This window comes from Bos indicus x Bos taurus, chromosome 14, assembly GCF_003369695.1.
Source record: "Bos indicus x Bos taurus breed Angus x Brahman F1 hybrid chromosome 14, Bos_hybrid_MaternalHap_v2.0, whole genome shotgun sequence".
In the NCBI taxonomy this organism is placed as follows: domain Eukaryota; kingdom Metazoa; phylum Chordata; class Mammalia; order Artiodactyla; family Bovidae; genus Bos; species Bos indicus x Bos taurus.
Genome location: NC_040089.1, coordinates 49,735,877 through 49,880,055, shown reverse-complemented (window position 1 = coordinate 49,880,055; position 144,179 = coordinate 49,735,877).

Sequence of the window (144,179 nt, the reverse complement as noted above, 5' to 3'; positions counted from 1 at the left end):
ACAATAAAACACTGTAACTAACCTTTTGTTGTGAAGTAAATTTAGCTCAATGATTTCCCTTTTAACAAGAGAAACAGGAGTACTGGACTGTGGTAGGAAGTCCCCTAAGGTAGGAAGATATACGAAGACAATGTGGTTGTTAAAGTAACTTTAAATAATGTTTATCTTAGGACTGTCCATCTTATCCGTATGTTGTAATAATTTTCTATGTTTAGAATTATACCATAGTACCTTGACTTGTTTACTCTATCAAATATGTGTATAAATGACTTTTATAATGCCTGCTAGTTTTCCAAAAATCCAGTTTTAAATAGATTTTACATTTAAAACAAAAAGTAATAGTGTTCATCTCTGTGGATAATTAAATTTCTGAATCTGTTAATGAGTGCAATATTAAAATGACTCCATAAAATTTTGAATCAAGTTTTAAAAATTAATCAACATAATCAATATAGTAAGGTATTTCTGTATGCAAAACTGAGATTCTACTCTTACTAAAAATATATATATTTCATAAGCTATGCTTATGTTATACTATATTTATTTTTATACTTATTATAAGTATTATGTTCAAATACATAACACTTGTAATAGGTATAGTTATAGCCTGAAAGAAACTTTTATATTTCATATGTATCTGAATAATTGCAAGTTATCATACTGTCAAATACATGGTACAAAATATAAATTCTCAAACTATGTAGAGGCAGGGCAATTCACTATAAAGAAACTGAACAGAAAAATGTGTTGTTGTTTTTTTTTTAAAGAAAGAGCTGTTCCATAATGGATATGAAGGTTTGGATAGATAGGAATAATTAAGGTATGGCAAATTGGAAATACAATGATGGCATAAATAATTAAAGACAGGAAGTTGCTACGAACTGAAATGTGGCTTCCCTCCTCCTGAAAATTCATATGTAGAAATTCTAACTTCCAGTGTGACTGAAGTTGGAGATACTGCTTTTAAAGAGGTAAGGAAGGTTAAGTGAAGTCACAAGATTGGGCCCTAATCCAAAAGCACTGATATTCTTATGGGGCTTCCTAGGTAGTACAGGGGTAAAATAACCCACCTGTCAGTGCAGGAAGTGCAAGAGACAATCCCCTGGAGGAGGGGAGGGAAACTGCTTCAATATTCTTGCTTGGAAAATTCCATGATTAGAGGAGCCTGGTGGGATACAGTCCATGGAGTTGCAAGAGTCGGACAGAACAGAGCGCACACACAACGATGACAATGGCATGGACGTCCTTATGAAAAGAGGAAGATTCTGGAGCTCTCTCACTTTCTCTGAAAGTGCAAGGAGGAAAGGCCAGCGTGAAGTTGGCTGTCTGCAGGCCAGGAAAAGAGGCTTCATCAGGCACCAGTCCTTCTGGAACTTTGATGTTAGACTTTGAGAACCATGGGAAAACAAATTTCTGTTGTTTAGGCTACCTAGTCTGTGGTATCATGTTATGGCAGCTTGAGCCGACTAACAGATATGTAAGGCATCTTTCAAGGTAGTTGATATGCAGTATAGGTAAGATACAAATTGTACAAAAGGTAAAAATGACCTTTGGTGACGTGACATAAAAGTTTACATTGTTTGTAAATAAATAAATGAGTAAATACACACATGAATAGGTGAATGTATTCAGATCAGTTCAGTTCAGTTCAGTCGCTCAGTCGTGTCCGACTCTTTGCGACCCCATGAATCGCAGCACACCAGGCCTCCCTGTCCATCACCAACCCCCCCGGAGTTCACACAGACTCATGTCCATCGAGTCAGTGATGCCATCCAGCCATCTCATCCTCTGTCGTCCCCTTCTCCTCCTGCCCCCAATCCCTCCCAGCATCAGAGTCTTTTCCAATGAGTCAACTCTTTGCATGAGGTGGCCAAAGTACTGGAGTTTCAGCTTCAGCATCATTCCTTCCAAAGAAATCCCAGGGCTGATCTCCTTCAGAATGGACTGGTTGGATCTCCTTGCAGTCCAAGGGACTCTCAAGAGTCTTCTCCAGCACCACAGTTCAAAAGCATCAATTCTTCGGCGCTCAGCCTTCTTCACAGTCCAACTCTCACATCCATACATGACCACTGGAAAAACCATAGCCTTGACTAGACGGACCTTTGTTGGCAAAGTAATGTCTCTGCTTTTGAATATGCTATCTAGGTTGGTCATAACTTTCCTTCCAAGGAGTAAGTGTCTTTTAATTTCATGGCTGCAGTCACCATCTGTAGTGATTTTGGAGCCCCCCCAAAAAAAGTCTGACACTGTTTCCACTGTTTCCCCATCTATTTCCCATGAAGTGATGGGGCCAGATGCCATGATCTTCGTATTCTGAATGTTGAGCTTTAAGCCAACTTTTTCAGTCTCCTCTTTCACTTTCATCAAGAGGCTTTTGAGTTCCTCTTCACTATCTGCCATAAGGGTGGTGTCATCTGCATATCTGAAGTTATTGATATTTCTCCCAGCAATCTTGATTCCAGCTTGTGCTTCTTCCAGCCCAGCGTTTCTCATGATGTACTCTGCATATAAAGTGAATGTATTATAGAATGAACTCAAAGTAAATCTATGACAGATGTTGATGGCCTTGAAGGACAGTTGAAAATTTAATTTTTGGTAGCAGGAAGCAACTACAGATTTTTACTTGGTGGTGAGGCACGTGAACACTGTGTAGGGGGATTAAAGTGTAAGCTGTTTATGGTTTTGCCCTTGGGAGGAGAGAGGCTCAATCCAAAAGGGATTACGAAAATCAATGGAGTGATGAGCACTTGGGCTGAGGGAAGAATAGTGTTGTAATAAAAGGAAGGGAAGGATGGAAAAGCAATGACAGGAATCATGGGTGATTTTATAGGTATGTGAGGGAGGAACCAAATATGGATCTATGCCTTAAATCCTAACAGTACAGGGACAGCGACACAGAACTCAATTTTGCAAGTCAGTTTGGTGGAAAGAAAATATTTGAGTTGGAAAGAAAAGATTTGAGATGACTATCGGGTACATGAGGGAGAATGACTGGGAAACTGTGTATAAAATAAATAACAAGGTTCTGTTATATAACACAGGGAAAGTGAAGTCGCTCAGTCATGTCCGACTCTTTTGTGACCCCATGGACTGTAGCCTACCAGGCTCCTCCTGTCCATGGGATTTTCCAGGCAAGAGTACTGGAGTGGGTTGTCATTTCCTTCTACATATAACACAGGGAACTATAGTCAAATCTCATAACAATCTATAGTGAAAAGAACATGACGAAATAGATATATGGTGTGCACTCAGTCTTGTCCACCTTTTTGCGGACTGCAGCCCCCTGGGTGGAGGAGCCTGGTAGGCTGCAGTCCATGGGGTCACAAAGAGTCTGACACGACTGAGCGACATCACTTTCACTTTTCACTTTCATGCATTGGAAAAGGAAATAGCAACACACTCCAGTGTTCTTGTCTGGAGAATCCCAGGGACGGGGGAGCCTGGTGGGCTGCCGTCTATGGGGTCACAAAGAGTCAGACATGACTGAAACAACTTAGCAGCAGCAGCAGACTGCAGCCCATCAGGCTTTTCTGTTCATGGGATTTTCCAGGCAAGAATACTGGAGTGGGTTTCCATTTCCTACTCCAAGGGATCTCCCCCACCCAGAGATCGAACCTGCATCTCCTGTGTCTCCTGCATTGTCAAGTGGATTCTTTATCACTGAGCCATCTGAGAAGCCATATATATCTGTGTGTGTGTGTGTGTGTGTGTGTGTAAGAATCACTTTACTGCATACCAGAAACTAACACAACATAGTAAAATAACTATAATTCAAAATTTTCTAGTAGTCTACGATGGAGTACTAGAGATATACATTATCTGTTAAACATCATTGTTTCCTTTAACACCGCCACAGTTTCTGTAACTGGACTATTGGACTTATGCATTAGTTCTTGGTTGAATTACTTTATCCGTCAGACTGGATGGATTGAAAAACTTTTAAATAATTGATTTTAAAAGATACAATAGTACTCAAAGTCAGTATAATTAAAAATTTTCATTTATACTAAGTATGTTCTACATACTCAGAAACATAATACAATAAAATAACACATATCTAAATACAGTTGACCCTTGAACACAGGTTTGAACTGAGTCCACTTATATGTGAATTAAAAAAAAAAATGAATGTACATTCAGCCTTTTGTATATGTGGAATCCACATGGGCAGATCTGGCCAACCACCACGGGTCGATCTGGGGATGAGAACTCAGAAGTACAGAGGGTCACTATGGAACTTGGCATCTGTGAATTTTGGTATCTGTGGCATTTCCTAAAACAAATCTTCCCTAGGATACTGAGGGAGAATTGTATTGATAGCAACATATTTGGCATAGTCGTTGTAAAAAATAATTACCAATGTTAAGAGAGTCATTACTGTATGTCAGGCACTGTTATCATGCTTTATGAGTATAATTTCATTAATCGCCCAAACATCTTAATAGTAGATACTATTATTAACCTCATATTACAGATGAGAAATCTAAGGCCCATAGAATTTAAGCACCTTAAACAAAATCCATATTTTGTGCTATGGGAGGGATTGGGAGCAGGAGGAAAAGGGGACGACTGAGGATGAGATGGCTGCATGGCATCACCAACTCGATGGACGTGAGTTTAAGTGAACTCCCGGAGATGGTGATGGACAGGAAGGCCTGGCATGCTGCGATTCATGGGGTCACAAAGAATCGGACATGACTGAGCGACTGAACTGAACTGAACTGAATACTGTATCCAAGGGCCATACCCTTAAACACAATGCACAGAAAATGAAGTAGAAGTTAAACATGTATCTGAATACTTTTGTAGCCTATAGTATTAAAGAATCTCATGATTTACCAGTTTCATATCCAGATAGGGACTAGTTTTGTTTTATTACCTTTATGTAAGAAGTACCAGTATGATCAGCATTTTAGGATGAGTGGTATGCATTTTTTATCTTTAACAAGCCTAGACTATTTCTATAATTCAGAGTATTATGATCCTAAAAAAATTAGGTTGAGGGAGCATATATACACAGGACATTTCTGAAAGGTCTGAGATTGTGAAAATATGGGGTTCTATAAAACAGATTAAGGGTTGATGCTTCTATTGAAACAAATTGTTATAATTTTCCTATTAAAACAAAGAAAGTATTAATATATTAAATTTTGAAATGTGACCTAGTACTTTTTTAATTCCCAATACTTCCTCAACAGTGATAAAATAGTTGATCTAGTAGTTGTTGTATATCTAATGATGATGAGTTAGCCCATGAGGATGAGCCCTGGTCCTGATGAGACATAATGCCAATTGATGTTGTGATGCCCAAACATGACTCTGAGTTTACCCATAAAAAAATTATGAGACCTAGAGGTTGAATTGGAGAAGGCAATCGCAACCCACTCCAGTGTTCTTGCCTGGAGAATCCCAGGGATGGGGGAGCCTGATGGGCTGCAGTCTATGGGGTCGCAGAGAGTCAGACACGACTGAAGCGATTTAGCAGCAGCAGCAGCAGCAGAGGTTGAATTGCTGGGTCACATGGTAATTCTGCTTTTAGTTTATGGAGAAACCCCCATACTGTTTTCCACAGTGGCTGCACCAGGTTACATTCCCACCAACAGTGTATTAGGGTTTCCTTTTTTCCACATCTTGCTAACATTTGTTTTTTGTGTTCTTTTTGAGGATAGCCATTCTGACAGGTGTGAGTGATATCTCACTGTGGTTTTGATTTGTGTATCCCTAATGATTAGTGATATTCAGCACGTGTTTATATGCCCAATGACCATATGCATGTCTTCTTTAGAAAAATGTCTATTTAGTTCTTCTGCCCAATTTTAATTGAATTGTTTATTTTTTAATGTTGAATTGTATAAGCTGTTTGTATATTGTGGATATTAACCCCTTATCAGTCATACCACTTGAAAATATTTTCTCCTATTCTGCAGTTTTGTTTGGTAGAATATTTCATTTGTTATGCAAAAACTTTTAGGTTTAATTGGGTCTTGTCTGTTTGTCTTTGCTTTTATTTCCTTTGTTTTAGGAGGCAATCCAAGAAATATTGCTATGATTTATGTTAAAGAGTGTTCTACCTATATTTTTCTCTTAAAAGCTTTATGGTTTCTGTTCTTACATTTAGGTCTTTAACCAATTTTGAGTTTATTTTTTGTGTGCAGTATTAGAGAATGTTCTAATATTTTTTAGATGTAGCTGTTCAGTATTCCCATCATCATTTATTGAATAGACTGTCTTTTCTCAATTGTATATTCTTAATTCCTTTGCCATGGGTTAAATGACCTTAAGTGTGTAGGTTTATTTCTGAGCTCTCTGTTCTGTTCTGTTTATCAATGTATCCATTTTGGTTAACCAGCATCATACTGTTTTGACTACTGTATCTTTGTAGTATAGTCTGAAGTCAGGGAGCATGGTTCCTCCAGCATGGTTCCTCCAACATGGTTCCTCCTCTGTTCTTTTCTCTCAGATTGTTTTGGCTATTTGCTGTCTTTTGTGTTTCCATACACATTTTATAATTACTTGCTCTAGTTCTGTGAAAAATGCAACTGGTATTTTGATAGGGATTATATTGAATCTGTAGATTTCCTTGGATAGTATGGTTACTTAAACACAAAATTAATTCTTCCAATCCAAGAATGTGGTATATATTTCAATCTGTTTGTGCTGTCTTCACATTCTTTCATTAGTACAGATCATTTAAACACAATTTGATAAGATTATATGCACTCCAATGTTCATAGCAGCGTTACTTACACTAGGCAAGTATGGAGGCAACCTAAGTGTCCATCAATAGATGAATGGATAAAAAAGATGGAATAAAAAAGTGGAACAATGGAATACTACTCAGCCATTAAAAATAATAAAATCTTGCCATTTGCAGCACAACATAGTTGGTCTTGGAGGGTATTATACTAAGTGAGGTAAGACAGAGAATGAAAAATAATGTATGATATCACTTATATGTGGAATATAAAAAAATACAACCAGTGAATACAGGAAAAAGAAGCAGACTCACAGATATACAACCTAAAGAACTGGTTACCAGTGGGGAGGGGGAAGGGAGGAGGGGCAATATAGGGGTATGGAATTAAGAGGTACAAGCTAGTAGGTATAAAATAAGCTACAAGAATATATTGTACAACACAGGGAACATAGCCAATATTTTACAATAATTCTAAATGGAGTATAACCTTTAAACATTGTGAATCACTGTACTGTACACCTATAACATATAATATTGTGCTTATTATATTTCAATAAAAAGAAAAGTATGAGATATGCAGAGTTGAGCCATTAATAATAGTATGTGTGCATGCTCAGTGGCAAAGTTGTATCCAATTCTTTGTGACCTCCGTATTACAGCCTGCCAGACTCCTCTCACCACAGGATTTCCCAGGCAAGAATACTGGAATGGTTTTCCATTCCTCTTCAGTTAATAACAGCATCTAGTTATAACTCATTTATAACAAAGAAAAAATATCCTCATTTGGATTTTGTTTATCTCTAACTAGGCCAGAAGTGAGAGTGGGGGAACTAGATGATTTCATGCCATTTATATTTCATCCTTTTGTTATCACACTCATTATTCTGTGATATTTCTTAGGATATTAAATTTGGACATGTTTGCATCCAAAACTACCTTTGAACAATTTACCTCTTTATATTTCTTTTATTCCAGGCTATCATAGGTGTTATCATCCATATTTTTTTGCCTCTTCAGCTCCCTTCTTCTCTATTTCCAGGACCAAAGCATTCCACTTCTTCTTTACACCTAGAAGAATACATTCTCTCTGAGGCCTCCATGTAAGATGACTCATTCTCAAACATTTGTACTTGAGTCTGAAATAACTTTATCATAACATCTCCTCAATAAAAGTGGTACCCTCCTTAGAAATATTCTTATACAAAATTCAAATTGAATTATGTATATTACATATATAAACAATTCTTTCTCATGGAGAATACATATGTTTAAATTGTATGTATATTTCTTCCACAAAGGAGGAAGTTTATTCAGTACTGGAGTTAAGTGACTTTCTCAAAGCATAAGCATGATAGGTACAAAGCTGGCATACAAAATCAGAGCATCAGACTAAGAAATTATTACTTACTTTATCTTTTCTCAGTATTTTAAATATAAATATATTATTGCATCATTTTATATTCATGCTATTAAGAAATCCCCTTGAGGTTTTTATGGAGTAGTAGAGTCCATGTTGTCAGGTCTCATTTTTCTGCTAACCAAGAGCTAACATAAACTGCCATGAGGTGAAATATTAATTGTTCATAAGCAAAATATTGATTATGTATACTTCTCCACATACAGAGAATATGAAATATCTAGGTACCTAAATTCTAGCAAGGTAGATTCTTTTGAAAGGGAATTTATTTAAGAAAACTTAAGACCAGACTTTGAGAAACATTATGTACTCAGGTAAGTAGAAATACATATTTGTCACTTAAAGTCAAAGTAAGTTACATTAGTGAAGACTAAATTCCGAACCCCAGAAACCTAAGGTAAAGCAGTTCAGGAATGAGGGAAATATATTGGTAGGACTATGGAAATTCACACAGCTGTTCCACTGGTCGGGTGGTGTGGCTAATTGGAACTTCTAAACCTCTACACTCTCCATCTTTCATCTCTTCTTTCTGCCTTATTTTTCTCAGATCAACTTCTTCTGCATGATTGGAAATGTAACAGTCTGTACACTCTGTATCTCTTGGCTTTGCTGTTAGAGTGACATTCTAATATTTAAAGTCTGAAAGTTGTGAGAGTAATATTCTGACTTTTTAAAGAGGTAATCACCTTTAAGTCAAGGAGATATTGGAGAGAGGCAGAGTCACTTAGCACAAACATGGGTACTGGGGTCCCAATTCTGCACATTAGGAAAATACATTAAAATAGAATAGAAAGTTCAGCTGCACATAACAATTACTCTTTCCTCTTTTGAGATACTATAAGAGGGAAGAGGGAAATTTTTTTAAATATAATATAGAAAAGTCACCATAGAGACTAAGTTTATGAATTCAATTATGTAGATGTATTCAAAACCATCTTGGTTTGGAGGTTGGTCATGAAAGGGATATTTTTGTGCAGAGTAGCACAAGAAATGCAATATTCCCTGAAGTCATTAAATAAGCTGATCGTTTTTTAGAATTTCCTCACACCACATTGGTCTGATCCCTAACTCAGGCTATGTAACTCAGATTGACAGCACTCTCAGTAGTAAAAGGTATTACGATTGCAATTGAATTGGAGCTCTGTGATTAATTCCCCTTCAATTTTGAAGAGGAGAAATCAGCCTGAATCACCACATGAAATACAAACACTAAAAGGCAATGCATTCAGAAGCTGCAAGTGCTCAGCAAAAGATGGAGTTAATTAACTTGACCAGATACTCAAAGAAGATAGCTAATGTGACTAATTCAGGCTCTCAAAGGAATATCAATTTCTTCAGCTAGAAAACTCACTAGCTTTCCCATGAGTGTTGTAGTTATGCCAGAACGTAAGAGTATGTCTACCTCCTTATTCTTCTCCTTTGCCGTTTCTCACTCTCCCATTTGCTTGCCAACATTTAAAACTAATGTTTATAACTGCCTTAATTCCCCATAAACTAAAAATGCAATAAGATACTGCAAAATATAGTTCTTTCTTTAGTGATGTCTTGGGTGGAGCAGGGTTAGATATTCTCAGTCAGCCGTTTATAGCCAAAATTATGCAAGCCCTTTTTGGCACTGGATTGAAGGCATGATGAATGGGGGCGATGGACAAGCAAAACAGAAAAGCACTTGTTCCCATATGAAGGCTCTGCTGTTTTAGTCATAAATAGCCTAACTAAAATTATAGCACATATTAGGGAAATGAAGAGTGAATAAGTAAAAAAGTTTGGTTTCCATATTTCATTTTTTCACCATTATTATCATTTATTTGTTTGTGAAGTGATGACAGGTACTTGGCTTTATTTGAGCTATTAGAGAAGACAGAGTTCCTGCCCTCACAACTTCCTATTCAAAGTGCACAAATTCAGGAAGCAAGATGTGGTTTGATTTATATAGAGATGAGGTATTTTTCCCCCCAAAGTGTGACACTTTTTCTGCTGATTTTTCTCTACTTAAAGGAAGGAATAATGAATGGAAAAAGAAAAAACAGAAAGAAAGAAAAACGAAGAAAAGAAAAAAAAAGACTTCTGAGGATGAGTGGAGAATCATTAGCAGACATTCATTTAATTTGACTATTATAAAGCAATAAAAAACATTGCAATATCAAACATGCCTAAATTTGATGAAGTGAAATTCATATTTTAAGGTAAGATGAGAAAAATTTAACCATAAAAATGTTCTCTGTTTCTCTGGGCCTCCTCTTTTCCCCTTTGTGTGTATTATGCACGTGTATGGTACATCAACCAGACCTCCTCAAAGGTAGAAATATCTGCTAAACCATAAAGATCAACTTTTCCTCTTCTGGCACCAGCTATGTAACCCTTCAAAAGTTAACATTACCTATCTATGACCTTATTAATGTTACCAGTGTATTATTTGTATTCTATTTGTTCTACAAAATTATTGTTTCTTGCTTTTCCAAACATGTGACTCGGCCTCCGACAAAAATGATGATTAGATGACTTGGAACTATCGACCGAATGTATACTTTTATACCTAGAGGAGGAAATGCAACCCACTCTGGCATTCTTGCCAGGAGAAACCCATGGACAGAGGAGCCTGGTGGGCTATAGTCCATGGGTTCACAAAGAGTCAAGCACAATTAAATGACTGAGCACATACATACTTCTAAAGATCAGTGATGGTAATCGTGTAACTATAGATAAGGAAGGAAGAAACAAGAGGGAACCATTTCTTGGACTATAACAAACTAGCAACACAGGTGGTAAGAGGCTTTTGAATATTGTGAACAGGGCCTAGTCAAATAATAGCACAGTGAGTGGCCCATCAGTGAAATCCCTGCCTGACATGGGATGAGCGTTCCTAGCACTGAGAGACAAATTGGTCAGGATTAAATGCCTCCCAAACCTTGGTTAAAATTAAGACCAGAACAGTGGTGGAGGTTGTGAAATAGGGAATATTGTTCACCATCCCATTCCACAAGAACCAAGTCATTAGCCACTGTAATTGCTTATTTGCAGTATATCCTGAAAGAAATTCAAAATTTGGGGTGAATATCAGGATGAGGCATTTTGTGCTTTTGCAAAACTGGCAGAACTGGCTCTCAGATAGTTAGATGTTTTCAGGAGAAAATGAACCCAGTTATTAACCCAGTTTCTTGCATCCTCCATTCTTTAAAAAGCACTAAAAGCATTAACTTAGATATCTGTCCCTCATCAATAGCAGTCATCTTCTACCAAGATGTGCACTTGACTGCAGGTAGCCCTTTGCCAAAATCACATTTATACTGGCCTCCTCTGCTCATTTCTTAGGAACAGTCTCCAGAGATATCTGAAAGACTATCTCTTGGGTTATAATCCTCAGGTTGGCTTGACTAAAAATTTCCATTTCTTTCTTAGATTGACTGCTGATTAATTTTTGTCAACATTAATAAATATCCTATTTTACTAGGCAACAATGTCAACAAAAGTCTTTTGAACAAGAATATCAAGTCACTTGGACAGAGATCTTATAATGGAGAGAAAGGAAGGAAAGGAAATTTTAAAAATAAACACAAATTTTTGTCACATAAATAAAAATATAAAAGCCTCAACTCTCAGACTGAAAGTCTGTCCATGAATTATGTTCTTTTAAAGACCAAAAGAAACTACTGACTTACCAATAATTTTTCATTATGTTATTTATAGAGGAAAAGAAGGGACAAAACTTTTTTCCTGGACTTTCCACACTGAAGTCTTTCTAAAAACTTCCAATAATATTGTTATCATTCCTGTGGAAAACAGAATGAACACCCTGAAACTGTGCTTTTGAATTTACTTCCAATTAGTAGTGATTGATTGTAGGCATTTGATAAATCGTCTTTGGTGCAGAGACAAAATAAATATTGATGCTTCCAATCCAATGCACAGATGGGAAATAAAGCCAGAAAAGACAGCTTCCAAACCTTCCCTATAGCACTTGAATTATGTTTTAAAAGATTTTATCATTCTACTTTCAAAGTTCTGTAGGGGAAGTTTGCATTTTCCTTTTCAGAGATTATATACATAAGGTTACCTATCTTCTCAGTTACAGAATCTAAGAAAATCCTTGTGCAAAGATGTTCCATTTTGGTTTACTCCTTTTTTTTTTTTTTTTGGCAAATTTTTGCAACTCGTCAGGATTACAAAGTATGACAGTTTCCAAAGTATTGGCTGCCAGGAGGAAAACAGGAAATACCCACTACAATGAAAAGGGTTTATAGTGTTTAAAAACGTATTCTCCAGGAGCAGAAAAACTGATCTTCTTCACAGGAAAATATAAAACATTTTGCAGTTTGGAAAAAACTATGCTTCCTTTTTTCTCATAATTATTTCAAACAGCTTTAGTTGAAAGATATTCCACGCACTCAAGGAAAATCAGCAAACAGTTATGGTAAACCACATGACTTTCTTCAGGATGAAAGCATTTTAAAGTGAAAGACCAGGAAAGCTGATGACTAAAAATAAATTTACATACACAGTTCTTTGATAAAACAGAACTTTTATAGCTATATATTACTCCTGTGTGCACTACCACTGTTAAAATATCATTATTCTTTTTTTGATCTTGTTCTCTCCCAGGTATGTTTAAGATAACTCTCTTGCAGGTGTACATTTTAAAAACTCCATTTTAAAATTTCCTTTAATTGTCAAATTTATAGACATCTACAAGATGAATTTGAACAGCCAGGATAAATAGAAGTATTCTTTTAACTAAGTTCAATAGTTACATCCAATAGAAAGAAGGGTCTGCCAGGAAGAAAGGCCCTTAATCTATTTCCCAGCCAAAAGAAAACATCACCAGTCAAAACTATTCCCAGACCAGAGAGAACAAAGTTCTTCATTCACAAAGTGAAAGACGCCAAGGACAACCAGAATGTTTATTGAAATCCAAGGGATAGCTTTGATTGCAAAACGCTCAATCTTTTTAAGTGGAACTAAAATTTACTTTGTAGATAGCTGTAACTTATTGAAATCAGGAAGAGATGCACATATTCACTATACTCTCATGAAATGTCTTTATGTACTTCATATTTACTTTAATTTTAAAATAAATCATGGTCTATATATTAAAGTCCTGTTCTTATGCTGTTTTATTTTTTTTTTCATAAAATCACATCCTTTGTGCAATCCACATCAGAAATGTATCACATGAAAACTCTTTGTTCTAATCCAAGACTTTTTTCTTTTCTTGTTTCTAAAATCAGTTCCATGGATATTAGGTCATGTTTATGTCACTCACACACACACAAAATGTCAGGCTCTTTGGCATAGTGTATTCAGGGAAGGGTAATTAACCAAGTGAAATTTAACTGTATCAGTTAAGTGTGAAGTACTTAATCAGGAAAGATAATCAGAAACTGTTGAAATCTTTAAATGCCTTTTCAAGGAACTTGGATTTATTCCACAGGCAATATAATAGCATTTCTATTTGGAGTGTGAGTGTGTGTGTGTGTGTGTGTGTGTGTGTAGGAGCGATGTGTTGAGAGGAGTGGGATTTGGGTGGGAGAGAGCATGATCATAGGGCTTCCCTGGTAGCTCAGCTGGTAAAAACTCTGCCTGCAATGCAGGAGATCTGGGTTTGATTCCTGGGTTGGGAAGATCCCCTTAAGGAGTGCATGGCAAGCCACTCCAGAATTCTTGCCTGGACAATCCCTATGGACAGAGGAGTCTGGCAGGCTACAGTCCATGAGGCTGCAAAGAGTTGGACATGATTAAGGACAGCACAGCATGACCAGATCTGCGTTTTACTATGGTCATATACTAACAATGTAATAAATGGGCAGGAGAGGAGAAAGAGTAGAATCTTGGATAATAGTTAATAAATGATTTTTACTAAAATAGTCAGGTTTAAAATGATGAAGTACTAAATCAAAAGGATGGAGAGAGGAAGGGGAATTGAATAGCGTTGAATGTGAGCTTGATAAGGTGTTGTGATTTTTTTGGATGTAGAGGTTAAGGAAAGGAAATGACAAAGATTTTAAAGTGGGGAGTTGGAAGAAGTGTTACCCTATTATAGAAAGTAGGTATGGAGAGAAAAACGTGTTGAGGAAATTGATGAATTCTAAGAAGTACATTTCAGTCAATATTATTAGTAGTACTTATTTATTGGAGGATAAACATAAAGCAACTTTCAAGTTGTTACCACCGTCTTGTTACCACTTCCCTACAATGAGAGACCAACCCATCACATGCTGCATAGTAAATTGCTCAGTCTTGTCCAACTCTTTGTGACACTATGGACTGTAGTCCATCAGGTTCCTCCAGCCATGGGATTCTCCAGGCAAGAATATTAGAGTGGGTTTCCATTGCCTCCTCCAAGGGACATACTGGACCCAGGGGTTGGAACTGCGTCTCTCAGGTCTCCTGCCCTGGGAGGCAAGTTCTTTACCACCAGTGCCACCTGGGAGGCCCACCACATGGGTGTGAAATAGCAAAGCATAGAAATCTCAGAGACAGTCCTAAGAACTTGAAAATAGAGTTAGGGCTAGATACGTGAATCTACCCAGTTTGAGAATCATTTTATAGGATTAAGCTCAAGTTGTCATTCTTTCTCCTCAGAGAAGCAAGGTATAAAACACATATTTTGATTTGTCAAAAATAAAATGAAAACTTCATGTCAGAACAGCAAGAGTCAGAGAGCACTCAGAATGGGACAGAGAGCTTCAGGGCTAATACATATAATCACTATTAACAAGTAACAGTTGACAGAGATATTATGTTATTTATATTTTGTTGCATAGAATGGCTAAATTGATGCTTTATCTTCTCATTTCATTGTGTTGTAGAGTGGTGTCTTAGCTAGTCTTAAAATTGTTCAGGTATCTCTGAACAATCAAACTAGACAAAACCTGACCAATGTCTCTGCGTGTTAGTTGGTAAGAATGTAAGTCAGAGTCAGTCTTTGGATACACACTTAAGTGTTTAACAAACTGTCCCCTATTAGTGACTTATTAACTATGGCAAGAATAATCAAGATCAAAACTTCAAATCTATCATTGCCACAGATTTCCCACTCTAAACACTCGAGAAAGATAGATGCAAATTGTGTAAGTTCAGAAACTACATTAGAGCTCCTGCTGCTGCTGCTAAACCGCTTCAGTCGTGTCTGACTCCGTGCAACCCCATAGACGGCAGCCGACCCAGGCTCCCCCGTCCCTGGGATTCTCCAGGCAAGAACACTGGAGTGGGTTGCCATTTCCTTCTCCAATGCATGAAAGTGAAAAGTGAAAGTGAAGTCACTCAGTCGTGTCCGACTCTTCGCGATTCCATGGACTACAGCCTACCAGGCTCCTCTGTCCATGGGATTTTCCAGGCATGAATACTGGAGTAGGGTGCCACTGCCTTCTCCACATTAGAGCTCCTAGACCAGACTATCTCAGACTGATCACCTGAGATAGTATATGTGTGAACTGCAATGGTTCCTTTTGCATAAACTGTGAGCCTAAATCTCTGGCATCCTTTCCCCTTGACTCCCCTCCAGCTTATATTTGGCCTCTCAAGTTTGAAATCTATCTACTTTTTAAAAATTGATTTAAGAGGAGTCCAAAGAACTGACTTCAAAAAATAAGCTTCTTCTTGAAGAAATCCCTAGACTTTGGCAGATGGATACAAAAATCTTTAACTGCTCTTACATGACTGAAAACTGACTCTCAACTAAATCTTTACCTTGCCAGGTTGCAAGGTAACCTTAACACATCCCAGCATCATGCTATAATAATATTCTTAGTTTTGACTCTGAATATTTGTATTTTCTTTTTCATTTTTATAAATTAACATAGGGCTTGAGAGGGAAGGTGCCAGGCTTTCTACTGTGACTATACTATGCCACTGTTGACATTCATTAGAGATCAAGCCTTTGAAACAAACTGATGGGCAACCTGACAAAGTAACTTTCCTATGAATTTTAATATCATTTCTAGAACTAAGGACAGTCTTAAACATATATAACCACTGGAAAGGGCCCTGATGTAAGACTCAAGGGCTCTGTTTCTGTCTTTCTTTAGAGCAATATGGTATTTTTCATAGCAAAATGTCTGAAGCTTTTTTATAGCATATGTATGCAACCCACATTTATTTGGATTTTATCTCTATGTTGCTATTGCTAGGCCCAACCTTCTGGAAAGTTCTCATTTTGAAGACTCTACTAAGGAATTCTTACATGTTTTCATGTTTACTTTATGACTGAAAGTCCAATTATATTTGTTTTTCCCCACTTCTTTGTCCCCTACTGCTTCATCATTTATATACTGCCATCACACACTGAGAAATAGTTTTGAGGTTACTGTCACCATAAGTCTGCAAGTTGCATGTGACTTATGTTTTACCAGTCACCTCTAAGGATTTTCTACCAGGAACTATCCTTATTCATTTATCCTTGCTTTCTAGCAGGCATCATCAACTCCTGTTGGGTGCCACTGCTTAGCCATCTATGATCTTGAGAAGCCCTTATGACAGGGTGTTCTGAGGCAAAATGGACACCTTCTCTCCCGCTTTGTTCTTCAAGTGTTCTTTCAAGGTGATTCTAAGTGTATCTCTAATAGCTACAGTCAATGAAATCACTATTTCAACTCCATGCAAAATTTTGTGATTCCTTCTCTCCTTTTCTCATCATTATTTTAAGATTAAGATATGAGTTTATGGGATACTGGGCAAAGGAAAAATCTGCGTGAAACCCACCTAGCTCAGTACCACTGAATCACTGCAATAATTAATGCTGTGAGACTATGTCAAGTTTATCTCCCTAACATTGTAACAGCTTTCTTAGCTTCTTAAGTCAACTGATTTATGATTTTATCTGAATAGCAATATTAGGCAAGGTTCAGATTCAAGGTTTGCTATATGTAAAGCAAAGGAATTGGGCATGATGGGCCCTAAATATTTCATGTAAACCTGGTTCACTGTGATCATCTTCTCCTACACTCTCTTCTGTATTCAATAGTGCATCTATATCACTGATATTTAGACTTTTTCTTAAAAGATTATAATATGTTTGAATTTCTCTAAACTACTGTCACACAAGTCTGCTCAGTCATGTCCGACTCTTTGTGACTCCAAGGACTGTAGCCCACCAGGCTCCTCTGGTCCATGGGATTTTCCAGGCAAGACTATTGGAGTAGGTTGCCATTTCATATTACAGGGTATCTTCCTGACCCAGGGATCGAACTCACATTTCCTACATTGGCAGGCAGATTCTTTACCAGCACACCATCTGACTTATTTGGGACCATGCATATTTTGTAGGTCTCAGCAGGACCCATGCAGCAAGATTAAAATCTGCAGTTAGTGTGTACGTAAATGTTGGAAGGAGTACTCTTTTCAAACATGAGGTTGATATTAGCTACCATTTTCATTTAATGATTTCACCTAAAAACAGAATCATCTCTGAAAAGATATCTACCATAAGAAAGTATTTACTAATCTATAGAAATCCTCCAATTAGTATGTCTTTCTTTTATTTCAGAAATATAATTTTTAAAATTTTTATTTAAGGAAAATTAAGCAAGTCATATTTCATCAAAGTCAAGGTATATGGTTACATTCAACTGATGCAAATTAAAATAAGTGAAAACATAAGCTTATTCTTAGTATTCTCAGCTATTATGGTGACATTCTTAATCAGGTGCATGTAATAAAATCAATTGTGCCTAGTCTTAATAACATCAAAAGAGAGAGGCATGTGGAAGAGAATAACATTATTGAATATGCTAGGAGAGTCATGTCATTGATTGTTTAATTTTTGTTGATATAAATGTTGTCTTGTCACATTTTTTATAATGTATTTGATTTTCTTCAGTGTGTATGCATGTGCTAACATCTCAGTACAGATATGTTTACACAACAGGTAAAATAAATGAGATGCAGCTGGCTCAGGAACGTGAGGTGGACAGAAGTCAGGAATGAAAACTATTTAGTTCATTCAGAAAGGATCTCCAGATCAATAGTCCTATAAGTTTTTGATTCATGAAACTCTAATCAAAACTGCGGATGTTCTCCATAGAAACATACATAGAAACACATAGACACATACACAGAGAACATGTACTTTTAAAATTGTCACAAATGTCCTATCAATGAAACAATAAACTCAGTTTGAAATTTAGGAAAAAATCTTTGAGCATGCCAACTTTGATAGAACAACCAGAGACTCAAGTGCTGTGAGGATAACCAAGTTGACAAAATTGCATTTCAATGGGATAAAACAATGAGTGACCAGGGATTTTCTATCTATATTGGCAGTATCTTGGAGCCTTTTCATAAGGACTGTTATTACTATTGTTATTATTATTCATTAACTATGTGCCAGTTGCCATCCAAAGTGCTTTCATATGTGCTAAAAAACAATAATCTTCACAATTCCATTGGGAAGATACTATATATTTTGATTACCACTCTAAATATGATGGCATATAGATAAGAAAACTAAGATTTAAGGAAAGACTTCAATATTCAACCTGGATAGCCTGTATTTAAGCCCAGTCATAGATATATGGCAAAACCAATACAATATTGTAAAGTTAAAAAATAAAATTAAATTAAAAAAAGAAAAAGCCCAGTCAGTTTTATTCCAGACTAAGAGGTTTTAACCATGATGATATTAATATATCACTTTACTATCTGCTGCCCAACACAAAATATCACAAGAGCAGATAACAGTGGTATATGTAGGGTAATACTTAAGCACTAACAGTAGGTGATTCAGGCCTCAAGTAAAACACCCACAGCCTGGAAAACATAAGTGGTTTAATTCCAATCCCAAATGAGGGAGAATCATTACATGGAAGACAGAGCTTATATCTACACGGGGACAAGGGAAGATGAAAAAGTGAAACTCACTCAGTCTTGCCCAACTCTTTGGGACCCCATGACTGCAGCCCACCAGGCTCCTTGGTCCATGGAATTCTCCAGGCAAAAATACTGGAGTGGGTTGCCAGTCCCTTCTTCAGGGGATCTTCCCAACCTAGGGATCAAACCTAGATCTGCACTGAGGGCAGATTCTTTACCATTTGAGCCACCACAGAAGCCCAAATGGGAAATAAGAGAGATACTTAGTTAGCAGAACTGGTGTAGATGGAATGTATGAGATCTCAGAACAGAAGAGTAGTCTAGCTAAAAAAAAAAAAAAAATCTTGACAGTAATTTTTTTTTAAATATATCATTACATCCTAAAAGCCCATTATGTCCTTCTCTCTAAAATTAGCCTTTGACTCCTCAATTATTCCAATTGTTAAGATCAGAGAAATGCATAAAATGAAAACTAGAGTTGAGCATTTTTAAAAAAGAAATCTTGGCCAATAAAATATTAACCTGGAAATAGTTGATTAAAGTCTTTCTTTTGACTATATAGTTGTTCATAAGAGTCTGGTTCTTTGAAAGAATTGCTTAAAAGAGAAGCAATTGAAAGGATGTTTGATAGATCTATGTGTAGTAAACTAGGTAATGTGTAACATTTGTCAACTTCAAGGAACAAAATCACTGCTATCTACACATATTCACTTTCTAAAGAGTGAGTCTTAGTGTCTCAAATCTGTTGAATATCACAGCTGAGTATTTTTTCAATACCTACTGAGAATGTAGAAAAGATGTAGGTATATAGACATTGTTATTATTTTGGAAGGCTAGACTCGTGTTCAATATATTACTGCCCCTAAGTTAACACTTGGGATGTGACTATAATACAAGACTTTATGGGAGCCAGAGAATATACAGTAATGAACAATAAAATCAATCATTTTGTTTCCATTTTATGCAGGAAAGTTGACTATATTTTAATGACTGTCTAGTGGAAAGAAAAGGAATAGGAACAGAGTTCTGGTGTTGGCAATACACCAAAAAACATCTCAGAAATTCATCCCAATTATTTGTAACTTGAAACCCAGATTTAATTGAGACACTATTCTGAGGGGAAATATAAATATGTCTACTAGAAATAATAAGTGAAAAAAATACTATAGTCACATGCAAAAAATGTTTACAATGGCATACTTACACAGTGAACAAAATTAGGGAATATTAAATGTCTATGTTAAAGCAGAAAACAAGAACAGAGATCATTTTTTTTAGTCAGAGAAAATGACATGTCTTTTTTCTGTAATTAAACTCAAATGGGATAAAATCAATTAAATTTAAAACTGAAATAACACATGAAGTACTAACCTTAATCTGAAACACATAATTTCCAAATATCTTATCAACATATTATTTGTTATGTTACATTTGGAGCTGAAAATTTCTGGAAATGAATGCATTCATTTACACAAATTTTTTTTTTTATTGAAGTATAGTTAATTTATTCAATGCATCTATTTATTCATTATGCAAATCAATTTGTAGTGAGATATGTTAAAAGTACAATACACAGGCACTAGAAATATAATAATGGAAGAGATCGCATCCCTTGCAGATCAGAATCTGCAAGATTCTGATTTAATAAAGTGCTTCTTGACCTGTGTTCTACATAGAACTGATTTTAAGAAAAAATAATGAAAACTATTTTGAGAGGAGTATTTCATCAAATAGATTTGGGAAAAAAATGTTTTTATGCACCCTCTCAAAGTGGGGTTTCTCACACGTGGATTAGCATCTTCTTTAGGAACTGGGTTTCAAAAGGTGAAAATAAGAATACCCAAGATGACCCTTAAAAATCTCCTAAATCTTCTAGGATACAATATACATGACTACATTTAAAGCTCTTTTTGGAGGATAACATGTAGTCTAACCCCACTGCATTGTTTCCTTCATAAAATTTTTGATTTGAACTTAGAAGCCTAATTGTGTTCAAAATATGCAGCTTTAAACACTAGTTTCACATGCAACATGGCCAGATGCTCCCTTATTGAAAAATGTATGGCAATTTAGACCAGTTCAGCCAAAAGTAAATTCCTGTCTCCTTCCTCCATTTTATTCTGGAACAAATGGAAAGAGTCAGTAGGTGGAATCATTTACAATTTTTTTCTTGTATCTGTTTTATCTACTTTAAATTATTGAAATCTTGCGAGTTGTGTTTAATGAGATTTCTCTTTTTTAAGATTTCCCTTTAATAAGAGGATTTCTGCTGTGTAACATATTTTATGATCTTATGTGACCATGGAATTTGTGTGTGTGTGTAGCACTTAGTCATCATTCTTACACATAGTGTCCCACAGAGCTCACTTACTTAAATGAGGAAAGCCAATGTCTTTAATCAACATGGATTTTGGTAAGAAGTAGTAAAGAGGAAAAAAAAAAAAAAAGCTAGAGATACTAGGTTTTATATTTATTCACAGTTATAAACAATTTTAACACCCTGCATTATATTAAATTCCTTTGGAAGTTGTCTTAGAATTAAAATATATAATTGTTGAACAGTCACTCAGATGTGTCTGATTCTTTGTGATTCTATGGACTGCAGCACGCCAGGCCTCCCTGTCCATCACCAAGTCCCAGAGCCTACAGCAATTCATGTCCATAGCATCGGTGATACCATCCAACCATCTGATCCTCTGTCATCCCTTGTCCTCCCACCTTCAATCTTTCCCAGCATCAGGGTCTTTTCCAATGAGTTGGTTCTTTGCATCAGGAGACCTAAAATTGGAGTTCCAGCTTCAACATCAGTCCTTCTAATAAATATTCAGGACAGATTTCTTTTAGGATGGACTGGTTGGGTCTCCTTGCTGTCCAAGGGACTCTCAAAAGTCTTCTCCAACACCACAGTTCAAAAGCATCCATTATTTGGCACTCAGCTTTCTTTATACTCCAACTCTCACATTCATACATGACTACTGGAAAAACCATAGCTTTGACTAGATGGACTTTTGTTGAAAAGTAATGTCTCTGCTTTTTAATGTGCTGTCTAGTTTGTTCATAACCTTCCTTCCAAGGAGTAAGCGTCTTTTAATTTCATGGGTACAGTCAACATCTGCAGTGATTTTGGAGCGTCCAAAACTAAAATCTCTCAGTTTCCATTGTCTCTGCATCTGTTTGCCATGAAGTGATGTGACCGGAAGCCATGATCTTACTTTTCTGAATGTTGAGTTTTAAGCCAACTTTTTCACTCTCCTCATTTGCTTTCATCAAGATGCTCTTCAGTTCCTCTTCATTATCTGCCATAAGAGTGGTGTCATCTGCATATCTGAGGTTATTGATATTTCTCCTGACAGTCTTGATTCCAGCTTGTGCTTCATCCAGCCTGGCATTTCTCATGATGTACTCCGCATTTAAGTTAAATAAGCAGGGTGACAATATACAGTCTTGACATACTCCTTTTCCTCTTTGGAACCAGTCTGTTGTCCCATGTCCAGTTCTAACTGTTGCTTCTTGACCTGCATACAGATTTCTTAGGAGGTAGGTCACGTGGTCTGGTTTTCCCATCTCTTTTAAAAATTTTCCACAGTTTGTTGTGATCCACACAGTCAAAGGCTTTGGCATAGTCAATAAAGCAGAAGTAGATGTTTCCCTGGAACTCATTTGCTTTTTCCATGATCCAATGGACGTTGGCAATTTGATCTCTGGTTCCTCTGCCTTTTCTAAATCCAGCTTGAACATCTGGAAGCTCATAGTTCATATACTGTTGAAGCCTTGCTTGGAGAATTTTGAACATTGCCTTGTTAGTGTGTGAGATGAGTGCAATTGTGCAGTAGTTTGAATATTCTTGAGAGTCCCTTGGACTGCAAGGAGATCCAACCAGTCCATTCTGAAGGAGATCAGCCCTGGGATTTCTTTGGAAGGAATGATGCTAAAGCTGAAACTCCAGTACTTTGGCCACCTCATGCGAAGAGTTGACTCACTGGAAAAGACTCTGATGCTGGGAGGGATTGGGGGAAGGAGGAGAAGGGGACGACAGAGGATGAGATGGCTGGATGGCATCACTGACTCGATGGACGTGAGTCTGAGTGAACTCCGGGAGTTGGTGATGGACAGGGAGGCCTGGCGTGCTGCGATTCATGGGGTCACAAAGAGTCAGACACGACTGAGCAACTGAACTGATCTGAACTGAACTTAAATATTCTTTGCCATTGCCTTTGTTTGGGATTGGGATGAAAACTGATCTCTTCCAGTCGTGTGGCCACTGCTGTGTTTTCCAGACTTGCTGGCATATTGAGTACAGCACTTTCACAGCATCATCTTTTAGGATTTGAAATAGCTCAACTGGAATTCCATCACCTCCACTAGCTTTGTTTGTAGTGATGCTTCCTAAGGCCCACTTGACTTCACATTCCAGGATATCTGGCTCTAGGTGAGTGATCACACCATCATTATTACCTGGGTCATGAAGATCTTTTTTTGTATAGTTCTTCTGTGTATTCTTGCCACCTCTTAATGTCTTCTGAAACTCCAATACTTTGACCACCTGATGCAGAGAGCCGACTCATTTGAAAAGACCCTGATCCTGGGTAAAATTGAGGGCTGGAGGAGAAGGGGATGACAGACGATGAGATGGTTGGATGGCATCACCAACACAATGGACATGGGTTTGGGTGGACTCCAGGAGTTGGTGATGGATAGGGAGGCCTGGAGTGCTGTGGTTCATGGGGTCACAAAGAGTCGGACATGACTGAGTGACTGAACTGAATATCTTCTGCTTCTGTTAGGTCTCTACCATTTCTGTCCTTTATTGTGCTCATCTTTGCATGAAATGTTCCCTTGATATCTCTAATTTCTTGTAGAGATTTCTAGTATTTCCCATTCTATTGTTTATCTCTATTTCTTTTCACTGATGCTGAGAAAGGCTTTCTTATATCTCCTTGCTATTCTTTGGGACTCTATTCAAATGGATATATCTTTCCTTTTCTCCTTGCCTTTAGTTTCTCTTTTCTCAGCTATTTGTAAAGCCTCCTCAGACAACCATTTTGCTTTTTCGCGTTTCTTTTTCTTGGGGATCGTCTTGATCACTGCCTCCTGTACACTGTACAAACCTCTGTCCATAGTTCTTCAGAAGAAACTGTTGAACAATTTCAGCAAAAAAATAACTGAGTTTAACTTTAAAAACTATACCTTTCCAGTTTAGCAAATGTTGATCTCAAAACCTTGAAAACTGAAAAATATAATCACCAGTCTATAAAATAATAAGCACCAGAGGTGAAATTAAAATCACAAAGTGTTATTTAGGAATTCAATAAGTAGGCACCTAGGAAGTATGCTCAGGGAAGATATAGAAAGTGATGAATCTCTCTATCTTATATATTTTGGTCCATATAAGCAAGATACTCATAATAATGACCACAAGTTTATCCATCTTAGTACTGGCCCCCCATGCTTCCCTGAATGCCTTTATTATCAGCATTAAGAAAAAATTCTCCATGTATATTTTATAAAAATAAAAATAATACATATATTCAATGGTTCTATCAGGCTTTTACATAATCTATATTATCACAGCAACAAAATAGTTTTACTCTTAAATATAAATATATATATATTGTGTTTTTCCAAATTTGTCATTGATATGATATTAACTTATACTATTTGATTCGTCATACTATCCAGTCTCTTAGGAAGTGTCATCTACGTTGATAATGTTACTCTGATAAACATATTTGATCACATATAGCAGTTAAATAAGAAAAATGAGAATACTAAAAAAGCAGATACTTTGGGCAGGTGAGAAGACTTTCTCAAGGGAAGAACAATTACCAAGATAGGCATATTAATTATTCCTTTGATGTGTCATAAATTCAGAAGAGACAATATGAGCAACTGACACCTTAGCACTAATTAATTTATCAGACCAACTTGCCTCACACACATAAAGGCCATAAAGGAACTGACAAAGTACAGGCTAATTTGGGGGCGGCTTCCTCAGTGACTCAGGATAAAGAACCCACCTAGATGTAGGTTTGATCCCCCAGGGTTGGGAAGAGCCCCTCGAAAAGGAAATGGCAACCCACTCCAGTATTTTTGCCTGGGAAATTCCATAGACAGGAGTCTGGTGGGCTACAGACCACAGGGTTGCAAGAGAGTCAGGCAAGACTTAGCAACTAAACAACAACAGGCTAATTTTAAGTGGTAGAAAGAGCTTAAGGAATGTGATCAAGAAGGAAAGAAAATAGGAAGTACAAGTGCTGAAATTAGCATGTATACATTGAGAACCCAGTATAGAATAATGGGATAAAATGAAGGAGAAAATAATAGAAGATAGTGAAATTCTGAGTTAAAATGCATGTTCTTTGTAATTTTCATATATTTACACTCTGAAATGGGAGGCATCTGTTCTAATTATCTACCCAGCAGTCATTAATGTTTACTTTTAGGTTAAAAAAATATTAAAAAGGAGCATGTCATAAACTTTGGGTCACACCTCTATACCACTCGACTTTTATTGAACTAAACACAACAATGTCACTATTATGAATTATTATAATAGCCATTTTATCAAAACTATAAACATAAGCCATTGCATTCAGATAAAACATAGTGGTATTTATCCTGTCCTGATGGAATACATAAAAATTTTGTGCCTGCTATGTTGAATTGGTTAGTCTATGAAGTGCCAAAGTAAAATAACTTATCTTGAGCATGATATAATTATATGTGGTGATTCTAACTCTTCTATATGCATGAAATTTGTCTAAAATATCAATAAACTTTAAAATTATCTGAAAGAAAAATAAAAACAAAACACTTTAAAGCTACACAGTCTGGCTAAGTTAAGAAATAAATAATTGACAATAATGAAGTAAAATAAGCAGTCTATGAATAGAGATATTAGAATAAACTAAGCATTCAGTTCTTTTTTTTTTTTTAACTCATTTGATGTGCATATGGGACATAAAGGCCACTGCTTATAAAGTGAAAAACCATAACATTTTACAAAACATTTGCAATTAGAAAATAAATGTTTCCCGTGTAAAACTATAGTAGTCAGAAAATACAAAGACTAATTTGAAGGTTAAATTATTTGGTAACAAATGCAACTGAATATATGTATCAGTCAGATAAGAAATATTATTATCTTAGAGAGCAATATAAAGAAAAATGAAAGTAAAACTTAGCTAGGCTACGGTTTCCACCTAGTGATTCAAACACTACTTCAGGTATTACTGAGAAGGTATTTTGTAGATGTAATAATGTCCATAGTCATTTGACTTCAAGTAAGGAAGGTTATCCAGGTAAATGCTATGCTACGCTTGGTTGCTCAGTCACGTCTGACTCTTTGCAACCCCATGGACTGTAGCCCACCAGGCTCCTCTGCCCTCGGAATTCTCCAGGCAAAAATACTGGAGTGGGTTGCCATGCCCTCCTCCAGGTGAATCTTCCCAACCTAGGAATTGATCCCAGGTTTCCCACATTGCAGGCAGATTCTTTACCATCTGAGCCACCAGGGAAGGCCAAACAGATGAGCCTAATTCAGTCACTTTCAAGTCCTTAATTTTATACTTAGCCTTTCTTGATGAAGAGGAAATTTTACCTGTTGATAGAAAGGTCAGCTCATGCTAAGAATGCCAACCTCCCTTTCCTAATGATCTATCCCTATGCATTTTGGACTTCCCAGTCCCCATTGTCATATAAGCCAACATCTTGCAGTAAATATTTTAATATATATCCATTCTACTGGTTCTATTCTCCAGTTGAACTCTAATTGAAAAGATAAAACATACTGTAAAAATTACATAATTTTCAGTTCAGTTGGGTTGCTCAGTCATGTCCGACTCTTTGCAACCCCATGAACCACCGCACGCCAGGCCTCCCTGTCCATCACAAACTCCCAGAGTCCACCCAAACCCATGTCCATCGAGTTGGTGATGCCATCCAACCATCTCATCCTCTGTCACCACCTTCTCCTCCTGCCCTCAATCTTTCCCAGTATCAGGGTCTTTTCAAATGAGTCACCTCTTCACATCAGGTGGCCAAAGTATTGGAGTTTCAGATTCAATATCAGTCTTTCCAATGAATGTTCAGGACTGATCTCCTTTAGGATGGACTGGTTGGATCTCCTAGCAGTCCAAGGGACTCTCAAGAGTCTTTTCCGACACCACAGTTCAAAAGCATCAATTCTTTGGCACTCAGCTTTTAGTCCAACTCTCATATCCATACATGACTACTGGAAAAACCATAACCTTGACTAGACGGACCTTTGTTGAAAAAGTAAATTCTCTGCTTTTCAATATGCTGTCCAGGTTGGTCATAACTTTCATTCCAAGGAGTGTCCTTTAATTTCATGGCATCTGCAGTGATTTTGGAGCCCTGAAAAATAAAGTCAGCCACTGTTTCCACAGTTTCCCCATCTATTTGTCATGAAGTGATAGGACTAGATGCCTTGATCTTAGTTTTCTGAATGTTGAGCTTTAAGCCAACTTTTTCACTCTCCTCTTTCACTTTCATCAAGATGCTCTTTAGTTCTTTTTCGCTTTCTGCCATAAGGGTGGTGTCATTTGCATATCTGAGGTTATTGATATTTCTCCCAGCAATCTTGATTCCAGCTTGTGCTTCATTCATGCCAGCATTTCTCATGATGTACTCTGCATATAAATTAAATAAGCAGGGTGACAATATACAGCCTTGACATACTCCTTTCCCTATTTGGAACCAGTCTGTTGTTCCATGCCCTGTTCTAACTGCTGCTTCCTGACCTGCATAGAGGTTTCTCAAGAGGCAGCTCAGGTGGTCTAGTATTCCCATCTCTTTCAGAATTTTCCACAGCTTATTGTGAGCCACACAGTCAAAGGCTTTGGCATAGTCAATAAAGCAGAAATAGATGTTTTTCTGGAACTCTCTTGATTTTTTGAGGATCCATGGGATGTTGGCAATCTGATCTCTGGTTCCTCTGCCTTTTCTAAAACCAGCTTGAACATCTGTAAGTTCACAGTTAACGTATTGCTGAAGCCTGGCTTGAAGAATTTTAAGCATTACTTTACTAGTGTGTGATGAGTGCAATTGTGCAGTAGTTTGAACATTCTTTGGCATTGCCTTTCTTTGGGATTGGAATGAAAACTGACCTTTTCCAGTCCTGTGGCTACTGCTGAGTTTTCTAAATTTGCTGGCCTATTGAGTGCAGCACTTTCACAGCATCATCTTTCAGGATTTGAAATAGCTCAACTGGAATTCCATCACCTCTGCTAGCTTTGTTCATAGTGATGCTTCCTAAGGCCTACTTGACTTCACATTCCAGGAAGTCTGGCTCTAGGTGAGTGATCACACCATCATGATTATCTGGGTCATGAAGATCTTTTTTGTACAGTTCTTCTGTGTATTCTTGCCACCTCTTCTTAATATCTTCTGGTTCTGTTAGGTCCCTACCATTTCTGTCCTTTATTGAGCCCATCTTGCATGAAATGTTCCCTTGGTATCTCTAATTTTCTTGACGAGATCTCTTGTCTTTCCCATTATATAATTTTAGAATATTGTTTTAACCCAATCTATGAATTTATTGCAATTGCAATAATAAAGTTGGAATTTTATAATGTGAAGTCACTCAGTCGTGTCCTACTCTTTGCAACCCCATGGACTGTAGCCTACCAGGCTCCTCTGTCCATGGGATTTTCCAGGCAATAGTACTGGAGTGAATTGCCATTTCCTTCTCCAAGGGATCTTCCCAACCCAGGGATCGAACCCGGGTCTCCCGCATTGTAGACAGACACTTTACCGTCTGAGCCACCAGGGAAGTCGGAATTTGATAAACAATATAGCAATTTCTGATTTAACATTGGAGATATAGATAACTGCAAAGAGCATTACTAAGGCCACTAGAATTAGGAGGGAGAAAGCTGGAGAAACTTCAAATTAATCATTTTTCTTAAAATCATCTGAAAATCACAGTGATAGGACAAAGGATTCATCTAAAATCACAATAGAGAGGTGACTAAAAGAAATTTCAGAACTGTAATGTAGCACTTGCTAACTTGGGCCAGACTTGAGGCCAGTATTATGTAAGTTAGTAATAATATTATAGAACCAAATTTGGCTCACAGTAAAGCCAATTTACTTACAAAGCACTGTGGTGAGGAGAAGGGCGCCAGGACAGCTAGTGCTTAAAAGATCCGAACTTAGGATGCTGCTGCTGCTGCTGCTGCTGCTAAGTCACTTCAGTCGTGTCCAACTCTGTGCGACCCCATAGACGGCAGCCCACCAAGCTCCCCCGTCCCTGGGATTCTCCAGGCAAGAACACTGGAGTGGGTTGCTATTTCCTTCTCCAATGCATGAAAGTGAAAAGTGAAAGTGAAGTCCCTCAGTCGTGTCCGACTCCTAGCGACCCCATGGACAGCAGCCTACCAGGCTCCTCCATCCATGGGATTTTCCAGGCAAGAATACTGGAGTGGGGTGCCATCGCCTTCTCCGGAACTTAGGATAAGGGAGCACAATTGTGGAATGCATGATTAGCTTATGAACATTCCTCTGATTGGTTGGTGGTGAGGCAACTGGCAGTCAATGTCATCAACCATCTGGTTCCAACCAGTCAGGGTCTATATATGTGCTTGTAGGCAGCATGCAGTTAACTTCTCTCAATTGGTAGGGTTTTGGTATCTGCAAAACAGCTCAAAGGACATGGTTCAGAATATTATCTAGAGCCCTTTAGAGGAGCTAAATGGCCTTGACTTTGTTTAATGGTTAAACTATTATTATTTTATTTTGCTTGACTATTGTCCATTCTTTCTGTCTTTTCTCAGTTCTCTGATTACATTTACTCTTTGGAACTCAGGGAAGGCCTCAGATGTTACAGGTTTTCTACAGATCAGAGGCAGGTGGAGGACTTGGGTGGGCAGGGAGTCTGTTCTGGGAAGGCCCCATAGGATGCTACTCAGCTACAATAATATTCAAACAGAATTATTTATCAAATTGCTAAAGCCTGAGTTTGGGTTAGCATAAGAGTGTGAAAACCCTGGGGACACCCATGAGCTGGGGATACATTTTTTTACAGTCCTTTCCTTAGAGAACTCAATCAAGTATTCACAGAGAAATAAGGTAAACTTAGAGAAAGTTTTTGCCTGGGGGAAGGATACTTAAACTGCTGCAGAAATACCCCAAGACTATCTCCTAGAAGGAAGGTCTTAGTCTCTTGGGAGAAAGGCAACAAAACCATACACAGCCTGAGGGCCTTGGTGGAAACCCACTGCAGCTTGGTGAGGAGAACAAGAGAAAAAAAAAGCTTAACACCAGGGAACTGCTGCTGCTACTACTAAGTCACTTCAGTTGTGTCCGACTCTGCGACCCCATAGACGGCAGCCCACCAGGCTCCCCCATCCATGGGATTTTCTAGGCAAGAGTACTGGAGTGGGGTGCCATCGCCTTCTCCGAACACCAAGGAAAGACCCAGTATAATTATGCAAGGGTGGACAGCAAGGCCTGTGAAGACCACACTCTCAATACCTGGGTCACACCTACCTCTGATTGAAGTTTAATCAGGATATCAGATAAACCCTCCTAATCCACTACCAATCTAAGGAGCGCTGAGTAAAAACAACGCTGAAACAGGGATTCACTCCAGAAAGCAGTGCAAACAGAAGACACCAAGCCAGTTTTGGAAACACAAGCCAGGTAAGTCTTGTTAAATCCTGTTGAATTACAATATTTGTTATTCAAAGGATACTATTAAGAAAACAAAAAGACAACGTATAGACCGGGAGAAAATGTTTGCAACTAATATATTCTGTAAAAGAATTTTATCCAGAATTAAAAAATAACACCTAAAACTCAACAGCATGAAAACAAATGATGCATTTTAAAAATAAAATACCTAATTCTAAAGACACTTTATCAAAAAATAGAAATGGCAAATATGGTATGATAAGCACATGAAATGATGCTCAGTATTAGGTAAATGTTATTAAAGTAAAACCTAATTAAGACCATAAATACTTAACACTATACACTACTAAAATCATTTTTAAAATTTTTAAATGACAATATGTCATACTAAGGAGGATGCAGAGCAATAGACATTATTATTCACCTATGGCAGAAATGCAAACATGGTAAAGCTATTTTGGGAATGATAAGGCAGTTTGTTATAAAATAAAACATACAGTTATTACTTAGTCTACTTATTCCTTGTTTTTACTCAAATGAATTTAAATTTTATCTTCACATAAAAGCCTGTATGTGCACCGTCATAACTGTTTTATTCATAATTGTAAAAAACTGGAAGCAACAAGGTATTTTAAACAGGAGAATGAAGAAACAGACTGTGGTTCATCCATACAATGGAATAGTAGTCAGGAATAAAAAGAAGTAATTATTTATTTATGCAGCAACATGAATGAATTTTGAATGTAGTTGGCTAAAAGAAAGATGCCAAACCCTCAGCTAATGACTTACGGGTACAGAAAAAATAATGAAAGCCAGGCTCCCACATCAATTAGTTGGATGACTGGTGAAGGATAATTTTCACTCCAGGGCTGTCCTCTAAGATTAGTCAGAGGCTGATAGCTTGTCCTTGCTGGGATCTTCCCCCTTCCTTTTCCTGACTCCTCTGTTCACACATAGATTTGCCCCTGAGAAAACTTTTTAAATAAATCACATGCATGCAAATCCTTGTCCTAGGTCTGCTTCTGAGGAACTCAAACTAAGACAAAATGAAATCAATTTAGAAACTCTCTCTAAAATCTCCTTACTGTTTTACTAAACAAAATTTCTATAATTTATAGAGCATTGTTGTTTTGATCTTATAACTGTAATATAACAATTAAGTAGATGCTTCAGACATGTTCAACTCTTTGCGACACTGTGAACTGTAGCCTGCCAGGCTCCCCTGTCCATGGGATTCTCCGGGCAAGAATCCTGGAGTGGGTTACCATGCCCTCCTCTAGGGGATCTTCCCGACCCAGCAATTGAACCCATATCTCTTATGTCTCCTGCATTGGCAGGAGGGTTGTTTACCATTAGCTCCACCTGGGAAGCTCCATGCTTTATTTAATACACTTAGCATATTCCTTGGGGGGGGGGGGGGGATAATTCCTTTAATATAAAAAAACATTATGTATTTTAAAACTGTTAGCAAATACAGACAAAAAGTAATTTTTTAAATTTTAAAACAACTAACTCTGTTTCTGAATTTAATAACACTAAGTACACAACTAATGACTCTCAAAACTTGTGTGGAAAAAATTATAAAGTTTTGCAACACTTCAATATAAATTCCTAAATTCTGAAGCAGTAGATATCTGGGTGGAGAAAACCACTAGACCATTCAGGTATGACATAAATCAAACCCCTTATGACTATACAGTGGAAGGGAGAAATAGATTTAAGGGACTAGGTCTGATAGAGTGCCTGATAAACTATGGATGCAAGTATGTGACATTGTACAGGAGACAGGAATCAAGGCAATCCCCAAGAAAAAGAAATACAAAAAAGCAAAATGGCTGTCTGAGGCCTTACAAATAGCTGTGAAAAGAAGGGAAGCAAAAAGCAAAGGAGAAAAGGAAAGATAAACCCATTTGAATGCAGAGTTCCAAAGACTAGCAAGGAGAGATAATAAACCTTTACTCAGCAATCAATGCAAAGAAATAGAGAAAAACAATAGAATGGGAAAGACTAGAGAACTCTTCAAGAAAATTAGAGATATCAAGGGAACATTTCATGCAAAGATGGGCTCAATAAAGGACAGAAATGGTAGGGACCTAACAGAACCAGAAGATATTAAGAAGAGGTGGCAAGAATACACAGAAAAAACTGTACAAAAAAGATCTTCACGACCCCAGATAATCACAATTGTATGATCACTCACCTAGAGCCAGACATCCTGGAATGTGAAGTTAAGTGGGCCTTAGGAAGCATCACTATGAACAAAGCTAGCAGAGGTGATGGAATTCCAGTTGAGCTATTTCAAATCCTGAAAGATGATGCTGTGAAAGTGCTGCACTCAATATGCCAGCAAATTTGGAAAACTCAGCAGTGGCCACAGGACTGGAAAAGGTCAGTTTTCATTCCAATGCCAAAGAATGCTCAAACTACTACACAATTGCACTCATCTCACATGCTAGTAAAGTAATGCTCAAAATTCTCCAAGCCAGGCTTCAGCAATACATGAACTGTGAACTTCCAGATGTTCAAGCTGGTTTTAGAAAAGGCAGAGGAACCAGAGATCAAATTGCCAACATCCGATGGATCATCAAAAAAGCAAGAGCATTCCAGAAAAATAGCTGTTTCTGCCTTATTGACTATGCCAAAGCCTTTGACTGTGTGGATCACAATAAGCTGTGGAAAATTCTGAAAGAGATGGGAATACCAGACCACCTGAGCTGCCTCTTGAGAAACCTATATGCAGGACAGGAAGCAACAGTTTATAATAGGACATGGAACAACAGACTGGTTCCAAATAGGAAAAGGATTACGTCAAGGCTGTATATTGTCACCCTTCTTATTTAACTTATATGCAGAGTACATCATGAGAAATGCTGGGCTGGATGAAGCACAAGCTGGAATCAAGATTACTGGGGGAAATATCAATAACCTCAGATATGCAGATGACACCACCCTTATGGCAGAAAGTGAAGAAGAACTAAAGAGCCTCTTGATGAAAGTGAAAGAGGAGAGTGAAAATGTTGGATTAAAACTGAGCATTCAGAAAGCTAAGATCATGGTATCTGGTCCCATCACTTCATGGCAAATAGATGGGGAAACAGTGGTTGACTTTATTTTTCTAGGCTCCAAAATCACTACAGACAGTGATTGAAGCCATGAAATTAAAAGACGCTTACTCCTTGGAAGAAAAGTTATGACCAACCTAGATGGCATATTAAAACCCAGAGACTACTTTGTCAACAAAAGTCCATCTAGTCAAGGCTATGGTTTTTCCAGTGGTCATGTATGGATGTAAGAGTTGGACTATAAAGAAAGCTGAGTGCCAAAGAATTGATGCTTTTGAACTGTGGTGTTGGAGAAGACTCTTGAGAGTCCCTTGGACTGCAAGGAGATCCAACCAGTTCATCCTAAAGGAGATCAGTCCTGGATGTTGATTGGAAGGACTGATGCTAAAGCTGAAACTCCAATACTTTGGCCACCTCATGCAAAGAGCTGACTCATTTGAAAAGATCCTGATGCGGGGAAAGATTAAGGACAAGAGGAGAAGGGGATGACAGAGGATGAGATGGTTGGATGGCATCACCGACTCAATGGACACGGGTTTGGGTGGACTCTGGGAGTTGGTGATGGACAGGGAGGCCTGGTGTGCTGCGGTTCATGGGGTCGCAAAGAGTCAGACACTACTGAACGACTGAACTTAACTGAACTGATATATCCTAACTTGTGTGCAATATAATAAGATTATGAATAACAATAAAAATATGTGAAATTTAGTAAGAAGCAATTATTTTAAAAAAATAGTTTTCACAAACTACCCACTTTACTTAGTTTTATTTTCTCTAACTTTGCTTTAAATAATCATCTAAAACCGAAAGTGGGGTCTGTCTGCTCGCCACTCAAGCGCCAGGTTGGTGCAAAGGAAACTTTGATTTATTTTGGATGTCAGCAATGGTGAGGGGAAAGGGTGAACACCTATCCAAAAAGGCTGATTTTCCCCAGGTCCTCCACTGACAGTCAGTAGGCAAGAGCTTCTATAGGCTGAGGAAGGGGGCTACATGCAGAAACAGCCAGTGGGCTCTTAACTGTTATCTTGAAACTGGTCGTTGGTGGTCTAACCAGTGTCATATTGGTTGTTTAAGTACAGTTAATATTCAGATCCATGGTGGGTTTATTTACATTTCTTTTAGGCCAATTCTAGGAATTGTGGCAGCTTATGTTATGGCCTGGGCTTCCCTGATAGCTCAGCTAGTAAAAAATACCCCTGCAATGCTGCTTCGGTTCCTGGGTCGGGAAGATCCCCTGGAGAAGGGATAAGCTAGCCACTCCAGTATCCTTGGGCTTCCCTGGTGGCTCAGTCAGTAAAGAATCTTCTTGCAATGTGGGCAATCTAGGTTTGATCCCTGGGCCTGGGAGGATCCCCTGGAAAAAGGAATGGCAATCCACTCCAGTATTCCTGCCTGCAGAATTCCACGGACAGAGGAGCCTGGTTGGCTAGAGGTCATGGGTTCACAAAGTTGGACACAACTGAGCGACTAAGCACAGCACAGCACAAGTCATAGATACAGTCTGGTCATCACGTTGTTAACTTAATTCATCTGGTGGAGGTTTCAGTATCTAAAAGACAGCTCACAGGATATGGCTCAAAATATTATCTATAGCCCTTGAGAATGAATTAAACATCTTTCACACTGTTTACTGAATCATCATTGTTATTTGGTCTCCTTTGACTATTTTCCTTTGTTTCTGCATGTTTTCACTTCTCTGGTTAAACTTATTCTTTGGCTAAGATTTTCCAGAGAGAAAAGGCAGGGAAAGGACATGAGGGACAAAGACCATAGGCTTCACAACTATAATTTATATTAATCTATTTTTAAGAATAATTATTAATGCTTAATTTATAAAACAATTTATACATAAATTGATTAGTTAAATATTTAGGCTGTTTTAATATGGAATATCATAAAAATATTTTAGATAATGTGATAAAGATTATAACATTCAGTTTACAGCAAATAATAACCATAATTGGATGGTAGAGGAAGAGATAATTATTGTTGTAAAATTTAGGCACTTTGTTTTTCAACATGTCATAATGAGTTGAAGTATAAATTCGGTGTTTGGAGCAAGAATCTCATTCAGCTGGCCTTGTATAGAAGTGTATCATCTGTATTCATATCACATGCCACCACTGATTTTGTGCATTCTACCGATAAGACTCTAAATACATCTGTGCTGCCAATTTAATTCTTCTTCAGTTAAGACTATTGTCATACCAAGTAAAAGAACCCTTAAAGTTATCTGTATGAGTTGAGAAAACTTCGTTTCTTAGGAATTTTGAAAGGATGAAATCTTGACACTATTGTCAACTTGAAAACTCAGAACCGCAAGTTATGGCAAATTTTGAATGACTATCATGCTCTTACTTTTTATTTTGCATAAACTGTCTGCCTGGACTGCCACTGATTTCAATTATGCTACCCTTAAGTCTTGAACCACAATTACAATTTTAAGAATATAACTTAGCAGTTATTATTATATTAAAATTCAATATCTTTAAAGTACAATCAATTTAGTATACATGATTTAATAATTTATGCAATGAGAATAAATAACATCATTTATATTGATTTATCCAGACACTTCTTTATAATATATTGTATTCAGAGTGCTGATTCGTGACTTCTGGAGTGGTTTGTCCAAATTCATATGCATTTTTTTTTAGGTCATTAATATTTCTCTCTGTTACTTGGTAACCAAAAAATAATGTTTTAATATTGCAAATCATAAATCACTTACTTTCTAGTAATAAAAACAAAACTGTAAATGCTCTGTGGCTCCAAATTGAACAGTTGTAATCTTCCTGAGGTTTGAGCGGCAGTGGAGAGGGTCAGGGGAAGCACAAAGTTCAAAGCCAAGGCTCACAAGGAAAATAAGCATGAGATTTCCAGGCAGATTCTTTAAGAGGTACTTTGTTTCCCAGAGGAACAAAAGTATGTCAGGCGGAAATGGGACACTTTCTGGGATTAAGAATAAAAGGAAACTAAGCAGAGAACTCCTGCAAGGGTGAAAGGATAAATGGATCATTATTAGCAAACAACAGAAAGTGACTTGCTGTTCTATTTTGCTTGGCTCCTTACTCTCTCCATCACGCTCTTACTAGGCTGTCCTAGCTCTATTTATTAAAATAAAACATTCATTTCAAGAAATTATTCCAATACTGAAGGGATTCTTATATCTTACCAGTACAAGGTACTCTAAGCACAGACATTTAAGGTTTTACTTGAGAATAATCTCCATATCCTAATGTGAGAAAGAATTTTGCCACCTCAAATCCTCTTTCTCAAAATAAAGCCAAAGAATCCATGACCCAAAGTGGTGCCCTACTTCATTCCCCTTGGGATACAATTATCTCAAAGTCTAGTTTTAGACCTCATCCTGGATTAAAAAGTGAAACTGGAATGTATATATAACAATCAAGTAATGTTGCAGAAGAGACTGCTCCTGTCCATCACAGATCCCATTGGTGGTGTGATGATTAGTCTCAGGTAGCAACTTGACTATGCAATAGTACCCAGTTGTTTTATTAAACGCTAATGAAGATGTTGTATTTTGTATATGTGCTTAACTTAGGTTGACTTTAGGTAAAGGAGATTACCCTTGATTGGTAAGGTGGGCCTCACCCATCAGTTGAAGGTCTTAAGAGCAAAACACTTTTCCCTGAGAAGAAATTATGTTTCAATACCACAGCATCAAACAAAGACTGACCGAGTTTCTAGTTTGCCCCACTGGTCTGTCCTACAAATTTTGGACTTGCTGACTCCCACAATTGTGCCAGCCAATTCTTTAAAATCTCACTCTCTCTGTATATATGAGTGAGTTTTTATATAATTTACTCTTGGTTACATTTCTCTGGAAGCCATGGCTAATATAGATAATTACTTAAAGTGTGAAATAATTTTATATGTTAACTATAAAAAAGCAGATTGTAAAAAAATCATTATTCTCTTTTTCTATGTCTGTAAGTAACCTAAACACTATAGATACAATTTATCTCAAAACACAAATATTGTACAGAAATTCTTTTGTACTCGTCTCAGTACACAAGCACATATAGCACAGTACACAAGTACACATAGTTTGTGTACAGGATTAGCACATATACACACCTAAGGCTCTTATTGTCTATCTAGAATTTGTTTAATGTTATTGGCCATTGTGAGCTCTCTGAACACATTTCAATGCAGCTGAGTAATTTAATCCATATAAGGAATTGAGAATGGATAACAACTGACATTTTTTAAGAAACAGGAGAAAATGAATTCTGAGAGATGATAAGGCAGCTGTGCCTAAGATGTCCAAGTAGCTTTCCCATGTAACATTGGCAGTAATGAATGGTACATAATACCAGTTCTAGATGAAGGACTGCTCAGCACATTCAAAAGAACAGAAAAGTCAGAGAAGCCTGGAAATGTTTAGCATCACTACATGTCATAAAAGCAAGATGATAGAAGAAAGAGCATACAGAGTATATCACCATTGCCCATTTTATTTATTTGCTTTTATCTTTACTTTTAAACGACAATCTTAGTCCTGAAAGGCATCTAGTAAAATCATGTTTTCTATTATTTTGTCTTAAGATTTCACCTAAATATAATCTCTTTATTTTATTCTTGTATATAAAGAGCAAAAAACATTCACATGTTTCATTCCTTCTGTCTGTGTTTAATATTTGCATCTTGTCTAGATTATTTTTCAGTGGTTTTCATAGTGTGGACAATGGATTCCTGCGTATCTCTGAGATGCTTCCAGGGTTCCATAAAGTCAAAATTTATCAAAACACTATGATGTTATTGCTTTTTTGTGCTGGATGTACTGAAGTTGGAAAGGAATTGGTGAAGGAAAAGGGCATAAATTGTGCCTGTTAACAAACTATACTGGGATATATTTTTATTTTTCACTGTACCATATTCTCTTGAAAAAAAATAAAAACAATAAAATTTACTTAAGAAGGCCCTGATGAAGCAGTAAAATTTATAAATCATACTAAATCTGAATTCCTACATATGTGTCTTTTAAAAATTCTTTATAATGAAATAGAAAGTACCTTAAAGTACACCTCTGCCAGGTATGGAAATATGGGAATTGTCTTTAGGTACAAAAATATGAGAGTTTTTTTGGTGGAAAAGCATATGTACAAGTGAGTTGCTAGGTGAAGGAGCAGCTTCTTTTCATTCTTCCTTAAAAGAATGGCCGGTAAACAATGGCTATTCAGATTTGGGTATCTGGCAGAATCAGTCAGTTTAGTTCAGTCGCTCAGTCGTGTCCGACTCTTTGCGACCCCATGAATCGCAGCACACCAGGCCTCCCTGTCCATCACCAACTCCCAGAGTTCACTCAGACTCAAATCCATTGAGTCAGTGATGCCATCCAGCCATTTCATCCTCTGTTGTCCCCTTCTCCTCCTGCCCCCAATCCCTCTCAGCATCAGAGTCTTTTCCAATAAGTCAACTCTTCGCTTGAGGTGGCCAAAGTACTAGAGTTTCAGCTTCAGCATCATTCCTTCCAAAGAAATCCCAGGGCTGATCTCCTTCAAAATGGACAGGTTGGATCTTCTTGCAGTCCAAGGGACTCTCAAGAGTCTTCTCCAACACCACAGTTCAAAAGCATCAATTCTTCAGCACTCAGCTTTCTTCACAGTCCAACTCTCACATCCATACATGATCACAGGAAAAACCATAGCCTTGACTAGACAGACCTTTGTTGGCAAAGTAACGTCTCTGCTTTTGAATATGCTATCTAGGTTGGTCATAACTTTTCTTTCAAGGAGTAAGCGTCTTTTAATTTCATGGCTGCAGTCACCATCTGCAGTGATTTTGGAGCCCCAGAAAAATAGTCTGACACTGTTTCCACTGTTTCCCTATGTATTTCCCATGAATGATGGGATTTGGCAGAATATATCCCCACAAAAGAACAAACTAAGCCTGTCACTTCAAGTTAACTGGCCTTAACAGAATCATTACTAATTGTAAAATCTGATCTTTTAAGAGAAAGTTAGTTTTCAAAACCTTGTACCTGTCACCCTGAGACTAACAGCTTGCCAACACTTAAAGAATTTTCTGATCAAATTAGTAGTGGTATCAACAAAAGTAATTTTCCACATTCTGTATTAATATATGACCATATTTGGAAGATATGCCTGGCTGTGAACCATTGTTTCTCAAATTATTAATGATGTTTATTTCATATAAAAAATCATGTAATCCAGGTAATCAATATACATGTACTCATGTAAATAATACAATGAGAATGAAAGGAAGATTAGCACATTTTAATATAACACTTTCTTGATGTGATTTAGGGTTCTACTATAACTGTTGGTATGATATGAAGTAGCAAATATTTACACTCTCCTGAAAAGTCTATTAAAATATTTCTCACTTTTTCAGCTTACATTCAAGTATTCTCTCAACTCTTTTCCAGCAATTCAAACCTTTTTCAAATACATATTTTTTCATAAACTTCAACCAACACAAAAGTTGGTCTTTGTTCATGTTCTCCAAATTCCTGTCCTTGGGTTCTTTATTTTTAAAATAATTTTATTTACGTATTTATTTTTGGTTGTGCTGGGTCTTCATTGCTGCACGGGCTTTTCTCTAGTTGTGGCGAGCTTCGCATTGTTGTGGAGCATGGATTCTAGTGCACGCAGGCTTCAGAAGCTGTTCCTTCTGAGCTCTACAGCACAGGCTCAACAATTGTGGCGCAGGGCCTTAGTTGCTCTGCAGCGTGTGGGATCTTCCTGGATCAGGAATCGGACCCATGTCTCCTGGATAGGCAGATGGCTTCTTTATTTTTAGCATGTATCGTTTTCCTTGTTGACTTCAGGAACACCTATACTTTTAATTTCTATTCTGGTAACTCCCAAAACTGTATTTCCAATGAATTTCTCTTTTTGAGACAGATTCATTTAATCAAGTGCTTGCTGAAAATTCATCCGTTTAATCAGTTGCTGCCATATAAAAGTCACAAATTTAGCAAGCTCGAAACCATCTTTGCCACTCTTTCCTCAAGACCAACCCTGCCTCAGTCTCCCATATTCCTTTTCCAGGGAGTGACTTCTACATCAACCTGTTTACTCAAGAGGAAAACTCTTAAAACCCTCCTTTATATTAGCAAACCCTCCCAGCAAAACTCCACCCGCCCCATAATTTTATTCCCTTGACAACAATTAGTTCTGTCTCATAAAAATATCTTGAACAACATGCTCTTCAGCTCCACAGAATTGCCTTATTTCTCACCTGGACACTCAAATAAAGCCTAAATGTTTTCCCTGACTCTAAAAGCATAGCCTCTACTCCATCCTTCACTCTGCTGCCAAAGTGATCCTAAAAATGCAAATGTGATCATATCACCTCCTTGATTATATTTCTTAAATGGTCTACAGTCACCCTGATAGGCAGACATGCCAATTTGACATGGCAGTTTTTGTCCACTGAAATGATCATGAGAAAAGTAAAACAAAACAAAAGCCCTCTCATGTATGCAAAAGAACAAGCAAAGCACAGGCAGAAGAGATTTTTACATACACTTGTATGTATTCAAGTGCATATGTGCATACATTGGAAGCTATGTAATGTTATAACTGCCGGAAAATATCTGCTGGCTAGGTAACACTAGTCTGAAGTTGTGAGAGTGTTTGCTTGCTCTGGAGTCAGGATAATGCCAACACAAACGAGCAAACACTGATGTGATCCGCTCCTGCTGTCAGCCAAATCACAGACCTTATAACTAATTTATGTTACAGATACTGCTGGCTACATACTTTCTTCAATCAGCCTCAGGTTTAGGAAAATACAAACAAACAAGAAAACAGCACCGATGGCAGTCTTAAGACTTATAAGGAAACCTGAACTCTATAATAAAAACTCCATGGGAGAAAAGAGTATTATGTGGTCTGTACCCAACACGTACCCTCGCACCTACCATAGTTCAGGAATTCCATAGATCTTGTAGAATAGAAAAAATTCATTAAATAATGCATTCCTGAAGGACTTGAAATCTTCCAAAGTACCTTCTATTAACTTGACTCTTGACTATTTATTTTTCACAAATGAATGATAACCTAAAAAGTGCCAACATACCAACAGACTCTCTGTAGTCATTTTTGTACTTATTCCCCACTTGGATAGTAGTCATGTCTGAGAGGATCTAATATTAAGTTTCTAGTACCGTGAAAGCAAATTTATCAGATTCACAGCAAGATATTGCAAGAAATAGACTCTATACAGGTATAAAACCTAAAAGATATGGAAAAATGAGCAAAACAAGAAGTCAGCTTAAGAACATTGGTCCTTAGAGAATTTTTGTTGCTTGTTTGCTGATTGTTTGGTTTTAAATCACAGACTTAAAATCAGAGTTTCACCAAAGGAAAGCTTCAGCCATCAGATACGTAGTGGAACCTCAGAATTTTTTTTTTTTTTAATGATCCAACTGAAGTGGAACCAAGTTTACGAAATATTGCTTCCTAAGGACATTTTTTTACTTGAAAAATAAATGTTTAATTTAATTTTATAAATATTTGCATTGCTAAAAACTTATCGTGTTTCACACAATAAAGTGTTATCTGCAACATACAACTATAGAATGAATGGTTTTTACTTTAATCATGGAATTCTGTATTAGGCTCTGTCATAATAATGTTAGATATCATTTTCTCCAGTTTTAAGTGCTCTAGTTTGTGCACTAGATTATTTCTCTAACTTCCATGGTCACTTTAGCCCTTGCTAAGGAAGTTCCATGTGATTATTATTTTTTTTTTTTTCATCTTAATGGTCTGGTTTTACCATTCCATGCTATAATTTTATAACTAACTTAGAATTCACTGAATGATTTTTCTGTTTGCCTAGTTTTACTTACTTTTTAAATGCAAAATTTGGCAAAATTTTTAGACATGACTAGGAGCTTCCAAAGTCTCAGTGATAGAGTTGTCACAGTTTTCTTATTGATCATATCTGTCTGTCAGTTCTCCAGAAGTGTCAAGACATTTTCTTCAGGGTAAACAGTTAAATTTTAAATCTGGGAAAAAAAAAAATTAAATCTTTTTGGAAAAAAAAAGTTAATGGAAAGTATTCTTAGATACTTTTAAAAGAATTTCCCACCTTCTCACCTCAGTGATAATGTCTGCTTTACCTTCAAATTGACTGTTTTCTCTGAAGACAAATATTTTTGCTATTTTTCTTGCTATTCACTTTTAGACTTTGAATTGATTTTAACTAGTGCATCTAACCTTGATCAGTATGATACTCTGCCTTGTTATTATTTTCCTCTGTTAGGTAAACTTTGCCTCAGAATTTAGAAAATTCAGTACCTAAGTAGGATAACTGTTGTGAAGTTCATGACTTAGCAATATTTCAACCTGATTATTGGAGATATTTCCAACATATGTCATGTGAAAAAAAGTCCTTATTTTTTGTGTGTATCCTTTAGTTTTGAGAATATTAAAAGATCTTGTTCAGGCATCTACTACACCTGTCATTTAAGAAGAAAAATGCAGAGAGGTGAAACTGAAAAAAATCACATCATTTATTTGCAAGTCTTCAACCCCATCTCCAGTGCAGAAATCCCTAGACTTATGAGCTAATTTATTCAACATATCAGCTACAAAAGATCCTTTCATTCTTTTGGCTTAAAGCTTTAAATTAAAAGTAGGCTCTCTTTCTCCTGGCTTTTCATGACCATACCTTATTTTTGGTGATCAAAAGAGGTAAGTAAAGATCCATCGCAGAAAGTTTCTTCATTGCCTATGTTTTTTTGTAAGCATTGCAAGCATATTTAAAATATGTTCTATATGAATAAATATATTTCCCCGCCCCCTCCCTAGATTAGTTAGAATCAGCTGACGCAACACTGCAGTTCTTGATTCTTTCCTAGATCCTCAGCTCTCCAGCAAATGACCAAGTAGAAAGAACACTAAAATGAAATCTTAAACATTCAATAAATGTAATTTATAAAAATTTTATACTTTCCATTTCATAGGTTGTAGAAGAAGGCAATTAGCCAAATCCTAACCTTTACCTTAGGAATTAAGGGATCAGACTGATTGACATATCTGTCATTTCACATCCTCCCTTCCTTGATGAATTTTATTTCCTAGTTCAGTTCAGTTCAGTTCAGTCACTCAGTTGTGTCCGACTCTTTGCAACCCCATGAATCACAGCACGCCAGGCCTACCTGTCCCTCACCAACTCCTGGAGTTCACTCAAACTCATGTCCATTGAGTCACCGATGCCAACCAGCCATCTCATCCTCTGTCATCCCCTTTTCCTCCTGCCCCCAATCCTTCCCAGCATCAGAGTCCTTTCCAATGAGTCAACCATTCGCATGAGGTGGCCAAAGTACTGGAGTTTCAGCTTTAGCATCATTGCTTCCAAAGAACACCCAGGACTGATCTCCTTTAGAATGGACTGGTTGGATCTCCTTGCAGTCCAAGGGATTCTCAAGAGTCTTCTCCAACACCACAGTTCAAAACCATCAATTCTTCAGTGCTCAGCTTTCTTCACAGTCCATCTCTCAGATAACCCTTAATAAAATACACACTGAAGCAAAAATAAATTCAACATGTGACCTGCCATGATTATAAAACATAACAATTCCAGCACCTTTACTGAGACATTTGGTTGCTCAGATGACATCAGTGTTTGTTCAGTAATTTATACTTTTGAGTCATAGAACCAAGATGTATAAAAAAAAAAAAAAGAGTTGGTTTCATCCACCTCATTAGAACTGATTCAAATGTATTCTTTTTAATGGCTGAGTAATACTCCATTGTGTATATGTACCACCGCTTTCTTATCCACTCATCTGCTGATGGACATCTAGGTTGCTTCCATGTCCTGGCTATTATAAACAGTGCTGTGATGAACATTGGGGTACATGTGTCTCTTTCAATTCTGGTTTCCTCAGTGTGTATGCCCAGCAGTGGGATTGCTGGATCATATGGCAGTTCTATTTCCAGTTTTTTAAGGAATCTCCACACTGTTCTCCGTAATGGCTGTACTAGTTTGCATCCCCACCAACAGTGTAAGAGGGTTCCCTTTTCTCCATACCCTGTCCAGCATTTATTGCTTGTAGACTTTTGGATCATAGCCATTCTGACTGGGGTGAAATGGTACCTCATAGTGGTTTTGATTTGCATTTCTCTGATAATGAGTGATGTTAAGCATTTTTTTCATGTGTTTGTTAGCCATCTGTATGTCTCCTTTGGAGAAATGTCTGTTTAGCTCTTTGGCCCATTTTTTGATTGGGTCGTATATTTTTCTGGAATTGAGCTGCAGGAGTTGCCTGTATATTTTTGAGATTAGTTGTTTGTCAGTTGCTTCATTTGCTATTATTTTCTCCCACTCTGAATGAGGTGGATAAAACTGGAGCCTATTATACAGAGTGAAGTAAGCCAGAAAGAAAAACACCAATACAGTATACTAACACATATATATGGAATTTAGAAAGATGGTAATGATAACTCTGTATGAGAGACAGCAAAAGAGACATAGATGTATAGAACAGTCTTTTGGACTCTGTGGGAGAGGGAGAGAGTGGGATGATTTGGGAGAATGGCATTGAAACATGTATAATATCATATAAGAAACAAATCACCAGTCCAGGTTTGATGCAGGATACAGGATGCCTGGGGCTGGTGCACTGGGATGACCCAGAGGGATGGTACAGGGAGGGAGGTGGGAGGGGGGTTCAGGATTGGAAACACGTGTACACCTGTGGCAGATTCATGTTGATGTATGGCAAAACCAATATAATACTGTAAAGTAATTAGCCTCCAATTAAAGTAAATAAATTTAAATGAAAAAAAAAAAAAGAGTTGGTTTGGTGCCTTAAATATTTCCTTCTAATACTTTTACCATTTGTAAAGCCATTTTCATCAGTTTGTGAAGCTGCCCTAGGTGATATCCTTCCTATAGTATCAATTTTCCCTCAATTTGTTAAGAAATTAATTCTTTGTATAAATCATTCCTGGGTCTTGATTACATCATCCTGACATGTGAATTACATATATTCTATCGGTGACAACAAATATTTTATTCAATATTACCTGCATTTATATGCCATTTAGTATAATTTTCTCTGATAACCTATCACAATGACTCAAAACAAGGTTTTCATTCATTTTGAAAAGACATCACAATCTGTAGTAAAATTTTAAAAATCATGTGTTTCTATGATTTATTGTCATTCTTTCTATGAACACTTTGTATACAAAGCAGTTTATTTTGGACCAATGATTTTGCACTCAAGACTGTGAACTGCTTATAGTGAGCAGTTTTTCAAGGATTTATATACATTTTGTTTACTCCTCATATTCAAAACAGGATTTTCTTTTTATTTTCCCCTTTTCTTCCACTATTACAGATACCACTGTTTACAAAACAACATTAAAAAATAACCAACGTTGTATTTTTGGGTGTAGAGTGGTGGTGTTTAAAGGAAAGGGATGATGTACTAGAAAACCCTCATGGTCTCTCATTATCATTTCCCCAAATGCTTCTCCTGCTGTGTAAATTTCTGTCTCACTGACTAGGTTTACTATTCCTGTTCAATCTACTCAACCTATTTGAGAAAACATACCTGGTAAAACATAATAAAGAAAGTGTAAGGGAAAAAAGCTGGCCAATCCTTTGGGTCCTCAAGATGAATTCAAAAAGAAAGATATTACAAAGTGAACAATGGACTGAGATTTGTCCTGGATTATTTTCTGTGTTCAGAGACTTTAGTAAGTAACAACAATTTCTCTGCACTTAAAAGAAATTTTACTATTTTGCTGGGAAATTTGCCATCATTTAAAATACTCCATTATCCTAAACTAACTTACAGAAGAACATTTAAAGTAAAGACTTTGTAACTAAAGAATTTACTGCATGTCTTTTATATTTGCAATTCAAAACATGTTCATCTATACCTAACATTAAGGTAGAAATACAATTTTCCTAAGAGCATTACCATGAAAAAAAGATATTCCATTGTTCAGTTTGTTACCTTCCTCAGTCTCCTTTCCCCATACCTCCACATCCAGACTAATTTATAAGACAGTCCATCCTAAAGGAAATCAGTCCTGAATATTCATTGGAAGGACTGATGCTGAAACTCTGATACTTTGGGGTCGCAAAGAATCGGACACGACTGAGTGACTTTCGCTTTCTTTAGATTTAACACTTTCTTTAAATTGATCACATGCTGCATGATAACTGAGGGACATGCTACCTATGCAGCATTCTTTCAAGTACAATGGTTAAGCAGTTTCATCAAAGATTAGGCACATTGCCAAACTATGATCACCTTTTAAAAATCATGAGAGTTGAATTAATCACATTAAATAGAGTGATTGTAAGCAAGATACATATAAGAAATGATAGATGATTTATACTAATAATCAAGAACCACCCAGAACTCAACTCAATTCTTTCCCAAATAAAAGTTCTCAGAAAAACTTTTAAAAGAGTTTTAGGTGCCTTCCCAGGTGGCTCAGTGGTAAAGAATCTGCTCGCCAATGCAGGAGTGGCATGGAGATGCAGGTTCAGTCCCTGGGTCTGGAAGATCCCCTGGAGGAGGAAATGGCAACCCACTCCAGTATTCTTGCCTAAAAACTTCCATGGACAGAAGAACCTGGCAGGCTACAGTCCACAGGGTCCCAAAGAGTTGGACATGACTGAGCAACTGTGCACACAGGCACAGATTACATATAAGTAGATTGTATTATAGATATGTAAATTGTATTACTTTGTATTGAATCTCAAGGATATGGAAATATAGAAAAACATTTCCACATTTATCACACTTAGGTAGTGGCCCAGAAACACCTAGAATATTCCTTTTCTGCTTTTATTCTGAAGGTAGGATAGCCATACCACACCCTTCACAATCTCTGAAATAACATACAAAGCAGTTGTTTATAAAATCACTGATTTCCAAAGACAATGAATCACATGATAGTTTTGCCTTGGGAACATGGTGGAATGTTGATGGAGCCATGTATCTGAGGAAATTATGTTAGTACCTGAGAATATAAAAGAGATAAAATACGATGAGCAAGGGTTGCTTTGCTATTAAATAATTCCATTCTAGATTAAATTTCTTCCATTTCCTAAAAATACCAGATGATTTTAACATATCTATCCTCATTTTATATCTTATAAAGTGGAATTATCGAATTTCTATATAGTTTAAGAGAACAGGTTATTTTGTGCTTAAGTTTCATTTCTGTATTTGCTTTGGGTCCTCCTTTACCCCAGCATCATTCCCTCTTCTCTGCATTAGACACAAACATTTCCAAGAGTGAAACAAATTTGAAAGGCTGTCTTCATATATTTTTCAATCACCTTAGGCTAAAGTTGTTTTGTTTTGTTTTTTAAGGGGAAACTTTTTTTTTCTCAAAAGTCTAGGAAAAAGCAAGATCATAACATATCCCTCTGCCAAACTGTATCTGAATTTCATAGTATCAGTGATAATATAAAAAAGAAGTCTGTTCATCATTCTCGTTTTTCTTATTTGCCTCATCTATGCTGTCCACTGTATCAAGTGTTGGAACTTTTCAGTAAATGTGCAAGTTGTAAAGCTTTTGCTATTTCCCATGCCTCTGGAATGTAAGAGTCAGATTTTAAATATTCAGTGCTTGAAATGCCAAAATGTATTGCTGGGAGAGGTTATATAATCTCTTTTGCTGGAGACCTTTAAGAACAAAATAGATACCTCTCACCCATGTAGCTGTGCCTAGAGGCAAGGAAAGCCAGTAACAGACCTCCAGCAACTGAGATAGTTTTAAGCTCTATGATTTATGAAATGGATGTGCAGGATTTCGGAGGAGTAGATAGACATACTGTCTAGCAGATTTTTACACAGTTATAAAATTTATAAAATTTGTCTAACCTATATAGTGCATTTAAAGAATATATTTTAATGATTGTGAAAGACTTCGTTTCCATTTGTTAAACTGATTTAATAGTCAAGTAATAATCATTGAATATCATAATTATGTGTGGTAAGATGAAAAATATCCCTGCAAATCAAGTCCCTGAAACTTTTTAAAAATAAATATCATTATTAATATTTTACATGTATAATATCCATTTTATTCACTTTATTTAGTTTTTAAAAAATTATTTTAAAATATTTTAAACTTTTTATTTCGTATTAGAGTATAGCTGATTAACAATGTTGTGATAGTTAAAGGTACACAGCAAAGAGATTCAGACATATATATACATGTATCCATTCTCCCCAGAACTCCCCTCCCATCCAGGCTGCCACATAATGTCGAGCATAGTTTCCTGTGCTAGACAGTAGGTCCTTGTTGGTTACCCGTTTAAAATATAGCAGTGTGTACATAGTCGTCCCAAACTCCCTAACTATACTTTCCCCCATCTTTGCCCCATGGCAACCATAAGTTTGTTCTCAAAGTCTATGAGACTCTTTCTGTTTCGTAAATAAGTTCATTTGTATCATTTATTTTTAGATTCTGAACATAAGGGCAAATCCCTGGAACTTGTGATTGTTAATGTTATTTGGAAAAAGGGACTTTGCAAGATGTGAATGAATTAATGATTTTTAAATGACATAATCCTGGATTATTAGGGTGAGCAATTTCTTTACAATATTGTGATGGTTTTTGCCATACATGAACGTGAATCAGACTTAGGTATACACATGTCCCCTCCCTCTTGAACCCCCTTCTCACCCCTTTAGGTTGTCACAGAGCACTGGCTTGGGGGTCCTTGCATCATACATTGAACTCCCACTGGCTACCTATTTTACATACGGTAATGTATATATTTCAGTGCTATTCTCTCAATCCAGTCACAAATTTCCTTAAAATAGAAAGGCAGTAGAGACTGCAGATAGATTGTTGCTTGTTGTTTCAGTTGCTCAGTCATGTCTGATAGACTGTCAGGTTCCTCTGTCCATGGGATTTTCCAGGCAAGAATATTGGAGTGGGGTGACATTCCCTTCTTCAGGGGGATCTTCCCAACCCAGGGATATGACCGGTGTCTCCTGCATTAGCAGGTAAGCTCTTTTACCAATGAGCTACCTGGGAAGCCCCCAGTATAGTTTACACTGTAAAGATATTAAATCGATAATTATAGATAGGTAAAAGAGGAGAAAACACATAGGGGAGAAGACAATATGCAGACAAAGGCAGAGACTGTAGTGATTTGGCCACATGCCAAAGAAAGCCCAGCGTCTGCCACTGCCAGAGGCTGGGAGAAGCCAAGAATAGATTCTACTCCCAGCGAGAGTGAGGGCCTGCCAGGTTTAGGACTTCTAGCTCATATGGTTATGAGAATTTCTGTTGGTTCAAGCTATTGAGGTTATAGTAATATGTTACAAAAACCGCAGGAAACTAATAGCATGCTTTAGTAAAATGTTAAATCTGAATCTACAGTAAAATGATATAATTGAGTCATCTGGCATTACATAAATTTTATTATGCTTGTGTTATTACTTATATTTAAGGGATCTACTTCACAATATTTGATATACATAACAAGCCTTTGCAATACTGATGAACTATATACTCAGTTTTGGAACAAGAACAGTAATGATAACCACATATTTTTACTTACTTCTCCCCCATTTCATCCCCCAGCTATCTCCCAACAGGTTATTATTAAGAGATTTGTAATTGTTATTTCTTATCCTTTATTCCATATTTATTTATCTTATATCTTATCCTTTATTACCATAAACAAAATAAATGTTTATCCAGCCATTTGTTGTAAGTATTTTAAAATCATATTATTCTGAATGTAGTAACTTATATTACTATTTTAAAGTATTTATTTGGCTGCACTGGGTCTTAGCTGTGGCATGCAGGATCTCACATCTTTATTGTGGCATACAAATTGTTTAGTTGTGGCACACAAACTCTTAGTCATAGATCTCACAGAGATGTGAGATCTAAGTTCCCCGACCAGGGACCTAACCATGGCCCCCTGCATTGGGGGCATAGAGTTGTAGCCACTACACCACCAAGGGGTCCCAATTATTTAATATTATAGATTCAAAGTGTGTCTTTCTCACAGCTTTAGTTCATTTATTTTCTCTGCTATATAACAGTTCATTGTGTGACTTTTAAGTCCTATGAGTTGTTTCCAATTTTTGATACAGTAAATATAATAATACCATCAGGAACATCCTCTTATGTATTTCTTCTGGAGTACATATAAAAGTGTTTCTCTATAAAGTTAGAAATGCAGTTGCTGTGTCAGGAGTAAATGAATTTCTTTCCAAAACTGCTCTAGAATTTAGAATTCTACCAGCAGTAATTGGTGTTCATTCAAATACTCACCAATATTTGTAATTATGAACCAATTTTTCTACCCTAGTGATATGGAATGATATTTGTTTGGTTTTAACTTTTATTTCTCTGATACAAATAAGGGTGAGCAAATATGATATAAACCAATGTCTTCCAATGGCTTCCAAGATCGTGCTTGGTCTGAGCCTTGTTACTTCTCTTGCTTCTTATTCTATCTAGTCTTCTCTCCCAGTTCAGTCTCCCTAAGCTCCTTGCTGATCTTTGAGTCTACTGAGTACACTCCATACTCAAAGTCTTTGCTCTTTTCCTTTTGCCTGGAAAATGTTCCCCCCACCCCAGGAATTTCATGATGTGGCTTTCATTTTCTTCAGGTCATTTCTCAAAGGTCACCTGATTACTGGTAGTATCCTTCAGATTGAAATTCTAACCCATAATCATTATCCCCTACCGTAACTTTGTTGTTGTTCAGTCGCTTAGTCACGTCCAACTCTTTGCAATCCCAAGTCCAACAGGCTTCCCCGTCCATCACCATCTCCCGGAGCTTGCTCAAACTCACATCCTTTGAGTCAGTGATTTTGCCACCCAGCCATCTTGTCTTCTGTTATCCCCTTCTCTTCCTGAGTTCTATCTTTCCCAACATCAGGGGCTTTTCCAGGCACTTTACATTGGGTGGTCAAAGTATTGGGACTTCAGCTTCATCATCAGTCCTTCCAATGAATACTCAAGGTTGATTTGCTTTAGAATTGACTTGTTTGATCTCCTTGCTGTCCAAGGGACTCTCAAGAGTCTTCTCTAACACCGCAGCTCAAAAGCCATCAATTCTTCAGTGCTCAGCCTTCTTATTGTCCAATTCTCACATTCATACATGACTATTGGAAAAATCATAGCTTTGACTATATGGACCTTTGTAGGCAAAGTAATGTCTTTTTAATATGCTGTCTAGGTTGGTCATAGTTTTTCTTCCAAGGAACAAGTGTCTTTTAATTTTATGGCTGCCGTCACCATCTTCAGTGATTTTGAAGCCCAAGAATATAAAATCTTTCACTGTTTCCATTGTTTCCTCATCTATACACCATGAGGTGATAGGACTGGATACCATGATCTTTGTTTTTTGACTACTGAATTTTAGGCCAGCTTTTTCACTCTCCTCTTTCAACTTCAAAATCCTTGCTACATATGAATATGAAAATAAGAAAAAAGAGTAATAAGCTTAAATTATTACCAAAGGCAATAGAGGAAAAAGTTAAACTGAGTGGTGTCATCTGCATATCTGAGGTAATTGATATTTCTCCTATACCTTACCTTTTCTTCTTTATTTTCTCCATATAGCACTTATTATTTTCTAACAATGATGTGTTACCTTTTTTTTTTTCTTATCTACCACCATTAGAATATATGTTTCATGAAGATAGGGAATTTATGTGCTTAGTTATACCTGACTCACCTTTATTCTCACTGATGATTGACAGGGCTCATTAAATATGGTGTTCTGAATTTCACCTCAGCTTTTGGATAATTACTTTATTTAATAATTGACTTATCAGAACTCCAAAGAGAATTTCTCAAAATGAACTGATATTATCCTCCTGAATTTGGTCTACCAAAGTGCCTCTGTAAATGTAACAAACTTGATATGCATGTGAAAATTGCTCTTATGGTATCATTATAGGTATCATTAGCCATGAGCCAGAAAATGGGAATTCCTTTAGTAGAAGAAATGTACGACACCTCTGCTATTAGAATTCCCTCAGAGGAATATGAGATGATTATTCAACATTCTATGGCAGTAAGCTATTTTTAATGTTAAAACATAGCTATATGTTTTCTTTGAAATATATTAATCATAGTAATGTTGACTTTAAACTTCTTTTTTTGTAAAATAGCCAATATACTCAGTTTAACTTTTTCCTCTATTGCCTTTGATAATAATTTAAGCTTATTACTCTTTTTTCTTATTTTCATATTCATATATAACAAGGATTTCTACACATACTTTTTAAGAAATTAATTAGTTGTCACTATTCTTGCCTGGGTAATTCCAAGGAGAGAGGAGACTGGCAGGGTATAGTCCATGAGATTGCAAAAGAGTTGGATATGGTTTAGTGACTTAACAACAACAACAAGCAAGTTACTAGAACCTCATAACTTGGAAATAATGTTTGTAGAATATGTGAAGTAACTAATGTTTTAAAAATACTTTGTCCAAATACTTGAAAATTTGAAACCATCTTTTTAGAAAAATATAAGCAATTGAAAATAAATGTAACAAAGACATAATCTGTAGCCAACTGAAACTGGATTATACTTTGTCTAAATACCATTCTTTAGGCAAACATTACTCTTTATTTTCTCTAAAAATTTTAGAAATGACATCATTCATAAAAGTGAAATTAGGAAATATAAATTTTCAAGAATACTTCAGTTAACAGTTGTAGTTACCTAAATCTAAACATTTTTCATGCAACCAAAAGGACTGATTAGAAGCAATAAGCCACTTTAAAATGGATGGGTTACTAAGTATTTAATATGAACAAGTTTCTATTTGTATATTTTTGTGTATATGCATATATGTACATATTTATGTATCTATTTGTGGTCTGTTGTGGCAGTCAGTTTCTATGAAAGCTCTCAATGACCTTCACCTTCTAAGTATTCTAGGACTGTACACGATCCATGCCCCTGCATGAGGGCTGGATCTAGGGATTTACTTCTAATGGACAGACTACAGCGAAAAGCTCACAGATTAGACAACAACATTGGTTTCTTTCTTGCTCGTCTTCTCTTGCTCTCTCACTTGCTTAACTGAAGCCAGCTTCCACACTGTGAACTGCCCTTTAGAGAGGCCTATGTGTCAAGGAACTGAGGGAGTGAGGAAATGAAACCTGTCAATGACAATGACTGAGCTGGAAAGCTGATCCTTCCCTGCTTCCAAACCTGCCAAGTCTGTTGAGCCTTTAACTGAGATCACAGTTTTGGCTGTCACCTTGATTGCAGTCTTTTAAGAGACCATGAGAGAACCCAGCCAAGATGTGGCTGACTTTCTCAGCCACAAAAGTGTATGATAAAATAGATGGCTGTTTCAGGCCATTCCATTTTGAAATAATTTGTTATCCAGCAAAAGCTAACTAGTACATCTACATATATATCGACAACTGCACATCAAATGATATAAATTCTGTTTACTGGAGATTTACTACTGATCCTCCCTCTGACAAAGGTGGTGGTAAAAATGAAGCTAAGTATCATGAAAGGTATGTTCATGATCTCTGTTCCTATTAATTACTGTACATGCATGCTAAGTCGCTTCAGTTGTGTCCGACTCTTTGTGATGCTATGGATCATAGCCTGCGAGGCTCCTCTGTCCACGGGATTCGCCAGGCAAGAATACTGGAGTGGGTTGCTGTGCCCTCCTCCAGGGGATCTTCCTGACCCAGGATTTGAACCACTTCTCTTATGTCTCCTGCATTGGCAGGCAGGTTCTTTACAACTGAGCCACTGGGGAAGCCCAGTTATTGCACAGGTAAATTTAAATTCTGGAAATTAGGAAGTGTATGTTTTTCAAAAGTAGAGAGTGGAAAATATTGTCTTTAAAGCCTGGAGGCACTCTGGTGACTCTTCTGCTGGTTCAACAGTAACATAAAATTTTTGAAGTGCTCAAGCATTGCAAGCTGAGTGCTATTTCAGTGTCTTCATTTTTTCTTAATTTTTTAAAAAGTTGTTTCCTCCTGATTCCTATTAGGAAATGACATCCCTACTTTTTTGTTCTCTCTCTGCTTCTGATGTAGCAGCATGGTGCTTTCCTTTTTAATTATATCATGTGTTCTTATTTGTGTCTATGCTGACTTTGGAAAATTAATTCCTGGAGTTCACAGCTATATGTTTCAAAGATAGCATTCTCTGAAAAAGGAAAATGCTGAAATTCATTTCCCAACTCACACAGTGATCCAATGTTTTAAGGAACTCACTTAATGAATGCTTAAAACTTGAAATATTTTGCTTTAATTTTTATTATTAGTAATAATACTAATAGTAATATATTTATTAGCTTCTACTAAAGCTTTCACATGTATTATTTTCTCCTAACACAAAATTGCACACTAGCTAGTACTAGTCTCATTTTTCACTGGAAGAAACCAGTGCTCAGAGATGGCAATTAACTTAGATGAGGTCACAAAGCTAGCCAACAATTGTGTTAGAAAGTGAACAGTATGCTTTCAAAATTCTACTTTCCATAGCAAGCAAGGATATTTCATTTAAACAAATAATATTCACAACAAGGTTACCAACAGTTCAAAATTCCATAACTATGCTTCCTTTTCTGCATTTTGAATTTCTTATCAGTAGAATAAAGAGATAATTTCTAATTTCTGATGACTCTAAAAACATAAATATACCATGATTCTACACAGGTCACCATTCACACTTGATGACAAAATTATAATATGTTGAAAATAACATTAAAATAAAGGGGCACCTTGAAATTAAATTGAGCGATATCAGTGTTATGAGTTTCGTCTGCAAATCTTCTTGATAACTTTACCAATCCACAGGTGAGATCTTATTTTGCTCTTCTCCTCATTGATAGTGAAGAGGAAATAGGGTGGGGAAATATATGAAGATAGTGGTAGTTTATGAGTTTGTTACTAGCTAACATTTATTTTTCAGTTTAATATTATAGAGTCTAGACTTATACAAGGATAAAGAATGGGTAAAGAATCTGCCTGCCAATCAGGAGACGTAAGAGGCACAGGTTAGACCCCTGGTTTGGGGAAGATCCCATGGAATAGGAAATAGCAACTGGCTCCAGTATTCTTGCTTGGAAAATTCAACAAAGGAGCCTGGAGGACTATAGTCCATGAACTCACAAAGAGTAGGACCACAGCTTAGTGACTGAACATGAGTTAGTTCACTCCAGGCCAGATGATTCTGCTAAAATCTTTACCTCTCAGTTTCTTAACTTCTTTCTTTTGATTCAGAAGTTCACAAATAAGAATGATATAAGAATCTTCTAGAGCCATATGTAAAGTAGAAATGAAGGAAAGCCTTTAATATTTATAGGCAAATATCCAACATTCCATGCCAAGACAACTATTCCATCAAATATTCCTATTGGATAAGGATATTGCCAAATATCCAAGATCTCAAAAATTCACATTTTATTCACCTTTTCTTCCTAAGGGAGCTAATGCAAAATGTGTGGCTCTAAAATAAGAGTAAATCAAAAAAAGAAAAAGGAGCCAAGCAATAGAGAATCCATGAGAGACAAGTGAATAAGTGTCTCAAGAGTAGAGAATGAAAAGTGAAAGTGAAGTTGCTCAGTCATGTCCGACTCTTTGTGACCACATGGACTGTAGCCTACCAGGATCCTCCATCCATGGAATTTTCCAGGCAAGAGTACTGGAGTGGACTGAATAAAGAATAAAAATCCCCAAATACCCAATTTGAAACAGAATGGCAGAGCAACCAGCCCAGGTTGTAACCAGGTTTGAGGTTTTGAGAGTAATGCCAAGAGATTTGAGGCACTAGGTTACATGGTATAAGGAGCTAGGGCTGATATTCTTGCAGGAAACAAAGTCTTGAGAGGTTATGCCTTTAATAAAAGAGAGCTGGTAAGATTTCCTCCACAAGACTGAGTGAGACAGAGGGAGCCTGACAACATTTCAAGACAATGACTTGAAAATAAATAATTCACCAATAAGAAACTGAAACCACAGGGCTCAGACACATAAAGCAGAGGGGGGCTAATTCACACAATTGACACAGCATGTGAATCTTCAAGATGAAGAATTACTATCAAACTGTTCCATAACCCTAAGTCTCTTATCTCTAAAGACCATGGGAAAAATAGAAATAAGTCTAAAATGGAGTAGACTGTAACAAAGAATGGGAGACAAAATAGAATGTTAAGGGAGATTTAAGAATATGGAATAGACTTCAATCTGTATAAAGACACAGAATTTGTGTTCTAAATAGGAAACAGCTAAGTATACAGGTGGGATGGCAGCAACTCAGTAATGGAGTGATAATCCTTTTCAGGGCTTTCCAGGTGGTGCTACTGGCAAAGAACCTGCCAGCCAAGGCAGGAGACATAAGAGACCTGGGTTCATTCCCAGGTTGAGAAGATCTCCTGGAAGAGGGCATGGCAACCCACTCCAGGATTCTTGCCTGGAGAATGCCATGGACAGAGGAGCCTGGCAGGCTACAGTCCATAGAGTCACAAAGAGTTGGACATAACTGAAGCAACTTAGCAGGCAATCCTTTTCAAGTGGGAGGAGAGAGAACCAGAAAACAAAAGCAAAACTTCCCTTGTGACAGAAGGAAAGAAGATGGAGTATCAATGCAGATAAATAACAGTAATATAGTTGTGCTATTGAAGCATATTGAAAAACATTTAGTCACTCAGATACTGTTAGAAAAGATAATGATTACAAGAGTAATGTGCTGGCAAATTTATTTTATAAAATCATCTTACAATTGTTTCAAAAAAAGAAACATACAACTTTGTCTTCTAAAATTGAAATCAACTGTAAAAAAAGAAACTATCATATGCAAGATTGATTTATTTAATAAACATTTATGAAGGACCCTACTATATGCCAGATACACAATATAATACGTTAATTGAATAAGAATAAAATGGTTGATAATTTTTTGTTGTTGTCTTGTTTTTTACTCTAGTACCAGTATTTTTTGAATAACATTTAATTCCCTCTAGTGGAAGCATTGTATAGGAACTTCAGTGACAAAATATATTTACCTTGAGGATAAGATCAAAACACTTTTTGGGGAAAACTCTATATTGACGGAAAAGGTACGTCCTACTTTGTACACATACCATGTTAAGTTGTATAACCTGAAACTTTTGAAATTACATTAAAATAGTTGACATGTATCTTTTAAAGTGAGGTGAGAGTTCTATTTTCACTTTGTGTTTTCTTATCTCAGCAATCAGCCATTATGTAAACATTTACTAAGATAGTGTCTGATACATTATGTAATTATGTTGTCACCAATCTTCTGTTAGCAACTATTCAACCCAAAAATTTCATAAGAGACATTCTACTGTATTTATGCAGCTTTGCAAAAGGATAGCGGTATACAGTATTATTTAAGGAAAATACACAACCTACACCTTTCCTTTAAATAGTCTTGCAGAAAGTTACCTCACCTACATTATACAGTCTAGTTTCTTAACACAGAGGTTGTCTCAACAGCTCATATTTCAGATAGAATGCATGTAAAAATTATGATTATACTTCAAGATATAATATTTTAATTTCAAGCCTTTACTAGCTTTGAGAGCATTATTTTATATAACCAAGATTTTAAAAATTCCCACTGAAGTATTTCATTTAAAAAAGCAAATAATCAAATAAATTTTTCAATGTACTTTATCTGGAGGACATATGTATATATGTGTATAAGAGAGAGAGTGAAAGGAAATATACATATTTAAATCTTGCATTTCAAAAGTATTCTTTATATTAAAATTAAAATCACTGTACTTCTTGTTGAAACATTAAGAACTTAGAAGAATCAAAAAATGTTTCCAAACAGATTTTACAATTTTGTCTGTAAAATACTTGCAAAATATTTATTAGAATTTTGTATCAGATATGAGGCACTATCATAGGTACTATGGAACAGAGATATGTAAGAAGTATTATCACTTTCCTCAATGCACAAATATTCTAGGAAGTAAATACAAAAGATTAGTGAGTATGCTCTCTATAGAAGAAAATAATAGATATGACAGGAAATGAGTAAAAAATGCTATGGAAGGCATAGGATTACTTTTTTAGGGAGAGAATACTTCATTGGCAGCATGAAAAGAATTTGGTGATTTGGTCAGGTTTCTAAGGCTGCTATAACAGACTTCCACAACATTGGGTGTTTAAAAAAACAGAAACTTATTGCTTTATGATTCCGGAGGACAGAAGTCCAATGCCAAGGTATTGGCTGGGCCACAATTCTTCTGAAGGCTCTGGAATATATGTTGGCTCTTCCAACTTCTGGTCACTCCAGATCTTTGGTTTGTGACTGCATAAATCTAAACTCTGTCTGTCTTCACATGGCCTTCTCCTCAAATCTCTAGCTGCTTCTCTTGTACCTCTAATAAGGTCATTGTTGTTTGCTATAGGGTCTACTCACAATGATCTCATCTCAAGATTATTAATTCCATCAGCAAAGACCATTTCTTACCGAATAAAGTAAGGGTTACTTAGCACAGCACAGCACATAAGCAACCCAGACTATGGTATTCTGTTATAACAACCCAACAAAGTAAGACAGATCATTTACATTCTCTTCAAGTCTTCTAATTTCATGTGTATTTCATAACTACACTACTTTTCAATCTAGATTAGCCACATTTCAAATGCAAAGTAGACATATAAAGTTAGCGGCTATGCTGTTGATCATCAAAGGTCTGGAGCATGTGCTTGTCTGTGTAGTTGTCCCAATAAGATAATTTGGCATCTGGCAATCATATCTCATAGACTAAAAGGAGGGAATAAGAAAAAATAGCAATTAATTTCTATGCATGCCAGTATTTATTTTTTCTACACATTACCAGGTCTTGCTTCCTTTCTTGAGTAGACGATAACGGGAATTGCTCTTATTTATGGGTTTCCACTCTTCTACGTGATATTCCTCATATTATTCCATGCCACTCCATCCCCCACTAACGACAATTTGTTGGAGCATGACTATTTAAAGTGATGTTACAATAATAATCACAATGAATTTTGCCCACACTATGATCCCAAAAGGCTGAAGATTTGACATCAAAACGTGCACTCCCCTGATAGTCCCAAAGGCAATTGTATGTTACAATTTGATGTGAAGTGCAGGTGTTAGAAATAAAAGTGTTCCTGAAAGTGAAGCTGTTGGGCATCACTATTATTTTGTATTCTTCCTCTGGCTTGAAATTTGATGCTTTGATGGAACTTTTTTATGTGCTAGTCTGACAAATCTCCCTATAGGCACATGTAATGGATGAAAAGGCCAAGGCAAAGAGGAAAGATTAATTAGCTCCTCTAAAGTCACTTAACACCACAATGGCAGAGACACTGGCAGAGATAGAAATGCAAAAGCATGAATTTATAAGAATTTACACCAAGTACTTGGCAATTTTACTTTCCTCCATGAAAACTATAACTGTATTATGCACATGTCTGACTCTTTGTGACCCTATGGACTGTAGCCCACCAGGCTTCTCTATCCATGGGATTTTCCTGGCAAGAATACTGGAGTGGGTTGCCATTTCCTCCTCCAGGGGATCTTCCTGACCCAGGGATTGAACCCATATATCTGGCATTGGCAGGCAGGTTTTTTTTTTTTTTTTTTTATCACTAGTGCCACCTGGGAAATTCAACTATAGTATAAAGAACCATAATTTCTGGATAGTACCCTTTTAAATGAATATCAACTGTCATACTAGTATTATGTAAATGCTTTTCTATTAATTTTTGTTGTTGTCAATCTTTCTCCCATGAAAGCAGATTTGTTTATTTGTATTGTACCACACTGATGAAATCTAAGGGCTATTATTTGTCACACAATCTATTAAAAACATGTGTTTGTTACTTAGTTCTGCAAAGGGTATTTACATCTGCTTTCCATGGAAATATTTTTATTAGATGTTATATAAATGATTTTATAAAAATCTACCAATTAGTTCCAGTTACACAGAAATCTTTAAATTTTAAGTTGTGTATCTGAAGTTAGAGAGACTGAAGTTTTATAATAAATGTGATGACAGACCAAGTAATGTATTATAAATAAGTATTGCATGAGAAGATATGTCATATATACATTAGTTCCCAAATTATATCCCTAAAATTCACAAAGTTAGAAAGGTTAAAGTTAGAAGAAAGTATATAGGCTAGTGATGATGCTGGCATACTATATGAAAATATAAATTGTATCAGCACAATCTTGGTTTATTTGTTTATATTCCAAGAAAACCTTAATGTTCTCGGCTTGAATACATTTTAGAGAGATTTCTTCCTGAACAAGCCCCTGATCTCTCTTTACTTACAGCATTTGCTTTAATACACTTGCAATTATAAATTTTTTTAATTTTATTTTATTTTTAAACTTTACATAATTGTATTAGTTTTGCCAAATATCAAAATGAATCCATCACAGGTATACATGTGCTCCCCATCCTGAACCCTCCTCCCTCCTGCCTCCCCATACCATCCCTCTGGGTGGTCCCAGTGCACTAGCTCCAAGCATTCTCTGCCCCTTTGAGATGCAATCTTCTTATAGCCTCTTGCCAGTGTTGCAACCCAGGAATGTCTTTCCTAAGGAACTGGAAACCATCCCTTTGAAATGTAATCTTCAAGAAAGACATCAACCTGACCTCCCAATCTCTGCGGGAGGTTAGGAGCCTATCTTTGAAAAGCACCTTTCAGCAGGCTTTCCTGGTGGCTCAGACAGTAAAGAATCCACCTGCAATGCAGGAGACCTGGGTTCAATCCCTGGGTCAGAAAGATCCCATGGAGAAGGGCGTGGCAACCCACTCTACTATTCTTGCCTGGAGAATCCCATGGACAGAGGAGCCTGGAAGTTTACATTCCACAGGTCACAAAAGTCAGACGTGACTGAGCGACCAAGCACTAGCACATAGAATCACAATAGCAAACTTTCCCTTTAATGTCCCACAGGGTTTTTCTACCAGCTTATTGTTGTTGTCCAGTCACTAAATCATGCCCAACTCTTTGCTACTGCCTGGACTGCAGCATGCCAGGCTCCTCTGCCCTCCCCTATCTCCTGGAGTTTGCTTAAATTCATGTCGACCCAGTGCTTAAACAATCTCCCATCTTTTGTTCCAACAGAGTCAAGTCTCTCTCACTTACTGCAATTAATCTTTATTCAAACTTTTATAATTCTATTGAATATTCTTAATTGTTTAAGTCTGCCTACCAAACAAAGAAACAAAGCCTAGGAAGCACTTAGCAAGCATGATATACACTAATTCCATGCCTTTTCCAGGAAGGGTCCCTAATACGTTTCTAGGTTGCTGCTAAGACACTTCAGTCATGTCCGACTCTGTGCGACCCCATAGACGGCAGCCCACCAGGCTCCCCCGTCCAGAATTACACCTAGAACAGAATCATCCCTAAAAAAAAATACTTTAATACTAAAATCAGTTCTAATGAGGTGGATGAAACTAGAGCCTATTATACAGAGTGAAGTAAGCCAGAAAGAAAAACACCAATACAGTATACTAAGGCAAATATATGGAATTTTGAAAGATGGTAACGATAACCCTATATCAGTTCAGTTCAGTTCAGTCGCTCAGTTGTGTCCAACTCTTTGTGACCCCATGAATCACACACAGCATGCCAGGCCTCCCTGTCTATCACCAGTTCCCAGAGTTAACTCAACCTCATGCCCATTGAGTTGCTGATGCCATCCAACCATCTCATCCTCTGTCGTCCCCTTTTCCTCCTGCCTTCAATCTTTCCCAGCATTCCCAGCATCAGGTGGCCAAAGTATTGGAGTTTCAGCTTCAGCATCAGTCCTTCCAACGAATACCCAGGACTGATCTCCATTAGGATGGACTGGTTGGATCTCCTTGCAGTCCAAGGGACTCTCGAGAGTCTTCTCCAACACCACATTTCAAAAGCATCAATTCTTCGGCATTCAACCTTCTTTATAGTCCAACTCTCACATCCATACATGACCACTGGAAAAACCATAGCCTTGACTAGATAGACCTTTGCTGGCAAAGTAATGTCTCTGCTTTTCAATATGCTATCTAGGTTGGTCATAACTTTCCTTCCAAGGAATAAGTGTCTTTTAATTTCATTGCTGCAATAGCCATCTGCAGTGATTTTGCAGCCCAAAAAAGTAAAGTCAGCCTCTGTTTCCACTGTTTCCCCATCTATTTCCCATGAAGTGATGGGACCAGATGCCTTGACCTTCGTTTTCTGAATGTTGAGCTTTAAGCCAACTTTTTCATTCTCCTCTTTCACTGTCATCAAGAGGCTCTTTAGTTCCTCTTCACTTTCTGCCATAAGCGTGGTGTCATCTGCATATCTGAGGTTATTGATATTTCTCCCGGCAATCTTGATTCCAGCTTGTGTTTCTTCCAGTCCAGCGTTTCTCATGATGTACTCTGCATATAAGTTAAATAAGCAGGCTTACAATATACAGCCTTGACGAACTCCTTTTCCTATGTGGAACCAGTCTGTTGTTCCATGTACTGTTCTAACTGTTGCTTCCTGACCTGCATACAGATTTCTCAAGAGGCAGGTCAGGTGGTCTGGTATTCCCATCTCTTTCAGAATTTTCCACAGTTTCTTGTGATCCACACAGTCAAAGGCTTTGGCATAGTCAATAAAGCAGAAATAGATGTTTTTCTGGAACTCTCTTGCTTTTTCCATGATCCAGCAGATGTTGGCACTTTGATCTCTGGTTCCTCTGCCTTTTCTAAAACTAGCTTGAACATCAGGAAGTTCACAGTTCATGTATTGCTGAAGCCTGGCTTGCAGAATTTTGAGCATTACTTTCCTAGCGTGTGAGGTGAATGTAATTGTGTGGTAGTTTGAGCATTCTTTTGCATTGCCTTTCTTTGGGATCAGAAAGAAAACTGACCTTTTCCAGTCCTGTGGCCACTGCTGAGTTTTCTTAGATGATAACATAGACAGAACACTTGATGACATAAATCAAAGCAAGATCCTCTATGACCCACCTCCTAGAGTAATGGAAATAAAAACAAAAGTAAACAAGTGGGACCTGAATTAAACTTAAAAGCTTTTGCACAGCAAAGGAAACTATAAGCAAGATGAAAAGACAATCCCAAGAATGGGAGAAAATAATAGCAAATGAAACAACTGACAAAGGATTAATTTCCAAAATATACAAGCAGCTCATAGAACTCACTACTAGAAAAACAAACAACCCAATCCAAAAGTGGAAAAAAGACCTAAACAGACATTTCTCCAAAGAATACATACAGATGGCTAATAAACACATGAAAAAATGTTCAACATCACTCATTATTAAAGAAATGTAAATCAAAAATACAATGAGATATCACCTCACACTGGTCAGAATGGCCCTCATCAAAAGTCTACAAACAATAAATGCTGGACAGGATGTAGAGAAAAGGGAATGTTCTTGCAGTGTTGGTGGGAATGTAAATTGATACAGCCACTGTGGAAGACGGTATGGAAATTCCTTAAAAAACCAAGAATAAGACCACCATATGACCCAGCAATCCTACTCATAGGCATATACCCTGAGGAAACCAAAACTGAAAGAGACATATGTATCCCATTGTTCATTGCAGCACTATTTACAATAGCTAGAACATGGAAGCAACCTAGATGTCCATCAACAGATGAATGGATAAAGAAGTTGTGGTACATATACACAATGGAATATTACTCAGCCATCAAAAGTTTTGAGTCAGTTCTAATAAGGCGGATGAACCTAGAACCTATTACACGTAGTGAAGTGAGTCAGAAAGAGAAATGCCATATTTTAATGCAAATGTATGGGATCTAGAAAAATGGTACTGAAGAATTTATTTATAGGGCAGCAATAGAGAAACAGACATAGAGAATAGACTTACAGACATGGGGAGAGGGGAGGAGAGGGTGAGATGTATGGAAAGAGTAACATGGAAACTTACATTACCATATGTAAAATAGATAGCCAACGGGAATTCGCTGTATGGCTCAGGAAACTCAAACAGGGGCTCTGTATCAACCTGATACAGAGGACAGGGAGGGCAATGGGAGGGAGTTTCAAAAGGGAGGGGATATGTGTATACCTATGGCTGATTCATGTTGAGGTTTGTAGAAAACAGTAAAATTCTGTAAAGCAATTATCCTTCAATAAAAAATAAATAAATTTTTAAAAATAAATAAAAAGATAAAAAAGAATACTGGAGTGGGTTGCCATTATCTTCCCCAGGGTATCTTCCTGACCCATGTATTGCACCCATATCTCTTACATCTTCTGCATTGGCAGGGAGGTTTTTTACCACTAGCAAAACCTGGGAAGCCAGAGTAAGAAGAAAGAAACTAATATTCAGGCTTCTTACATAATTGACACATTTACTGAGAGAGAGATCAAGGAAATGGCAGTTCTAGGGAGCAAGAATGGATCTGAAACATGGTGAATTTAAGTTAGGAAGTTTCATTTTCAGTAGCTTTGAAATATCAATGTGAAGATGTCTATTCGAGAGCTGGGTAAATGAGCCTGAATTTGGAGTTAAGAAAAAAAAACTTAGAAATTATAGAGTTCATAAAATTGATTTTAATTCTACCCACATCATTTTTTTTTTTTCAAATGAATCTTACCGGGGTAGGGAATGCTATTGGTCTATGTTCTTGAATTCTTGATTCAATGTGATACACATATTTCCCATCATTAAGGCTGTATATTGTCACCTTGCTTATTTAACTTATATGCAAATGCAAAATGCCAGACTGGATGAATCCTAAGCTGGAATCAAAATTGCGGGGAGAAATATCAACAACCTCAGATATAAAGATGATACCACTCTGATGGTAGAAAGGAAGGAGGAACTAAAGAGCCACTTGATGAGCGTGAAGGAGTAGAGTGAAAAAGCTGGCTTAAAACCTAACATTTGAAAAAGTAAGATCATGGCATCTGGTCCCATCACTTCATGGCAAATAGATGGGGAAAAGTGGAAATGAAACAGGAGGGGAAGAGGAGGGCACAACTTTGGAAAGAATGACATACCCCAAAAATACAACATAAATCAATTAGAATCAAATGGATCCAAGATTGCAGACAAGTCAACTTCCACTAGACCTTAATCCTCAATCAGCAAGCTAAATAACACATCCAGAGGCATCATGACAGTTCCAAGGCACCATGGTTAGAAGACCCAAAAGTGGGAGGTGGCCCACTTTCATGGAAATCTCCTCCCCTTCCCAAAATAATTGAAATAACCCTCCCATTTATTAGCTATGAAATTACCCAGCCCATAAAAACTAACCAGGCTACATTTCACAGCCATTGTACTTGCCCTATGTGATGGACCATACTCTATGTGTGGAATGTGTTTCTCTGAATAAATTCATTACTTACCTATGACTCTGTCACTCACTGAATTCTTTCTGCAATGAGGTATCACAAACCTGAGCTTCACTGGGTCCTGAAACCAGGTCTGAGATCTCAGTTAGAAGACTGTGGGTTTTGGCTGGGTTTGAGTCCCAGCACATGGTTTCAAGTACCAATCAGAGGTAAACTGTTTCAGAAAAAGGGACACTTTTTATTTTCTTGGGCTCCAATCACTGTGGCCTGTGACTGAAGCCATGAAATTAAAAGACACTTGCTCCTTGGAAAATAATCTATGACAAGCCTAGCCTGGACAGCGTATCAAAAAGCAGAGACATCACTTTGCTGACAAAGTCCATACAGTCAAAGCTATGGTTTTTCCAGTAGTCATGTATAGATGTGAGAGTTGAACCATAAAGAGGGCTGCTGCTGCTGCTAAGTTGCTTCAGTCATGTCTGACTCTGTGCGACCCCATAGACGGCAGCCCACCGGGCTCCCCAGTCCCTGGGATTCTCCAGGCAAGAACACTGGAGTGGGTTGCCATTTCCTTGTCCAATGCATGAAAGTGAAAAGTGAAAGTGAAGTCACTCAGTCGTGTCCGACTCTTAGCGACCCCATGGACTGCAGCCTATCAGGTTCCTCTGTCCATGGGATTTTTCCAGGCAAGAGTACTGGAGTGGGGGTGCCATTGCCTTCTCCAAAAGAGGGCTAAGGGCTGAAGAATTGATACTTTCAAACTGTGGTGCTGGAGAAGGCTCTTGAGAGTCCCTTGGACAGCAAGGAGACCAAACCAGTCAATCCTAAAGAAAATCAAGCCTGAATATTCATTAGAAGGACTGATGTTGAAGCTCCAATACTTTGGCTACCTGATGCGAAGAGCCAGTTCAATGGAAAAGACCCTGATGCTGGGAAAGATTGAGGGCAGGAGGAGAAGGGGGTGATAGAGGATGAGATGGTTGGATGGCATCACCGATTCAATGGACTTGAGTTTCAGCAAACTCCAGGAGACAGTGAAGAACAAGGAAGTCTGGTGTGCTGCAGTCAATAGAGTAGCACAGAGTGAGACACAATTTAATGACTAAACAACAAAACCCTGTATTGCTTACTTAATTCTTGAAATAAGTTCCTCAGTCATATACTTAGAGAAAATATTGATGATAGGGTACACTGGAATTGCAACAGATTACTGGCCATTCTTTAAATATATATATATACTGTAGCTTCTCAAATGAAATTACATAATAGAGACTTTAATTTTTAGATGAAAAGTTTTATATGCAGTGGTTTCTTAAAGATCTGTTTTTAGGCATTAAGAAAAAATTTCCCTTATTTTGGACTTTCTCAAGTTCTATTTGTATTAGAGTATATCCTCTTACTATGAGAAAATATTATATGCAACAGGAACACTGTAGGTATATTTACCAAAAAAACACACAAATCTCTAAATGTAAACTAATATGTACCACTACTACATCAAATACTCCAGTTACTTTTTCACTAATTAGGATATTTTCCATCACAGATGTACATAGTTCCTGGTAATAATCTTTTATGTGCTGCCTTTGAAATTCAAAAGTGCTTCTAAAACATGTGTAAAATAATTTATTATGAACATCTCTGAGTTATGTGGGCTTATTATCCCTATTATATGGGCTTCCCTGGTGGCTCAGACAGGGAATCCGCCTGCAATGCGGGAGACCTGAGTTCTGTCCTTGGGTTGGAAAGATCTCCTGGAGAAGGAAATGGCAACCTACTCCAGTATTCTTGCTTAGAAAATCCCATGGACAGAGAAGCCTAGCAGGCTACAGTCCATAGGGTCTCAGAGTCAGATGGAACTGACCGACTAAACATATCCCTATTTTATAGGTAAGATAAATGAGACTCCATAAGGTTGTACAGTTTGATAAGCATAACAAAAGTCATTTGTGAATTGAGAAGGGGCTAAACCAAATATTTCACTCAAATCCTTATATTCTTTTATTTTTTGTCTGTACTATGTGGCAGGCAGGATCTTAGTTCCTTGACCCCAGAGATCAGTCCTGGGCCTCCTGAATTGGGAGTGCAGAGTCTTAACCACTGGACCACTATGGAAGTCCCGATTTTTCTATTCTCTATCATAAAGTTTTACTTTTCTGACTCCCCTGATGGTCCAGTGGCTAAGGCTTCATATTCCCAGCGTAGGGAGCCTGGGTGCAATCCCTGATCAGGGAACTAGATCTACATGCCACAACTTGGAGTTCACATGCTGCACCTAAAACTCCTGCATGCTACAACTAAGACCTGATGCAACAAAATAAATAAATATATATTTAATTTTTTTAATTAAGTTTTACTTTTCATCAGTGAATTTATTTGCAAGGTGACTGGCTCACTTTAGAGATGTCACTTGTAGAAATAAAGCCACAATCTCCAGATATAAGGAACATTAACAATTTGGCAAGATAATTATTATATGAAAGGAAATTTATCTAAATAATGAAAGGCTTATCTATTAAATTATTTTACATAATGTAAAATGTTTGTTTAATAAATATGTATGCACAATATGTATCTTTATATCAGAACTCAATGTTGGTTAACATTAGTTTATATGCATATATATATATATATATTCACATATATACACTATACAATCACTGTTCAGTGCTGATTAACAATAATATCTATGGAATTTACAGGCATTTAATATGCTGAAGCCGAAACTCTAGTACTTTGGCCACCTCATGTGAAGAGGTGACTCATTGGAAAGGACTCTGATGCTGGGAGGGATTGGGGGCAGGAGGAAAAGGGGACGACAGAGGATGAGATGGATGGATGGCATCACCAACTCGATGGGCATGAGTCTGAGTGAACTCTGGGAGTTGGTGATGGACAGGGAGGCCTGGCGTGCTGCGATTCATGGGGTCACAAAGAGTCAGACACGACTGAGTGACTGAACTGAACTGAATAGCTTGCTTGTGCTTCCCTGGTGGCTCAGTGGTAAAGAATCTGTCTGCAATCAGGAGACACAGGTTTGATCTCTTGTGCTTCATCCAGTATGGCATTTTGCATCATGTACTCTGCATATAAGTTAAATAAGCAAGGTGAGAATATACAGCCTTGATGTACTCCTTTCCTAATTTGGGAACAGTCTGTTGTTCGACATCCAGTTCTAACTGTTGCTTCTTGATCTGCATACAGATTTCTCATGAGCCAGGTAAGGTGGTCTGGTATTCCCATCTCTTGAAGAATTTTCCACAGTTTGTTGTGATCCACACAGTCAGAGGCTTTAGCATAGTCAATAAAGCAGAAGTAGATGTTTTTTCTGGAATTCTTTTGCTTTTTCTTTGATCCAGTGGATGCTGGCAGTTTGATCTCTGGTTCCTCTGCCTTTTCTAAATCCAGCTTGAACATCTGGAATTCTCAGATCAGGTACTGTTGAAGCCTAGCTTGGAGAATTCTGAGCATTACTTTACTAGTGTGTTGAGATGAGTCCAATTGTGCAGTAGCAGTCCATAGGCTTGCACAGAGTCTGACAGGACTGAAGCGACTTAACAGCAGCAGCATCAATAGCTTGATTAAGATTGTGTGCGTGCTCTCACTCTTTCATCCATTTCTGACTGTGCGACTCCATGAACTGTTGCCTGCCAGGCTCCTCTGTCCATGAAATTTTCCAGGCAAGAATCCTGGAGTGCCTTGCCATTTCCTAGTCCAGGGGATCTTCTCTACTGAGGGACTGAATCTGTGTCTCCTGCGTAAGACTGTGGTTAAATGGTAGAGTAAGAACTCAACCCTATTCTTTTGAACCTGTATAAATTGTTTTACTATACCATGAATAATGCCATTATTATACTGGGGGAAAAACAAAAAATCTTACTCAAATTTTGGTTGGAAAATTTTAGAATTTAATTTTATTCTTTAGGCATTCTAATTCAAGTGACAATTTGCTAGCTTAACACTGAACTAAGAGACTACTCTTAGTTTAACCTCTACAAAGTAAACATTTCCTTTTGCTGTCTTTAGAGGTCATTAAAAACTTTTTTTTTTTGCTTTATAAAAAGTAAAATTTCAGAATAAATGTAACCAATTATATGCAACTGAAGTGGATCAACTAACATATGATCATTGTTTTTTTTAACTATTGCATTGAAAGGTTGATCATCAACTGTTACCTATACAAACGTTTTGACAATCAAAATGGTCATATATAAAAATTTAGTTGTTTTCAACATTTTAAAACTAAAGTATTCTGGCTACCAATAAATAATATGGATTTTTCATAGATCACACAGATAAACTTCATTCCATTTTATTCTAAGGGCAGATACAGCTATTTCTTTATCCTTTGTCATGATATGTGTACCCCATCTATCTCCTGCCTATCTGTCAATCTATCATCTATGTATACATCTATTTCTTTATTTATCTGTCTTCATCTATCTATATTACTTAGAATATTTAGAATACAAATTAGAGTAAAACAACATAAAATTCAACTAACTCATTTAAGTAATAAAGAGACTTAACTGGCTCGCTAACTGAAAAATCTAGAGTTAGATAGTAAATGCTTTGATCCACAGATTAATGACATATTTAAGGGTGTATATCCACTTGTTTGTGATTCTTTCAGCTCTGTTTTCCTCACTATGTTGGTTTCATCCGTAGCTTATTTTTCCTCATTTTGGCCAGATGGCTCTCCATTTGGACTACATGCATTTATTTTATATATATATAAGGGAAGGGCATTGTATCAAGTTTGCAATTATTTAAGAGAAATTTTGGCTTCCTTCCAGTTGGACTAACTTGGGTCCCCTGAACCAAACACTGGGGCTGATGGAATGCCATCTGTTAGCTTGTCTTAGTTTTAAATCATTGCCAACCCTGGAATAATCACAGTGACAAACATTAAGAACAACAGCAACAATAGGATTACTATGATTAGTTTAAGCCAATGATGGCCTTCCCTTGGAGCTTGAAATACAATAAAAACTCAATAGCTAAAGCAGAGAGTGTGACTTGCCTCTCCAAAGGAAAATCTAACTAGTTTTGTGAAGAAAAGAAATGGGATATGCAGTTGCATCAACAAATGCCACTGTATTGTATTATTGTAAATCTATCCATTTATTCACTTATTATTCCTTCCAATTGTATGCATCTATCATTAATCTCTACCAATTTATCTCTGCCTCCACCTTTCTACATACGCAGCATACTTTGTGTGTAAGTGGTACATACATGGAAAATAAAAAGAGTTTAGAAGATGCCAAACAAAACTAAAGGCTCAATGTTATGCAACTTATTGAATATATTAGTACTAGATTCTAATTCTCATGAAAAAGAATGAAATTTGAAATAAGCATTACTTAAAAATACTTAGAGTTTATTTATTCATATTTATTATATTTTTCCTTAATATATGAGAAATAAAAATAGGACCATCCCATTACAAGTTATTCTCAGAGTACCAGAATGAAAGACATCATTTAAATGGTAAACTCTATTAAATTGGGGGCTTCCCAGGTGGCACTAGAGGTAAAAAACATGACTGCCAATGCAGGAGACATAAGAAACCTGGGTTCAATCCTTGGGTGGGAAGTTTCCCTGGAGAAGGAAATGGCAACCCATTCTTGCCTGGAGAAGCCCATGGACAGAGGAGCCTGGCAGGTTACAGTATAGGGTCAGAAAGAGTCAGACACGGCTGAAGTGACTTAGCACGTACTATTAAATTTTATCATTACATAAAGTACCATAGAAGTACAGGAATACAATTTGAGCAAATACTGAGTAAGAATATTACTATTACCTGTTCTTATCAGAGAATAAAAACGATCACATAGGGTCACTACTGGAACATAAATGAGATACCAAGTCAGCTTTCCAGTTCCTACATTTTTTAAAGATTCTCCAAATTAAAAAACAAAAAACATTCTGTTAATTTTTTCCATCATAAGAAGTTTCTCATGGATGGGGCAGAAGAAATTAACTTCACACTCTAGAATTTAAGGAGGTTAAAAATAGAAGTAAAAAAAATTAATTGTTATTAATCTTACTAATTTTGTTAGTATCTTAGAGAAGTAGAAAAAAACCTAGTTAGTGACAGAAGCAGCACATAAATAAGTGGATATTTTGACTATGGAGGAGATTCACATACATTTTGCTTTCATAATATGTGAGATAAACTTTAGTTTTGTTGGATGCAAAATCTGAGAGAGCTTGATCTATTTGTTTGTACTTAAATGGAAAACTGTGTATGTGTGTTCATAGATGACAGAGCAGAAAACATAAAATTAAAGACAGAAAATAGAGACAATAATTGATGGTGGGAAGTTGCAGAGGAATATTTTTTTTCAGTTGGCCTGATAGAGGAGTTAGCTTTCTGAAGCAGAGATGTGTTTTTGAAACAGAGGATATGAAAGAGGAAGCTTGGACATAATAATTAACAATTTCTTGTGCAGAGAAGAAAAAAAAAAAAGAGGAAATTTAGTCAAATAACCACAGAATTTCAGAAAGCAGGATAAAGAATTATTTGCTAATCATCTTAATATTAAAGAGAATAACAGGTAAATATGGTGGATATATATATGTATATATATACACACATATATATATAAGGCTGCTGCTGCTAAGTCACTTTAGTCGTGTCTGACCCTGTGCAACCCCATAGATAGCAGCCCACCAGGATCCTCTGTCCCTGGGATTCTCCAGGAAAGAATACTGGAGTGGATTGCCATTTCCTTTGCCTTAATATTAAAGAGAATAACAGGTGAATGTAGTGAATATATACATCATATATAAAATATATATGATGTATATATTTATTTTTCATTATATATATAATATATTTAAATATATATTTATGTTTATATATTTATATTTTATATATTTAAAATATACATTTAAACATATATAATATATGTGGCTAATTGCCTTAATATTAAAGAGAATAACAGGTGAATATAGTGGATATATATATTTATATTTTTTAAATATATTATAAATATATATTTATTTTATATATATATATATAAAATCAGGACCAATTCATTCCAAAGACAATACTTTTAAATATATTACCCATGGAGAAAGAGCAGGAGAGAGAGAGAGGGAAAGATTTGAGAGAGAAGAGACTCCACTGGTCCTCAAAGGAAACTGAGTCTTTTAAAAATTACATGATAAAAATATCCTAAGTCTAATATTTAAATTCAACATATATTTTCAGATATTTATGTTCTGTTTCCCCAAATAATCAATAAATAAGCTGTTGATTTGTAGAAGTTTGACTTTTCCCTTAAATGGGTTACATGCTATAAATATATTACAGCTATTTCTATTCCTAACCTATCTTTCCTCCTCCCTTCCTTCTTTACTTCTCTCTTTTCACTTACAGATATTTTGAGTGTTGAATGTATACCAATTATCAAAATACACAGTCAGATTTGTAATCATCTCCAAGTTAATAGGAAAGAAACAAACACTGATATGTCCATTACAGACTCAGAGGGTATGACAGGGGCAAGCAGACAGTGTTAAAGCAGAACATTAAATCTTGAAGGTTGATATGATTGATTGCAGTATTGTTTACAAATAGCTGTTGCCTCCCATTCTGGCCCTTTCTTGAGACTCATTCTTCACCCAATAACCTTGGCTATGTGGCTAAATTTTGCAATAAAATGTGGATAAGAATGACAGGCAAGGTTTTTTATAAATCACCATGTAATTCCACCTTGTCTTTTCCTGCTTGTTGTGGGACCCAAAATACGCTAGAAAACAATAATTTCTTAAGCCTAAATCATAGAATACAGAGGATATGAAGCAGGACCTGCCTACCCACAAGGGACATGCACATGAGCGAAAAATAAGAACTGGTAAGGTACTAAAACCCAGTCGATAAGAAGGCATGGGTTATTCTGGAGGTGCAAGTAGTTAATAAAGTTCAAAGCGAAGATGTGTACATAGTGAGAAGGGGAAGGAGAGGTGATGACAGGTTGTATGGAGGGGAGTGAAAGAGATGGTGGGGGAGATTGACAGGAACCCAGTTAAGGCACTTATATCTCATATCAAAGACTTAAGCTTAATTTGAAAAACTATAGTCCTTAAAAGAAGAAAGAATCTTCTGAGCAGATTAGATTCTTAGAAGTGAAACTCTAGCAGTACTGTTTTGGTGAACAGATTGAAGGGGAAATGAGACTGAAACTAAATAAGGAGATATTTAATAATTTCATTCTGTGTTTTCCAGATACAGTCTCTCACATACCTGTCACCTTACTCTTGACTTTCCTTTATTTATCTGCTGACCAATAATATTTTTCAGTTTAAGGCAGCTAGGGTAGCTCAGTCCCAAACCTGGAATTCTGAGTCATATTTGACTCCTTCAAGTTTTCTTCAGTAAATGGTAAAATGACTGCTCCACCAAAGCCAACTGGTAGAGTACTTTCCTTATTTTTTTGCCAGGTCAGTTATTTGAATGAATGTTTGTGTACTAAAGAAAGTCCAGAGAAATACAAGGGATATTGTATTAGCATCAGCACCCAAGAAAACGAAAATGAGGAAAACCTTAAGTTTGAGAGGTCTGTCTTTGTTCTGCAACTGCCTTGGGTTGACACTCCATGTGTTATTTCTGCATTTCACTTTGAAAATAAACTCGACAGTCTGGGCAGGGATCTCTTTAAGCAAGTATCACCATTAAGGAAATTCACTTTGCATTGCTGCCTGAGCATGACCGAGGGACTTGCTGATCCCTAGGCTTCTTGATCTCCTTTTGGTTGTAATCTACTTAAAGGCAGAGAAGATATGACTGTTACCCTTCTGAGGAAACAGGCATATTAAGGCATTTTTCCAGCAGATAGAAGGAAATGGAAATTAAGTCCATGTTGGCTCATATTTCAAGTATCTTCTAGACGGTATTTCTTCAACCATTGGTGGTAAAAGACCAAGTTTATTTCCATCATCATTAATCTATCATGGAACAATATCCTTGTAAAATACAACAAAATTAATCTCAAGAGAAATGATAATAAAAAGGGTAAAAATACAAGTCCATAATTTTACAGTCAACAGACAAAAATTATTCTGTGAAATTTCTGTGTTGCCTGTTGTTCAATCACTAAGTCAAGTCCAAGTCTTTGTGACCCCGTGCACTGCAGCACGCCAGGCTTTCCTGTCCAACACGATCTCCCGGAGTTTGCCCAAATTCATGTCTATTGAGTCGATGAGGCTATCTACCATCTTATCCTCTGTCATCCCCTTCTTCTGTAGCCTTCGACCTTTCCCAGCATCAGGGTCTTTTAATTTCTATAATAATATATTTAATTTCAATTTTTGTATTAATATTGCTATAGACTAGAAAAAAGTTCACAGGAAAGAACTGGTCTCAAACCACCTTTTCATAGAATAACAGAATCATATTTAACCTATTTTAAAATACCGGTAAAAATATCAAACATGGAGGTGAATTGTAAAACCAGCCATCTAAAGACAGTGACAATATTATGAATTCTCTCTCTTTAACTCTCCATTCTGAAGTCTCTACTGCCATGTGGACATATAATTCAGAATGAGTCACTTTATGAGTCACTGTCATGTTTTATCAAAATAATGTGTTAAAAACAATACCTCAATTTGCATGCACGTATACTCAGTCTCTCCGGCTTCCCGGGTGGCTCAGAGATAAATCCACCTGCAGTGCAGGAGACATAAGAGATGTGGGTTCCACCCCTGGGTGAGGAAGATCCCCTGGAGGAGGGCATGGCAACCCACTCCAGTATTCTTGACCGGAGAATCCCGTGGACAGAGGAGCCTGGCGGCCTAGAGTTAATGAGGTAGCAGAGTCCTATGCGACTGAGCAACTGAGCATGCGTGCGTGCTGTGTTGCTTCAGTCCCTGTGACTAGCTGTCCCATGGGGATTCTCTGTCCATGGAATTTTCCAGGCAAGAATACCTGAGTGAGTTGCCTCAGTTTAGCTGTCTTTAATTCTTGAAAATGTTATACTCAAATATTTTGTTCATATTGAGTTAATACTGAAAATGAGGAAAAACTGAAAGTGAAGTCGCTCAGTCGTGTTTGACTCTTTGCGAACCCGTGGACTGTAGCCCACCAGGCTCCTCCGTCCATGGGATTCTCTGGGCAAGAATACTGGAGTGGGCTGCCATTTACTTCTCCAGGAGATTTTCCCGACCCAGGGATTGAACCCAGTTCTCCCGCATTGCAGGCAGACGCTTTACCCTCTGAGCCACCAGGGAAGAAATGGTTATTAATAAAATAAAAAGTTCTAATCAATGAAATAAAATCAATAAACCAAACTCTTTTTAAAAAAAATGTTTATGAAAGCACCTGCTTTCCTAAAAGCAAAGAATTGGATAACTATTTGGGCTGATTAGACAAATAAGATTGATAAGATATGAGCTCTTGTCAGAATTCTAATATTGCATCTATTGGGATTGGCAGTTGTGTTTACAGTAAAATGTTAAATTATAAAAACTCTTGAATTATATTTTGCTCCTATTTATCTCTAGAGAGAATCCCTAAGCCAAGACATTAGCAACATTTCAATTAATAGCATATAAAAATGCATCATGACCTTTACCAATATTAAAACATTAATGATAATTGAAATGCTATATTTATTTTTCCTCCAGGATGCTGGCAACAACACTAGCAGCAGCAGTTAAAGCATTGGAGGAAATATAACTAAATTTCTCCATTGAGAAACCTCAAATGGACCCCAAGCCTTCCACAGGAATGGTAATAATGTATTTCAACATGTTATTTATCCTACGGAATCATTTCTAATGAAGTTTAATGATGGCCATGTTTATAAATAACATCTGGTAAATATGCTTTTAAGATACAAATAGAGTTATGAAGCTGACTACTTGCAAAAATCCTGGCAGATGTTAATATATTCTTCAGTATTTCTTTCTAAAAGGATACACTTTGTATGGTCATAGAATAAAAATGGGATGTAAAGCATGAAAGTCACTCAGTCATGTCTGACTCTTTGCAACCCCATGGACTGTAGCCCACCAGGCTCCTCTATTCATGGAATTCTCCAGGCAAGAATACTGGAGTGGATTGCCATTTTCTCTTCCAGGGGATCTTCCCAACCCAGGGGTCAAGCATGTATCTCATGCATTGAAGGCAGACCCTTTACTGTCTGAGGCACCAGGGAAGCCTAAATGGGATGGGATAAAGATAAATAGTGGTCCTTTGCATTGTGCTAGGATGATAATCTACAAGCTTTTATCTAGTAATAAACAACATCATGGTGGGAGAGCATGTGATATTTAGAGCTGCAGAAAGCTTTTTGCTTCACTGTGGGAGTTTCTACTGAGCAAAGGGATGCTCGATCCTCTAAATTTTATCATAGGAAAATAAATTAAAAGTAGATAAGAAAATAACAGCAACACGAACAAGGGAATACCTATAGAGTGAAAATGTGTTAACTCCCTTGGAGGAAATCAATAATGGGCAAGTTAGCCTTTTAGTAAAAAAGCTGTTTCATACGGGGCCTCCAGGGGCCATTTGTTCATATTCCAGGGCACCAGCTATTAATTTCTTACATCTCATTTCAGGAAAAACAGTTCCTCTTTATGTCTTCCTCTCCTTTTACATCATGTTCTTGCAGGAATATCTAAAAATAAAGCAAGACAGAGCTAAGATACAAAGTTTTTTGAACAAAATTTTAATGTTAGTAACTCCCTCCCCCAGTTTTTTATTTGAAAAATTTCAAAGTAGCTTCAGTAAAATGTTATTCATTTGGTAAGCCATAAAGCTAGTAAGTAGGTGGTTGAGTCAGAACACAAATTTTAATCAGTCATATTTCAAAGCTTATCCACATGACCAACTTTCCATAACCAAATAGAAAATCTGCTTTAAAAGCATCTTCACACATGCTCTTTTAATTCAGCTATTTACTAGTAGCTGGTTACAACAGTAAACATAATTTTGTCTAGCCTTTCGTTTTATCATTTCTGTTAGCTTTCTTTTGAAGAATGGTTACCTTGGAAGATGGAGTCTGGCACTTTCAATCCCACAACATGTCTTACATTCAACTCTAGATGGTGTTTTCTTCATGCAAAAACATATCCTATGTGAAACAGTTCCTCAAAATATTCATTTCTTATTTGGTTCATTGGAGGGAAGATTTTTAACCAATCCTTTATTTCTGATATAGAGACACGTCAGAATCAGTAGTGGGAAAGCAGATGGCTGGAGGAATTAAGCACACAACATCAAGTCATTTCAAAGCGAAAGCCAGAAACACAAGTCAGAGAAAGAATCTTTATGCTGTCTGAAAAGGACTGCTTTTCCAGGGGCTGGTTTTACTTTGGAAGCACTTTCCTGCTGTTAGTTATGTCATTTGTTACTGAATTTATTGTCCAACTTTGACAAAATTTTAAAGAAAGCATAAGAAAACAATTTTACACAAATGCATTTGATTGATAATCAGGAAATTCATAAGGATAAAATGCTTTCAATAAAATGTTTTCCTATCAGGTGGTTCTTTATCTAAAACAAATAGACTGCCAGATATTTCTCCAGTGAAGATGGGTTTATGTAGGTTCAGCAGAGAACTGAAATTTGAGGTTTGCAATTATGGTGAGCAGTGCGCTATTCCCCACTGACAAGGGAAGAAGGATGCTTTTAAAAGAGTAGAAAAGGAAGTTGGGAGGGCTACAGTCAACCAAAAGTCCATGGCTTTTCATTGACTGAGTCCTTGGAGTAAAGAAGTCCAGTAAGTCCCCTCCATATGATCAAGTTCCATTCTGAGAGCATATTTGTATATCAGTTTGTTCGTAAGTCTAACAGTCAGCCTAGGTACCAAGCTGACACAATCGGTTATATAGTACTGTACTGTAATAGGTTGATAATACTTTTCAAATAATACATAGAAATCAAACTGATACAAAAAGTAAAGAAAATATTTTTAATCTTACAGTACAATACTTTGAAAAGCACAGTAGTACAGTACAACGGCTGCCATGCAGGGGCTGGGATCGCGTGAACAGGCAAGAAGAGTTACTGACTGGAGGAGGGAAAGGAGGTGGGAGATGATAGGGCTGAAGGACCATCGGAAATAGGAGATGGAGGGCAAGTTGCAGTTTCATGCATTCCTGATGTTCATGGAATGCACGTTTATAGCTTTAAAAATTCCCAACTTGAAGATTCATATGTAGGGGACTTACTGTCTCTCTTTTTCCTTTTGGACTCTGCTAATATCCCAGGGTGTGAGAGTCCCCTTCTGGTCACCTAACTCTATTTAATTGAAATTTTTCTTTATTAATTGTGTTTTTATATTCCCCCCTTATGATCAAGCACTTTCTCTGAAAGGATCAGTAATCAAGTCATGTTTTTCTAGTGTTAGTGGATTTTTGCCCCTCAAAGCCAGGAAGAACATTTTTTGGGTGTAGTGTCTCATGTTAAAGGGAAAGTATCCAGGCTGAAAACCAATGGAGGTCACATTCAAGTAACATGGAAGGATAGGAGGCTGAACTCTCAGGAGATAAAGTTCTTGTGTTACCAAGATCAGAGATATTGGCTATCATTTGAAAAGTTATATCATCCTCAAAGTTTTGATGACAAACTTCCAATAAACCTGGTTTGGAAACCTTGGGAAAGTTGTCCCATCAGATGTCACGTGCTTCAATTCTGGGATTTTTTTTAACTTTTAGGTCACTGATGATATTTATGTTCAGTCAGGGTCTGGCACTTTCTTTAGATGCATCATTTGAATCCAAGTGTTTATTGCTTGAAGTTTAGCAGCGATTTGTTAGCATTATCTGATAGGGGCTTCTCCAGTGACATTGAAGAGAGTTCTTCTGGAAATGTCCACTCCAATAGACAAAATCTCCAGCAAGGTCTGATACATGAGGTCTTTGTCTCCCAAGAGTGCACTGTGAGAAGATTGCTCTGCCAAAACATAATTGTCTTTCATAGAAGAAGTTAGACCTTTGCTGTATTGAGATGGAAATATCTATCAGTCATAGGTCAAAAAAAAATAAAGTAGGATTCAAGTCCTTTGGATATCCTGTGACTACCTCAAAGGGTGAGATTTTATAAGTTCCAAAAAAATGGTGGATCTGAGATTTAGAAGGAAAAATGGCAATGCTTCTGATCAAGGTATTTGGAGTACCTCTACAAATTCTTCCATTAGCGTCTTAATGTCATTCGTGCACTCAGCTAAACCAGAGGATTGGGGGTTGTTAGTGAGCCTGGTGGGCTGCCGTCTATGGGGTCGCAGAGTTGGACACGACTGAAGCGACTTAGCAGCAGCAGCAGCTGCAGCAGTGCAGTGAAAATGTAAAACCAGTAAAACAACACAGACTTGTCTAAGTAGGCCAGTAAAATGGCTTCCGCAATCACTATGAAAGTTGAGAGGAGTTTCCCATGTAGAAATATTCTTTTCCAAAAAAAATACTCGAGCCACAGAAGAAGCAGGAAGCAGTAACCTGTCTGCAAGGGTAGGTTTCAGACCAGTATGAAAACACACAGACCATGATTAAATATATTTATATCCGTGACACATAGGAAATTGTACAAAATCCATTTGACAGACCTTGAATTGTTCATTAAGCAGTTAAAAAGGCCTGGGAGTGGTACAAACAAGTTTTTCTGGGCTGTATTTCAGACAAGAGGGATGAGTAGGTAGGCAATTTCTGTGGCCTTGTTAGTGGTTCTCCACCAATATTGATTCATGAAGGCTATCATTCTGTCAGTTGACCAGTGTCCTAATACATGTCCAGTGGTGAGAAGAAGGAATTTTAGAGTCTCTGGTAGGACTGGGTTGTTATTTGGTGCAAACCATACCTTTATCTTTTTATCAAACCAAGAATTGATGAATTTCCAATCATGTTTTTCCTGTTCTGAGGGCCATTGTTTGGTTTCTCTAGTCAGTTTTTTAAAATTGTCATTTTGGGAAACATCGCTTTAGACCATTGATGGAAATGTGGCGACTGTTGGTCTCTTTAGCAACCTCATTCCTTGTGGAGATATGGGCAAAATAGTTTCCCTTAGCTTCTAGAGGGTCAAGTTTTACTGCCCCAGAATTTTAAGGATAGCTGAAGTAGCAAGTGAAACTACTGTATGTGAAAATTTCTGATCATGGGGACTATTTATAGAACAGTCTTATGGACTCTGTGGGAGAGGGAGAGGGTGGGAAGATTTGGGGGCATTGAAACATGTAAAATATCATGTAAGAAACGAGTTGCCAGTCCAGGTTCGATGCACGATACTGGATGCTTGGGGCTAGTGCACTGGGACGACCCAGAGGGATGGTATGGGGAGGGGGGAGGGAGGAGGGTTCAGGATGGGGAACACATGTATGCCTGTGGCGGATTCATTTTGATATTTGGCAAAACTAATACAATTATGTAAAGTTTAAAAATAAAATAAAATTAGAAAAAAAAATAAATAAATAAAATAAATTTTAATTAAAAAAACAAACAAACACACACAAAAAAATAGAATAAAATAAATTTTAATTCCACTGGCAATAAGGAAGCCATTTGAGTCTATGATATTCCAAAATCGTGAGCTACTCCAAAAGCATGTCTATTATCAGTGTACATATTGGCAGTTTTATCTTTGGTAAAGTACAAGCTTGTGGAAGAGTATAAAATTCAGCCTATTAGGCTGAAGTATCCTGCTGCTGCTGCTGCTGCTGCTAAGTAACTTCAGTCGTGTCTGACTCTATGCGACCCCACAGATGGCAGCCCACCAGGCTCCTCTGTCCCTGGGATTCTCCAGGCAAGAATACTGGAATGGGTTGCCATTTCCTTCTCCAATGCATAGAAGTGAAAAGTGAAAGTGAAGTCGCTCAGTCGAGCCTGACTCTTAGCGACTCCATGGACTGCAGCCTACCAGGCTCCTCCGTCCATGGGATTTTCCAGGCAAGAGTACTAGAGTGGGTTGCCATTGCCTTCTCCGACTGAAGTATCCTAAACAACATCAAAAGGAGTTGCAGTAGCATATTCAGTAAAATATTTGTAATACCAACTTTTAAATAAGAACTGTCAGTGAACCAAGAGAAGTCAGCATTACTCAACCTGCAGATCATCATGAGGAGTCAGGAGGTGATCCATCAGCATTAAGCAGTCATGAGGAACTTCATCAGTGATAGAGGGTGAAAAAGTAGCAGTGTTAAGGTTATTACAAAATGAAACAGTTGTGTGATAAGAGTTTACAAAAGGACTTCCTAGGAGGTGAGGTAATGACCAAGAAACATTGCATGGGATAAGAATTTGGGAGGGCTCCTACTGCATGAGGTACAACAATGGTTAAAAGTGATCCCACAATGATTTTCTCAGTGGTCTTAACCAAAACGGCAGTGACCATCATGGCTGTAAGGCAAGAGGGTTATACACACATCACAGAGTCCAGTTGCTAGCTATAATACTATATGAGTCAACAGTGGTCCTCATGTTTTTGGGTGAGAATGCTGAAGGTATTCCCTCAGTTTTCATATAAAAGCACACCTCATTATATTCCACTTCACTCTATTACACTTCACAGATACTATGTTTTTGTTTTTCTTTTACAAATTGAAGGTTTGCAGCAACCTTGTATCAAGCAAATCTATTGGTACTATTTTTCCAATAGCATTTGCTCACTATTTGTCCCTGTGTAAAATTTTGGTAATTCTCTCAATATTTTAGAATTTATTATTATTATCATTAAATTTGTTATGGTGATCTATAATCAGTGATCTTTCACATTACTATTGTAATTGAGTAGTTTTAGCAATAACATATTTTTAAATTCAGGTGTATATGTTGTCTTTTTTAGACCTAATGCTGTCTCACATTTTATAGACTATAGTATATGTGTACATAACTTTTATATGTACTGGGAAATCAAAGCATTTGTGTGACTTACTTTATTGTGATATTCACTTTATTTCAGTGGCCTGGTCCTGAGCCTGATACTTCTCATAGTGATTCTTGTCCAAAATGGAAAAAGGTAAGCTGATATTCAGGATACCCCAAAGCAGGTGAGTTCATCAAACTCTAAGACCTTAAAAGCTATGTTGTCTGGCTTTTCTGACAAATTTGGGTTCGGTTGTCACTGTTTAGCCAAACATTCAGAGATTTGGCTGTAAGAGAAATTTAGAATCCAATTTTGGCAACTAGCTCAAGAAAACCTCACGTTTGATATTTAGTTTTGGCTTTGGAGAAACAGAATACCTTGAAGCCCAGATGGATTAAAACGTAGATCTTGTTGTGATATTAGACACTCTAAACATCAAACCTAGGTTTGGGCAAACTGCAATTTTTTTCTTTGGCCATTTTATGCCCCTTTAAGGCTAAAAGTATTAGGAAATAGATGCTGACTTTCTGTGAAGAGGCTTGAGAAGGAAATCAATGAAGCAAACCATCCACATATTGCCACAAAGCAGGAGTGTGGATGTATCGCTGGGTGAAATTTATATCACCCAGATCAGCCTTCAGGATTTATGAGAAATAACAAGGACTCTCAGTAAACTCGGAGGCATTACTGTCTAGGTGAATTGTTTTTCTCCCCAAGTAAAGGCAAAAAGGTATTGGCTAGCTCCATCAATTGTAATACTAAAGACTGCAGTGCATAAATCAATTACAGTGAAGAATTTACTTCCAGCAGGAATGGATGTTCAAAACATAAGAAGGCTAGGAATGTAGGTTGTGAGGAATAGTAAGGTTGTTTATTGCTCAGAGACTCTGAACAAACCTCCACCCGGGCCCTTAGGTTGTCTCCTTGGTAGACAGGAGTGTTACAAGAGCTGATATCAATACAAGAGATAATAAAGCCTTGAGACTTGTAGTCTATGAGCCTTATGCATTGAAGGGTTTGTTACTTATAGGATATTGATTAATTCTACGGAGATGCTTTAAAAAATTTATGTGAATCTCCACAGAAAGTTCACTGTGAATTTTGCCAATATTAGCTGTAGATTTTTTCCATAAGGAGGATGGTAGCTGATTCAATAGGGACAAGGGATCAATGTTTTCAGTCAGCTCTAGTACCATCAGACATGACAGAGAGGTCAAAGGGTCATTCAATTTACCTAGGTTGGTAACTTTGATGACTACTGTCAAATTCTATAAATACCTCTTTATTTTGAAGGAAAAAAAGATTTATATGCAGCATGATACTTCTCTAAGATGTCTAGGCCGAGTAAATGGATGGGATAGAGGAACTATGGAGAAAAGTATGTGCACCTCTCAAAGGACCTAAATAAAAGGGAATGAGTTCAAAGATAGAAATCTCTTTAAGATTCATCAGAGAGCCTCACTATTTGAACTATCTGATTACCTCAAGGTGAGTGCTGTTTTATAGTAGTGGAATTAAGTACCAAGAGTATCACTTTAATGTCAACTAGTACGGGGAGAAATTCATCCCAAATCTGGAGTTATGCTTCTCCAAGCTTAGAGGAGGAATTGGGAAGATCCTCTGTAGTCCTTCAGAGCTCCCTCAGTGAGAACTGGAAGGATGTTGGAAAGCCTGTGTTGATAAGAAATTAATCAATCAGTCTAAGATAGAATTAGAAAATTATATTTGAGCCAAATCTGAGGATTATAATCCAGGAAGAACATCTCAGAAAGCTCTGAAAGCTGTTCCACCTGTCAGAAGTCAAGACGCAGTTTAAGTTTTTCGAAACAAAGCTATACTTCAAATGATGTATCATTGATATTTCATGTTATCTAGACCTAAGCACCATCATAGTGGGCCAAGATCAAGAAGGAATGTTATCTTTTAAGAAGTTTTCGTGCTAATGCTAGGAGTATATTGATCTTTAGGATTGAGCCAGTATTCCTGCCAACAGGAGGAGTTGGTCAGTGCATAATGCAGATATACAATGCCCAATGGGGCTAGAGAGGAAGTCAATGGTCAGAGAAGAATTCTTATGTTTAAAATTTTCTTGTCTTACTATAAAATATGATTTTTATTTTGCACTTCATTAGGTGCTTGAAGCACTTAAATTTGTAGCAATCTCTTCCAATGTCCTGTCTCTTTTTTGAAATATCAGCAGAAGCTAAGAGGGTTTTGTTTTCATTTAGATGACTTCATTTGCTAGAGTTGAAGATTAAGAATTCTGGTGATCATCCCTTTAGGTGACTCAACTAGAATAGGAGAGATGTGATTTGCCAGATTAACTAAAACTGGAATAGACATAATTTCCCATTTCATCCAAATCCTTTTTACTAGAAAGGAAAGGTCTAAGTTCAACCTTAGACCTGAAAATAGAGAATTAAAACCTATCCTAGTAGAAATCAACATCTAAAGGAAGATCAGAATTTTCTTTAGAAATAATTTGAAGTCAATTGCAGTAGTTGTGAAAAGACTCATCAGATTTTTGAGTGCAAGACTGCATTTTGTTCAATTAGCAGCCTTTGGAGAATCCCGAGGAGTTGCTTGAAAAATCACCCAGCAATTACTCAAGTCTGATCATATGATCAATTGTTAGGCTGATCTCCAAGGTTGTAGTTCTAGAGACCTTCCAGAATTTTCCCAGTCAGTGGTTTTCATCCAACGTTGGGTCTAGCCTTCACCAACAAGTATAAGAACTAGCTGATGTGAGTCAAAGAAACCAGGATGATACATTTGGATGACTGTATTAAATTCTTCAGCAAATCTGTTAGGATCTTTGATTAATTTGGGAAAATCTTTGAATATGGCACCAAGTTCAGCTTTAAGGAATATAGGAAATTAAGAGTTTAGCCTCTAGATACTCAGAAGTCTTAATTTTAAAGGAATAGGTTCTGATAAGTTTGGAGAAAAGGAAAAAAAAAAGGAGAATTTCTGAAAACAGGGGAAGGTCAGTGAAAGAATTGAGGGAACCGAAGTTATAAAGTAGGCAGGTAGTATAAGAGGAAAAGAGGGAAATGGTGCCAGAGGCAGAGTCTGGCCACTAAGAACTGAAGGGGAGGGACAAAATGGCACTGGAAACAGAGCTTGAAATGAAGAAGCCAAGCAAGAGCCTGAGGCTTCAGGAGTCAGTTTATCTTTATTTAATCATTCAGTGCCTGATGCTTTTGAACTGTGGTGTTGGAGAAGACTCTTGAGAGTCCCCTGGATTGCAAGGAAATCCAACCAGTCCATCCTAAAGGTGATCAGCCCTGGGTGTTCATTGGCAGGACTGATGCTGAAGCTGAAACTCCAATACTTTGGCCACTTCATGTGAAGAGTTGACTCATTGGAAAGGACCCTGATGCTGGGAGGGATTGGGGGCAGGAGGAGAAGGGGACGACAGAGGATGAGATGGCTGGATGGCATCACCAACTCGATGGACATTAGTTTGAGTGAACTCCGGGAGTTGGTGATGGACAGGGAGGCCTGGCGTGCTGTGATTCATGGGGTCGCAAAGAGTTAGACATGACTGAGTGACTGAACTGAACTGAACTGAACCTTAAAATCCTATTTTGCAAAGAAGCAATCTTAGACTCCTGATAACATTGGGAAGCCTGAAAATGTCAATCAAAATAAGCATTCCACTCAGCTCTGGAAATGTTTGAGCTATTATCGTCCAATTTGATTTTAAGAAAATTAAGTCTGAGAATTTCAAAAGTTTCCCAATAATGGCCATTGATATTCTTTTTTTTTATTTTATTTTATTTTTAAACTTTACAACATTGTATTAGTTTTGCCAAATATCGAAATGAATCCGCCACAGGTATACCTGTGTTTCCTATCCCGAACCCTCCTCCCTCCTCCCTCCCCATACCCTCCTTCTGGGTCGTCCCAGTGCACCAGCCCTAAGCATCCAGTATTGTGCATCGAACCTGGACTGGCGACTCGTTTCATACATGATATTATACATGTTTCAATGCCATTCTCCCAAATCTTCCCACCCTCCCCCTCTCCCACAGAGTCCATAAGACTGATCTATACATCAGTGTCTCTTTTGCTGTCTTGTACACAGGGTTATTGTTGCCTTTGATCAGTTCATTTAGTTAGAAAAACACATAAGGAAGAATCTCAGTTTTTAAACTTAAAATTAACCAGAATCCTAGTATGTATGTGTTAGGAGAAGGCAAAGGAATGCTCTCAGAATATTTAGATAACTGAGATTTCACTCTTGGATTTTTCTCAATGATAAAAGAATTTTTAAATAATTCACACCTCAAATGACTCAATTCAAACAGCGTGCTAGCTAATACCAGGCAGTTCTAAGAAAACAGCTTGGTCCTATAGGAACCAGGCCAAAGGTTTTTCTAGCTAGTTTTCAGAAAATAGTCCGTATTCCGAAGAAATGGGTCAATGGCTAAATGTGCACAGTTTCAGTGAAGGAGCCCCTTTTCTTGAAGGGATGGGTCAATGACTTCTCAGCCAACTTTGGTTGAAACTGTGATCTCAAAATCAGACCATAGTGCCAAAAGAGTTCTTGCATACTAAAAGACAAATATCTTAATATAGGTCCTGAATAAAATCTGGGAAGCTTAAAATGCAATGAGGATATGAACTCAGATCCAGGAGAAAGACACCTTTAAACTGCAGAACTGGCAAGAAAAGCAGTAACAAGGGGCTCAGGTGTGAGTACCACACGTGTTTACTCACCAGCCCAGAGCCATTAGGCATCTTCTCTGGCTCCTGTCTGAGCTACCAAAATGTTGACCTAAAATAAATAGACTGCCAGACATTTTTCCAGCAAAAATGAGAGTATTCAACATTAGCAGAAAATTGCAATTCAGGGTCTGCATACTGGTAAGCCTTGTGCAAGTCCCCACACAAGGAGAGGAGAGGAAAAGGAAGTTGTGAGGGCTGTAGTAAACAAAAAGTCCACGACTTTTATTGAGTGAGTCCTTGCCTGGAAAGAAGAGGAGTCTTTCTTTTTCCTATTGGGCTCTGCTGGCAATGCAGGGCATAGGAGCTCCTACCTCTGATCCCTCTATCTAATTGAGGTTTTTCTATTAATTTTTTTTACATGGCCAAAGTTAAATACCATTAAACGTTGTCTTTGCTGTATTGCTTTGAAAAAGCAATTTTATGATAGTGTTCATAAGTAGCTTTTGTTTCATATTTTGTCCAGTCAAAATTTGAGTTGCAACATGCTTGCTTTTAAAACTTAAGGATGTGATTTTTTTTATTTTGAAAAAAATTATGGATTTGAAATTTAACTGAAAAATTGCATTTGTCAATTTTACTATAATTTCTTCCTTTTAGAAAAACCTAAGAGAAATGTACACTGTAAGTGTATAGCGCCCTCAAAATGTGCAGCAACTTCATCATTGATTCCTTCTCATTCAAGGTTAAAATAAGATCCTTAACAATTCTATCTTGACCTAGAATTTAGATGAGAAAGTAGATGATGCAGGAGAGAGCCCCAAATATCCCAGTGTGTAATGTGGGTTTCAAAGATATCCTGGGAAATTCCCTTCCTCTATAAAAGAAATGTGGTAGTGATAATGGTGGTTGAAAAAGAGGATAATGCTATAGTCAAAAGAGAGTAGTACACAAATTTATAAGTTACCCCTTTATTCATAGATGTCACTTTAAGGAAAAATCAGATAACCTGTCATTCATTTCCCTTCTGATAATATCAGTTCAGTCATGTCCGACTCTTTGCAACCCCATGGACTGAAGCATGCCAGGCTTCCTTGTCCATCACCAACTCCTGGAGCTTGCTCAAACTCATGTCCATTGAGTCAGTGATGCCATCCAACTATCTCATCCTCTGTTGTCCCCTTCTCCTCCTGCCCTCAATCTTTTTCAGCATCAGGATCTTTTCCAATGAGTAGGATCTTTGCATCTGGTGGCCAAAGTATTGGAGTTTCAGCTTCAGCATCAGTCCTTCCAATGAATATTCAGGACTGATTTCCTTTAGGATTGACTGGTTGGATCTCCTTGCAGTCCAAGGGACTCTGAAGAGTCTTCTCCAACACCACAGTTCAAAAGCATCAATTCTTCCGTGCTCAGCTTTCTTTATAATCCAACTCTTACATCCATACATGACTACTAAAAACCATAGCTTTGACTAGACAGACCTTTGTTGGCAGAGTAATGTTTCTGCTTTTTAACATCCTGTTTAGGTTGTACATAGCTTTTCTTCCAAGGAGCAAGTGTCTCTTAATTTCATGGCTGCAGTCACCATCCGCAGTGATTTTGGGGCCCCCCAAAATAAAGTCTCTCACTGTTTCCATTGTTTCCTCATCTATTTGCCATGAAGTGATGGGACCGGATGCCATGATCTTCATCCTCTTTTGTTTTAGAGAGTCAATCCCCTGTTTGCACCTATTTCCCATAAACTTATTTATCTTAGAAGAACTGTGTGCTTTGTGGAGTTTCTGGTTCCTCTGCCCTCCCATGCATTCTGGAGGCAGACTGCAGAGGGTGAGAGCTGTGATTCATAAACCAATCTTTTTGTTAAACAATCACAATAACACATACAGATTATTTAACCTCTACCTCCCTATTCAATATATAAATGCTCATCTTCTGAAAAGCAGGTGGAAGAGTTCTAGGCTTCCTTTTTCCTGAAGGAGATGTGATCTATGCAGTTCAAAGTACATAGGGTCTGGGATTAAATACCAGTGTTATACTCCACTCTTTAGGACTAATTCAGTCCTGGAGCAGTCCTGAATAAATGAATAATTGGAGGGTCACAAGAGAGTCATGAGACAAAACAATTACTTTATTTTTTTGTTAAAATGTGAAAGTGTCTGCATTTTAGATTTATTGGTAAATCCACATTGGTTTATATAGCATTTAAGAAAAGGAACAGAATTTTGCTACAGCTTCTCAAAGATCACACTTTGGACAAGAATCTTGGAAAATAATCTCAATTTTGATGTCAACATGTTGTATGACCTTAAGTAGATAGCTGAATCTTCCTGAGAACCAATTCTTCATAAAATAAGGGTTTTAGGCTTCAGATTCCCAGGAGTTTTAAATTTCCATGGTGCCGTATTTTCCCATGAAGTACAAGGAACAAAGTGTTGTGCCCATGATGGTTCTATCTTCTCTTTTACCACTGAGTCCAATTGAAAAACCATTCTCCATCCTTGAAAGTTAATTATAAATCCAATTTCCTCAGTCAAATACTGAGAAAAATCTAAAAAAGTTTGGAATATTTTTTAAAAATGTATTAGAAGCAGGAATACACACACACATCTACATTTTTATTAGAATGCTGAAGAAAGCACTACAGTATTACAACAGTACTTGGATCTTACATAGGATGGAGATATTTCTTTTCATATACTTTTTTCTTTGAATATTTTACTATATTTGTAGATTTTCAACTGCTAATGATTATAAAATATCCTTTGCACAGTTTATTTTGTCCACTCTTAAAAATTAATTTTAATTGAAATTATGACTTGCTTATATTCTAAATTATTGATCTTCAAGTATTTTATGTTCAGTATCCTAACAATTTCAAGAAACTTTATACCACTTGACATATATTTAGATGACTAGAAATTCTTATTGAAAATTGAAATATTAATAAATTTAAATAATCTATTTTCTAGGCTATCTGAGAAATCAATATTTTAAAAATAAGTTTATTTTAAATATATTCAATAAAATATATAAATATATTCAATGAAATCTAAATATCATAGCAATATTGCATTTACCTTTTTCCCTATAAATCTTAATAAGGTTACCTTTATTTATATATTGCTTTAATATTTGATCTTTTGTTTCCAATTCCATGCAGAATAAATATTTCATAATTAATGTTCTTTACTTGTTCCTTTCATATTTCTTTGCAATGAAAATAAATATAAAATTAATTTTTAATTTCTTTAAATTTTTTATTACAAGAAAGATTTGTGTCAAAATGTTATATATTTAATTATTAGTGTTTATTAAATTGATCAAAAATGGTTTTTTTTCCAATTAATTCATATACTCTTGAATTATTTATTCCTTCAAGGAGATAAGATTTATCAACTGTATTACTATTTTTCATTTTATAGATGCAAGGCTAAGGAAAAGTATTTGCAAAAATAACAAGGAATAAAGAGTTGTATTGTGGCATTGTCATTTAATTCTATGAACTCTAAAAGATTGTGACAGGGAAAAGAATTAGGTTGATTAGATCTTCCTTCAGTCATTGTTTATAGAAAAGAATTGGAACTCAACCTAATTTTGAAGAATTTTTTCCCAATTATTAATCATTCATGTGTTCAGTTTCTTCAAAGTATACCAAAATTCACTATCAATACTTTGAATTAAAGATATCAATTATAAATACTGATTATGTGAATACTTGAAAAAGACCATTTTTGTTGAAAAGCCAGCAGGCCAAATTAGACATATTTTTTCTCAGGTTAAAAAAAAAGTATGACATTTATATTCAAATTATTGATTAAATGCAGTCCTATAACTATCAATGTTAAACACAACGTGAGACTTAGATAATTCCATTTTTTCACATAAAATGTTAAAAAGATGCAACATTAGTTCTCTAGGTATATTCTCTAGATATATTAAGGATATTCATCATTTTACGGCAAATTTCAATGCTATGTGCAAATCACAACTCAACTTTCTGGCAACCTTAGCTCATTTGTGAATAAAACTGAATTTTCTCTTGCAGTATGGTTTGTAGCATGGATGTGAACAAGGAAGTCAATCTAATGTATAATCAGCTACATTGGTAGACACACACATACCATTTTCAATGCAAGCACAAATTAAATTGAATTAAATATATATTCAGAGAATTACATAATATTCAGGGAAGCAACTTCTGGGGTGATGGATTAAGGATTGCTGAAAATATGTCCCTAAAAATAATGAGAACACTTGTATATACTGTCAAATTCAACTTTTTCTGAAATCTCAAAATTAACTAAAAACATGACAAAATCCAAGGATTATTTGAGACAGCTAGTCTTGTTTTATTTCATCTTGTGCTGATCATATCACGCCTCCGCCCCTGCCGCCCTGCACCCAGTTCTATGGTAACTTTGACACAGTGTCACAGTGTCACAACTACAAAAGTGATGAAAATCAGGAGCCTAGTAACTCTTGGGAGTGTGGAAAAGATGGATCTGGAGTTGTCCTAAAGCACCATCTCCAGATAATTGTCACTATTTGACTTGTTTGAAAATTCCCTAGAAAATTTCCATTTTTAGGGGTTGTCTCCATTTAAAATATATAGTAAAACAATAAGACAAAGCATTGTAGAAGTAAAATATTTACTTAACACAAAATCAGTAATGGAGGAATAGAGGATCAAAAAGACGTAAGACACATAGAAAAATAGAAACTATAAATCTTAAATCCTTCTTTAGCAATAAATACATTAAAAATAAATGTACTAAGCAGACTAGTCAAAAGACAGAGTTTGGCAGAATGGAAAAAAAAAAAAAAAAGGAAAATCTACATAAATAGATTTAAAGTGAGAAGTTAGAAAAAGGCACACCATGAAATTTCCCTGGTGATCAAGTGACTAAGACTGCAAGCTCCCAGTGCAGGGTCCTGGGTTCGATCCGTGGTTGGGGAACTAGATCCCACATGCATGCCACAACTAAGAGTTTGTATGCAGCAACTAAGAAGCCTGCATGCCACAATGAAGATCCCACAAGCTGCAGCTAAGACCCAGTGCAGCCAAAATGAATAATAAATAAGTAAGTATTGTAAAGAAAAAGGCACACCACATGTGAAGACCTAGGATGGTGATGTTAATTTAAGGCAAAATAGACGGACAAAAATTTTTACTAGAGACAAAGGGTATGTAATGATGAAATTGTCAATCAGCGAATAACAAGCATATATGGATTCAGAATATTTTATCTTGGGCTAAACTATTATGTTCCTAACACTTAGGTGCCCATACCAGGGCAAATAATTAAGCCTTATCAGGAAGTTTGGTGCAAAATGAGTTTGAATTAAACTTGATTCTCTCATTTTTTTTCTCCTACTCCCCTGGTGGCTCAGACGGTAAAGCGTCTGTCTACAATGCGGGAGACGTGGGTTCAATCCCTGGGTTGAGAAGATCCTCTGGAGAAGGAAATGGCAATCCACTCCAGTACTATTGCCTGGAAAATCCCATGGATAGAGGAGCCTGGTAGGCTATAGTCCATGGGGTAGCAAAGAGTCGGACACAACTGAGCGACTTCACTTTCACTACCTGGAGCAAGTGCAATGATAAGATTCTAGATGAATAATAGATATATCTTTCTCTGAAAAAGATGAAATAAGTGATTTTAATAAAATATGTTAGAAAGAAGAATCACATGATACACCAATCATAGGTGGTATAATCTCAGGTAATCAACTGTATTAGATTGAACCATGAATAACTGCCATTGTTTTAGATTGAAGATGTTTAAATATTTGCAATTTTGTATGATTTATTATTATCTTCCCTGGTGTCTCAGATGGGAAAGCGTCTGCCTGCAATGTGGGAGACCCGGGTTCGATCCCTAGGTCAGGAAGATCCCCTGGAGAAGGCAATGGCAACCCACTCCAGTACTCTTGCCTGGAAAATTCCATGGACAGAGGAGCCTTGTAGGCTACAGTCCATGGGGTTGCAAAGAGTCGGACACAACTGAGTGACTCCACTTCCACTTCCATGATTTATTATTAGTTAGGAAGAATGACTACAGAATAAAATCTCTGAAGAATCTTTGTATATTCCTAGGGATACAAATACATTGTTTGGAGAATAATGCCCTGTATCATGTGACACTTTCACTGTATTATGAATTCATTGCCTTTTGGTATTTATTTGTGCTTTTTCTTTCACTAGGCTTATGATTTCTTTGAAGTAATGGGTCATGCTCTATTTAATTTTAATTTCAAAATACAGAGCATAATATCCATTCTGCAGTTGCTAAATAGATGATTAAATACATAAACATTTCACATTTTATTTATTTTTGGCATTCTATGTTTATAAAATCCCTCTAGCAGGCTTCTTCAACATCTTGTATAAGAGGTACTTCAGATCTGCACAAATGTCCTTCCTTTTTTTGCTTTCCTTCCTTGAATATTTTCTCCCTAACATCTATTCATAATTCAAATCATAATTCATATGTCATTTCTTCAGAAACCCTTATAGTGACCCATTCTTCCAACATCAATAACATTAATTATTCAACATCAATTCTTTCCCTTGCCATATGTCCTACATAGTATCAGAGAGATGTGTGTGTATATATGTATAGACAATATATGCATATGCATTTAAGCACAGGGTTTTGGGAACAAATGTAAAGTAAAAAAGTTTTAGTTTCTAAAGCATTTATCTTTAAGTGTCATATTGGTATATACATATATCTCATATGTATAGCTTATGTTGTTGTTCAGTCACCCAGCCGTGTCCACCTTGTCCAGCTCTTTGCAACCCCATGCACTGCAGCATGCCAGGCTTCCCTGTCCCTCACCATCTTTTGGAGTTTGCCCAAGTTCATGTCCACTGCATAGGTGATGTAATCTAGCCATGTATATCTTATACATACATATATATATATATATATAATCTATCTATCTATATATATATATATATGATAATTTAAAAGTTTAATATTTACTTAATACCCCATATCATTCAGTTGTATGGTGTCATGGCTATATATTATTGATTCTTATTTAATATTTAATGTGCATTAACATTTTATAAATAGTGATGTCTCATGACAATTTCCAGTAAGCTGTCGTTTATCCATTAATTTGAACCACTGAGAAAAGAGAATTTATGTGTCAAGGTTATAAGATGCTAAGAGACAGCATTTAATTATCTTGTAGTTGAATATGGAAGTTGAGCAAAAGCATGATATGGGACTAATGAACCAGCCAAAATGCAAAGAACCATTCAGCACTAAAGTAATTGGGCAGAACAATGGAAAAGACTATGATAAATGATTACTTCATTAATTTTTAAATTAAAGGGCAAGATAAGGTGGTCACTATTATAGGGTTATTAAGGTAAAACAAGCTAATCAGCACATTCTGAATGTAAAGTTGTCAGCTAATCATCCAATGATTACCAATTTCTGAAGAGTATAAGAGAAAGCAATTTATTCTCACTTTATCAATCAAACCAAGCAATCAAATGTTTTACTGAAGGGAAAGAAAAACCTTCTTAATTTATTTTTATCTTTTCTTAATATAATTTAACTCTCATGAATTGGTAGACAAACTATAGGAAGATATAATTTTTATTTAATCTGCATAGTACCAGAATTTCTTATTAAAATAATGTTAAATGTCAAAGTCTTTCAAGCTTGACCACACTAACATAGTGATTGTTAATGTGAATCACAATCTCAATTATGTCTTCAGTTCTCTCTTACAGAAAAGTTTTATTAGAAATCTTGCAAAGAAATTACACCATAAATACCTTATTAACAAAAGTGTACATTATAGAATGCTAAATCTGGAAATGAAAGGGGAACCATAACAGAGAGAAACTGTTTTCTAAAAAGTCACTAAAACAGAGCTGAAAAAGTTTTTGAAAACATTTTAAATTAAGTAGTGAATGTAAAAAATAAGCTCAGGTAAGATAAAAGTCCCAGGATTACATAAACATCTTTATTTTTTTCAATTTACATAACAGAATGGAGAAAAATATTTGATGAATACCAATGAGCTTGTAAGTGAAATAATTGTGCATGAGATTAATAAATATCAGATAGATATGTGATAGATAAATAGATACTAGTTTTGCTTCTGGACATGATATGGTATCAGAATAGTTTCCTTCTAGTTAGAAAAAATCTAGAAACAAGTCAGACATATAAACCTACAGTTTTCGAACATTGAACAAGAGACATGGCAGGACTGTGATCCCTAAGTAATCGGAAACAAGTAAGACTGATTATGCAATTTCCCTATCTTTCTGGATTCAATTTCTGTGTATGCTGGGAGGGAAAAACCATATGAGGCATAGTAGTTTTCATGAATCAAGTAGTCTGAGGCAGATGGAAGTTGCGTGGTGGGGTATCGGGAGATAGTGTGCAGAACAACTCTAGGAGGACTTCCCTGGTGGTCCAATGGTTAGGAATCTGCCCTGCAATGCAAGGGATAGGGGTTCGATCCCTGGCCAGGGAACTAAGATCCTACATGCTGTGGAGCAGCTAAACCTGAGGGCCACATGTAGAAAGCCTGTGCACTGCAACCAAAGATCCCGTGTAACTAAACAAAAATCCTGTGTTCTGCAACTAAGACCTGATGCAGAAACTAGACAGATAAATATTTTGAAACAACAGAAACGCTAGGGAGCCCCCTTGAGCCTTTGCTGAATACTAAGAAACATATATGTAGAATAAAATTCCAGAAGGCTGAGCAAGAGTGATCAGAGTACAGGAAGCTAAATGATCTCCAGAGCAATTGCAGTACTGAGAACAATCAGTCCTGTTCTCAAACAGTCAAGTATCAATCAACCCAGAGTGGACAGTCCTCAGTAATCACTCAGGACATTTAATAGAGATCCCAGAAAGGCAAAACCTTAGTGTTAAGGCTAAACTGCCCTCATACTACAGGCTATTCTGCACATACAATCATATGACTTAAAAAACAGACTCTAAAAGATAAAACTGACCCAAAGTTACTGAACTGCCTGTCAGAACTAACTCCAGTTCACTTTCAAAGAAAGTAACAAACACATAAAAAAGTAACAGACACATTAAAAACATAGACTTCAAAACATTAAAATTGAAGAAGCAAGAGAAAGTAATGAATACCTAGGAGGAAAAATAGTCAATAGAAAGAAACACAAAAATAATAGAATAATAGTTGGACATATTTTAAAATGTCTTACAATATTATGCTTCTACTTAAATAAAAGCACAAACATAATATGAAAAGAAATGGAAATATAAATGGGACCTAAAAGAACTAATAGATTATAGATTAAAAAATATATAAAAATTAAATTAACCAGATGGGATTATAAGAGTTTAAGCATTGTAGGATAAAAGACCAGTGAGTACATTGGTAGAACCTATCTGAAGTAAAACACAGAAAAGCACTGAAAACAAAAGATCTCAGTGACTTATAAACAGTGTGAACAGTGTGTAGTGAGGTAATAGGGCTTCCCTTGTGACTCAGCTGGTAATGAACCTGCCTGCAATTCGGGAGAGTTGGTTTCGATCCTTGGGTTGGGAAGATCGCCTGGAGAAGGCAAAGGCTACCCACTCCAGTATTCTTGCCTGGAGAATTCCATGGACTGTATAGTCCATGAGGTCCCAAAGAGTTAAACACGACTGAGCAACTTTCACTTCACTAATAGTGAGGTAATATGGCTCAGATGGTAAAGCATCTGCTTGCAGTGTGGGAGACCAGGGTTTGATCCCTGGGTTGGGAAGATCTCCTGGAGAAGGAAATGGCAACCCACTCCAATACTCTTGCCTGGAAAATTCCGTGGACTGAGGAGCCTGGTAGGCTACATTCCATGGGTTCGTAAAGAGTCGGACACAACTGAGCGACTTCACTTCACTTCACTTCATACATGTATCTGAAGTCCAGAAATAAGCAGAGAAAGAGAGGAAAGATGAAAAAAAATAAATTGGAAAAAATTGCTGAATGGAAAAAGTAGGCAGGTTTCTCAAAAAATTGAAAACAGAACTATGTCATAATCAAGCAACCCCACTTACAGGTATATATCCAAGAAAATAAAGTTGAGAACTTAAGAGATATAACATCTGCAGTACTTTGTTTCAGTTTAGTCACTCAGTCGTGTCCAACACTTTGCAACCCCCATGGACTGCAGCACGCCAGGCCTCCCTGTCCATCACCAACTCCCGGAGTTTACTCAAACTTATGTTCATTGAGTTGGCAACGCCATCCAACCATCTCATCCTCTGTCATCCCCTTCTCCTTCTGCCTTCAATCTTTCCCAGCATCAGGGTCTTTTCCAGTGAGTCAGCTGTTCGCATCAGGTGGCAAAAGTATTGGAGTTTCAGTTTCAGCATCAGTCCTTCCAATGAATGTTCAGGACTGATTTCCTGTAGGATGGACTGGTTGGATCTCCTTGCAGTCCAAGGGACTTTCAAGAGTCTTCTCCAACACCGCAGTTCAAAAGCATCAATTCTTCCGCGCTCAGCTCTCTTTATAGTCCAACTCTCACATCCATACGTGACTACTGGAAAAACCATAGCCTTGACTGCTACTGCTACTGCTATGTCACTTCAGTCGTGTCCGAATTTGTGCGACCCCATAGACGGCAGCCCACCAGGCTCCCCTGTCCCTGGGATTCTCCAGGCAAGAATACTGGAGTGGGTTGTCATTTCCTTCTCCAGTGCATGAAGGTGAAAAGTGAAAGTGAAGTCGCTCAGACCTGTCCAACTCTGAGTGACCCAATGGACTTCAGCCTACAGGGCTCCTCCATCCTTGGGATTTTCCAGGCAAGAGTACTGGAGTGGGGTGCCATTGCCTTCTCCAATAGCCTTGACTAGCCTGACCTTTTTTGGCAAAGTAATATCTCTGCTTTTTAATATGCTGTCTAGGTTGGTCATAATTTTCCTTCCAAGGAGTAAGCATCTTTTAATTTCATGGCTGCAGTCACCATCTGCAGTGATTTTGGAGCCCCCCAAAATAAAATCTGCCACTGTTTCCCTATCTAATTGCCATGAAGTGATGGGACTGGATGCCATGATCTTAGTTTTCTGAATATTGAGCTTTAAGCCAACTTTTTCACTCTCCTCTTTCACTTTCATCAAGATGTTCTTTAGTTCTTCACTTTCTGCTATAAGGGTGGTGTCATCTGCATAGCTGAGGTTATTGCTATTTCTCCCGGCAATCTTGATTCCAGCTTGTGCTTCATCCAGTCCAGCATTTCTCATGATGTACTCTACATATAAGTAAGTACTTTGTTTATGTCAGCATTATTCACAATGGCAAAGATGTGGAAATGTCTAGCTGTACCAGAATCTTCTTCCTTATTCAGCTACTGGAGGTAATCTTGGTTGCTTCTGAGTTTTAGAAATTATAAATTAAGCTGTTATAAACATCTAAGTGTATGTTTCTGTGTGGCCATTTTTCAACTCCTTTAGGTAAATACCATGTAGCTTGGTTTGTTGAATCATTTGGTAAGTGTATGTTGAATTTTGTAAGAAGCCACCGAACTATCTTTCAGAGTGGTTGTAACATTTTGCCATTCCATCAGCAATGAATGAGAATTCCTCTTCCCCTCATACTTGCCAGCTTTTGTCAGGGTTCCAGATTTTGACCATTCAAATAGATGTGTAGGGCCATCTCATTGTTTTAATTTGCATTTCTCTCATAACATATAATGTGAAATATCTTCATACGTGTATTTGCCATTTGTGTTTCCACTTTGGTGAGGTTTCTGTTATTATCTTTGGCCCATTTTCATATTGTTTTTTTTTTTAATATAAATTTATTTTTGTTGAGTGTTAAGAGTTTTTTGTATATTTTGAGCATCAGTCTTTTATTGAAAGTGTCTTTTGCAAACATTATGTCCTGATCAGTGGCTTGTTGTCTCTGTCTCCTGATATTGTCTTTCACAGAGAAAAATTTTTAATTTTAATGAATTTCAAATTATCACCTCTTTCATGTATCATATCTTTGGTGTTGTATCTAAAAAGTCATCACTACACCCAAGGTCATCTAGAGTTTCTCCTATGTTTTCTAGAAATTTTATGGTTTTGCACTTTACATTTAGGTCTATGATATATTTTCATTAATTTTTGTGAATGATGCAAGATCTGTATCAAGATCCAGATTTTTACATGTGAATGTCCAATTATTCCAGCATTGTTTGTTGAAAAGACAGTGTTTGCTCCATTGTCTTACTTTTACTCCTTTGTCAAAGTTCGATTTACTATATTTATGAGAGTCTCTTTCTGGCCTTGCTATTGTGTTCTACTATTTGTCTGTTTCACCAGTACCACAATATCTTGATTACTATTCTCTTTTCTCCATTTTTTAAATTTGTTTTTTAAACTGGAAAAGGCCATTTATTCAGATATCACTATAAAGGGAGTTAGCCATTGTCATGTTTTGTCAAAGACTCAAAATTAGGCAGAGGAATGGGAAAGTTTATGGTGGAAAAAAGAGAAGGCTTCAGGTGTACTCTGATGGCTGTTGGCAGAGGGCAGCTATAGAGGGTTAACTAGAAACAAGACATCCTATATAACTGATTGCTGCTGCTGCTGCTAAGTCACTTCAGTCGTGTCCGATTCTGTGCGACCCCATAGATGGCAGCCCACCAGGCTCCCCCGTCCCTGGGATTCTCCAGGCAGGAATACTGGAGTGGGTTGCCATTTCCTTGTCCAATGCATGAAAGTGAAAAGTGAAGGGTAGTCGCTCAGTCGTGTCTGACTCTTAGTGACCCCATGGACTGCAGCCTACCAGGCTCCTCTATCCATGGGATATTCCAGGCAAGAGTACTGGAGTGGGGTGCCGTTGCCTTCTCCAATATAACTGAATAGTCGTACCTATTTGGCTTTCTCTAGTTGGTCCTAAGTTGGTAAATGGGACAAAAAGTTAGGAGAGCTGTCAGTTATTAGTTTCCTCCAGTTATTAGTTTTCCGTTGATTGAATCTAATTGCAATTCCTTTTGATTTTTTTGTTCCTTCCATCATGATTTTGAATTCCTGATCCTCTTTTCATAATACCTCTATATGCTCATTTCAAGATTTTTCATGATTTTGAATGTTGTGTGACACTCAATTTTCTTTCGACTTTTTTTGTGGGAAATCTTCATCAGCTGAAAGGTTTTGATTTTAAATTTATTTACAGTATATTTGTATAATTTGAATTGGCTTTTTTTCTGTTTCTAAAAGTTTGTTGACATCGATTCTAGTTCAAGTACACCATCTTCTCTCAGTATAGTGAAGAATAATAATTTTATTGGTTAGTTAGTGGTAAAGGGTATCTTGTTTCTTTTATACCTGTAAAAATTTTAAAAATTTTCCCTTTTACTTTCTTCTTCCCTCTTACTGCCACTTAAATGTGGGGCACTACCACTTCCCTGTATGTCTGTTTTCTCCAGTGACAATAATTCTCCGAGGCTCTCACCTTTATCTCCCACAACTTCAAGCCCCTACCTTGTATTTAGTTGTGAAGTAACAATTCCTAGATTTAATAATTAAGAATTTAACAATTCTGTTAAATAATAAATGTTGGGTTTGCTCTTTCTAGCTGCCTGTTTGATCTGTGTCCTTCTCATTCCTCTCTTCTTTTTGCATATTCTCTTAAGCCCCCTTTCCTCTCACATGCTGGCATCTGGGTAAGAGCTCTGGTGGATTTTGGTGTTTGTGGTAAACTCTGCCTCCAGCTACTTTTAAAAGTCGTTTGTGTTTGTCTCCTCAGTTAATCTCTCTCCCTCTCTTTCTTTCTGAAGATGTCAGTTTACTGTCATTATCTTCCAGACTCAGAAATTAGAAATGTATTCTTCATAGAAAATTCCAATCAGTACAAAGCCTACAGTTTGATTTCTAACATATGGTTATTAATGACAGAATACCTAATCAGTATATGCCTTAAATGACATTTACAAATGTATATAGATTTATGTTTTTTAAAATGTCTTCTCATAATGTATTAAACTTTCACAAAATTATATTTTATTAATAAGAAAACTATTACTAGTCAGTGACTTGACTGAGGCACAACAGCAGAGATAGATTTATACTGAGCCATTCAAACATAAATCTACTTCTCTTTTCAGAAGTAGGAAACTGACTGAGTAGTGCAGGCATCTAATTGAGCAACTGATTCTTTTAAGTGAATACTAAATGCTAAAGCTGAAACTCCAGTACTTTGGCCACCTCATGGGAAGAGTTGACTCATTGGAAAAGACTCTGATGCTGGGAGGGATTGGGGGCAGGAGGAGAAGAGGACGACAGAGGATGAGATGGCTGGATGGCATCACCAACTCGATGAACATGAGTTTGAGTGAACTCCGGGAGTTGGTGATGGACAGGGAGGCCTGGCGTGCTGTGATTCATGGGGTCGCAAAGAGTCAGACACGACTGAGTGACTGAACTGAACTGAACCTTTAAGATAATAGATTCTTACCTTGTTCATGGAGGCATTCACCCTACTTCACCTTGGTTAGGAGACTGTTTTTTACTTCACCAGATGGCTGAGCATCACTCTTAAATTCTTTATGTGTGTAAACATAAATAAGAGAAATTTCTTTTTATTAAGGTTTATTGAAAAATGCAAGTGGCCTCAAGGTCTTCTCCAAATAAAATTTTATTGGACTTTAGTCAGTAACTATGATATTATAAAATATAAAATACCTACCATAACTTTGCAAACCAAGGGTTATAATGATTTGTTTACTTGGGGAAAAAAAACATTTAATTTGTCTCAAGTTCAAACTAACATGCCTGGCTGACTGTAATTTTTATTTATTCATTCCAAAACTAACACTGAAAAGTACCATCTCTTGTCATTACCAGACTTTAGGTCTCTGCTTTTATGTTTAATTTATTATCGACTTATGACTTCTTTTTCCTTTTATAGCTGAAATATGAATTGAAATAAAATAATGATTTGCTTTTACTGCCTAACCAGATGCTAGATGTCCTGCCTGCCAAGTTTACAGTTTATACATAGCAATGTATCTTTAATAAAATGTTTAATGAAAACATAAAATAAAAACTAAAATGCCAGAATGCCTACTTTTTATGATAAGATCATTAGTTCTTATCAAGTCAAATCAGAGAACACATCATTTGTGTCTCCATAATTGCAAACAAATACTTTAACAAGCTGTAAACTCATGTAGGAAACATTATATGTTTCAAAAATGAAGCTTTTGGTAATAAGAGGAAAAGTTTCTTGTCAAACAGTTTTCATCAGCAGTTGTCCAAGGGGAATCTATAGCTAGTGCTCAATGTTTTATCTGCATTGCATGTGACAAAAACAAACAAAACTGCTACTCATATACATATATATAATATATATGAGAAAATTCATATATATATATATATGTAAATACCTATATATATATATATATATATATATATATATATATATATATATGGTAAAAAATTTGACTGCCAAGCAGGATACACACCTTCAATCACCGGGTTAGGAAGTTCCCTGGAGAAGGAATTGGCATCCCACTCCAGTATTCTTACCTGCAAAATCCCATGAACAGAGGAGCCTGGCGGGCTGCAGTCCATAGGGTCACAAAGAACTGAACACAACTGAGTGACAGAACCACCACCACAATGAGTATCTCATGAGCATTTCATTCATTTGGAATGCTGACTTAAATAATAACATAGCTCTTTCAAAAAGAAAACTTTCAAAGAGAATACTTTCAAAGAGAATATATTTGGACATAAACTTGACAGATGGCAATGACAATTAATGTATTTTAGAGCAACTAAAATGAAATAAATTAATACAAATACTTCTGTATGGATTAACAACTAGAGCCCAAAGGGTGTGGTTTTTTGAGCTTCTAATTCAAAATATGATAATATTTTAAAAAGTGAACTTGCAGGTAGAAAAGCATTTTTGACTGTTGAAATACTAATCAAAACAACATAGAGTATTGAAAGGGAGAAATAGACGTGATCTGATTATAATGTGATCAAATTATAAATATACATGAAATTGAAAACAGTGTGATGGTTGTATCTAATGCAGAACTGATTTTGAGAATTGGATGGCATTATCAAAAAAATAAAAAATTAACTAACAAAAGAAACAAATATTAGTAAATAAATAATGAAGCTGTCTGAAATCAAAACCTAAAACACATCAAAATAGGATTTTAAAAAAAGTCGTTTAAATGTTGAAACAATAATATGAATTCTTCTGGTAATTAACAAAAACTGGTTCCTAAATTTTCTCTAAGGCTTTAAATTTTCACAGCCTCTTATAACTTGTCAAGTGACTTCTCATTCTGTGCCTTACTTAACTTTTATGAGCATTCTGATACAGATGGTGTACTGGGTGCCTACAAAACATCAGGCATATGAGGTCTGGGGATCCATAGGTGAACAAGGGACATTTCTGCCCTTTAAGAATCAAGTATATAGGTGAAAAAAACCAAGTTTTAGAAGTTAAATGAGTTTTCATTTGTTATATAACTGTATCTTCTTAGTCTAAACTCAATACTTTTTGGAAAAATAACTGTCTTATGGCATAAGGTTATATGTGTTACGGGGAGCTTGGAAACAGATTTTCTAGAGCCTGAGAGATACCACATGTGTCAGCTTGAAAGCAGAGCCTCACCAGATGAACCCTGCAATCACTGCAATACTGGTTGACACCCTGATTGTGGTCTCAAGGATATCTTGAGGCAGAACCACCCATCAAAGCCACTACCAGATTACTTAGCCACAGAAACTGAAAGATAAGAAATGTACTTTCCAATCCAGTTTTATAGTAATTTGTTACACAGCAAGAAGTAGCTGTTACACCTGTCCTTAAATCCCAGTTTGTCCTCTTATGCACTGGCTGTTCTTAGACGTGTTACTTAACTATTCTTTCACCCTCAGTTTATTCATATGTAAAATATGCATGAAATAGAATTAAGCATTATGCCTAGATATGCATTAATGGAATTATTTTAGGATTTTATAATATGATACATGGAAAGCATTCACATTAAGGTTTTGACATAGTATAAAGATGCAATTAAATATTTCATCCATTAAGCTGTACAATGTTTACTAAAAATGGCATAAAATGTTCACAATAGTTAAGTCGGATAAAGAGCATATGAGTGTTCTCTGCAGCATTTTTATTCTTAACACTTTGTGTAAACTTGAAATGATTTCAAATAAACTGTCTTTGGGTTTCCCTGGTGGCTCAGATGGTAAAGAATCTGTCTGCAATGCAGGAGACTAGGGTTTGATCTCTGAGTCAGGAAGATGTCCTGGAGAAGGGAATTGCTACCTACTCCAGTATTCTTCAGAGAAGGCATGGCAGCCCACTCCAGTACTCTTGCCTGGAAAATCCCATGGACGGAGGAGCCTGGTAGGCTGCAGTCCATGGGGTCGCGAAGAGTCAGACATGACTGAGTGACTTCACTTTCACTTTTCACGTTCATGCATTGGAGAAGGAAATGGCAACCCACTCCAGTGTTCTTGCCTGGAGGATCCCAGGGACGGGGGAGCCTGGTGGGCTGCCGTCTATGGGGTCGCACAGAGTCGGACACAACTGAAGTGACTTAGCAGCAGCAGCAGCAGCAGCAGCAGCCAGTATTCTTAGGAGAAGGCAATGGCAGCCCACTCCAGTACTCTCACCTGGAAAATCCCATGGATGGAGGAGCCTGGCAGGCTGAAGTCCTTGGGGTCACTAAGTGTTGGACACGACTGAGCGACTTCACTTTCACTTTTCCTTTCATGCATTGGAGAAAGCAATGGCAACCCACTCCAGTGTTCTTGCCTGGAGAATCCCAGGGACGGGGGAGCCTGGTGGGCTGCTGTCTATGGGGTCGCACAGAGTCGGACACGACTGAAGCGACTTAACAGCTATCTGGGTTATACCATGGACAGAGGAGCCAGGTGGGCTACAGTCCATGGGATCGCAAAGAGTTGGATATGACTGAGCAACTAACACACACACACACACACACAATGTCTTTAAAGTACAAACAGTATAATTATTCCTTTAAAATGACACAATTTTATAGAAAAATATTTAAAATCTATATGTAAAAGTATTAACAATGCTTGTCTCTGTGTACAGTGATTATGAGATATAAATTTATTTTTTACATTCTTCAAAATTTGATATGTAATTCATGTACAAATTTATTAGATTTTTATTTTAAATATATTTTAAACTAATTTATAGTGCATATTATTTTAAGGGAACACAAATCTAGAAACGAAAATCTTGAAAATGACAGAGATATAATACTTTAGTAGAAAGTACAGTATGGGATTTCAACTAAGATGAAGAATTTGTAAAGATTATTAATGAAAAGTAAGCTCTACTGTACATATGCTTTTTTTTTTAAGTTTTTAAAATAAATTTTATTTTATAGTGACATTTAAATGTATGCTATTAACTGTGGTTTATAGTGTTATATAGTATTATTAACTATAGTTTTTAAAATAAATACGTTTTTATGGTGAGACATAAATATGTTATATTAACTATTGTGATTATAAGTTTTTTTTTTATTTTATTTTATTTTTAAACTTTACAATATTGTACATATGCTTTAAAAAATTTTTAAGCATTATATTTTGATAACTTTTAGAATATTTTATTCTTCACTGTTATTATAAACTGATTTGTCTTTTTATAAAGTTGTATTTAGAAAATAAAGAACAGAAAACTACCTTAATCTTAGCATTGCTTCCTTATGCAGATAATGTACATGGAATGACCAGATTATAGTTTCCTTTCAATGTTCTATGCTTTTTTCTTCACAAAGATACACAATGTAGAATGCTTTTTGGTTCCTGAAATCAAAGATCAGTTGGGTTTTACCACTTCAGTTTGAACTGCAAATTTCTGTCACAGACACATATGTTTATTTCTCCAGTCTTCTGCTGGGTCATTTATCACCCTCAGTCTGTACTTACAGCTTTCATTTGTTCTCTATATTCAGGTCAGAAAAGACAATTAGTATCATAATCAACAAAAGCACCTATTTTTCATCTTTTATCCTAATTTGAAAATGTCCTCTATAAACTCATATGTCTATTAAAACTTAACAGTGAATGTTATAGACAAGTGAAGAGACACCTCAATTCTTTGTAATTACTATCTAACTTGAGGATATCTTTTATGAAAATTATTTAAACATGGTGCATTTCAGAAGTATGCTGCTGCTGCTGCTAAGTCACTTCAGTTGTGTCCAACTCTGTGCCACCCCATAGACAGCAGCCCACCAGGCTCCCCTGTCCCTGGGATTCTCCAGGCAAGAACACTGGAGTGGGGTGCCATGTCCTTCTTCTGTGCATGAAAGTGAAAAGTGAAAGTGAAGTCGCTCAGTCTTATGCTAGGAAGTACTATAATCGAAAAATCTAGGTGATTGCTTTATTGAATTATTTGTGAGATTATTAGAATTGTTGTATGTATTTGTTTATCTCAGTGAACACATTTTCCTATACTTTCATTGGAAGAACATTTCACCCTGTATGTTAGCATTTTTAGAAAATATTCCCATGTGTGACTTTCCTAGATTTATCAACACATTTTTACCCCTTATCAACCTCACCACTTCACAATGAGCCCAATCTCGTTTTCACTTTGGATTCCAAGTTTCAACTCATAGTGAACTTGAGATTCCTTGCCTATCTTGTTGATCTCTTTCTTCTCTCTCAAAGACCCAGCCCTAGAGTGACAGCACAGCATAGTCATTAGGAGTGGAAATGTGAAAGCAGACATCCTCTGTTCAAATCTCATCTAAGTTCCTTGTCCTTTTTGTATCTCACTTTCTTATGCATTGATTGGGAAGATAATAATAGAGTACTTGTAGAATTATGAGATGTAAATGACAACATATGCAATGTGGTTAGAATAGTGTCTGGTAATTTGCGTGTTCAGTCACTCAACTTACATCCAGCTTATGTCTGCTCATGTCCAACTCTTTGCCACCCCATGGACTGTAGCCTGGCTTCCAGGTTCTTCTGTCCATAGGATTTTGCAGGCAAGAATACTGGAGTGGGTTACCATTTCCTACTCCACAGTATCTTCTAGACCTAGGAATAGAACCTGTGTCTCCTACATTGGCAGGCAGATTTTTTACTACCTGATATATGTTAGCACAAATTATTAGCAATAATTATTATATTATTAATGATAGAAACCAGCATCTTTTAAATGATTTGGCCTTTCTATTTTTAACAGATGTCTATTTGGTTCTGTTATCTGTTGCTGCTTAATTAAAGTAGCTACTGCATTACGTCATCAATTTCTTCTTACCTATTTTCTTGAATGGCTATTTATACATGTTTAGATTTCTCCAATCTATTTCAAAAACTAAAGAGAAAGAAAAACATGCACATACTCTCCAGCCATAACCCTATCTCTAGTCTGTATCTCTTTCCTTCACAACCAGACTTCTTTAAAAATGGCGTAAGAATGTCGCCAGCAGTACCCTTGCTGCTGCTGCTGCTAAGTCGCTTCAGTCCTGTCGGACTCTGTGCGACCCCATAGATGGCAGCCCACCAGGCTCCTCTGTCCATGGGATTTTCCAGGCAAGAACACTGGAGTGGGTTGCCATTTCCTTCTCCAATGCAGGAGAGTGAAAAGTGAAAATGAAGTCGCTCAGTCGTGTCCGACTCTTCATAACCCAATTGACTGCAGCCTACCAGGCTCCTCCGTCCATGGGATTTTCCAGGCAAGAGTACTGGAGTGGGTTTGCCATTGCCTTCTCCAAACAGTACCCTACGATATTTCAAAACCACAGAGAGTGATTATACTCCTAGAAGAGGGACAGGGATTCAAAACCTGGAGCACATTGTTGCACTCTGAGCTAAAAACCTGTTATATAATTTTCTTTACTTGACTCTGCTTCCTTACTTCTCTTATTGAAGTTGCTTCATCTCATCATAAAATCTTAGGTATTTTCATCTTCTCCCTCATCTACAATCTGAATTCTCAAGGAGATTCTTACCTACTCCCTTAGCCTTACTGAAAATCAATATGTCAATGACTTCCAAATCAAAAATTCCATCTCACTTGTCTCTCTGGGCTTCAAATCTCCACATGCTAGTCAATATTTCTTCTGCATAACAGGTGATTCAACATAATACATGTACAAATTATTTCAACTATTCAATCACCTCATCATTAAATCTGATTCATTTTCTACATTATCTATCTCATTGCTTGGTAACATCAAGCACATTTTTCTCTCTTTCCTACTTATTATATAATATTAGATATATTTTAAAAACAAAAATAATAACATAAAATATGCATTATGCTCATACCTAATTTAAGGAGTAAATATTATAAAATTACTAAAGTCTTCTGTATACCACCTCCTATATTGTATTGTTGTTTAATCTCTGTCATGTCCGACTCTTGCAATCCCACGGACTGTAGCCCACCAGGCTCCTCTGTCCATGGCATTTCCCAGGCAAGAATACTGGAGTCAGTTATCATTTCCTTCTCCAGAGGATCTTCCTGCCCCAGGGGTCTCACCCACATTTCTTTCATTGATAGGTGGGTTCTTTACCACTGAGCCACCAGAGAAGCCCCCTATATTATGTTACCTTCCTAAATCTAGAAGGAACCACTATTTTGCAATTAAAGTGCACCAAATTAATAGAATTAGTAAACTCAGTGATTACTGATGTGTGGTTTATATAAATGAAGCCATTATTTGGTAGGTTTATAATGGGGTTTAAGGTATACTTTGTGAGCTGCTCTTTATTTTACATATTTTATGTAAACTATTCACTCACTAGGGCACAGAGAAAACATAACTAAGGAATAATATAATGCTCATAAGGACTGCAGCAATTAAAAAAAATGATAGTTAAAAATGGTATGTCAAAATTGAGCAACAGTCTATTACAACACAAAAGAGAAACAACATCTAAAGACATGAAATGCTGGGCCTTTCTTGTTAGTACAAGTTCTTTTCCTAGGTCTGCATTGTATTTCCTATATCCTTGGCTATGTTACTCACTCATAAAAGCTACATAACACAGAAAGTAATACTTTCTGTAAACTGGATAAAATGTTTTATAACACTGCGATAATAATACTGACCACCCACCAACTTCACAGGAATATTCTAAGGAATTAATGAGGTTGTGTTTGCTGGGCTTTATGAGATCCATGGATGAAAGCAGTTATAAAAGTACAAAGTCCTGGAAGGAATTCTGCTGTGTTTTGAGTGACAGGTATAGTGTCTATGCAAAAAGCATATAGTTTTTTGTGCTAGCTGAAGTGAAGGCCATTGTGAGAAGTGAGAAGTCAGGTAGGTAAAAGAATACTAAATCAGTGTAAAGGTCAAAGTAAAGTAAAAAGAATATCAAGGAAATGAAGACAACCAGAGGGGAGAGGGATCTGTCCAGAGAACTATAGTAAATGTTTCTTAAATTTCTGTTTTATTGCTTTTGATTCAATCCTTATTTAAGGCTGAGATGCATTATAATTGCTTTAGATTAGTATGCATGAACAAAGATGGATAGTGTCCTACTTTTCTGAATCATCCTTCCCAAGGATCCTGACCAAATAACTATTTCAGGTGAAGAAAAGCTTATTCTTTTTTCTATACATAAAAATTTGTGTATGCATGCAATTTCTATACATTTTTCTATACATAAAATTTCAAAATATATAATGTTCATCCTAGTTTCCTTGTTAATTGAACACATCCTTCCAAGTGCATAAAACTGAAAAATATTTCATAAAGTAAATCAGAATTTCTCAAAATCTTTCCATGAAACATTAAGTTGAAGTGCCCCATAAAAAATAGGATGGTAAGACCTAAATAAACAAGTTTAATGTTATTACTCCCATTATGCACCAAACACTTTTTCTGACAAAATACATATTTAAAATTTTATACATTAGAGTCTAAGAATTTGTGTTCTTTTAGAGCACACATTCAAAACTAATGAAAATTTCTTAGAGGTATGACAGCTATTCTAGACATGTTAAGGGACAAAGCTTGAAATACCATGAGAATTTAGAAAATCAGGCACAGCAACTCAAGATTGGAAAAACAAAGAGGGTAAAATTAGATCTATAAAAAAGTTATATGCAGAAAAAATACAAATGTTTATACTCTGTTTGGAAAAGCATGAAAATGCACATTTTTTCTAAGCAATTAGTTTCATGTACACTCTAGTTGGTGTGAAGGTTTCAGATAATCTTATTCTTGGATTTGCATTTGACTGTGGGAAGAATAACTTGGTGTTGAGTCTGAAAATAGCAAAAATAATACTCTAATCGTGAGTAACTTAACACAAAGTATAATAAATCTTATTCTCTGTGCACACACCAAAGCATCCACACATATAAACATGGACTTCATATATATTATAGAAAACAATTTTGTCTTCTAACTATAAAATCAACAAAGTTTTCTTTAAGTAATATTCAACTATTACAAGACTCAATAATATGAAATGATTAGAGGGCTTAGACTATGTTTGAGGCATTTATTTCTATCAAAAATATAACTAATTAAAAGATCAGCACTCAGTTTAACAAATAGAAAAATTTGAAACTACTTCATAAGTTACTCCTCAAATTTTAAAAGCCAGGTACAATGAAATTCAATAGTACTTATGGGAAATGCATTTCTTTTTAAATCAAAGCACAATAAAACCCTGTATCATCTAAAATGTTGATACTCAGATCATAATATTAAAAGCAAAGTGTCTAGAACAGGAAGTTATTTAATAAACTTACCATATACATTATAACATCATATGATGTTAATTAATTTGGCTCCCAGAATGATGAAAAAGAGAGTATGGGTCCAGAAGTGAAAGTTCTGTGTTCAAATGGTAAATTCACTTACTTAATTTGCACCACATCCTTCAGTCAGGTTTCTTGTTAGATATCAGTACTTCTTTTTCTATACTATAAGGCTATTGTGATATTTAAAGGATCAAAAGCCCAGTCTTATGGTTGGAAGATCCAGGTGTTAGTTAAACTCTGGAAACTCAAAGCTCCATTTTATTTTTCTATAATAAGAGATTAAAAAAAAAAAAACTTCTTCAAACAATTATAGGAACTAAAAAGGAAACATGGGGACTGAATACTGTTAACTGGAAAGATCAAATCTCAATGTATATTATACTTCTATCACTAATCCCTATTTTATACAAAATCTTACATGAAACCTCATGATTAAAAACAGATCAAAGTAAAGCTAGTTATAGCAGAACTGTATTCCTACTTGATACCTCTACAGTCTTCAGATCCCTTTACCAGGAAGTTTTATAAAATACTGACATTTTCCAAAAATAAGTGTGGAAATAAGCTTTCTATAACTAATCTTTTTAAAAATAGCCTATTATGTTACATGTGTTCATGAAGTCCACATGAGAACTTGCCTATATATCACTGTTCAATTTTATAATATACGAAACTGAGACTCAAAAAAAAGTTAATAAATTCCCCCCAAGATCAGATAGCCAATGTGTGGTAGAGCTAAGGATCAAATCAGGTCTAGGTATTTACTGCCATAGTATCCTGCCTTTCTATTATTATCAGTTACATTTAATTGCAAGGAGGTGCTGTTAGAGTAATAAATAATTAAGAACTAGAAGATGTTATTAAAACTAAAGTAATTGATCATTTGCTTGATAATGATTTGAACAGGCACAGAAAACTTAATATATACATTTCTATTCTGTTCATTTAAATATAGTTCTCCTTTTTATTACTTAAAAATTGAGTTAAATATCATTCCAGTATACTAACATCACCTTTCATCATGTTTCTATTCTTCAGCTCTCCCTCTGATTCATAAAGAGAAACATGACTTCTTCAGTTAGCAGCAATCCTTTAATTTGAAGACTAGTATTATAAGCTTCTTGATGAAAATAAAAGTGGAGAGTGAAAAAGTTGGCTTAAAGCTCAACATTCAGAAAACAAAGATCATGGCATCTGGTCCCATCACTTCATGGGAAATAGATGGGGAAACAGTGGAAACAGTGTCAGACTTTATTTTTCTGGGCTCCAAAATCACTTCAGATGGTGACTGCAGCCATGAAATTAAAAGACGCTTACTCCTTGGAAGGAAAGTTATGACCAACCTAGATAGCATATTCAAAAGCAGAGACATTACTTTGCCAACAAAGGTCCGTCTAGTCAAGGCTATGGTTTTTCCTGTGGTCATGTATGGATGTGAGAGTTGGACTGTGAAGAAGGCTCAGTGCCAAAGAATTGATGCTTTTGAACTGTGGTGTTGGAAAAGACTCTTGAGAGTCCCTTGGACTGCAAGGAGATCAAACCAGTCCATTCTGAAGGAGATCAGCCCTGGGATTTTTTTGGAAGGAATGATGCTAAAGCTGAAACTCCAGTACTTTGGCCACCTCATGCAAAGAGTTGACTCATTGGAAAAGACTCTGATGCTGGGAGGGATTGGGGGCAGGAGGAGAAGGGGATGACAGAGGATGAGATGGCTGGATGGCATCACTAACTCGATGGACGTGAGTCTGAGTGAACTCCGGGAGTTGGTGATGGACAGGGAGGCCTGGCGTGCTGTGATTCATGGGGTCACAAAGAGTCGGACAGGACTGAGTGACTGATCTGATCTGATCTCATTATAATTTTGCATTGAAACAATGAAACTAATCTGATTATTTGATCTCTATTCCTTAATTTAGGGCCACTGCCTCTGAAGGCATGTTTAGAACTGCAGATTCCAATCCATCAGTAATCTTTGACACTCCCACTTCCTTAAATCAACACTCCAATTTTCATCTTTGAGACTGATGAAGTATAAAAGCTCCTTCATTAATTAGATTTGTACATTTCACATTCCTATTCTTCTTTCAATATTATGTCTCGGTAGGCAACTGATCTCTTACATCACTCACTCTTATATAGCAAAGTCTTCAGTATTAGTCACCATTAAAGACCTTGAAAGATGGGATCAACCATTTGGTTTAGGAGTCTTAATATGATTTTGATAAAAAACAAATCCATCTTTTCTACCCTGATTTATACTTCTGATTTTTATTTCTATTTCTGTTGTGATACCTTGTTTTATCTAAATATTTTTCTAAGAGCTGTCACTCTGATGATACTCATATGCTTTTCAGGAAGTAATTTCCAGAAGTACTTTTAGGAGGTAACCTCACATATTCTCTTTTTGAGGCACCATGATCTTGAAGCTAAGGCTTAAATCTCTGGTGAAGTTGACCCCCTTTTTTGTACTTCACTTTCAGTACTGAATCATCTATCCACTAGCATTATCATTCCCTGCATATATTGCGAAACCAAAAACACTGCCCTAACCATATATGGTTTTATCTTTTTTTTTTTTATCTTTCTTATATTAAGATAATCAATGTCCAAGATGGTACAGCTAATAAAGACTATTTTTAAGGAATCCCTCTTTCAGTCTTGCTTTCATTAATGTCTGCTCTCTGTCCAAATAATCACAGGAAGGCTTTGCATTTTGGTATGGAAGCTCATACTCAGAAAAATGGGCACAACAATATTATCTCCTGTTGAAACTTTAGTTAGGAGTTAACATATTGGGTTGGTTTTGGTATTATCAGTCTATCTTCCAGACCTCCTTTCTTGTATGACCAGGTTCAGTTCACTTCAGTTCAGTCACTCAGTCATGTCCGACTCTTTGTGACCCCACAAATTGCAGCATTCCAGGCCTCCCGGTCCATCACCAACTCCCAGAGTTCACTCAAACTTACATCCATCGAGTTCATGATGCCATCCAGCCATCTCATCCTCTGTCGTCCCCTTCTCCTCCTGCCCCCAATCCCTCCCAGCATCAGAGTCTTTTCCAATGAGTCAACTCTTCGCATGAGGTGGCCAAAGTACAGCTTTAGTATCATTCCTTCCAAAGAACACCCAGGGCTGATCTCCTTCAGAATGGACTGGTTGCATCTGCTTGCAGTTCAAGGGGCTCTCAAGAGTCTTCTCCAACACCACAGTTCAAAAGTATCAATTCTTTGGTGCTCAGCTTTCTTCACAGTCCAACCCTCACATCCATACATGACTACTGGAAAAACCATAGCCTTGACTAGATGGACCTTTGTTGGCAAAGTAATGTCTCTGCTTTTCAATGGGCTATCTAGGTTGGTCATAACTTTCCTTCCAAGGAGTAAGTGTCTTTTAATTTCATGGCTGCAGTCACCATCTGCATTGATTTTGGAGACCAAAAAAATAAAGTCTGACACTGTTTCCACTGTTTCCCCATCTATTTGCCATGAAGTGATGGGACTGGATGCAATGATCTTAGTTTTCTGAATGTTGAGCTTTAAGCCAACTTTTTCACTCTCCTCTTTCACTTTCATCAAGAGGCTCTTTAGTTCCTCTTCACTTTCTGCCATAAGGGTGATGTCATCTGCATATCTGAGGTTATTGATATTTCTCCCGGCAATCTTGATTCCAGCTTGTGCTTCTTCCAGCCCAGCATTTCTCATGATGTACTCTGCACATAAGTTAAATAAGCAGGGTGACAATATATAGCCTTGATGTACTCCTATTCCTATTTGGAACCAGTCTGTTGTTCCATGTCCAGTTCTAACTGTTGCTTCCTGACCTGCTTATAGGTTTCTCAGGAGGCAGGTCAGGTGGTCTGGAATTCCGATCTCTTTCAGAATTTTCCACAGTTTATTGTGATCCACACAGTCCAAGTTAGAATGGGCCAAAAATAAAGTTGAACAATATTTGGAAAGTGAAAGTGAAACAGGATCCATTAAATTCTGAAGGTTACCATTGGTTAATAGGGGTGTAATTTTAGTCTTTTTATTCCTCAATTTCATGTCTACATCTGCTTCCTAACTGCCAGGAAGGTCATCCCCCAGCAAACTCAAGCTCACTACCACATGTTTCACTGCAAATTTACAAGAGGTAAAGTCAGAAACTGCAGTACTTTGGCCACCTCATGGGAAGAGTTGACTCATTGGAAAAGAAAGACCCTGATGCTGGGAGGGATTAGGGGCAGGAGGATAAGGGGACGACAGAGGATGAGATGGCTGGGATGGCATCACCAACTCAATGGACATGAGTTTGAGTGAACTCCGGGAGTTGGCGATGGACAGGGAGGCCTGGCATGCTGTGATTCATGGGGTCGCAAAGAGTCAGACACGACTGAACTGAACTGAACTGAACTGCAGGTCAGAAAAGCCAACAACTTTTCATGAACTTTGCATCTATCCCTACATCTTAGCTTTATTCCATTACTTGCATGTGCATTGCTTCCAGATTTTCTTGTAAGATCTGATTCATTCATCTGTAATAGGATTGATGAATGATCTGTCTTGGATGATTTAATTCTTCTTTCCAAACATTTACTTTTCCTAGCTCAATTATGATGTAGAGAAGTAAAAACTAGCTTAAGAGAATTCTATAAAAAATTATACATCAACACATTGGAGAAGCTAGATGGAATGACAGAGTCCTAAAAAAACACAATACTTACCAAAACCAAATCAAGAAGAAATAGAAAATCTGAACAGACTTATAACAAGGCTTCCATGCTGACTCAGATAGTAAAGAATATACCCACAATGCCAGAGACCCAGTTTTGACCCCTGAGTTGAGAAGATCTGCTGGAGAAGAGAATGGCTACCCACTTCAGTATTCTTGTCTGGAGAATTCCATAGACAGAGAAGCCTACAATCTCATGTCTATGTCCATGGGGTCTCAATGAGTTGGGCACAACTAAGTGACTAACACTGTAACAAGTACAAATATTGAATCAGTACTCAAAAATCTCCTGACAAAGAAAAGTCCAAGACCAGTGTGCTCATTGGTGAATCATACCAAATATTTGAAGAATTTTGCAGCAATTTTCTCAAACTTCAAAAAAAAGGAGAGGAGTAAACACATCTTAAGACATTCAATGAAGCCACTGTTACTCTGATACTGGTACCAAAGCAAGACAAGGATAGCACACACACACACAAAAGCAACAGATCATAATTCTTATGAATATAGGTGCAAAACTTCTCCACAATATAATAACAAACTGAATCCATAGCATATTAAAAGATAAAGATTTAAAATATATATTAAATGATTAATTTATCATCTAGCCAAGTGTTAGCATTTAATAATTACAGCAACTATTATTATCATCAGTGTTTTTATTGATGTCATTTTTATTTTTATACTTATAGCAATTAATCCACTGGCTAACACATATTATGATTTTCTGTTGGTTTGGTAATGCTTATTAAAAGACAAATTGATCCACCTCTATGTATGCCCAATAATGAAATAGGGTCTATAAAAATATGGTATTTTTCACTAGACATATATTCCTATAATGGAAAAAATCTTTGTTGTATTTTTAATTCAGTCAAACTAAAAAAAATATTCTTGTGCATATTTATTCCCAATTCATTGTTGGAAATACACAATACACTGTCATTTGAATAAATTAATAAACACATAGACCAAATAATCTGGTAAGACTAGACAATGGAGTTTTTGAAATTTTAAGCTCAAGATAACTAAGGTTGAGGCATTGAGAAACAATGATTTTTCCTTAACTATCAATAATTTATTTAATAACATGTTGGAAAATGAAAGCCTCTTGGATGTGAGTTTACAAAGACTGTTAGCCATTTTTTAAATTGCATTTTAAAATATTGCCAATTATATTCTAACAGGCACAGATTATCAATAAATGGGAATAAATGAATGGTAGTAATTCAATAAGTCCAAATTCAATCAGTCCAATCAGTCCAAAAATAAGTCACTGACACTATACAATATACAGAAAGAGCAAAATTTAAATACATTTTCTCAGTTCTGTTTTTAAGTCCAAAGAAAAAGTTACTATATTAAATGCCCAGTAATAACCAGTGTATGAAAAACATAAATTTACATTAATGTGTCAGGAATTAATCACCTTCTATTATGAAGCATTAAACCAAGCAGAAAAAGTTCAATTCATGCAGTGCCAAAGTTAACTAAGTATTCCTATCTTGCCTGTAGAAAATCATAGTTGGAAATGTTTTCTAAAAAACAACTTTCATTTTAATTCCTTTAAAAAGAGTTAAAGGCATTATTACTTGGGGTGAAAGTCAAAGTGTTAGTCGCTCAGCCGTGTCCAACTCTCTGAGACCCCATGAACTATAGCCTGCCAGGCTCCTCTGTTCATGGAATTCTCCAGGCAAAAATACAGGAGTGGGTGGCCATTCTCTTCTCCAGAGGATCTTCCCGACCTAGGGATCAAACCCAGGTCTCCTGCACTGCAGGCAGATTCTTTACCATCTGAGCCACCACGGTAATTAGGATCCTGTACTTGGGGTACAGAGTATATTTTATGGCTTTGAAATAATTATTTTAATTATTTAGATCTTTTTTTTTTAACACATTGGCTACATACTTTTAAAACCTTATACATTAATTGTATATGTAGGGAAACAAAATACACAATTCTAAAATGTGTCTGTTTGGCATAAGGATTCATGTAGACGGATTACTTTTAGGAAAAAGAAGACTCAGGAAGGCTTTCTTTTTGCCTCCACTTAGATCCTAAAGAATGGCAAACCACTCCGGTATTCTTGCCTTGAGAACCCCATGAACAGTATGAAAAGGCAAAATGATAGGATACTGAAAAAGGAACTCCCCAGGTCAGTAGGTGCCCAATATGCTACTGGAGATCAGTGGAGAAATAACTCCAGAAAGAATGAAGGGATGGAGCCAAAGCAAAAACAATACCCAGTTGAGGATGTGACTGGTGATAGAAGCAAGGTCTGATGCTGTAAAGAGCAATATTGCATAGGAACCTGGAATGTCAGGTCCATGAATCAAGGCAAATTGGAAGTGGTCAAAGAAGAGATGGCGAGAGTGAACGTCGACATTCTAGGAACCAGCAAACTAAAATGGACTGGAATGGGTGAATTTAAGTCAGATGACCATTATATCTACTACTGCGGGCAGGAATCCCTCAGAAGAAATGGAGTAAACCTCATGGTCAACAAAAGAGTCCAAAATGCAGTACTTGGATGCGGTCTCAAAAATGACAGAATGATCTCTGTTCATTTCCAAGGCAAATCATTCAATATCACAGTAATCCAAGTCTATGCCCCAACCAGTAATGTTAAAGAAGCTGAAATTGAACGGTTAAATGAAGACCTACAAGACCTTTTAGAACTAACACCCAAAAAAGATGTCCTTTTCATTGTAGGGGACTGGAATGCAAAAGTGGGAAGTCAAGAAACACCTGGAGTAATAGGCAAATTTGGCCTTGGAATACGGAATGAAGCAGGACAAAGACTAATAGAGTTTTCCCAAGAAAATCTCCTGGTCATAGCTAACACCTTCTTCCAACAACACAAGAGAAGACTCTACACATGGACATCACCAGATGGTCAGCACCAAAATCAGATTGATTATATTCTTTGCAGCCAAAGATGGAGAAGCTCTATAGAAGACCAGGAGCTGACTATGGCTCAGATCATGAACTCCTTATTGCCAAATTCAGATTGGAGGAGGAAATGGCAACCCACACCAGTGTTCTTGCTTGGAGAATCCCAGGGACGGAGGAGCCTGGTGGGCTGCTGTCTATGGGGTCGCACAGAGTCAGACACGACTGAAGCGACTTAGCAGCAGCAGCAGCAGCAGGGAAAACCACTAGACCATTCAGGTATGACCTAAATCAAATCCCTTATGATTATACAGTGGAAGTGAGAAGTAGGTTTAAGGGACTAGATCTGATAGATAGAGTGCCTGATGAACTATGGAATGAGGCTCGTGACATTGTACAGGAGGCAGGGATCAAGACCATCCCATGGAAAAGAAATGCAAAAAAGCAAAATGGCTGTCTGGGGAGGCCTTACAGATAGCTGTGAAAAGAAAAGAGAAGTGAAAAGCAAAGGAGAAAAGGAAAGATATAAGCATCTGAATGCAGAGTTCCAAAGAATAGCAAGAAGAGACAAGAAAGCCTTCCTCAGTGATCCATGCAAAGAAATAGAGGAAAACAACAGAATGGGAAAGACTAGAGATGATTCAAGAAAATTAGAGATACCAAGGGAACATTTCATGCAAAGATGGGCTCGATAAAGGACAGAAATGGTATGGACCTAACAGAAGCAGAAGATATTAAGAAGAGGTGGCAAGAATACATAGAAGAACTGTACAAAAAAGATCTTCACGACCCAGATAATCACGATGGTGTGATCACTCACCTGGAGCCAGATATCCTGGAATGTGAAGTCAAGTGGGCCTTAGAAAGCATCACTATGAACAAAGCTAGTGGAGGTGATGGAATTCCAGTTGAGCTGTTCCAGGTCCTGAAAGATGATGCTGTGAAAGTGCTGCACTCAATAGGCCAGCAAATTTGGAAAACTCAGCAGTGGCCACAGGGAAAGGTCAGTTTTCTTTCCAATTCCAAAGAAAGGCAATGCCAAAGAATGTTCACACTACCACACAATTGCACTCATCTCACACGCTAGTAAAGTAATGGTCAAAATTCTCCAAGCCAGGCTTCAACAACACATGAACCGTGAACTTCCAGATGTTCAAGCTGGTCTTAGAAAAGGTAGAGGAACCAGAGATCAAATTGCCAACATCTGCTGGATCATGGAAAAAGCAAGAGAGTTCCAGAAAAACAACTATTTCTGCTTTATTGACTATGCCAAAGCCTTTGACTGTGTGGATCACAATAAACTGTGGAGACTTCTGAAAGAGATGGGAATACCAGACCACCTGATCTGCCTCTTGAGAAATTTGTATGCAGGTCAGAAGCAACAGTTAGAACTGGACATGGAACAACAGACTGGTTCCACATAGGAAAAGGAGTAGGTCAAGGCTGTATATTGTCACCTTGCTTATTTAACTTATATGAAGAGTACCTCATGAGAAACACTGGGGAGGAAGAAGCACAAGCTGGAATCAAGATTGCCGGGAGAAATATCAATAACCTCAGATATGCAGATGACACCACCCTTATGGCAGAAAGTGAAGAGGAACTAAAAAGCCTCTTAATGAAAGTGAAAGTGGAAAGTGAAAAAGTTGGCTTAAAGCTAAACATTCAGAAAACTGAGATCATGGCATCCGGTCCCATCACTTCATGGGAAATAGATGGGAAACAGTGGAAACAGTGTCAGACTTTATTTTGGGGGGGGGTCCAAAATCACTGAAGATGGTGACTGCAGCCATGAAATTAAAAAACGCTTATTCCTTGGAAGAAAAGTTATGACCAAGCTAGATAGCATATTCAAAAGCAGATACATTACTTTGCCAACAAAGTTCCATCTAGTCAAGATTATGGTTTTTCCAGTGGTTATGTATAGATGTGAGAGTTGGACTGTGAAGAAAGCTGAGCGCTGAAGAATTGATGCTTTTGAACTGTGGTGTTGGAGAAGACTCTTGAGAGTCCCTTGGACTGCAAGGAGATGCAACCAGTCCACTCTGAAGGAGATCAGCCCTGGGTGTTCTTTGGAAGGAATGATGCTAAAGCTGAAACTCCAGTACTTTGGCCACCTCATGTGAAGAGTTGGCTCATTGGAAAAGACTCTGATGCTCTGAGGGATTGGGGAGGGAAGAAGGAGAAGGGGACGACAGAGGATGATGGCTGGATGGCATCACTGACTCGACGGACGTGAGTCTGAGTGAACTCCGGGAGTTGGTATGGACAGGGAAGCGTGGCATGCTGCCATTCATGGGGTCACAAAGAGTCGGACACGACTGAGTGACTGAAGTGAACTGAACTGAACTGAGATCCTAAAGAATTTAGATAAAGGACTCTTCTTGGAACAAATTTATCTCCAGAGATATATTTAAAAATATGGGTGATATTTTTTAATATATCTTTTTAAATATATTTAAATAAATATATTTTAAATATATTTAAATATATTATATATATATATTTAATAAATATATTTTTAAATATATCTCTGGAGATATATTTGGAGCCTAGAGACCAGAATCCCCTCTGTATCCTCAAGGTCTGTAAGTGGCCCAGCAAACAGTTGTTCACTAGGAATTTGCTTTTCCATCTCCAGGTCAACTGCTTCTCTCCTCTAGGAAGTCCCAAACTACTACCTCCAACATCCTCTTACCTTTAGCTGAAAGATGATATTTAAGGTGAGGGCTTAGGGAATTTTGGTGAGTAACTCAGTTTTCCTGGGTCTCTCCCATGTAGTACATGTTATTAAAATTTATTTGATTTTCTCCTGCTAATCTGTTTCATTATTCTGTCAAGTTAATTTGTAGACCAGTCAGAGGAACCAAGATGGTAGAGGATTCATACCTAATCTAACATAGATAGGAATTCATGAATGTTTCCAACTGAGCTCCACAATGGACAGCCAGCAAATAGTTAATATAAGAAAGCATCTTCCCTTGTTGCTTTTTTTTTTTTTAATTCAGAGACATTTCTTAAGAGAGAATCTTTTCAAATGAGTGATATGGTTCTATACACTGTGTATATTAGACAATATCTCTTTCATATTTGTACAAACAGTATCACAAATTTCTTTTTTAAAAAGAACATCCATACTATATATATATATATTTTTTTTTTTTTTGACTCTTCTGGATCTTCATCATTGCATGGGCTTTTCTCTAGTTTCCACAAGTGGGAGCTCCTCTCTAGTTGTGGTATGTGGGCTTCTCATTGTGGTGGTTTGTCCTGTTGGTGGCTCAGAGGTTAAAGCATCTGCCTGGAACGCAGGAGACCAGGGTTTGATCCCTGGGTCAGGAAGATCCCCTGGAGAAAGAAATGGCAACCCACACCAGTATTCTTGCCTGGAGAATCCCATGGAGGGAGGAGCTAGGTAGGCTACAGTCCATGGGGTCGCAAAGAGTTGGACACAACTGAGCGACTTCACTTTCATAGCATGGGCTCTAGGGTGTGTGAGCTTCAGAAGATTTGGTGCCTGGTTTTATAGTTGCAGCTCCTTGGCTCTAGAGCACAGGCTCAATAGTTGTGGTGCATGGGGTTAGTTACTCCATGGCATGTAGGATCCTCCTGGTCAGGAATCCAAACTGTGTCTCCTGCATTGGCAGGAAGACTATTTTACCACTGAGTCACCAGGGAAACCTCACAAATTGCCACATTAGGGACACAGAAAGCAGTTACTGTTATCTCTAGCCTCTCCTTGCTAATATAATGCTTTAGTTACTTAACAAGTAAATATTTATGTACAAATTCAATTTCCCACTTATTTTCAAAGAGATTATTAATCACACATGTTTTTGTTAAGTTGGATTTAGAAAAGACAGAGGAACCATATATCAAATTGCCAACATCCATTGGATCAAGAAAAAGCAAGAGAATTTCTGAAAAACATCTACTTCTGCTTTATTGACTACACCAAAGCCTTTGACTGTGTGGATCACAACAAACTGTGGAAAATTTTTCAAGAGATGGGAATACCAGACCACCTTACTTGCCTCCTGAGATATCTGTATACAGGTCAAGAAGCAACAGTTAGAACTGGACATGGTACAACAGACTGATTACAAATAGGGAAAGGACTACATCAAGACTGTGTATTGTCACCCTGCTTATTTAACTTATATGCTGAATGCATCATGCTAAATGCCAGGCTAGATGAAGCACAAGCTGAAACCAAGATTGCCAGGAAAAATACCAATAACCTCAGATATGCAGATGACACCACCCTTATGGCAGATAGTGAAGAGGAACTGAAGAGTCTCTTGATGAAAGTGAAAGAGGAGAGTGAAAAAGCTGGCTTAAAACTAAAATTTCAAAAAAAGAAGATCACGGCATCAGGTCCCATCACTTCATGGCAAACAGATGGGGAAACAATGGAAACAGTGACAGACCTTATTTTCTTGGGCTCCAAAATCATTGCAGATGGTGGCTGCAGCCATGAAATTAAAAGACACTTGCTCCTTGGAAGTAAAGCTATGACAAACCTAGGCAGCATATTAAAAAGAGACCTTACTTTGCTGACAAAGGTCCGTCTTGTCAAAGCTTTGGTTTTTCCAGTAGTCATGTATGGATGTGAGAGTTAGACTATAAAGAAGTTTGAGCATCGAAGAATTGATGCTTTTAAACTGTGGTGTTGGAGAAGACTCTTGAGAATCCCTTGTACTGCAAGGAAATCAAACCAGTCAATCCTGAAGGAAATCAGTCCTGAATAGTCATTGAAAGGACTGATGCTGAAGCTGAAGCTCAAATACTTTGGCCACCTGATGCAAATAACTAACTCATTGGAAAAGACTCTGATGTCGGGTCTTTGAAGATTGAAGGCAGGAGGAGAAGGGGACAACAGAGGATGAGATGGTTGGATGGCATCACCGACTCAATGGACATGAGTTTGAGCAAGGTCCGGGAGCTGTTGAAGGACAGGGAAGCCTGGTGTGTTGTAATCCATAGGGTCGCAAAGAGTTGGACATAACTGAGTGACTGAACTGAACTAAAGTTTCTGAGATTCATAGATAACTTCCTCTGGAGATTATCCTGGAAACTCATATTTATTTTTTTCCAGTTTTAGTAAAATATAAAATATGTGTGCATGCATGCTAAGTAGCTCCAGTGTGTCAGTGTGTCCAACTCTTTGTGGCCCTATGGACCATAGCCCACTAGGCTCCTCTGCTCACTCTGTTTAATTGCTTACAGTCAATGGGGCTGCAAAGAGTCGGACATGACTTAGCAACTAAGCAAGCATGCATGTTATGGGGGTGAGGTTTTTTGGCAAAAAGTGTATCTCAATCTTTCCTATTCATTTTGATGTAGATATTTCCTCATATTGCCAAAGACTACACAGTTAATACAGGCTTACCTTTGAGATACTGTGGATCTGGTTCCAGACCACCACAATAAAGTCAATATTAGCATAAAGCAAGTTATACAATATTTTTGGTTTCCCAGTGTATATAAAGTTATGTTTATACTATACTGCAGTCTACAACAAAATATGTCTTAAAAATACAATGTCCATACTTTAATTAAGAATACATCATTGCTAAAAAATGCTAACCAGCATCTGAGCCTCCAGCAAGTTGTCATATTTTTGCTGGTGAAGGGTCTTGCTTCAGTGTTGATGGCTGCTGACTGATCAGGATAGTGGCTGCTGAGAGTTGGGGTGGCTGTGGAAATTTCTTACAATAAGAAAGAAATGAAGTTTGCTGTGCTGATTGATTCTTCCTTTCACAAACAATTTCTGTGTAGCATGAAATGATTTTTGATAACATTTTACCCACAGCACAACTTTCAAAATTGGAGTCAATCTCCCCAAGCTTTGCCACTGCTTTATCATCTAAGTTTATGTCATATTTTAAATCCTTTGTTGTCATTTCAACAATATTCACAGTGTCTTCACCAGAAGTAGATTTCATCTCAAGAAAAACTTTATCATTTTCTTTGCTCATACATAAGAAACAATTCCTCATCTATTCAAGTTTTATCATTAGTATGCAGCAATTCAGTCCCATCTTTAGACTCCACTTCTAGTTCTAGTTCTCTTCTATTTCCACCACATCTTCAGGTGCTTCCCTAACTGAAGTCCTGAGCCCCACCACACCATCCATGAAGGACTTTATTTTATGTTTTAACTTTACAATATTGTATTGGCTTTGCCGTATATAAACATGAATCCACCAAAGGTATACACGTGTTCCACATCCTGAACCCTCCTCCCTCCTCACTCTCCATACCATCCCTCTGGGTCGTCCCAGTGCACCAGCCTCAAGCATCCAGTATTGTGCATCAAACATGGACTGGTGACTCGTTTCATATATGATATTATACATGTTTCAATGCCATTCTCCCAAATCATCCCACCCTCTCCCTCTCCCACAGAGTCCAAAAGACTGTTCTATACATCTGTGTCTCTTTTGCTGTCTCACATACAGGGTTATTGTTACCATCTTTCTAAATTCCATATATATGCGTTAGTATACTATATTGGTGTTTTTCTTTCTGGGTTACTTCACTCTGTATAATAGGCTTCAGTTTCATCCACCTCATTAGAACTGATTCAAATGTATTCTTTTTAATGGCTGAGTAATACTCCATTGTATATATGTACCACCGCTTTCTTTTCCATTCATCTGCTGATGGACATCTAGGTTGCTTCCATGTCCTGGCTATTATAAACAGTGCTGCGATGAACATTGGGGGTACATGTGTCTCTTTCCCTTCTGGTTTCCTCAGTGTGTATGCCCAGCAGTGGGATTGCTGAGTCATAAGGCAGTTCTATTTCCAGTTTTTTTAAGGAATCTCCACACTGTTCTCCATAGTGGCTGTACTAGTTTGCATTCCCACCAACAGTGGAAGAGGGTTCCCTTTTCTCCACACCCTCTCCAGCATTTATTGCTTGTAGACTTTTGGATCGCAGCCATTCTGACTGGCATGAAATGGTACCTCATAGTGGTTTTGATTTGCATTTCTCTGATAATGAGTGATGTTGAGCATCTTTTCATGTGTTTGTTAGCCATCTGTATGTCTTCTTTGGAGAAATGTCTATTTAGTTCTTTGGCCCATTTTTTGATTGGGTCATTTATTTTTCTGGAATTGACCTGTAGGAGTTGCTTGTATATTTTTGAGATTAGTTGTTTGTCAGTTGCTTCATTTGCTATTATTTTCTCCCATTCTGAAGGCTGTCTTTTCACCTTGCTTATAGTTTCCTTTGTTGTGCAGAAGCTTTTAAGTTTGATTAGGCCCCATTTGTTTATTTTTGCTTTTATTTCCAATATTCTGGGAGGTGGGTCATAGAGGATCCTGCTGTGATGTATGTCAGAGAGTGTTTTGCCTATGTTCTCCTCTAGGAGTTTTATAGTTTCTGGTCTTACATTTAGATCTTTAATCCATTTTGAGTTTATTTTTGTGTATGGTGTTAGAAAGTGTCCTAGTTTCATTCTTTTACAAGTGGTTGATCAGTTTTCCCAGTGCCACTTGTTAAAGAGATTGTCTTTAATCCATTGTATATTCTTGCCTCCTTTGTCAAAGATAAGGTGTCCATATGTGCATGGATTTATCTCTGGGCTTTCTATTTTGTTCCATTGATCTATATTTCTGTCTTTGTGCCAGTACCATACTGTCTTGATGACTGTGGCTTTGTAGTAGAGCCTGAAGTCAGGTAGGTTGATTCCTCCAGTTCCATTCTTCTTTCTCAAGATAGCTTTGGCTATTCGAGGTTTTTTGTATTTCCATACAAATTGTGAAATTATTTTTTCTAGCTCTGTGAAGAATACCATTGGTAGCTTGATAGGGATTGCATTGAATCTATAAATTGCTTTGGGTAGTATACTCATTTTCACTATATTGATTCTTCCAATCCATGAACATGGTATATTTCTCCATCTATTAGTGTCCTCTTTGATTTCTTTCACCAGTGTTTTATAGTTGTCTATATATAGGTCTTTAGTTTCTTTAGGTAGATATATTCCTAAGTATTTTATTCTTTTCATTGCAAAGATGAATGGAATTGTTTCCTTAATTTATTTTTCTATTTTCTCATTATTAGTGTATAAGAATGCAAGGGATTTCTTCTTTTTTTTTTTTTTTCAAAGGTAGGTACATACTGAAAACTAAACAGGATGGCAAAATAGGCTCAGAATCCTTCTATTTTTGCATAGGCCTCTCTTCTTTTCAAACATTAGATAGCCTCTTATTATTCCACCCAGTCCTTTTTTTTTTTTTTCCTGCAAGGGATTTCTGTGTGTTGATTTTATATCCTGCAACTTTACTATAATCATTGATTAGTTCTAGTAATTTTCTGGTGGAGTTTTTAGGGTTTTCTATGTAGAGGATCATGTCATCTGCAAATAGTGAGAGTTTTACTTCTTCTTTTCCAATTTGGATTCCTTTTATTTCTTTTTCTGCTCTGATTGCTGTGGCCAAAACTTCCAAAACTATGTTGAATAGTAATGGTGAAAGTGGGCACCCTTGTCTTGTTCCTGACTTTAGAGGAAATGCTTTCAATTTTTCACCATTGAGGATAATGTTTGCTGTGGGTTTGTCATATATAGCTTTTATTATGTTGAGGTATGTTCCTTCTATTCCTGCTTTCTGGAGAGTTTTTATCATAAACGGGTGTTGAATTTTTTCAAAGGCTTTCTCTTCATCTATTGAGATAATCATATGGTTTTTATTTTTCAATTTGTTAATATGGTGTATTACATTGATTGATTTGCAGATATTGAAGAACCCTTGCATCCCTGGGATAAAGCCCACTTGGTCATGGTGTATGATCTTTTTAATGTGTTGTTGGATTCTGATTGCTAGAATTTTGTTAAGGATTTTTGCATCTATGTTCATCAGTGATATTGGCCTGAAGTTTTTTGTGTGTGTGGCATCTTTTGGTATTAGGGTGATGGTGGCCTCATAGAATGAGTTTGGAAGTTTACCTTCCTCTGCAATTTTCTGGAAGAGTTTGAGTAGGATAGGTGTTAGCTCTTCTCTAAATTTTTGGTAGAATTCAGCTGTGAAGCCGTCTGGACCTGGGCTTTTGTTTGCTGGAAGATTTCTGATTACAGTTTCAATTTCCGTGCTTGTGATGGGTCTGTTAAGATTTTCTATTTCTTCCTGGTCCAGTTTTGGAAAGTTGTACTTTTCTAAGAATTTGTCCATTTCTTCCACGTTGTCCATTTTATTGGCATATAATTGCTGATAGTAATCTTGTATGATCCTTTGTATTTCTGTGTTGGCTGTTGTGATCTCTCCATTTTCATTTCTAATTTTATTGATTTGATTTTTTTCCCTTTGTTTCTTGAGGAGTCTGGCTAATGGTTTGTCAATTTTATTTATCCTTTCAAAGAACCAGCTTTTGGCTTTGTTGATTTTTGCTATGGTCTGCTTTGTTTCTTTTGCATTTATTTCTGCCCTAATTTTTAAGATTTCTTTTCTTCTACTAAACCTGGAGTTCTTCATTTCTTTCTTTTCTAGTTGCTTTAGGTGTAGGGTTAGGTTATTTATTTGACTTTTTTCTTGTTTCTTGAGGTATGCCTGTATTGCTATGAACTTTCCCCTTAGGACTCCTTTTACAGTATCCGACAGGTTTTGGGTTGTTGTGTTTTCATTTTCATTCATTTCAATGCAAATTTTTATTTCTTTTTTGATTTTTTCTGTGATTTGTTGGTTATTCAGCAGCGTGTTGTTCAGCCTCCATATGTTGGCATTTTTAATAGTTTTTCTCCTGTAATTGAGATCTAATCTTACTGCATTGTGGTCAGAAAAGATGCTTGGAATGATTTCAATTTTTTTGAATTTACCAAGGCTAGATTTATGGCCCAGGATGTGATCTATCCTGGAGAAGGTTCTGTGTGTGCTTGAGAAAAAGGTGAAATTCATTGTTTTGGGGTGAAATGTCCTATAGATATCAATTAGGTCTAACTGGTCTGTTGTATCATTTAAAGTTTGTGTTTCCTTGTTAATTTTCTGTTTAGTTGATCTATCCATAGGTGTGAGTGGGGTATTAAAGTCTCCCACTATTATTAAGTTATTGATAATTTCCCCTTTCATACTTGTTAGCATTTGTCTTACATATTGCGGTGCTTCTATGTTGGGTGCATATATATTTATAATTGTTATATCTTCTTCTTGGATTGATCCTTTGATCATTATGTAGTGACCTTCTTTGTCTCTTTTCACAGCCTTTGTTGTAAAGTCTATTTTATCTGATATGAGTATTGCTACTCCTGCTTTCTTTTACTCTCTATTTGCATGGAAAATCTTTTTCCAGCCCTTCACTTTCAGTCTGTATGTGTCGCCTGTTTTGAGGTGGGTCTCTTGTAGACAACATATATAGAGGTCTTGTTTTTGTATCCATTCAGCTAGTCTTTGTCTTTTGGTTGGGGCATTCAACCCATTTACATTTAAGGTAATTATTGATAAGTATGATCCCATTGCCATTTATTTTATTGTGTTGGGTTCAAGTTTATACACCCTTTTTGTGTTTCCTGTCTAGAGAATATCCTTTAGTGTATGCTGGAGAGATGGTTTGGTGGTGCCGAATTCTCTCAGCTTTTGCTTGTGTGTAAAGCTTTTGATTTCTCCTTCATATTTGAATGAGATCCTTGCTGGGTACAGTAATCTGGGCTGTAGGTTATTTTCTTTCATCACTTTTTGTCTTGCCATTCCCTCCTGGCTTGAAGAGTTTCTATTGAAAGATTAGCTGTTATCCTTATGGGAATTCCCTTGTGTGATATTTGTTGTTTTTCCCTTGCTGCTTTTAATATTTGTTCTTTGTGTTTGATCTTTGTTAATTTGATTAATATGTGTCTTGGGGTGTTTCGCCTTGGGTTTATCCTGTTTGGGACTCTCTGGGTTTCTTGGACTTGGGTGATTATTTCTTTCCCCATTTTAGGGAAGTTTTCAACTATTATCTCCTCAAGTATTTTCTCATGGTCTTTCTTTTTGTCTTCTTTTTCTGGGACTCCTATGATTTGAATGTTGTAGCGTTTAATATTGTCCTGGAGGTCTCTGAGATTGTCCTTATTTCTTTAATTTGTTTTTCTTTTTTCCTCTCTGATTCAGTTATTTCTACCATTCTATTTATCTTCTAATTCACTAATCCTATCTTCTGCCTCTGTTATTCTACTATTTGTTGCCTCCAGAGTGTTTTTGATCTCATTTATTGCATTATTCACTATATATTGACTCTTTTTTATTTCTTTTAGGTCCTTATTAAACCTTTCTTGCATCTTCTCAATCCTTGTCTCCAGGCTATTTATCTGTGATTCCATTTTGATTTCAAGATTTTGGATCAATTTCACTATCATTCGGAATTCTTTATCAGGTAGATTCCCTATCTCTTCCTCTTTTGTTTGGTTTGGTGGGTATTTATCCTGTTCCTTTACCTGCTGGGTATTCCTCTGTCTCTTCATCTTGTTTATATTGCTGAGTTTGGGGTATCTTTTCTGTATTCTGGCAGTTTGTGGAGTTCTCTTTATTGTGGAGTTTCCTCACTGTGTGTGGGTTTGTACAGGTGGCTTGTCAAGGTTTCTTGGTTAGGGAAGCTTGTGTCGGTATTCTGGTGGGTGGAGCTGGATTTCTTCTCTCTGGAGTGCAATGAAGTGTCCAGTAATGAGTTATGGGATGTCTATGGTTTTGTATTAACTTTGGGCAGCCTGTATATTGGAGCTCAGGGCTGTGTTCCTATGTTGCTGGAGAATTTGTGTGGTATGTCTTGCTCTGGAACTTGTTGGCCCTTGTGTGGCCCTTGTGTGGCCCTTATTTTTACAGTAGTCTCAAAACTTCTCCTTGTATACAGCACCACTGATAAAACATCTAGGTTAAAGATGAAAAGTTTCTCCACAGTGAGGGACACCCAGAGAGGTTCACAGCGTTACATGGAGAAGAGAAGAGGGAAGAGGGAGTTAGAGGTGACCCAAATGAGATGAGGTGGAATCAATAGAGGAGAGAGCAGGCTAGCCAGTAATCACTTCCTTATGTGCACTCCACAACTGGACCGCTCAGAGATGTTCACGGAGTTATACTGAGAAGAGAAGAGGGAGGAAGGAGACAGGTGGCCAGGAGGATAAAAGAGGGGAATGAAAAGGAGAGAAACAGATCCAGCCAGTAATCAGTTCCCTAAGTATTCTCCACTGTCTGGAACACACAGAAATTCACAGAGTTGGGTAGAGCAGAGAGGGGTTAGGGAGGAGACACAGGCGACCTGGTGGAGAAAAAGGAGAGTCCAAAGGGGGAGAGAGCAGTCAAGCCAGTAATCTCGCTCCCAAGTAAAAATGGGTACTGAAGATTGGGTTCTTAAAGGTATAAAATTGATAACAAATACCAAAAAGCAAAAATTAAAAATCTAGAGTAGAGTTTGGAATTTCAAAAATATAATGTTAAAGAAAAGAAGATGAAAAAAAAAAGAAAGAAAGAAAAAAAAAAAACAAAGTCACAAAAATTATAAAATATATATATGAAGTTTGCTTTTAAAAAAATAGGGTCTTTTTTTTTTGCAAAGTAATAGTAGGTTATAAAAGTGAAAATTAAAGGAGTAATAGAGGACTTAAAATTTTTTAAAAAATTTAAAAAAAAGAAAAGAAAGAATGATCGTAAAAATAGTAAAAATATATCTAGGACTTTCTCTGGTGTTGTTGTAGGTATTGTGGGGTCGGTTCATTTTCAGCTAGTTCCTTGGTCCGGCTTATATTTCTCAAGATCTATAGGCCCCTTCCTATGTAGTCGGTACTAATGACAGGGTTTTAATCTATTGCACCTGTTGCTTCCAAGGCAGTTCCCTCTGTTTTAGCTTCTTCTGTTTGCTGGTCTCTTCAGTGTCTGATTTCTGCCCTGACACAAAAGGGGCAGTGGTGGACACTTTTTTTTTTTTTTTTTAGACTCACTTGTTCAGTCGCACTGTGGGGAGGGAGGGACGCTGCAAACAAATAACACTGGCGTGTGCTCGCAGTGCCTCAGCCACACTGGGCCTGCCCCCGCTCACGGCGCGTGTACCCTCCCTGCCCACACTGCTCAGGCTCTAGGTTGCTCCCTGAGGAACCATCCAAGGCTGGCCCTGGGCTGCATGCACCTCCCAGGTCTAAGCCACTCAGGTTCAGGCACTCAGGTAGTCCTCAGAGGCGCAGACTCAGTTGGGCCTGCGTTTTGTGCCCTTCCCAGGTGCCAGCAGCTCAGGTGATGCTTGGTTTCAGTGTAGGTATGGAGGTGTTTGATGAGCTCCTGTCAATTAATGTTCCCTGGAGTCAGGAGTTCCCTGGAGTCAGGGTTTGGACTTAAGCCTCCTGCTTCCGGTTTTCAGTCTTATTTTTACAGTAGTCTCAAAACTTCTCCTTGTATACAGCACCATTTGTTTGGTGAGCGTGGTCGCTGCAACTTATCACCTCCCCGCCACTTGGTTTTCTGGGTATACAACCAGCGCACCTTCTCAGGCAGATGTTGACAGTCCAGAACCCCAAGAGTCTTAGTTAGCAAAGAAGCCTGCTTACAGTGTTGTAGATAATGTCTCTCTGGGGCTGCGATTGCCCCCTTCCGGCTCTGGCTGCCTGTCACCGGAGGGGGATGGTCTGCAGCCGGCTATCTCTGTTCAGTCCTTTGTTCTGTGCGTGAGCCTGGCAGTGTCTTAGGTTAGGGCTGGCTTTTCGCGTGGTAGTTCTCCCACAGTCTGGTTTGCTAGCCCAAGTTAGTTCACTCAGCTAGCTCTTGGGGCATTCAGGCCAGATCTTTACTCTAAGCGATGCAGCCCATGCCTCCCTGCCCAGCCCCCACTTGCTAGTGGTGAGTGCCGGCGTCTGCGCTGCTTCTCTGCTGGGGGAGTTACTGTTGGGCTCTTAATCTGTGGGTTTTAATTGTTTATTTATTTTTCCTCGCTGCTATGTCGCCCTCTGTGCTTCCAAGGCTCGGCACAGACTCAGCAGTGAGAGTGCTTCCTGGTGTTTGGAAACTTCTCTCTTTTTAAGACTCCCTTCCATTGCCATTTACTAATAATAAATGCTGGAGAGGGTGTGGAGAAAAGGGAACCCTCTTCCACTGTTGCTGGGAATGCAAACTAGTACAGCCACTATGGAGAACAGTGTGGAGATTCCTTAAAAAACTGGAAATAGAACTGCCTTATGATCCAGCAATCCCACTGCTGGGCATACACACTGAGGAAACCAGAAGGGAAAGAGACACGTGTACCCCAATGTTCATCGCAGCACTGTTTATAATAGCCAGGACATGGAAGCAACCTAGATGTCCATCAGCAGATGAATGGAAAAGAAAGAGGTGGTACATATACACAATGGAATACTACTCAGCCATTAAAAAGAAAACATTTGAATCAGTTCTAATGAGGTAGGTGAAACTGGAGCCTATTATACAGAGTGAAATAAGCCAGAAGGAAAAACACCAATACAGTATACTAATGCATATATATGGAATTTAGAAAGATGGTAACAATAACCCTGTGTATGAGACAGCAAAAGAGACACTGAAGTATAGAACAGTCTTATGGACTCTATGGGAGAGGGAGAGGGTGGGAAGATTTGGGAGAATGACATTGAAACATGTAAAATATCATGTATGAAAGAGATGCCAGTCCAGGTGCGATGCACGATACTGGATGCTTGGGGCTAGTGCACTGGGACGACCCAGAGGGATGGTATGGGGAGGGAGGAGGGAGGAGGATTCAGGATGGGGAACACATGTATACCTGTGGCGGATTCATTTTGATATTTGGCAAAACTAATACAATTATGTAAAGTTTAAAAATAAAATAAAATTAAAAAAAAAAAAAAGACTCCCTTCCTGGGACAGAGCTCCGTCCCTCCCTCTTTTGTCTCTTTTTTTTGTCTTTTATAGTTTTTCCTACCTCCTTTCGAAGACAATGGGCTGCTTTTCTGGGTGCCTGATGTCCTCTGCCGGCATTCAGAAGTTGTTTTGTGGAACTTACTCAGCGTTTAAATGTTCTTTTGATGAATTTGTGGGGGAGAAAGTGGTCTCCCTGTCCTATTCCTCCGCCATCTTAGCTCCTCCCCCGAATCATCCCACGAAGGTCTTAATCAACTTCTCCTAAATTCCTGTGAATGCTATTGCTTCAGTATCTTTCCTTGAATTACAAAGGTTGTCAATGACATTTTGAATGGTGAATTCTTTCCAGAAGATTTTCCATTCTCTTTGCCCAAATTCACCAGATCTATCACAGTTATAACCTTAAGAAATGTATTTGCTGATAATAAAAAACTTGATTAACAGAGGATGAAATGGTTGGATGGGATCACTGACTCAATGGACATGAATTTGAGCAAGCTCCGGGAGTTGGTAATAAACAGGGAAGCCTAGTGTGCTTTAATCCATGGGGTCACAAAGAATCAGACGTGACTGAGTGACTGAACTGAACTGATAATCAAAATGACCCCTTGATCCATGGGCTAAAAAATGGATGTTGTGTTCACAGGCATGTCAGCAACATTTATCTCATTGTGCATCTCCATCAGCACTCCTGGGTGACCAGGAAAGAAATCTTTTTTTTTTTTTCCCCTCAGCAGTAATTCTTAACAGTAAACTGTGTTGAAAACAGATGTGTTGTCATCCAGGCTTTATTGTTCCATTTGTCGAGTACAGGCAGTATAGATTTAGCATAATTTTTAAGGGTCCTAGGTCTTTTGGAGTGATAAGCATTGACTTCAACTCAAAAACATGAGCTGCATTAGCCCCTAACAAGCCACTATCCTTTGAAATTTTGAAGCCAGACATTGACTTCTCCTCTTTGGCTATAAAAGTCATATTTTCCAACACGAAGCTGTTTCATTTATATAAAACAATCTGTTGTTTAGTGAAGATACCTTCGCTAATTATCTTCAGTAGATCTTCCAAATAACTTGCTGCTTCACCTTTCACTTTTGTGTTATATGGGTGGCTTCTTTCCTTAAACTTCATGAACCAACCCTCTGCTATATTCAAACTTTTTGTGCAGCTTCCTCACCTCTCTCAGCCTTCATAGCACTGAGGAGAATTAGAGTCTTACTCTGAAGTAGGCTTTGGTTTAAGAGGATGTTGTAGCTGACTTGATCTTTTATCCAGACCACTAAAACTTCTTCCGTAAAAGCAACAAATCTGTTTTACATACTTATTAGTCATGTGTTTACTGGAGTAGCACTTTTAATTTCCTTCAGGAACTTTTCCTTTGCATTGAAAACTGGTTAATTGGCCCAAAAGACCCAGCTTTTGACCTATCTCAGCTTTTGAATGCTTTCCTCACTAAGTTTGATTATCTGTAGCTTTTGATTGAAAGTGAGAGACATGGGACTCTTCCTTTCACTTGAACACTTTGATACCATTATAGGAATATTAATTTGCCTTATTTTAATATTGTGAAAGGAAATACAGTGTCTTTGGAAGAAGAGAGGCTTAAGGAGAGGAAGAGCAGTAAATGGCGGAGCAGTCAGAATACAAACAGCATTTATTGATTAAGTTTACCTTCTTATATGGGTGTTGTTTAAGGAGCCCCCAGACAATTACAGTAGTAACATAAAAGACCGCTGATCACAGATCCTTATGAGAAACATATTGATAATTAAAACATTTGAAATATTATGAGCATTGCCAAAATGTGACACTGAAGCACAAAGTGACCAAATGCTGTTGGAAAAAATGATTTGATAGAGATGCATGATGAGGTTTCCACAAACCTACAATTTCTTAAAAAAAAAAAAAAAAAAGAAGAAGAAGAGGAAGCAATGTAAGGCATAATAAAGCAAAACTCAATAAACAATGTGTGCTTATAAATGATAAAGCTGAAATTCAAGTCCAAGCAATCTAGGAGATTAAATTTAAGTGTCAAAATTTTAAGTAACATCTCAATGACAAAAGCATTGAACATCTTGAAAAAAATTACTCTTCTGTAGATCTTTGCTCTCATATGGTATCTATATTGTGAGAAACTAAATTGAGAATTGGCATATACTCAGGTCATGGAGAACCCTGAACACTAAGCTAAGACTGTAGGATTTACAGTCCCTAGACTGTAGGGACACTTTTTCCAGGAGCAGAGGAACCATTAAAGACAGAGAGACAATTACGTGCACTAGTATGTTTCACCTGGGATTGATGTTGATGGTGGGTGGGAAATTTTTGAAAAATAGAGTGCAGGAGACTAATTAGGGTATTATCAAAACAGGCTTATATGACTTGACGTGTTCAGCTTCCAGCATGGACGGCTGAGTTAGTTCTTACTGGAAACAAACCTCTCACAGATAATTATGAATTCTAAGGAAATAAATGAAGCTTAAAGTAACTGGTACATGACCAAAAGCCAGCATATTTCAGTTCTAAAATTGGAAAAAGGAAATAAATGATGTTGAATGAATAACAATTTTTATGAGTATTACTCTGAGGACAAGCCAAGTCAGTTTCAGTTAAAATAAAACTAAAGATTTTTGTGAACTTAAAAACCAGAAGAGAGACTGCAGAACAACCTCAGCCACTGGAAATTAATTGAAAGACAATACCAAATGTAAGCAATTTACAGCTCAACTGAAATCTCATATGTAGTTTGTAGGAATGCTAATTGTATAAACACTTTGGAAATAATCTAGTAGTTTTTATATTCTTAAATATATATCAACCCTATAATCTAGCAGTTCCATAACTGCCTATAAGCATATATCCAGCAAAAATGAAAACATATGGCCCAAAAATTTTATAATAATTTGCATAGAGCCTCTTTTATAATAACCTCAAACTGTATACATCCTCAATCAATAAAAGAATGGATAAATGAAATGTCATTTTTCAAAGAGTGAATCACAGATAGAAGCAAGAACATGGATAAATCTCAAAAATATTTTGCTGAATGAAAGGCATTTTATACAGAGTACATAGTTAGTAACCACAAAGGCAAAACTAATATAATGGGAAAAAAATTAGATCAGTGGTTACCTTTGAAAAATAAGAATGGGGATTGCCTGTAAAGAATCGTGAGGGCACTTTCTGTGATGATGCTACTATTCAATATCTTGATAGAAGTTTAGATTATACAGGATTTTTGTTTTTATTCTTAAGAGTAATATATATGAGTGTGTGGGGAGGAGAGGGGAAGCACATACAGGGAGACATCTATAAAATGCCAAAAGAAAAAAAAAAGCAGAAATAAATTCTAGGCATGCATGCTAGTGTATAAAGAACATGTATCATACTGATATTTGCAATTTACCTTAACACAAAATGAGTTGATGGATGGATTGTAGGATGGATAATGTCATAAGTAACTATAGTAAAATGTTAATGGCAAAAGTTAGGTTTCAGGCTTATGGGTTTTCACTGTGAAATTTATTTAAATTGCTGTATTAGAAAAGCTTTTCTAATTAAAATATTCAGAATGAAGAATTGTTGAGTTAGTAAACAAGAGTAATATTGCTCATGAGTAAGATTAGCTATAATTTATTGACATTTACCATTTAACATGTGCTGTTAGCAAGTTTATCTCTCTCTCTCTTTCTGTTATCTCATGTAATCATTCCAGCAAGGTGAAGCAACTATTTTAGTATCTATATTGTAGATGAGAAAATAGAGACTTAAATCTGGTCACATAACTAATAAAAGGAAGCACTTAGATGGAAACCATGTCTGACTAACCACAAAGCCTGTACCTTTAAATAAAACCACCATACTACACAGTATAGTGAAAAGATTAAGAATTTGAAAAATACAGTGAATTGGATAACATTATGTCTGCAGTAAACTTTATAGTTTATGAACTTGCTATATTTCAAACTTACTGAATGATAATGCCAATACCAAAAGTAAAAACACAGGTAGTAACAGCTTCTTGGGGTAGATATAAGCAAGAGAAAAAAAATTACAAATTCAATTAATAACATATTGAGTAATTAATATAATTTTGATGTCCAAGCAAAAATATTCATATTCATCAGTTATCAAAAGCTTTCAAAATCAAACTAAGAAACACATTGAGAGTTAAAAATTTGTTATACATTATTAACATAGAAGTAGCTATGAAATATTTGAAGTCAGTGAGTTATCATAGAAAGTTACTCCACTGTGGAGGAAAAAAAAGAGAGAGAGAGAAAAAAAAAAAGTATAATGTATAGAAACCCTGGGAAGCAGGAAAGAAAATAGAAAAAAAACAAACAGAAAAAGTTCAGAGGAAGAGAATCCATGTGTAGGCAACATTCCCTTTATCAGAAACAGAAATCCATGGTTGATTGGAGCACATGTATTACACAGATCCATAATACTTTCAAAGTGCCTATTTTATAAAGTACTGTTTAGGAACTGAGAATGTAATAAGGATGAATACCAATGGATTTATGAGTTAGAATATTTTGTATTAAAGTGAGAATGAGGAATATGGATTTAAATATCAATACTATGTTGGATCATGTCCCAAGAGAAAGCAATGAGAGTTAGTAAGCATATTCCCTTCTTGAAAGCAAAAATCATATCCTTTACTTTACAATTTCTAATAGATGTTTAATATACAGCTGTTGAATTTAACCAGATTAATGTTTTGTAAAGCATCAAAGTATCAGTAAAACAATTTTGAAATTCAAAATCATGTTTTTATGTCTCTGACTGCAATGCAGTCAATACGGTAAAATTTGTTATTGTAGCTATTTGGTTCATTCAGAAATTTGAGATCCTATTATTAACACAGTATCTACCTCTTTGCAATAAAATGCTGGATTTGCCCTTTTTAATCTTATATTCCCGGTACACCATTTGACAGAATGGAGCCTCAGGAACGGTATTCTATAACAGCTTTTTTCAATTCAATTCTACTTTATCAATGAAATTTTTTGAGTCTCAAAGCAGAGTTTTGTACTGTACAAGTCTAACAAATGACCTCAATTTTCCTCAAGTTTATTGCCAACTTGTGACCACTGACTCAGCATAACTATTCATCATCCTTTCTTATGATGAGTGAGTTTTCTGAATGCAGTTATCAGTCTATGGCAGATTCTCTATGACTGCTTCAAGGGCTTTTGTACAAGCTTGCATATGATTGAGAATTCATGAGTTGCTCCATATTTATGTCTCTTCTCTGGATGCACACACTTAGCAAATGATGCAATGAGCTTGCAAGAGCTGGGTGGGAATTATTTATTTCTCCCCAGTTTTCATTTTACTGGAAGCTTAAATGTCAGAAGAAACATTCTCCACTATATAATCAAATGGCCTCAAGGTGAAACACTTTTTTGATAATGACTATATTTAATTTTTCTAGGGAAAGAGAATCTTTCATATTAAAACTAATTGGTTAATTTACATCTGTTATGGTTTTAGCTACTAAAAGCTTAACAGCTTATGTCTTCTAAAGAATATTATTTTCTTAGAGTATAAATTTATAGTCAATTTCCTAGACTTAGTTTATATATATATATATATATATATATATATATATATTTACTAAGACCACAGAAGATAGTTAAATATTTTTGGTATCACTATAAGCAACTAAAAAAGAATGTCAAGTTTGGTAGAGAAATGGCATATGACTAATGTCAAATGAGACAGGTATTTAAAAACTTCAAGAAATACCTTGCACATTCAATAAAGTGTTGTTATATCTTCAGAATGATAGTGATTATTGCTTTGATGAATTTTGTGTCTTCTGTAAACTCTGATACTGTCATCACACTAAATAGCCTGTTTTCATGCTATATGCAAATTTATTTAGAGAAAGACAACATATTTAGAGAACGACAGCATATTTAGAGAAAGACAACATAGTAGTTTCAGATATCAATGTTTATAGTCAAATATTATTACAAGTAAAAAATTTCTGCTCTTTACCCTTTTGCAGTATAGAAAGAATATAAGAATTAATTTGGAAAGAAATTTCTAGTCATAGGCTATAAATATTTAATTTCAGCTTTCTATTAAGTTTCAATATCAAGAAACTTTCATATTCATGAAAGTTCTTTGCAATTCATGAGAGTTAAATCTGTGCTTCTTCAGACTTAAAAGGAACTTGGTCCCAAAATACATTGCTACTTAAAGTTTCAGGGGTTTTTTTGTAGCAACCAGCACATAAACTTTTCAATTAATAGTAGAGTTTATAACCCCCTTGGCCTTCCCTGGTGGCTCAGATGGTAAAGAATCTGCCTGCAGTGTGGGAGACCCAGATTTGATTACTGGGTCAGGAAGATCCCCTGGAGAAGGGAATGGCTACCCTCTCCAGTATTCTTGCCTAGAGAATTCGATGGACACAGAAGCCTAGGTGGGATACAAGTTGAACATGACCAAGTGACTAAAACTTTCACTTTTATAACACATAGTGTGAAAGTTTAACAGGTCTATTAATGACCATCTATTTGCATGACCAGAAATCAAGAAGTAGTTTGGGATATTCAGAATGTAATGACTGACTTTCTAAACCAGGTAACCAACACCTGGTGGTCTCTTACATCTGTTTTCTGTAGCTGGAAAAGTGTTTCTACAGCCATTTAAAATATTTCATTTCATCTCATTTAATAGAGACTTATTTATGTCAAATAACATGTCAAGGAATCATTCATGTTTTAAAAGTTACATGTAGCTATACTGAATACATATGTATACAATATGTGCACAATGACTATGTGAGTATATTCATAAAACATTTTTTAAAAGAAAACAAAATTCTAGTAGCACTAATACCCTCAGAGACAGTAAACTGTCTCTGAGGAACATAGAGAAATGTTTAGGAAGATTTAAAATTTTACTGTCCATGCTAATCCAACTTGCAAATTCTCTACACTGTGCATTTATAAAACAAATAGATATAGTATTACTATAAATTTAGTCTACTCTTTTCACCTTGTCTGACCCAGCGTGCACTGTCTCCTTAAAAAATAAAGGAATCTGAAGTAAGTTTTCTTAAAATTAAATTTCATCAAAATGGTTTAATCAACTTTTACTTATTAATTCTTTTGACACAATCAAACTACCTCACAGTAAATATAATGTTTTAAAAGTTACATGTAGCTATACTGAATACATATGTATACAATATGTGCACAATGACTATGTGAGTATATTCATAAAACATTTTTTAAAAGAAAACAAAATTCTAGTAGCACTAATACCCTCAGAGACAGTAAACTGTCTCTGAGGAACATAGAGAAATGTTTAGGAAGATTTAAAATTTTACTGTCCATGCTAATCCAACTTGCAAATTCTCTACACTGTGCATTTATAAAACAAATAGATATAGTATTACTATAAATTTAGTCTACTCTTTTCACCTTGTCTGACCCAGCGTGCACTGTCTCCTTAAAAAATAAAGGAATCTGAAGTAAGTTTTCTTAAAATTAAATTTCATCAAAATGGTTTAATCAACTTTTACTTATTAATTCTTTTGACACAATCAAACTACCTCACAGTAAATATAATGTCTTAGTTTAGTGGAACACTACATCCTAAAAGTTCAAAGAAATTTCATGCCTGTAATCCCATATTCCTTGTTAGTCCATTTAGGGAATAAAAGAAAAGAGTATAAAATCTGAGAATAATGATAATTACAAGCAGGTTTCAATTGTTTAATTGACTGTGAGACAACAGATCACACACACACTCATATATGTATATATATTTTTTTCATTGTAATACTTATACAGAATGCAGCAAAGTGAATATTTAACCAGTTCGAAGATTTTGGTTATTCATGATGCACATATAACAGATATTAACGAAGACTCTTGAGAGTCCCTTGAACTGCAAGGAGATCCAACCAGTCCATTCTGAAGGAGATCAGCCCTGGGATATCTTTGGAAGGAATGATGCTAAAGCTGAAACTCTAGTACTTTGGCCACCCCATGCGAAGAGTTGACTCATTGGAAAGGACTCTGATGCTGGGAGGGATTGGGGGCAGGAGGAGAAGGGGATGACAGAGGATGACATGGCTGGATGGCATCACTGACTCGATGGATGTGAGTTTGAGTGAACTCCGGGAGTTGGTGATGGACAGGGAGGCCTGGCGCACTGGGATTCATGGGGTCACAAGGAGTCGGACATGACCGAGCGACTGCACTGAACTGAATGTATCCAAATCAGTGAATCCTATCCTGCTTATGTCTTCACAGTTTTCTTCAAGGGAAAAAAATGTAGTTGTAGAGGTAATAGGAGACTTGAAAATCATGAGAAGGATAGAGTTGTGAAGTTATGAATAGTAAAGGTACAAACTGAGCTAATCTAGCCTCTGATTTTATGTGACACTTTCATCCTCTGTCAATATAAAGCTGGAGGTTTGGGGGCTTTTATTTATTTACTTTTATTTTTATTTGTCATTTCATCTGTACCCTGCCAATGTTTTTGTAATATGGCCTTGAATGTGCCTGTATCTTTGTAAGACATGTATTTTCTTTAATATGTACATACTTTTTGATTTAGATAAAGGTATTACTTGCTATAAACTGATTCACTCTCATTTTATACATGTTTTTATTAAATTCTATCCATGTTGCTGTACACCAACTAGTTCTTTCTGCTAGCTGAAGAGTATGCTACAGAGCGTCACTACCATGTTTCAATTGCCCATTCCCCTAATAATGTGAGCCTCATTGGTGGCTCAGCAGTAAAGAATCCACCCGCAGTGTAGAAGATGGGGGTTCAATACCTAGGTTGCAAAGAACTCCTAGAGGAATAAATGGCAGCCCACTCCAGTATTCTTGTCTGAGAAATCCCATGGACAGAGGAGCCTGGCAGACTGCAGTCCATGGGATTGCAGAGTCGGACATGACTTATCAGCTAAACAACAACAGCAATTAATTATGCACACACAGGTTGCTTTCAGTTCTTTCTCAGTGTGTAGTGTAAAGTATGTTCCCATCAAACATCATGGCTTATGTGAGTTCATATATATATCTAGGAGTGGAATACACATTATAGTATATATAAATATCTGGTAAAATATATATTAGGATTGTTGTATTATATGACTTTCTAATTGTTGCCTAGCTGATGGCTTTAAAAAGATGTCCAACTTTTAAATTTGCAGTTACTTGGAACTAAAATGTTGATGTAACTCTTTGTATTTTAGTAGCTAATTAGGCTTTCCTTTCTGTGTATTGTTGTCCAAATCTTTTCATATTCTCCAATCATATATGAATATATTTCTTGTTGACTTATAGGAATTCTTATTTATTCTAGATATTATCATACATACAATATAAGATGTACCTTTTATTTAAAACATTTCTGAAATTGAGCGCTATCTAACATGTATGAAGTTCAACATAGTTGTTTACACAGACATAACTTTAATATCCAAAAATGTATAAATGAGTGACTTCAATATTTGTGAAAAAGTTCTAAGTAATGATAAACTGTTGTATCATAATTTATTTTGTAATATTTTTTCTTAACAACATACACACAAATAATATTTCTGAGAATCAAAGGCATCTTACAGTTGATAAAACACAGTATTACTTAATGGTTTTACTTACTGCCAGTTTTTTCCCCCCAAGTTTATCATTTGTCACTTAACTGATATATTTTGTCATCATTCAATAGAAATTCTTGATTTTTAGATAAATAAACTCATGTTTCACTGTCTATTATGTGCTTTTCATATCTTCATTAGGTTTCCTTTTTCAAATGCTAGATTGCAGATATATTCTCCTCCTACACATTCTTCTATAATATTAGCCTGGTAATTTTACCTACTTAATTTAGACACTTAATATAATCTATTCAAAGGGAGGAAAATTTTTCCTCAACCCTCTTTGGGTCCCTCTCTGAATCTGAAAACTAAACTGACAAAAACAATAATGGAAGGAAAGCAGACAAATTGTATACAACATGAATTTTGCATGTTACAGGAGGTGTCATAATGAAGCAGAGACCTAAAGAAACAGGCAGACCTGAGTGCGTTTATGCTTGCCCTGATAGAGTGGACAGTCTCAGAAGAATAGGATAGGTTTAAGAGTATAAGTTCAGTGTAGTTAACTGGGAAGAAGTTGGCAAGGCCTGTTTGTTTAGATTCTTCTAGGTGTCATTTTGTCTTCAGAGATAAGTATGTTCCTTTCCTCCAGGAACAGGGAGGCCACCTCTCACTTGAGGGCCTTACAATCTGTTTCAGGGGAGAAGGACTGGGGGAAGGTCAGAGTGACCTTCCCACATTTACTGTTTTCTTAAACTCTTTCAGCTTATAATATTCAGTATTCCAGGATGCCATATTTTGGTATAGTGTGTCCCAAGTCCCATCAATACAAACTAGAACTACAACTTTATTTTATTAATGAGCTGTTTACACAGGAGTATAGGGAATAAGCCAATACTAACTACACCATACATAGAACATTTTTTTCATTGAATTATTATGCCACATTTATTATTTATAATAAAATGTGTTAACCTCTGTATTCTGTTTTATTGATCTGCTTTTCATTTCCTGCAATTCTATTTTAGTGCTTTATAAAAAAACTGTTATACATT